Source organism: Hoplias malabaricus, chromosome 1 (assembly GCF_029633855.1).
Source record: "Hoplias malabaricus isolate fHopMal1 chromosome 1, fHopMal1.hap1, whole genome shotgun sequence".
Lineage (NCBI taxonomy): Eukaryota > Metazoa > Chordata > Actinopteri > Characiformes > Erythrinidae > Hoplias > Hoplias malabaricus.
The window spans coordinates 40282460-40426638 of record NC_089800.1 but is presented as its reverse complement, the minus strand read 5'-3'; the positions used below and the strand labels follow the sequence as shown (position 1 = coordinate 40426638).

General features: G+C 38.8%; 6 protein-coding genes and 1 long non-coding RNA gene across 21 annotated transcripts; 3 read left to right on the top strand and 4 right to left on the bottom strand.

Moving 5' to 3' along the window:
* Positions 1-1591: 1591 nt before the first annotated feature.
* On the top strand, positions 1592-54536 carry zgc:77784 (uncharacterized protein LOC402947 homolog). 4 transcript variants are annotated; one of them, XM_066678094.1, is made up of 27 exons: positions 1592-1975; positions 6909-7235; positions 19007-19164; positions 19868-19988; positions 20080-20218; positions 23445-23572; positions 27314-27438; positions 31087-31258; positions 32631-32836; positions 36293-36374; positions 36537-36705; positions 43134-43300; positions 43671-43792; positions 43956-44172; positions 44884-45002; positions 45083-45260; positions 48369-48587; positions 48683-48725; positions 48818-48957; positions 49061-49330; positions 49449-49563; positions 51307-51519; positions 52294-52457; positions 52595-52708; positions 52839-52982; positions 53132-53271; positions 53761-54536. In XM_066678094.1, exons 1-27 carry the CDS (start codon positions 1915-1917, stop codon positions 53770-53772), a joined length of 4065 nt encoding a protein of 1354 aa, XP_066534191.1. In that variant the 5' UTR covers positions 1592-1914; the 3' UTR covers positions 53773-54536. The 4 variants fall into 4 exon arrangements, with proteins under 4 accessions (XP_066534191.1, XP_066534190.1, XP_066534189.1 ...); XM_066678093.1 differs by having other exon boundaries at positions 49446-49563; positions 52297-52457; XM_066678092.1 differs by having other exon boundaries at positions 49446-49563.
* Positions 54537-78831: 24295 nt separating this feature from the next.
* Positions 78832-79761, top strand: lim2.3 (lens intrinsic membrane protein 2.3). The gene is made up of 4 exons (XM_066645103.1): positions 78832-79006; positions 79165-79314; positions 79472-79606; positions 79703-79761. The coding sequence occupies exons 1-4, from the start codon at positions 78832-78834 to the stop codon at positions 79759-79761; spliced, it is 519 nt and encodes a 172-aa protein (XP_066501200.1).
* A 170-nt stretch (positions 79762-79931) lies between these two features.
* hspa8b (heat shock protein family A (Hsp70) member 8b) lies at positions 79932-88020 on the bottom strand. The gene is made up of 9 exons (XM_066662565.1): positions 87825-88020; positions 84558-84774; positions 84263-84468; positions 83887-84039; positions 82970-83525; positions 82680-82882; positions 81462-81660; positions 81138-81370; positions 79932-80523 (listed from the first exon to the last, which is right to left on the bottom strand). Exons 2-9 carry the CDS (start codon positions 84760-84762, stop codon positions 80341-80343), a joined length of 1938 nt encoding a protein of 645 aa, XP_066518662.1. The 5' UTR covers positions 84763-84774; positions 87825-88020; the 3' UTR covers positions 79932-80340.
* A 636-nt stretch (positions 88021-88656) lies between these two features.
* LOC136690363 (uncharacterized) lies at positions 88657-91479 on the top strand. The gene is made up of 3 exons (XR_010801740.1): positions 88657-88771; positions 89307-89421; positions 90429-91479. It is a non-coding gene; the product is annotated as an uncharacterized lncRNA (long non-coding RNA).
* Positions 91480-97223: 5744 nt separating this feature from the next.
* Positions 97224-109243, bottom strand: LOC136690301 (synaptotagmin-like protein 2). 4 transcript variants are annotated; one of them, XM_066662560.1, is made up of 14 exons: positions 109062-109243; positions 107122-108927; positions 106141-106866; positions 105599-105691; positions 105163-105216; positions 103052-103146; positions 102200-102313; positions 101878-102047; positions 100315-100417; positions 99913-100074; positions 99703-99781; positions 99439-99538; positions 98475-98680; positions 97224-97510 (listed from the first exon to the last, which is right to left on the bottom strand). In XM_066662560.1, exons 1-14 carry the CDS (start codon positions 109117-109119, stop codon positions 97362-97364), a joined length of 3915 nt encoding a protein of 1304 aa, XP_066518657.1. In that variant the 5' UTR covers positions 109120-109243; the 3' UTR covers positions 97224-97361. The 4 variants fall into 4 exon arrangements, with proteins under 4 accessions (XP_066518657.1, XP_066518658.1, XP_066518661.1 ...); XM_066662561.1 differs by lacking the exon at positions 102200-102313; XM_066662562.1 differs by lacking the exon at positions 97224-97510 and having other exon boundaries at positions 98486-98680; positions 99467-99538.
* LOC136665094 (synaptotagmin-like protein 2) lies at positions 109215-120864 on the bottom strand. Its single transcript, XM_066642695.1, has 8 exons — positions 120763-120864; positions 116927-117237; positions 114796-114947; positions 113154-113244; positions 110453-110510; positions 110158-110269; positions 109459-110030; positions 109215-109271 (listed from the first exon to the last, which is right to left on the bottom strand). The coding sequence occupies exons 2-8, from the start codon at positions 117025-117027 to the stop codon at positions 109215-109217; spliced, it is 1143 nt and encodes a 380-aa protein (XP_066498792.1). The 5' UTR covers positions 117028-117237; positions 120763-120864.
* A 3131-nt stretch (positions 120865-123995) lies between these two features.
* On the bottom strand, positions 123996-143507 carry picalmb (phosphatidylinositol binding clathrin assembly protein b). Of its 9 annotated transcripts, none has more exons than XM_066662550.1 (23): positions 143009-143507; positions 135745-135887; positions 135557-135632; positions 135076-135178; positions 133561-133654; positions 133304-133415; positions 131955-132061; positions 131820-131861; positions 131060-131145; positions 129591-129714; positions 129354-129487; positions 129145-129236; positions 128846-128998; positions 128389-128472; positions 128002-128088; positions 127548-127655; positions 127332-127439; positions 127202-127232; positions 126481-126580; positions 126335-126394; positions 126146-126250; positions 125786-125897; positions 123996-125352 (listed from the first exon to the last, which is right to left on the bottom strand). In XM_066662550.1, the coding sequence occupies exons 1-22, from the start codon at positions 143136-143138 to the stop codon at positions 125805-125807; spliced, it is 2172 nt and encodes a 723-aa protein (XP_066518647.1). In that variant the 5' UTR covers positions 143139-143507; the 3' UTR covers positions 123996-125352; positions 125786-125804. The 9 variants fall into 9 exon arrangements, with proteins under 9 accessions (XP_066518647.1, XP_066518650.1, XP_066518648.1 ...); XM_066662553.1 differs by having other exon boundaries at positions 129354-129481; XM_066662551.1 differs by having other exon boundaries at positions 131820-131858.
* Between the last annotated feature and the right edge of the window lie 672 nt (positions 143508-144179).

Below are 144179 nucleotides of genomic sequence, written 5' to 3'. Positions count from 1 at the left end.
TGACTTTCAGGACAGGGAAAGAGTGGGAGTGCCAGGGAGCAGACCACACACCTGCTTGCCAGTCATAGATATTACATTTAAATATATTAATGTATGGTATATTTTAAAAAGATTTTTTTTGTCTTCTAAGGGTCACAACCATCTAAGCATTGGCTCTATCCTGAGTTTGATCCCAAGTTATGCCTCAGCCATCTGAGGCTGATAGTCCCAGAGTGCATAATTGGCATCTCTTTCTCTCTCTCTGGGTGGGTAGGATGGCTCAACCTCCCCCTTCATCAATCAGGACAACCCTAGTCAATCTGGATTTTTGTTAGCTAACAGAACGTCTGTTAGCGTTCTGCTCCAAGCATGTTAAGCTGTCCAGAGACATTCATTTTGCAGAACAATGTGGTCACTGACTAGTCTTCAAACTCCTGGCCTGGAAGCATGGTATGATTCGGGGATTCCTAGCTAATAGTTGGATTAGATTTGACACCCTCAGACAGAGCAAGGCAGAGCTGTACACAGGTAAAATATAAAGAAACAGATGCACATATAAATATATACATATAAGTGACATTTATATGGGCAGTATCTGTATAAAAGGCATGAAGCATTTTTACAGTTCACTGTGATCATTAGATTCCAGACATAAGTGCATAAAGAAGTGAAAGTGTTGAAGTCAAAATATATATATTTAAAAACTGTATTACAGTATTGTATAAACTCAAGGAGGTCAGTATTGTCCCAGCACTAAGAAAACATTTAGCATACAAAAACATAGGATAAGAATAAATTTGAAAGCTTTGGAAGTTTTCAATTATCAAACAAATTCAAGATGTAGAGGGAGAAAACAAATAATACAAGACGGAATAACAATATTAAACATATTTACTTTATAGAATTAGGCTAGATTAGCCCTATGTTAAACCAATCCATGGAGTTCATCTATCCTGGAGTGGACAAACCTTGTTCTGGACTGCCCATATGAGCCCCAGGGGTGAGTTGGCTTGGAAAGAGTTGAATCTCTTTTGTTATTATTGCAAATATTAGGAATTCCAAACATTTGCTTTTTACCATGTTAACATGTCTGTGTTTTTTATTTATTTGCTAGATGATGAATGATTAATGTGTGTTAATCAGTCAAAAACACATTTCCACTTTAAAACTGCAGTGTATTCTATTTACAGTCTAAAATGTGTGGATACAAAACAACAAGGGCTTCTTACGTCAAAAACCTATATGGTAGCTGGAGAAGGGGTTTGGGTATAATTACATACTCATAGGTCCTGAATGAAGAGGAAGATGCAGATTTACATCTAAACCACTTTTAAAGTATTGGTGTTTTTAAGTTTGTTTAGCGCTGAGAGAAATTGAGCGCACTCCATCTTGTCAGACGCATTTTAAATGTATTCCCGCCTGTTTTCGGAGAGGATGCGCTAATTGGCTGGTGGCGTAGAATTGTAGCACAGAGAGGGCAGGGATTTACTGACGTAGCCAATCCTGTTGCGGGGGTGGGGCCTGTCGGAGTACGGGCGGGACGAGTCCTAACGCCGCTCGTGCGGTTGTGGTTTTAACGCAGTGAGAATAACGGCCGTTTGGAGGAGAGCGCACGGAGCGAGGGTGAGACAGCGCTCGGCTCTCACCGAAAAGAAGGAGATATGGACAAAGTCCACAAATGTGAAGGACCCTTCATCTGAAGTGTTCCACGCTGTGAGTCCGTCTTCCGAGAGGTAGAGCTTCGTCACTGCGATGCTGAGAGTTTAAGAGAGCGTTGAGTGTCCGTTACAGCCTGAGGGAAGTGTGGGCTTGTTTACGCACACCACCATAATGTTCAAGTTGAACAGATGCTGCACCGTGAGAGCGACTCCTCTGTACATTTACTCTGAAAACACCAAGAACATGAGAGAAATGATTTAAACCGTCTTCAGGACAATGCTGCGGGGTTCCAGAGAAATTGTCTTACTGCTGCTCGTACACCTCTGCGTCTCCGCAGGTAAGTTTACCAGAACAATCGCTGGGAATGGACCAGAAGAGCTGTATTAGAGCTAAAGTTAGCTTTCCGACTTCATTAAAGCGCCAATAGGATACTTCTCATCCTGGTCCCCTAATGACATATGTGGGGGTTTATAAACTAATTACCAATTGGTAATTAATTTTTACAGGACTAAACTCGTTTAATATCACTCTGATGTCTCTTCTCGTTACTCTGACTTTATTCTAAACACATCGTAAACAATTTTGCCAGGATAGGTTTATACAATTTTCTTGATATTCTCTTTTGTATATCTTTTTCAAATGTGTGTTACAAAAAAGTGTCAGTATTTGTAATAAATCTCTTCGTATATAGATGGTCTGTATTCTGATTGGCTGCCATGTAACTTGTCAATAAGCAGTCAAAGCATGAACCAGCATTGCTTAACTGCTGTAGGTTGTGCCTTGTGACGTCACAAATCCAGTTTCAAGTTAGTTTGGAAGCTTAGTTTCTGAACATGGACTGGAACATCAGTGGAGCATTTTGCATTATCATTTCAATGATTTCAGCATGTCCTTTAGGGCTGGACAATAATTCAGTATTAATATATAATCACAATATAAAATGTTTCAATAACAATAATATGATTTTTATACACATTTTCAGTATTTCAATATATTATTATTTACAGCATTTCAGTGAAGGACAGCCTTACAGGGCACTGCCATCGGTTCATTGCGCTCAACTTTAAAGTTATTTTAAAGATAATTAATATTGACAAACCCAAGAGGTCTTTTGTTTGATGATGATGTCATGTTGCTTTCAGTTCTTGGCAGTTCTGTGGCTTTTTTTTTTTGTTAATATCGATATCTGAATTATGTCGTATAGACAGAAATTCAGAAATATATTGGGATATAAATTTTGGCCATATCGTCTATCTCTATTTCATTAAATAGAGATCTCTTCTCTTCAAATAAACCATTCTGTAAAGCAAAGCTGGACTGATCATTTATTCTGGAACAATATGATTAAAAATAGTAAACAAGCCAATTTTCAGGAATAAATTTTGTTGTTGTTACCTGCATTCGATACTGGAGACTAAACTTGCGAAGCATTCTGTTCATTTCACCGTAGACTCTGTGTGCCATATGGCTAGGTGTGGAAAAGGCTGCGGTGCGGTAAGCCCATCAAACAAAAACATCTGAGACTGTGTTTTTCCAGATGGTTCACTTGTTGCATTCCTGTGTTCAACAAAGGGGCAGACTGTCAAAATACTGCCTTAATAAATTTCCAGAGAAGCAGAAAGGATTACAGAGCACTTCAGGTTGAAAATCAAATTAATCTGACAGTTTAGGATTGGCTAATCACTGCTTCATCAAAGCTTAGCATTCGGATCTTTCAACACGTAAAACAGAGGCACAAAAGACCTTGTTTAACCTCTCTGCAAGGTCATGTATTTGTTGCTTCAATAGCCCCAGATGTGTTCTGAAGAATAGCTGTGATAGGGTCAACCTTGGTGTGGCTTTATCCTGTGGGGAAAAGGGAGACACCAGCGCTGTATCATCAGTCTCTAACTCAGCATGTCCTCCTGCTGTGCCCGGCTGGCCTTGAGCATTAGTGGAGACAGAAGCTGCTGTGCACAGCAAGGCGCTGAAATGCACGTTAAGGGATGCCTCCGACCCTCCAGTGTACACACAGCGAAGTCCCCATTGTTGGATTATGACCCTCGGTGCTGAATTGACACAGAGCGTTCATTTAACTCCAGCTGGACGCAGCGAATACTGTAAGTGTTAATGGAGACTCTGCAGTACCGGTTCGGTGGAGCACACCATGTGCTTTGTTAATTCAACAGAAACCTCAAATATAGAATGGCACAAGGCACACTGTGTTGTTGCCAATTACATGTTTAGATAAAAGCAGTGTGTGAAGTGCCTGTGTCGATTCTGGAGGTGGTGGTGTGAAACATATCTTAAGAAGCGTGTTCTTGCAGCTGGGTTAAAAGAAGTGAGAAATAATGGGGTCCTCTAGTTGCTAAGGGATGGCTATACCATGAACTTTTCCCTTGACAGAACAAGATAGTTTTGTGCTTGTGGCAGGGTTTGCTTGCATTAACCACTGTGTCAGAGTCTGGCAAATGTGTTTTCAGGTGTAGTTGCAAAAACTGGGTCTATTCCTTTCCCAAAACACTGCACCGTAGCACAGTGGTGGTTTTCAGACTGAGGCCATTTTACAGGCCTGTGTTTGGTTCTTTGAAGAAACAGTATCAAATAAATGTTATATTTTGTAAAACAAACTGTAGTTAATTCTGGCATAATAATTACCCTTCCAGTAATCCCAATTAAAATGGTAATGTTCAATTATACTGATTTGCATAATGTAGAGAGTTTTATATGTATTTCAGTGGATCGCTTGGACTTGAACTTGCACTCATTGTGTGGTGCTCCCACTGTACTTTATATCTGTCGTAGTATACAAAAAGCCTGCCTGCATTCATTAACATAATAGGGCTTAAACTAAGAACAGGCTAAACAAAGCCACACAGTTTGTGTCATTCAGTCAAATGAGGGCAAATGGACCACTCTGCATGAGTGGAGTAAGCAGCATAATGGCTTTTTAAATGCCAAATAGCATTTGATGGACCACCTAGCCGTGCCAGGTTGTGTCGGAGAACAGATATGTATGTTCCAGTTTTATTCAAACCAGCTACAGTCATTCCCTGTGTTGGCCTGTCCCTGTTTGACCACTTTTTGCCATGGCGCGCATACACGGTTGACCTTTTCCACAAACAGCTATTTTCCACCCCATGGTTTGATTAGGTCAGTAACAGACTTCTCTGCATGCATTCTGCAGCTCATCCTAGTGCACTCATTCAGGCCTATGTTCCTGTTATACATGTATGTCTAAAGCAAAACATCTTTGGAACCCAACTCCTCTGGCCAAGGTTTTCACATTATATTAGCATAACAAGAGCCCATTCAAACCCTGAGGAGGGAGTGGGTGATGTGCGGCTAATGTTTTGTTAATATTAATTACTGTAAAGCATTATATAATGGCATAGCTTGTAGTCACACACCACATATAATTTTTATTAATGGCACTGTGGTGTAGACTCAAGCCGTCCTTTTCTTCTCACACCAGCACCAGCCTTGTACTGTACCAGAACTGTGTAAAAGCTTTGATCCAACCACAGTTGAAGTTAGCTGCTGGCACCCAAGGTCCAGAGATTAATCCCAATTTCTGCTCCAGTAATTCTTCCACATTGCTATGAAGATCATAGTGTTGTCACTCATTACACCCACAGAAAATGTGTGTTAAATAAGCAAGAATTTTAGTGAAAACTGGTTTGCTTCCTCCTTTAAAAGTACAATATTTTAACAGATCCAACATGGAGGAATCACGAGTGTTAAAAGAATAGCTGGGGTAGACACTGTGGTTGTTCTCTCGAGGCAGGTTAACCGTTTAGTCTTCTTCAGGCTAGATTAAGCTTGATATATTTTTTTAAACTATTAGTAATGTTTCACTGGCAGTTAATATGTTTATTAATTCCAACAGCTAAATATTTTTTTCCTGTTTGAAAATATGTTATGTGTATTTTTAAATGTTTGAATAAGAATCTTTTCTCAACAGAGAGGCTGCAATTATATAATGCACCATTCCTCATGTTTTTTTAAAGCACTGCTCTTCTTTGTCTATGCTTTAATCGTCAAGAGTATGAGCTCATCCTAGAGTAACACACTGAGAATAATTATCTTGCGCTCCTCCGTTAGAGGATGTCACGTCGTTCTCTTTTACTCATGCATAAAGAAGTATATCAAGCATTTAGGATTAAGAAAACCCAAACATGCTTTTTTAATCAATGTGTATAAAGAATTCAAGAATGTCCAGTGAAAGTATGTATGACTGTGTGTCTTTAAGCTAATTACTGCGTTACTAGGATGTAAACGTATCATTTGTATTGTGATCTATTCAAGATTGTATTAGGCTTGTGTTTGATGTTAGGCTTGTGGCAGTGGAACCTGATTTAACTGCCTAAATATTTATATTTAGTTTTTGTTCCTAACTGAAATATAAGCATTTTAATATCTTATATTGCAGATGGAAAACCTAAGATAAGGCTGTGTTTAATGAAGCAAGCAGAGCAATTTTAAGCATTTTCCTGCCCCATTTTTTTAATGCGATTATCCTTTTGTAAGAGTTGTAGTAGTTATGAAAACTGAATCAGCTATAGGTGCGTACTTATACTAGAATATATGAGCTCCAATGAGACATTCTGCCTGGGTCCAAGGTGTTCACATCTGTGTCATTTCTGGATAAAACCTACTGTACAGTTCTAACTATTGTGCTATGGCATATGCATATCATGTGAGTTCTTGAATGTCCCAGAGTTCAAAGTCATATGCCCACACTGGTAGGCTCTTATCGCCATCTATAGACTCCTGCACTAATGGGTCCTGAGAGGAATGCTGTGAGTTTTCAGAGCCTCCTTCTCTGTTAGCAGCCATTCCAAACCCAACCCTAATGCCAGCTTCTTTTAACTTCTCCTTGCTCCTGCCTGCCCCTCTGGACCCTCCAAAAGCTTAATAGATGCTGAGTCATCAGTTTCTCTGGCTCCGTCCACCACTAGCCATTAAGAGTCTACTCTGGTCTCATTTCGTTTGATGCCGCCTGTAACACACTGTTCCTTTTTCTTTTAACTTTAGGCGAAGTGTCTGTCTGAAATATTTATAAAGTGCAATGTTGACTTGAAGAGACAAATAAAAGCACATCTGTACATGTAGAACCCACATCTGATTTAATCACTGCCTGTCAAGCAGTTTGGAAGTTAAAAGCTTTTCAGACAACCTAGTCTTTCATGTTGCACTTATTTGTATCACCATAGACTATTCAGTGTGAAATCATGATTAGATAAAAATGACACTGAATGCTTTGAATATTCCCACTCGTTTTCTTGTAGGGTCTAGGCCACGTCTGGAGGACAGTCCGCCGCGGATTGTGGAGGACCCTTCTGATCTGATTGTGTCCAAGGGTGAGCCAGCCACCTTGAACTGCAAGGCAGAGGGGCGTCCAACGCCAACGGTGGAGTGGTACAAAGATGGAGAGCACGTGGAGACGGACAGAGATGACCCACGCTCACACCGCATGCTGCTCCCCACTGGCTCACTCTTTTTTCTGCGTATTGTCCATGGGCGCCGCAGCAAACCAGATGAGGGCGTCTATACTTGTGTTGCCCGCAACTACCTGGGAGAGGCGGTGAGCCGGAATGCCTCACTAGAAGTAGCCAGTAAGTACCTTTTCCTTCCAGTCAATATCTTTTGAGGTGGAATGATGTTTTTGAGATTCTAGTTAAAATGCTTTTGACACTATGTGATTTTATGTGATTTTCTGGTATGGTCTGAAAATAGATAGCAATTAGCAAACATGTTTAAAAAGTTGCTGTTTAGCTTGGACTGCCTGTGTTTGTGTATGTGGCTTGTGTGCTTGGATGCTGGAGGTTGCCTTGACTAAAACACTAGTGCACTTGCTGGATTCAAGATGCATGACTTCTGATTGCTAGGTAGGTGGCCACTGTGACACAGACAGCCACTGTGGTAAAATCACCCAGTGCTTATTTAAGAGTTTAACAGAAATGTTTTTAAAGCTATTACAGTTTCTTCTGTGTTCTTTACAGGAACTTAACACTTAACTAAAAATCATTGTACATTAACCAATGGCGGGGCAGTCCCTCTGGAGTAACTTGAGGTTAAGTGCGTAATGGTATTAGTCATTAGCTCGCATAAAGCTTGAGTCATAACCAAGTTCTTTGAATGCTAGATTCTACATCACTTGACCCACATAGATGAAAGTATGTTAATTCAGCATAGTCTACAGAACATCAGTTGATTTAGATTTGAAATTTGTGATGGAGAAGACGTGTCAGAACTTTGTCAGTGTTTAAAGGAGCAATCTGTAATTCTGACACCAAGCATTTAAACTATAATACAGTTTCAAACCAGTGGAGAGAGCTGTCTGCCACCTCCCCCTCCTCCCCAGAAGTGAACAGATTGCCAGTTTGAGGAAAACTGAACAAACAAGCAATAGAGGAGTTTAAGAACTTGGGCCGTAATAGCTAAGAAGAATGTGCCATAATCAACATATTTATACAGAAAAGTGTTCATCATTTCACTAAAAGGTCTATCTATGCAAAAAAATTAACCTGGCTGCCATTTCCCTGCATTTACAAACCTTTACTGTCCAAATCCACCTGAAATATATTGATTAGACAAGGCTGGTGTCAATGTTCCCTTCCACCATAAATATAGTTTAGGAGGCAGATCTTGTCCGCAATTTTCGTAGTCAAACTTTTCGTTCCACCTTATGTGTCTGTTTACCTGTTAACCTCTAACAGGTATATGCAAGTTTTAAACAACTTTGATAAAAAGTATATACAATGTATTTCTAAAATCTTTTAGTGTGCACTTTTAGTGTGTGTCTATTTTATGGATAAAGGAACCTTACTGGATCTCAGTAATGTCAACTGCTTACATGTAAAACCCAGTTACATAAATTTGATATTGGGTTATATGAGAGAATTTTGGTCTCTTTCATACTAATACAAAGAGTAGCATTTAGTTTGTCAGCAAGATTTTTAAGAACCATGTCTCCCACAGAGAAACAAATGCTCATTACTCAGGTCAGTTAAAATATAGAACAAAGTCTTACTCAGAGGACTTTTCTTAGAGAATCCAAAGGAAGACTTCTGCATTCTATTACCTGTACATCACACCATGTCAATTACACCCTTTTCCAGAGCCTCTTATTTTTTAGACATTTATGTAAAAAAAGTCCTTGTTCCTGTCCCTTCCTTGTGGTTTAAAACCCTTGGAAATGGCACAGGGGCAGCTTCACTGCCAGAAGAAACCGGATTAACAAATTTGTTGATTAGGAAAAAAAGCATAACAGATTAGAGCTGCAAAGATTCCTCGTTAAAAACACAAAACAGCAATTTAGCATGAGCCCATCTTCTGCTTGGCTAGTCCCCGACTCCTTGGCTTTAGTCACAGGCATAGCTCGTGGCTGCCTGACCTCATTAGGAGGTCACGTCAACTAATGTTTAAAGTGATGTTAGAAGCTGCAAGATAGTAACATTGCATTATAACTCAACTTTGTTGGGTGAAAGGATCAAGGTCATGTGTATGTTTGCTCATATTTGCATTTTGCAGAATCTGCTAAACCCCTTCAAGCCTGTCTTCCATTTCAATCAACATTTATCACTTATCCTATAAGCTTAGGCCTAATGCTCAAACCTGCAAAATATTTTATGTGAAAGGTTTAGGTTGGTCTTTTGAAAGGATTTGAATTCACTATCGTCTAGCATTTATTTAAAAAACATTGTATACAATAGACCGTAACACCTTATGCTCTACTAGAGAACTCGGCTGTAAGCAATGCCTCTTACATTGAACAGAAGTTGATTAAATTGATCACTGCTCAGAACAAAGGCAGAAGCATTCCAGGTCACATTTTTAAGGGTCATAGAAGAGTCATTTCTAAATGATGCGTTTTGTGAACGGAAAAGATTATATTGATGAATGTGGTCATCATGTTATGAATTCAGAATCCAATTTTATGAAGCTTGGTGTTTTAAAATCAATGTCCAAATTAGGTTTTATGCAGTTTTGTATATACAAATGTTATTCACAAATAAATCTAACCATTTTTTATGTTGCCGTTTTATACAAATTCTTATTTTTAAACAGGATGTATTTGTAATATAGCTTTGTTTTTTAAAGCATTACATTTTGACCATGATTATTTTTAAACCAAATCCAATTTTACCAAATCCACCATAATGCCAAAGATAGTGGATAATAGTTGCTAAGCTGTAATTGAAAATATTTTTTCTGTGATTAATGTTGTTGCAGTCTGAAAACAGTTTCATTCCTTCATTATCTGTAACCGCTTTTCCAAATCAGGGTCGCGGTGGGAACACCTTCACGGGGCGACACACACTCACACATTTACACACACACACACCGACGGACACTTCTGAGTCGCCAATCCACCTACCAATGTGTGTTTTTGGACCGTGGGAATAAACCAGAGCAGCCGGAGGAAACCCACACGGACACGGGGAGAACACACCAAACTCCTCACAGACAGTCACCCGGAGCGCGAATCAAACCCACAACCTCCAGGTCCCTGGAGCTCTGTGACTGCGACACGACCTGCTGCAGCACTGCGCTGCCAAAACAGTTTCAATCTATGTTTAAGTTAGTGAATGTATTTGTTATTTTGGCTATAAATTTGTTTTAACTCTGTGGTAAACCACAGGACCTTTGTTAACCGCAGCAGTAGGCTTATAAGATGTCATTTTAAAAAAGCTTTAAGCACAATTAAATATTTTTATCCCACATTTGGAGACAAATTAAATAGTCGTGTTGGTTGTATTTAACCTTCACCCTGCATTCAGCACGTGTACCTGCCATTAAAGGGGCTGTATGTTATGCTATCAAGACCCACTGTACTGCACTTAGGGACAGAGTGCTCGTCCTTGCAGATGATGAAATCATGAGAGTGAGGTCATAACAAGGGATCCAGGCATACTGCCGCCTGTCTCTTCTCTGTTAGCCGTGATTCATGTGCTAATTAGAGCTGGACCGGGGCCAGCAGGCCTGCTGCCTGTGTTCTGGGTGGGTGCACTAGGAGAGTAGCTCCTATGGATGACAACAGGTGGAAAAGGAAACAGAATGTGGGCATGCATCCCCCTCCCCCTATCCTCTAGTGCCCCTTGTTACAAATGTGTTTACATCTGCGAGGTTGCACATCCAGCAGCTTAGATTACAGAGGCAGGAAGATTGCGTTGAGGGAAAATTGTGCTGCCTTACAAAGAAGCATTAAGCATTAGGTTTTGATAAGTGAGCAATATTCAATGCGATAAGTCTGTGTTGTTTGTCTGGCAGATTTTTAAGCTTCTCTGGCATTATGAAAACATTTCAGAGCTGTCAGTTCATGCCATGTCCAACATTAATTTCTAATCTTGAGATATTTGTTTTTCTGATTTCTTACAGTATAAAATATTGCAAAGCTTTTGTGGATTGATCACTCATCTAATAACCTGAATAGGTTATGAGGCTGTGTGGTGTCTGCTAAGTGGATCTCAAAACCCATATGATCATCAGGGCTATAGATGGCTGTTATGTAAATGGGAAATGTTTGAACTTTTTAGGTGGGTTACACAATGAGGTAATAACAGGAGAGTAACAAGATGCCATATGTTGCTCATATTACCCACTGAGATTATTTTGTACCATTTCAGTCCTGAGCAATGAAGGGGCTGAGCATAATTTAATAGACATTTAACACATGTAATGCTGTGATTTTAAAGTAAACACATGTTTTTATTTTAGTACACTTAGCCATGCAAATCTAGGTTAAGATGCATAGCACTTGCCTGTCCATGATACATAATCATGCACTTTACACTGCAGTAGATAACACCTTTCATCTGGCTGAATACCAGCCAAAGCTAAGGGTTACTTGTTGAGTTCTCTAACATTTTGACAGTGCCCAATATTTTGCACTCAGGATGAATGTTATGCTTTCATGTTTTCCCAAAATAGCTGCGATTGTCTGTCTGCTTTTGTATGTAAAAGAAAACTGGTATCGGTTTCAAAGCTATGAATGTGACAGTCTGTCTGGGGGAGCAAAACGGCAGCACTCCCTGAGCCAGGATTAAGATAAAGTAGGACAAATAAAAAAAATGAAACTTGCTTAAAAGGCTTTTGAGCCAGCTGTCCCTCCTTTTTTCTCAGTGTGGGATTATGAAGTAATGACGCTTTGAAGGCAGTGGTAATACGGCTTTCCCTACACCTTCCCATCTAAACCCTTTAGGGGTGAGTGTTTTGGGGTGTCCTTCATACACCCAGTGTGTTTTGGTGGGATTTTGTTTGTGTTCTTATGTGCACTGAATTTACAATGTGTTAAAGGTGTTCATATGAAACACAGGATAGGTTGAGTTTTATGTTTCAGAGATGTAGAAATATCTCAAATCAACATTCAGTCAACATTTATCACTTATCCTATAAGCTTAGGCCTAATTCTCAAACCTGCAAAATATTTTGTGTGAAAGGTTTAGGCTGTTCTTTTGAAAGGATTTGAATTCAGTATCGTCTAGAATCCAATTTTATGAAGCCTGGTGTTAAGTCCAAATTAGGTTTTATGTAGTTTTGTATATCCAAATGTTATTTACAAAAATATTAAATCATTTTTTATGTGGCTGTGTTATACAAATTCTTAATTTTAAACAGGATGTATTTGTAATATAGCTTTGTTTTTAAAGCATTACATTTTGATCATGATTATTTTTAAACCAAATTCAAAACATTATTTTTAACAATGATGCCAAAGATAGTGGATGATAGTTCATCCATTCATTCATTATCTGTAAGCGCTTATCCAGTTCAGGGTCGCGGTGGGTCCAGAGCCTACCCGGAATCATTGGGCGCAAGGCGGGAATACACCCTGGAGGGGGCGCCAGTCCTTCACAGGGCAACACACACACACACCTACGGACACTTTTTTGAGTCGCCAATCCACCTACCAACGTGTGTTTTTGGACTGTGGGAGGAAACCGGAGCACCCGGAGGAAACCAACTCCTCACAGACAGTCACCCGGAGCGGGAATCGAACCCACAACCTCCAGGCCCCTGGAGCTGTGTGACTGGGACACTTCCTGCTATGTGTAAATTAGTGAAATTATTTGTTAATTTTGGCTATAAATTGTGGCTAAATCAGAGAAGTAGAAACTATAAATATATAGAAAAATTATTCATGGTCAACAAGGTCATGAAATATTCTCCACATGAGGTGATGTTGTTTTGTTTCAGTCAAAAATTAAAATGTCACATGTTCATCTGCAGCTTGAAAAGATCATTATCAACTGGATCAGTGATGAGTTGGAACAGAATTAAATATATGAAGTAGATTTTGAGGAAGAGGTTTTGTCACTGGAACGAGTAGTAGTTGATTCTTGAGAATTATTTTCCTTCTTTTTCTGTCTTCTTCCTATTGTTTTTATTTTTATTCTAATTCTTAGCAAACATACAGCCTTCTGGTTAGTGTCTGGCCTTTGAATTGTTAACACAGCCAATGTAGAGATTAACCTAGTCCCCTCTTCCTGCAGGCCAGGGCTCCATTAGCTGGGGTTGAGGGTTGGTGACAGCATTGTGTTGGATTAGGCCACCTCTGGAGTGATTTGGAGTGGATTAATTTATGCAGCTTTTTAGCAACCAAAATGAACAACATGCACACTCTCTGACATACCCATCCTGCCAGCAGAACCTCTGATTTAGCCTGCTGGCCACCTCTCAGAAAATATACCACAGATGTACTTCTGTGGCCAGGAAATTATAGCATCCCCTGCTGCATATAGCTGCAAATGTATAAATGGCCACCAGGCCAGTAGCTTAGGTGTGGATAAAACCAACTGCATTTTTGTTTTATATGTTCACAGCCCCCTCAACACACTGACAAATGCTTACTCATTACCTCTTGCCTGAACACAGTTATTCATGAAAGGTGTAATTGTGTGCATTGTGCTTTCAGAAAAGCTGAATGAGTTTCACATTCAAGACATTTAACTTGTAATAATGTAATATATGGTCATTTGAATAAGCCACCAAATGTAATGTAAGGAGCACTAGCACTGTGGCACATTAATAATGTACTGCCCAACAGAGTTGTCATTTATCGTCCCTCCATGATCCCTATAGGGGGCAGAGAAGAAAGAGCCTCTGGCCTTTTGAAATGAGATCAACCTGTGCAAGGTTCAGCTACAGAAAAGGCCTTTCTTTCACAGACCAGGAATTCAAATTATGTTACCAGCTTTGCCATCAATACAAGTTTTGAAGGCTGAAATTTGATTTCAATCTGTGCAGTCCTTAGATGTCTGATTGGATGTAGTCACTATGCCAGAGCTCTGAGGCAGCTCAGTATTGATTATGACTTTCATGTTTAAGAGAGATTTCATGTTACAAAGATAAATTGGCTGACCATGAGAAATACAAGCATGGCCCACATGCTGCCCGGTCATGTGACCTTCCTGGACTCTCAGCATTGGCTAATGATGCTCTGTGTGTGTGTCGCTCCCCCGGATGGCTAAAAATAATCCTGCAGCCTCTCTCTCTCTGCGTCTCTCTCTCTCCACTTTGACTCCTGAGGAAGAGGAGGAGAATGATGAGAGGAGTAGGCAGGAGAGCTTTGGAGGAGACCTGTTCTCTCATATGGTCTGTCCTGGCCCAGTGCCTAGAAGCAGGAGCCACGACAGGGTCGAGCGAGTATAGCTCTTCCTCTTAACTAGGCTTAAGATATTGCCACAGGCCTTGTAGGCTGGTCAGCTGGAGGTAAACAGTGACACTATTTCCCCCCTTTCTCTTTCTTAACCAGAACTCATGAATTACTCATAGCTCCTGTCTCCTGAAAAATGCAACGTGCTGGGGGGCTGTTTTGAAACAGGCTGTCCTTGTCCTTGCTTGTTCACAGGCCTCATGCGAGTTATATTTAATTCAGGAGGGCGATTTGGCGACTGCATTGGAGCAAGGAGAAGAAAGTGACAGAAGTGTGCTTGCTACACACATAGAAACTGACATTCTACAGTATTTGTGCATACAACAGAGTGCATTTGGGACTACGTATACTAGTGGTCATTTGAGACGTTAGAAACATAGGGGTAGTCATTCAGTGTACTGGGGCAACATACACGTGTGGCAGTAATGTTGACTGATTTGATTACTGGTTTGTTTTAAAATGTGTAATGAGTGTTGCAGCTACTTGCGTGCAGCAAGAAAATGAACTTTTAAAGAAATCTCACACAATGTTTTACTAATTAATTTATACTTGTTATTGTACAGTGTAGGGCTGTGCCATGTTGTTTTTTTCAAACAATTAAAAAATATCAGTATCTTGATAAATGTGTAATATGGCGTACATTCATTACGTGAGTCATTTAAGCACAGCGACAGGTACGGTGGAAATTTGCTTCAAAGAATCAAAGAATTTGCTCCAAAAGAAGAGTGACCTCAGTCATTTGAAGGTGGTTTGGAAATAAAATATCAATATTCTATTTATATTTTTTACAATGTCAGAACCTTGATAAATTACGGTTGTTTACAAAATAAGCAAATGCTTACACCTTTATTTGCTGTATGTTCTGCATGTTTGAAATTGTTAGATTTGTATGAAAATATAATTTAAATAAGAAATTAAATATATTATTAATTGAATATAATTCATATTAATCTAACATTAATATTTTTGTGTTCTGGAAATAAATAAAAGTATTTTTCAGTGGCCCCCTCCAGGGTGTATTCCCGCCTTGCGCCCAATGATTCCAGGTGGGCTCTGGACCCACCGTGACCCTGAACTGGATAAGCGGTTACACATAATGTATGAATGAATTAATATTTTTCACTGTTTTGTTCATATCGTTGAGATATTTGTTCATATCATTATCACCTAAATATTGTGACATTATTTTAGGGCCATATCACCCACCCCTTCTTTTTTGGTTTTATGTCTGAGGGTAGACAGATAGTCGTTCTAGTACAAAGAATGAAAAAAAAAATTCTTTCAGACAAAGGTCTCATTATGAAAAGAAAATATATATTAAAATTGAACTTAGCAGAATTTGGCATAACCATGTTACTCACAAGACTACAGAGCCACCCTGCAGTTAGTCAGGCTCTCCACTCAGCCTATGCATGAAGAGTGTGAACCTTTCTTCCTCTCAGGCTCTGGAGGGGTCCTTGAGAGAAGGAGGGTTCTGGGTGGGACAGATGCTTCAATTTCTTCTCCATCACTCAGCTCCCCCTCTTTCCAGCCAGTGGGGACATCAGCTCAGCAAGATCCTTTTAGATCATCCACGCTGCTCACTCTCTCTTTCTCCCTCTGTCTCTCACGCACACACACACACACACACACACACACACACACACATGCATACACACACACCCAGACCAGACATCTTTTGCTTTGTGAGTGCATGCATGGTCATGGAGAATGGCTGGAGGGTCAGAATGGCCACTCAGTCAGCAGTGACCGCCAACCACAAGGGAGTCAGTGCCTTATGAAGCCACAGGCGCAAACGCACAATTGAATAAATGTTATACTCTGTTGGCCACATTATCTATCTGTCCCTGTGGCTATAGCAAAAAGAAGATGCTTCCCCTTGTCATACTCCTTCCACTTGTCATACTAAGCCCATCTACATTCTCCTTTTTTCCCTTTTTCTCCTTGTTTTTCAGTGGATATTGAATGGTAACATTAACATTAATTCCAAATGTTAATGGAGATTGATTCCTGGGGCTCCTGAATGACTCTGAATGAGTTCTAATTTCATTTCATTTTTTAATTAAATTTTATTCATGGAGTGCTTTTTACAACAGGTGTTTTCACAGATGAACTTTACAGAATCCCAGGTCCTAGGCTCAAATGAGCAAGTCAAGGCAACCGTGTCAAGGAAAATCTCTCTCAGCGTAAGGAAGAAAGCTTGAGAAGGACCAAAACTTCAAAGATGGACCTATCTTTCTCTGGTCGACACCAGAGCACGTGTATATGTGTAAATAAAAAGAGTCTGAAGCAGGTGAAGAGTGAACAGTTTTAGTTCAGGCGCAGTCTAAGTGGCCCATCAGTGGTGTAGAGGTGAGACACTTAGGAGCTTGCAACACACACAAACACACACACTAGTCCACTAGGGGCTGTGAACACACACCCAGAGCAGTGGGCAGCCATAACCTTTTAACCTAGACTTAAAAACTAAGAATGTGTCAGTTCCAAACACTGACTTATTAGGATATTCCAAAATTCCAGGGCCCTAAGATTTTCCCTCTTGTACTATTCAATAATTCTAGGCACAGACAGGCAGCCAGCAACTTGTGATCTAAGTAGGTGCAATGGTTGATAATATTAAATAATTTCACACATGTACCGAGGTGCGAGGCCATTTATAGCTTTGTATATGAAGAGCAGAATTTTATAATTTATTCTGGATTTGATTATCAGCCAGTGAAGAGCTGATAAGAATTCTGGGACAACTGAAGCTTATTTAAAGCATTGTCGCCATCATCAGAAAATCGCTAGCTCTATCCCTGATCAGGAGTTGGAGAGAACACTATTGTGTTCTCAGTCTTGGGGTGGGCAGGATGGCCCTTTTTCACCCCTTATTGTAAGCTCAGTGCTATCCAGTGTGGGTGGACATTTAACACTCTCCTCCAAGCACAATGAGATGCCCAGTGGCATTAGCAGCATTTTAAAAAAGAGTAGCTTGTTTCTCCGAGGAAGTATGTGCTTGCCTTCAACTACCAGCATCAATAAATCAGTGATGATGATTATATTGGGGAAAAAATTATATTCCTTTTTTTTGTTTGTTTGGGATTTTTTTTATATTACTTAACATTTTTGGTGAATTTGAGATCTTTGATAAAACCTACAGATAAGGGAAGGTGAAAAATTGTGGAGGTTGTGTGAGAAAGAGCCTGACAGATTGCGTGTGGCATACGCAATGCAGCAGCATTTTATGTGTGTGTGTGTGGTTAGTGGGTTGTCAGTCCACGAACTGGCAGATGACCACTTCAAATGCTGTCGTGCAATCTGAGACACAAACTGCGTAGAGACTGCCCCAACAATTTGTCCCTGGTGGAGATATTTGAATATTCATACCATACTTCAGTGAAGATTACTGTGTCTTGAAATGGCAGAATGGACAATCAAAGGTTTCAGTGTCTAATCTCAGCTTTTGAGGTTTCACTGAACATGATAATTTAAGGAAAAAAACCTTGCCTATTCTTTAGAGAAAATAGAATAATGACCCAGCTGGAAAAGTCTAGCTCTTTAGCTTGCTAAATTTGTGCCATAATTAAGAATTAATTTAAATAGCCGAAGTTTCATTAATTAAGACCCATTTCAATTTCCACTCTATTTTTATTTGCAACACTAAATGATCACATTAAGCCTTATCATGCTCCATTGATAGTGATTATGCTTATATAATACAAACACAGGAAAGGAAATGTGGCTCTTAGGTTGATTATGTTCTGATGAATGCAATGTGTTTAATCCTGAGAATGGTTGGAGGAAATGACTAGCAGTAGAACACATATTTGTGGCATTCTTAGAGGTTTGGGAGATTCTAGATCCAGGGTTTTTGCTGTTTAATATGAGGAAATGTTTAGTGTCCCGATAGGCAGAGAGAGGGGTCCTTCCTTCTGAGATTTACAGCCAACTGTTTTTGCCTAGTTGAGCTACAGTGAGAGAAGAGGTTTATCTTGCATTCTCAGAAAGATGGATGTGGGTGAGACAAAAGGGCACAGTTGGTTACATATTGTTGACATTGCTTATTACCTCATTAATGATCACCTCCTTGGAAAGCATCTTCCATTTACTTCCATTAATTCCCCTGTGGAGATGAGTCGTGTCATGTTGCAGAATAAACTTTGTTATATCATGCTTCTTCCTGTGAACTATTCAAGTGTTTAAAGTGAGTGCATTGTTATAAAAATAGTTTATTATTGATAAGCTCTGGGGGCAGAAGCAGGGAGGAGCAGGAAACTGGCGCTGCAGCTTCAGGCCACAGGGAGCCGAAACACTGAGAGCACTTAGACCTCCCGTTATTTCCCGCTGATAAAGCCTTAATAAAGATGCAAGGATAGACATCACTGAAAAGGGAAATAAAACGTAGATGTCCTTCTATTTAATTCTGACTTTGATATTACATTCTCTCTGAGACATATCTTGGCCTTCGTGTCTAGCAGATGGTTGGCCATTTATCGTGGAACTTAACTAATGAACTTGCTTATATTTATTCTGTTTATTTATTTATTTAATACCTTCTGCTTTCCCTTCTTATTAGAGTTGGTATGAGTGGATAGCCTGTGGGGAGAGTGGGCAGATTTAGGTCAGTTTAATTTGGAACGGCCATGTAGAAATTCAGCAAGAAAAATCAAACAGAAATTTAACTTTTCTGTCACTTGTCACCTGTATGTTATTCACTAGTTTAAAAAACAATTCTTTCTGTTTCAGCTCTCAGGGATGACTTTCGCCAGGCCCCCAACGATGTGGTGGTGGCTGCTGGCGAAGTGGCTGTGCTGGAGTGTGTTCCACCACGAGGTCACCCAGAGCCCAGCATCTCCTGGAAGAGGAACAACGCCCGTGTCAGTGAAAAAGACGGCAGGATCTCTGTAAGTCACCAGGAGCCTAATAATAAGAGCCTGAGAAACAGAAGGCGGGGCAGCACTCATGGTGCAATACTCTTCCCAGAACACTGAGCAATCATGACATCAACATCTACTGCTTGATGCAGGCAGGATTAGTGCAGAGGATGCATCAGCATCTTTAGAAAACATGCACAGTGATTTGGACTTTACTGGTATAGATGTCAGCAGACAGGTATTGTTTCATTTTACACTCACAACGGGCTTCTTAGTCAGAGAGCAAATTACGCCTATGAGTAATTAGTACAATGGTTAGCAAATCGGCTTTTAGATATCCCTAGGTTTTATCTGTAATCCAGATCACACATAGCTGTTCCACCATATAAAGGACTTCTGAAGACAATTAGTAGCTGAGTCATATGTGCTTAAGGGCAGCCAGTATCGATAATATTAGCAATCAAGTAATCTACTGGCTGTTTTGGCTTTGAATAATGAATGTTTGGTTTTTACCATGACCAATCAATATAAATGAACTTTGTAGACCAGGAGCAAACCAGGATCTCCTATGCAAATGTAATGTACTTCATTTGGTCTATTTATAATCTTATAACTAGGAACCCCCTGAAAAGACTCGATATAAAAACACTTGCAGCTGGTCAGCCCTGCACTAGAACAAAAGCAAGCAACAGAAGTTCGTTTGAAAAGTGAAGTTGCACTTTTGTTATTGTAGATGCGAGGAGGCAAGCTGATAATCTCTCATACTCGTAAGAGTGACGCAGGCATGTATGTATGCGTGGGTTCCAACATGGTGGGCGAGAGGGACAGTGATCCAGCCGAGCTTGTGGTGTTCGGTGAGTCTTTTACCAGCTGTGTTCATCCAATCCATGCTGCATGGCGTGAAAGTGACAGTCAGTGTGTGACTTGCTGTGTATGTGTGAGCAGAGAGGCCAGTGTTCATCCGCAGGCCAGTGAATCAGATTGTGCCAGCAGAGGAGACAGTGGAGTTCCTGTGTGAGGTGCATGGAGACCCGGCTCCTACTGTCCGCTGGCGCCGGGAGGAGGGAGAACTGCCTCGTGGCAGGTCAGAACTAAACTTGCTATTCAAATTAGATAGCATTTATGAAGTGTCTTTTGAAATTGTGGATAATGTTAAAAGGTTGTGCATAAAATTGCATAATTTGTATGGGAATTGGCATTAAATTAGCTGAAAAAATTACTGTAGATATTACTTATTTTTTCCAGATCAAGAACTGAGTGCTGTTTAGTTCTGCATGATAGAGAATCATGATAAGAATGATAGAACTCAGTGTTTTCAAACTGGATTGAGGAGTATGGAAAAATTAATGTATCATTGAATGTATTTATTTTATTTAGAAACCAAATTTAGTATGGTTACAATCTATTGTACCGCAATATATGACATCACTCCTCCTCTTACATCGATACTGTAAGAAACAATGAATGTCCCAATGCACAGAGTGAAAATGGTCCGTTTTTATTTAAATGAAAGCATTAACAAGACATGTGAGGCTGAATGAATAACCCCACACTATATGCCTTTAAAAATGCTGCATTCAGTGAAATTTATAAGATTCAAAGGGAGAGCATATTTTGGATCATTTATCATGATGATACCGCTGAGTGCAGTAGCCATTTAAACTAACTTTGTATCATATACTGTGAATCCTTTAATGTTCTCCTGTGTGGACTATAACCAGCTGCACATTTTGTTCACTGGCTTATGAAGTGTGGTTATCGAGTTGTGCAGACAACAACAGTTGGGCCACTTACAGAATTTGAAGCTTCAGATTATGAAAAAAGCTCCAGGATTTATTTCCTACTGAAATGTGAAATAAAAAAAATTCCAACATAGCAGTCCTGGCTGATTGAATTCCTAATTTGTATGTGACATTTATATATATATATATATATATATATATAAACAGGGGAGCTTCCTTGCAGTGAAGATACATTCTTTCAGCTGGATACAATTTCTCTTACCTTCAAAAATAAATAAAAATGATGAACTCTGTCATTGAATGACAACTTAATAAATGATCAGCTCTTAAGTTCAGTGGGAATGCTACCCTAGGTAGCCTATTATTTTCCATTGGGTGTGGGGCTACCCAAGCATACAAATACACTGGTGAATAACTTTTTGGAGCATCTTGTAAAATGTGAGTCTGAGTTAAAGTGATCTGTATCTAAAAATGGAATGAAGTGTATGTTCCAAACAGATTTTACAGCACTATCACCTGACCCAAACTTATGCTCCTTTGGCTAATCCTCACATCAGTGTTCCAATACCAAGTATAAAGCCCTCTGAGAAGAATAGAGTCTGTTACTAGAGCAAAGGGCAGAGCAACTGCCTATTAATATCTTTGGTTTCAGGATATACATTGGGCCAAAAGGTGTTGAACACATAGTGTAAGTTTCATAGCACAGTTGCAGAACAAGAGGAACATTTTAGATATGGTCTTTCCCAGCAACTTAAAAAAGGTGTTTTGGAAATCCCATGAAGAAAGGGTTCGCAGGTTTATGGAGGCAATTAAAGGTAGTAAAACTGCTCCTTCCACCCATTAAAATGCATATTAATACGTCAGGTGTAATCACATCTACAGTTCTATGGGGATAATATTTGTACATGCAAAATTTTGCCATGCTCAGGTTATAGGTTCTATAAATAAATAGGAAATAAAACTGGAATACGCACTGTTTGTGTGTGTTTCTGAGGCTTTGTTTAGCTCTGCATTAGTTACATTACTCCGCTGTTCACAAGCTCAGCAGGATGGCTCGGAACTCTGCAACATTTACACACATATTATACCCCCACAGAGAGGAGGACTGCTGAATTTGTCTTATTTCGCGTGAGTGTGTGTCTTTGCCTGAAATATTGTAAAGGGAAGTACTGGGGAGACATTTGGTGGCGTTAGTGTGTTTATAAAACTCCATATAGCTGCGCACAGCCACAATAAACTTGTGTTTTGCTCTAACCAGTTACAATGAGTAAATAAATAATTGAAACTCTTAAAATCAACAAAATGTTCTTGGTCTTCTTTGTTCTTTGGTGGTAGATCATCTAGTATTTATTTTTAAATAAAATGAACAGGAAAAACACTGATGCCTGTGTTAAATATTATGAAGAAAACTTTGTGCTCTTTTTTTCATTTCTGCATTTATTATGTCCTGCCCTTTATATTTTCTGTACAACACAATCACATAATAAAGGCCACATTTAAACACAAACATTGATATGAAACACCAAGCTTCTCCAGATCTTCCAGTGACAAGGGTATGTATTTTGGGATTTCCTGATTTTGAAATGTCAGAAACACCTCTGTGACAATGGCTATATGGCTGTCTGGCAAAACTAGGCTTGCATAGTTTTTCTTTACTCTTGTTTAAAATTAAAGCTGAATGTCAGATTAACTAAAGGAAGGGTACATTTATGACAAAATTATTTAAAAGGGGCACAAGAAATCCATTTGAATTACTGTAGACTGATCTGTGTCTGGTTTTGAGAAATGAAGTTTGAATCTTAGACGAATATTCCATATTGGAGGAATCTGGGGATTAAACCGTTGATCTGATGACAGGATCAATGCTTAGACCGCTGCACCACTCAGGAACTCGTACTGACTCACATTTTCTGCTGTTAATAAAATAGCTTATATTAATGCTCCAGAATTGCACTGATTTGGAATAAATCCAAAAAAATAAATAAAACGAACAAACAGCCCTACTGTGAAAATAATCACACCTCTGCACACTTCACAAAGCTTTCTCTCTGCCTACGCTTTAAAAACTCAAGACAATGAAAGCATGTCCTTGTTGAGTCTGTTATAAGCATAATTTGATAAGAATAATCTGTTTTTGTTCTCATGAGAATGTAAATTTCAGGCATCAGATTTCACTCACATGTCAAGCCTCTGTCAAATATGTTATTTAAAGATTTTAGTTGGTTTGTGATTTTTTGTTAGTTTTATTTATTTATTTATTTATTTATTTATTGCTCTGACAACATTTAGAAGCACATGTTATATAATTGTCATATGCTGAAGTGATATTTTTAAATCTCGCTCTTAAAATCAATGATTTTGGACCAGATTCTGTATTCAAAACATAGCCACAGCTGAACTGTAGGGCTGTGAAACGCACCACAGGCAAACTCTCTTTTTTTAAAAATAACATAACAGGGTGCAATGCTATAAAGTAGTGTTAAAGGTGACGCAGGTGTTGATGTGAGTCCTTGCTAAACTCTGCTGTCGCCACACACGTTTAAATTTTTTCCCCTTCTGGACGAACAGGTTTGAGATCCGTAGTGACAACAGCCTCCGCTTGCTGAAAGTGCGAGAGGAGGATGAGGGGACATACACATGTATGACGGAAAACAGTGTGGGGAAAACTGAGGCATCAGCTGTGCTGCAGGTCCGCGGTAAGACATGTTTACATACTTGAAAACACTAACCAACACTTACAGACCACACATATATATATATATATATATATATATATATATATATATATATATATATATATATATATATATATATATATATATATATATATATATATATATATATATATATATATATATGAACAATGTTTATTTGGTTCCCAGACAAAATGGCATTACATGCACATTGTAGGAAATATTTCTAAAGAAACTGAATATATGAATATATAACTGAAACTGGACAATCCACTTACATGAGGAATAGGAAAACCTGAGTAAAAAAAAAAAAAATAATAATAATAATGTATATATATATTTTGTATTAATCCTGCCAACTGTTCAAGACCAGGTAGATCACCAAAGCTGTCAGATTAACAGTCCTTAATAAAGCTTTTGACAAGAAAATCAGGGTCTGTCCCTGCTTCAGATCTGAAAATAATCTACCAGTGTTTCTGTTGATTTTCTTTTGTGAGAAGACAGCTTAATGTTGAGGGTGTAAAAGAATCTGTAGCTTTCATGAAGCCATTACTCAGAAATGGAAATAGTATGGAGTATCAAATGTATATATTTTAAAAATAGCTAAACACCGAGTTACTTGGTATTTAGTACATTTTAAGTAAATGACAGTACAGTACACACACACACAGTTCACAAGGCTGCACATGTGCAAACGCACACACTCTGGTGAACATAAAATATGAATCAGAAGTTGGTATTCATGGGTTTATGCATATGCTCATCTTTCATTTCCATTAAGCTGATCTGATCACGGCTCTTTGAGCCTGTCAGACACCATCAGTGCCTTCTGTGTGAACTGAGACGGAAGAAGCGTGATTACCAACCTATCTCTCTCTCACTCTCTCTCTTCCTCTCTCTCTCTTTCTCTCTCTTTCTGCCACATACACACAGACACTACATTCAGCTGGTGTTAAAGCATATGGATTACTGTATGACAGCTGTTAGGGCAACAGTGTAATGGCAGAAATTATGGAATATAAGTGCACATGTGCGCATATAGGTAAGTGGCTGTTGGGTGGGATCTAAATGGCACAGCCAGAGGAGGCAGCAGGAGCAGTCTTGAGTCAGTTCCTCCTCCAGTTATTTTGCCCCTCTGAAATATGTTGAAACCAAACAGTTTTTCCCCTTCTCTTTCTTTCTCTACATCTCGCTTTCTGTTCACCTCAGTCTCTCTTTAAGCCGATCTCTTGTTACCTCCACCTGTCTCATTCCCTACTATGCGTTCTTTATTCCCTTTCTGTAATAATAATGCTATTTATTGAACTCTACTCTCTCTGGCAGTATGCCTCCTTTTTTACTGTGAACATGTATCACTGCAATCTGTCTCTGTCTCTCTTCCTCGCTCTGTATCTCTGATTTCTCTTCTTCTAATGTCATCTGATTTGTGGTATTTTTATAATGTGTAATTTGTCACCTTTCTGTTTCATTTGCGTTTATTATATTTTCTTTATCATCTCCTCTGTGCCATCTCACATACATCCATTCTTTTTTATGCACCACCTCCACACAAACACACATATACACGCACACACACACACACACACACACACAAACACAAACACAAATACATATGTCAGCCCTTGCTGCTGAAAGCTGCCTCAGTCAATAAGGGACTGTTGCATATTTATTGTAAGCATGCAACCCTACTGGTGTGAGGAAAATGTGCCTTTGTGTATGTGAAAGTGACTGAGTGAGTGTGTGTATGTGTGTAATGTGTGTGTGTTTGTGTGTATGTGTGTAATGTGTGTGTGTTTGTGTGTATGTGAGTGTGAGTTTGGAAGGCTTTTTAAGCCATTACGTTGGTACCACTGTAAGATGCTAATGGAAACGCAGACCATTATTCTTATTAGATTTCAGTGGTTATACGTTTCAGTGGAGATTCAGCTCTTTGAAGGGGCCGTATAAAATTACATAATGTTTTGTCCACTAATATTCATCTGACCACCATCAAATCAGCCAGAGAAGAGCTGAGATGGAAGCAAAGTGACAGAGGCTGTGGAAAGAGAAGAGGTTTTTCTCCTCTAGGCTGATGTCTCTCAGTCATCATCTCTAAAGTGTCCTCTGCTCAACCCTACAGTAAGCCCCGGAATCACTGACTTAAAGTCCTCCAGATTACGGATTGACCACCCACACATCTGTTGTTATTACATTCATCAAATGAGAGCTGGCTGAGTGTCCATTTATAAGAGAATGTTTAAAGCCAGATGAAACTCTCTCATGAGTAGCAAAAAAAAAACATCCCCACTCTCTTGGTCATCCAAAATTTATTCAGCATAAAATGCTGAATGGGAAATGAGGCGTGGCTCTCAATATTTCATCCTTTAGAGGAAGATTTCACCACAGTTATTTCAGTCCCTAAATCAGATGTGTAATTTGTGGCTATGCCTCTGTGTTAGTGCACCTGAAGTTTGACAAACAATAGGCTGTATAAATCTATGCCTTGTCACTTCCCAGTTCTCTTGGAGTAAAGTGTTCTTCGTTATCCTCACTGTGTGTATGCTTATTTGCGTGGGAGTTTTCTAGTTAGCTCCAAAAGAGTGTGAAAAGATGAGTCAGATTCACTCTCCTTTCTTTCTCTCACATTCTCAATGTCTGCCTGTCTCTCTCTTTCTCACTCTCTCTGCCTTTGGAGCCTGGTCTACTGTGTTCATATGCCTGCTGTGAAATTTTTTGAGCAGCAGGATAGAAGGCTGGTTATCAAAACAAAGACCCACACAGCCCTCTGCTCGGTGGCTTCTAAAAAGCCATAAGGGAAATGGCTGGATTTTTTAGTGCTTGCTATGGGCTCTGGAGCTTAGCAGGAAAAGCGAGAAAAAGCAGTGTCCACCTCACATGGCCTGCCTTGTAATCTTCCTGCTGTCAGCATAGCTCATGATTGGTAAGACTGCCTTGTGAACAGATGTTCTGACTGCAGCATGCAAGCACTACTATCCCAGTATATACTAACACCTCATTTATCCAGAGCGGGAGAATCTCACTCCCTAGTCCTAACTAATTAATTCCTCTAATCCCCGATGAGTGCAGAGTCTCTTCGGTTTTAAGCCTGAGCTTCTCACTCTAATGTGAAAATCACAGCACTGATGGAGCTCAGAGAAGGGGAGTAAATAACCTGATTGGTGGGATCAGAGATCATCACTCAGAACTTGAAGAAAACGGCAATTTATGTTGGATCAGCATGATGGCATGGGGCCCAGATGCTGTTATGGGATTGATAGTGTCATGCACCATTCTACCAAATCTCAGAGTCTAAGAGAGAGTTATTCACAGCTGTAGTAGGAAACAGGTATTAAAAGCACCTAAAGCTTCTAAAAGCTACTTCAGAGACAGTTTTTACATGAGATATTTATGAATGCATTGCCTGATGCCTCTAACATTGTTTTATGATTGTTTCGAGCTATTGGAAGTTACATTTTTTTTTCAGAAAACTTATTTCAATAAAGCTTTTCATGATCAAGAGGGAAAAATAGTACATGAAGAATTCACAGATGTTCTTGTTTGTAACACCACAATTATTAACATCTTGTCTTAACGATGCACAAATGTGAATATTGACGGAATTCTCCTATAATTGATTATTTAAAAAACTGTCATTAGATGCCTGTTTTAACTGTCAAAGGAAACAGTGAACTTTTACTGGTTCAGAGTATCTGTATGTGGACGTAAAGTCGTTAACCCTGACCCTTTGACTCCCTCCTTTTACAGTGCCCCCACAAATCATTGTCCAGCCACAGGACCAGGTCTCCGCTCAGGGTCGAACTGTCACCTTTAACTGTGGCACTCAGGGCAACCCCTCTCCAGCAGTGTTCTGGCAGAAAGAAGGGACTCAGGTAGGATTTCTGTTCCCTCCAAGGGGCTAAACCAGGCATGTTTTGCTTTTGGATGCCACTTCACTGTAGCATTCAATATCATCTGCTTACAACCCGACTCCGTTCACTGATGAAGTATTATGTGTGGGTTATGGACGCCTAATTATTCAAAGCTCTTGATGCAAATCTGCTTCATTTGTGTCTCGCCATGTTTATCAGTGACTCATTAAGTTCCTTGCTGCTTGAAAACAAGCCGGAGCCTCTCAATAGGAATTTTTTGCCCCCCCCTTGCCAGCTCTGATTAGCCATGTCATGCTGATTACACTGAAGAGGTGAATCAGTGCGGCGGCCCATTTGAGCTCGATTCGCAGATAAAGAGGCAGATCTGTGTTCTCAGTGGCATAATGGGAGTGCGTTGGTGGGAATGCTGCTTCCCCTGAGAAGACTGTAGCATGGGAAAGTCAGGGAGTAGAAGTGGTTCTGAGGAACATCAGGTGTCAGAGCTCCTCCTTCAGGCTGTTGCAAGCACACACTCCTGCCTGCAGGTGATTTGAAACATGCTTCCATTCTATAAATAGGCTACAGACGCAGTAGCAGGATGATGAAGACCATTCGGTCCTAATGATGCAGTAGAAAATGACAGTAAATTAGGATGTGGTCTATTGAGTGGATTCAATCACAAGTCATTTACTTTCATGTTGTCTGTGTGCGGTTTGAAGCTTTTTAACCCTTCCACTTCTGACCAAAATAAAAGCCTCTTAGAGGAAGTAATGCAGTGCTCTTCCCTACTGACAGATGTGTTGTTCTCAGAATCCTGAACAACTGATTGAATGACTGGCTTCACTTGTCTTGCAGTCACCTGGGACACATGCGCATGAACTGTGTTTATTGGCTTCTTTTTGCCACAAACCAAAATAAATGAGGATGAAGAAAAAATATATAAAATATACACTGCATGAATTGGAGTGTGTGTGGTAATGGCTCAGTACGCTTAGTATTTGGAATGGAGTAGAGTGACAAATACATGTTCAGGGTAAATATGTATTGTGTAAATTATACAGGAATCATTCCCTGATGTTATTGATTCATTATTGTACAAATATGGATTCTTTGTTTATTGTATAGTCATATAGGAACATATGTTTAGGTAGAGAAGGAGAATATGGCCAACATTTTTATCATTTGTCTTAATTTTGATTGATGAAATATAATTCTGACATCAATATGAACAGTATAAGATCCACTGAAAACTTCCAAGAACAAACAAGAAACATGACATTGACATTGACCTATTGGCTTTGTCAATATTAATATTTTTAAGCTAAATTTTAAATTGAGTGCACTGATGACAGTGCCCTGTAATTAACAAGTGTAGTATATTGAAATATTGAAAATGTGTTGAAAAATCATATAATTGATATTCTATATGTTTTATATTGCGATATTGAATTATTGTCTAGTTCTATGTTTAGGCAAGTGTCAGATGGCCTTAAGAGGATTTTGTGCAAATTTCTGGACTGGAGTAAACTTCATTTACATACAAACAACATCAAACAAAGACTTTTTCCCCTGAAACACACAGTTCCACCTTAAAAGAGGCAAAACTTAAAGCTGCATTTCTAAGACCAGGCACAGCACAAAATAGTAAATAATGTGACCAACTTGGGACAAAACATGGGATAGAGGTAGTGTACAGTTAGAAATTAAGTAAATAATAATAAAAAAATAAAGATGTGCTTTGAAACAGATTATGTTAAGAGTACAATAGTCTGGTACAAAAGGAGCTTCCAAGAAAGACCTTGAATTTATTTGAGAACAAAAATTAGTTGAGATCACCACTTTGCAAACAGATATGTGAGAAATATTTTGAAATATTTAAAAACAATGTTCCTCAAATAATGTTGGGAAAGGATTTAGATATTTCACTGTCTACTGTGCATAGTGTAATCCAAAGATTACATTAGTCAAGAAATCTGGAAGAATTTCTGTATGTAAAAAAACCAAGAGCACAAGCATAAGCTGAATAGCTGTGATATCAAATGGCATGGCATCAAGAACGGTCATTCATCTTTAATATGACCACATGAGCTCTGGATTACTTCGACAGACCTTTGCCAAGCTCTACAACACAGAGTTATATCCACAAAGCCAGCTAAATCTTTACTCTGCCAAAGAGAAATCTTTACTGTGTCCAGAAGCGTGGTTAACCACTCCTGGCTCTGAAGTCACTGGGATGGGCCAATGTATAATGGAAAAGTGTACTGTGTTCAGACAAATCAATAATTCAGGCTTTTTTTGGAAGAAATGGATGCCACCATAAAAACAAAAAAGAAAAAGGGTTCCAACCAGACTATTACTAGCAACAAGTCCTAAAGCCAGGGTCTGTCATAGTATGGGTTTGTGACAGTGCCCTTGGCAAAGGTAACTTACACTTCTAAAAGGGTACCATTTAATGCTAAAATAAATACTTAAAGCCACTAGAGCAATTTTAGAGCAACATCTGCAGCCTTGAAGAGGAGTTGTTTTGTTTTTTACAGGACACTTGAAATTTATTTTAACATGAAAATGCAAACCCACAATCTGCACCCATTTTAAAGGCTGATCTGATGTGTCCGCTGATAGTCCTGATCTGTCCGCAGTAGAGAATACGTGCTGCATTTTGAAATATAACAAGCGACAATGATTCGACACTCTGTCGCAGACTTGTTTGCAGGAAATATAGGACAAAATAACACCTGAAACGATTCATTTTTTGTCTCTATTGTCCCTTAACATGTTTTAGCTGTTGTGTAGATGAATGGCAAAATTACTAAGTAATAAAAGACCTACTGTTACAACCTGTTTAAATGTTTTGCAAGAATGAAAATTGATGCCCTGTGATGGACTGGTGCCCTGTCCAGGATTTATTCCTGCCTTGTGGCCAGCGATTCTGTTTAGGTGGTGGATGCACAGCGACAAGATGAAGCAGTTACAGAATATTAATGAATGAATGCAAGAAGAATGAAATTTGACATTAAATTATTTTGACAAAGGTGAAGTTTCTGTGATAAATAAAAACAATGCACTACATTCACTTTTAGGAGGAAGCCATTAGTAATCAAGTGAGACAAATGAATAATAGGCCAAGTAAAATTACTGCTACAAATTTCACTGCTTTGTGGACAAGCTTATTAGATGTCTTGCTCATCTATAGCTTTAAAAACTATGGAGAAAAGGACCAGGGGGCATGTAGCTATATTTGTTACTGGTAAAAATGGAAATTCAAAATATCTAAAACAAGTCAGAGTGAAAACCATTTCCAAAACAAGAACATTTCAAATAAATTAAAGATGTTCTTAAATAATACTTTTAAAAACTCTATGCATCACAGTGTCTGGAGCCTAATGAATAATACCAGGATTCAATTAATATTTTCTTTTCTCAATATTTATATGATTTTTTTAAAAATCATAATTGCTTATTTCTGTGTTCTGTTGACCACTTATAAATAAGCAAATACAGGATTTTTTCCCCCGTGTGTTTACATAAAACTTAATATTTCCCCCACATTTTTGCAACTAAATCCAACTGCATGTATTTCTCTTCTAGTAAATATTAATTGTTTACCAAAGAGAATGTTGTTATATGACAAATTTCTATGCATGATCTGTGATTATGTGCTTTATATAGATGCTGCTGTTCCCAGGACAGCCTTCTTCCCAGGCTGGACGCTACTCAGTTTCCATGAGTGGAGAGCTGACCATAAAAGACGTACATAGGGAAGACTCTGGCTACTATAAATGTCAGGCAATCAGTGTGGCAGGCAGTGTGGTCTCTAAAGCCCTGCTTGAGGTGGAAGCTGGTAAGAACCTATGATGAATAGAAGGATGACTAGAAGGTGTCATAATGGCAAGAGAACATTGCAATGGCTTAAAATGTTTTGTATATATCAGTTTAACACTACCAGTTTCTTATTTAACCGGCCTTATTTATAAATATATATCTCAGACATATATTAAATCTCATCTTGGACTGTATTTCATTGCCAGTTGCATTTCACCATTGTAAATACTCACAGGACGAAAGTAACAAATTACATTTACTCACGCTACTGTAATTGAGTAGGTTTTTGTGCACTTGTAGTTTTTTAAATTTACTTTTACTTAATAACATTTTGCTCAAAGTATTGTACTTCACTGCATTTTAAATCACATCCGTTACTGCACATCGGAAAATAACGGAGTGAATGATGGGCTGGAGAGAATTCTACCACTAAAATCAGAAAAATATGGAGACAGACAAGTCTGTTACCTGTGCAGACCCAGCTGAACGCGAAACCCTGCCAAATTCTGAGTTGCTCTGGAAGGAAATGAACCCCTGGCCATATTTAAGTGACCACTTCAGTTTCAAGTGCAAGAAAGGTGACATCTTTATAATGTAGTGTAAGTTGTGTTTACCAAGAGACAAATAGCAACTTATAAAATCCCAACATCAAACCTGTGCAAGTAGAGCATGTACAGGTACGTTAAATAGTACTTGTATCATTGCACTGGAAGTTATTTTAGTGAGAGGCTCAAAATAGCAGAAATAATACATCACTTTGTGTTGTTTGGTATTAAACTGTTACCTGTACTGGAAGAAAGTTGAATACTGTCTACTGTGTAATACACCTACTTATCCTATGTAATTCATACATACATATTTCAAAACAACAGAAATATCCCTTTAATAGGAAAGGCATGTTCATATCTTCAGGCCTCTCCATGAGCAGTTTATTTACTTTGTAAAATTATTCCATTAATTAGAAACCAACTGGTTTGAAATGTATATCCCCTTGTCCCCTTGAGAGACACCCCCCCCCCACACACACACAAAGTGACTTTCAAGAAAATTTCAAATGCACTACTTTTTACTTTTTACTTGATTAAAAGTTCATCAGAAAATTTTAGTACTCTTTCCACCTCTGAAAATACTTTGTAATCTAGACTTAAATCTAATCCAGGTCTGTTAATACAGCTAGTACTGTAAAACAACCAGGTCCTTAATGTAAAAGCTTGCAATGAAAATTGAAGTACTGAATTTATTTGACATAAATGTTTTCATTTACACACTAAATGCTGTTTCTCTGCTGGCCATTGTCAGCCCATCTACATCAGAGCCAAGGCGGAGGTGGCACAAGGTGCTTTCAGGCGACAGGAATCTCAGTCACACCCCCTCCACTGTGTGTCTTGCAGGCTCGTCAGAACTGGTTCCTCCCATCATTCGCCAGGGCCCAGCCAACCAGACGCTGGCCCGGGGCTCAAGTGCCCTGCTCCTGTGCCATGTGACGGGCAGCCCGCCCCCCAGCATCAGGTGGGAAAAGGATGGACAAAGCCTCTCGGGAGATGACGTCCACATAAGCCTAATGGAAAACGGCACTTTACACATCAGCGACTTGCAGGTATTTGACGGACATTTCGGACCAAAACATAGATTGTTGGCTTTCATTAGTGGGCTGGAAATTGAAAGCACTTTGGACAGATAGGCCCCTCGCTGAACATTTCAAATTGACTGAGATGTTCACAAAAACGCCCTGGGTAATGGGCCCTGCTTGAAGTGTTACATTTGCTGTGACTCACTTGTGGTTGTTGAAAATAAAAAAGAGTAATACTTGGCTGATCTCCTTTGTAACTGTATATATTTGGAATGTTTATTGAAGAAATTTGTTATTTTTAGGTTAGTTTATGAGCCTAATATGAAGTTTTGATGCTTGGTTTTAGCCACTTTTAGCCAATGCTTTCAAAGTAATTATGATTCAATTTTTTATTTTTTCATTGTATGCAGCTGTTGAACTGCAGACCCAATGTGGCCAGTTGGCCTGATTAGCTGTCTTGTCTCATCCAAGCTGTCAATCCTAATTCATTTTCAGCTGATGACTGGAATTTATTTAGTGATGAAATTTACATATAAATTAACAAATATTTTCTGCTGAGAGTTTTATTACACCAATTCAAAAGTTTTAATTGTTGTCATTTTTTGAAACCAATAACACCTAAACACACCCAAAGCACAATATCTGACATATGGTCACTGTCCAATAAAAAACATGTATTGACATTTTTGTCAATTTTTTTTTACTACATTTCAACACAGCAGCTGTCGTTCACATTATGTGACAATTTCCTGATGAATGGACCAATATGAATGTTTCAAAATTACTTGGAATAAAATATTTATTTTCCTTCTCTTGTAAAGTTGCTGTTTTGGAGATACATGTTTTTTATTAGAAGGACTGGTGTCCCCTCCAGGTTTCCAGGTGGGCCCTGGACCCACCGCGACCCTGAAGTGGATAAGCGGTTACAGACAATGAATGAATGAATTTTTTTTATTAGACAGCGACAATGTATGAACAGAACAATTTTGGAAAATAATAACTTTTAGCTAAATTATTGCAATTGCAGTGGTGTAATAATGGTGACAAGTCATTTTATTCATTCATTGTCTACAACCGCTTATCCAGTTCAGGGTCATGGTGGGTCTGGGACCTACCCGGAGTCACTGGGCACAAGGCAGGAACACAGGTCCCTACCAGGCAGGTCCCTGGAGTTGTGTGACTGCGACACTACCTGCTGTTACACCGTGCAGCCCTGGTGACAAGCCAAAGCAGTATAATAAGCTGCTACAAAGGTCTGAACTCCATATGAGTATCTTTTACTAAAAAACTTTTCAAAGAAAAAGTCTGTTTCATTTTAATACATTTTGTGTAAAATAAGCAAGGACATTTCAGGAAAAAAATTGTGAACAAATTAGCATCCTTAGGACCTGCAATACACATTCTATAATCCCATCATCATCTGATTTCCTGTTTGTATTTTGTATTTGGGCAGTTTATTTGAATTGCCAAAAAAAAAACATTTGGTAGCATAAATATCCAATCAATCATTAATTTATTCATTATCTGTAACCGCTTATCCAGTTCAGGGTCGCGGTGGGTCCAGAGCCTACCTGGAATCATTGGGCGCAAGGCGGGAATACACCCTGGAGGGGGCGCCAGTCCTTCACAGGGCATCCAATCAATCAATCAAGTTTTATTTATACAATATTCACAACAGAATGTCATCACAAAGCAGGCTCCTATGAGCAGTGGCAAGGAAAATTCCCTCAGCGCACAAGGAAGGAACCTTGTAAGGAACCATACATACAGGGGAACCCATTCTCTTCTGGTTGACACAGGAGAGCACAACAAATAATATATGGCCCTGTGAAGGACTGGCGTCCCCTCCAGGGTGTATTCCAGCCTTGCGCCCAATGTTTCAAGGTAGGCTCTGGACCCACCGCGACCCTGAACTGGATAAGCGGTTACAGATAATGGATGGATGGATGGATGAATGGATGCGAAGAAGTAGTGATGGTTGATAAGGTATGAAAAGTTCAGTAAGATATTGCGGTCCTAAACAATTTGATGTATATGCTAAGAGGTGTTTTTTATATGTAATGTGAAATTTTATGGGTAGGCAGTGTAGGAATGAGAGAACTGGGGTAAAATTGTAAAATTTTCTAGAGCTAGTGAGCATTCAGACTGCTGCATTTTGAATGAATGAAGCTTGTGTAATGCTTTGCACAAGCTTCCTGCCTGGAATGTATTGCAGTAATCTAGATGTGAAGTTATAAATGCATGCACTAGATTTTCTGGATCTTTTAAGGATATAATATGCAGAATTTTGGTAATATTGCATACATGGAAGAAGTTGTATTTTGACGGTATTGGATACATACAAATCTTTTAAGATTTTAATGAAGGTTAATTATCAAAATTAATATCAGCATTTCCAACAGTATTTATAAATATATGTGTTTAGTAACACATCATCTGTACACAGTAAAACCTCGGTTTTATCAGAATTTAACATGAGAAAAATTACAATTACTGTTGAAAGGAATTACATTTTCTTGATTATTAAATGCTCCCTTACACTAAAATCTTGTTTGAATGTAGTCCCTCCTGGTAGGCAGGCTTTTGAATAAAGATATTTATTAGTTTACTACAGCTATTCACTAAAATGTGTATGTGAAAAGGTTTTGTTACGTTTTCTTTTCAGATGTCAGTGGTAAAGTTTCAAAGGTAATTAATGATCTCATTTAGAAACATAAACAGTTGCTTTTGACAAAGTAGCTGTTGCATATTTTTCTTTGTCTAACCTGCAGTTTCCTGCCTTGAACAGATGGTCATTCATTAATTGAGACAATTGCATGATTTATGGTCTGAGGGATTGTAATTAGAAATTGACAAGCAAAGAAATATAGTTTTCCTTGCTGTATGGTGGCCAACAGTATCCAGAGAGATTTCTCCACACCCAATACATCAGAGAAGTGAAGCAAATCTATCATGTCATAGTGTTGAACATGAGAGCTGCATTAGCCTATCAAAGGCAGAAGATAGCAAAGAGTTCTTTCCAGAAGCAGACTGAAATGTTTAATTCACCATTGCTATGCAGAGGGTTTCTGAATGCTAAAGCTGCATGCACCTCATACAGCAAGCAGTTTGTCCTCTAAAAGAACATTTTTACCTGATGTTTCATATTGCATATACATAAGAAATGTTTTTCAGCAACTGCTGTCATATAATTTGCACCCTTCATTTACTTACATGTTTTGATTATACTGAAGGTCGCCTGTCTGCCGTATTTATAATGTCAAGCTGTTAAATAAAGTTAGAGACTCATATGCCCAATAGCTGTATGGATTTGTTTGTCATTTCCCTCTGCTTCTGCCTCCGTGACCTCTAGCTCTCAGCAAGCAGGCCAGATCAGCTGAAAAACGTCACATTTGATCCGCACCATTTGGAGACAGAGCGCTGCAATTATCTCTGTCCTCTTTCATCCATAAAGAGAGATTATTTTGCTTTCTCTGTTGCTAGGAGACTGACTCAGGGATGTACACCTGCGTTGCCTCCAGTTCCACAGGCGAGACGAGTTGGAGTGGGACCATGACCGTGAGAGGTAGAGAACAAACGCTTCATTCATTCACTTGCTTTTACTTAGGTCTTCACAAGGTTTACTGCCCGTAATACTCACATATTCACCATAGTCATCATCTGTTCTTTGGGACTGGGTATGAGCACAGCAACAGGCCAGACTGACTCAGGGGCATGTGTGTTACAGCTACAGGAACATCCTCTCTCCCACGGGTGTCGCAGGCTTTGCAGCTGCCTGGCCCTCCTCAGAAGCCTGTGGTGACAGATGTGAGCCAGAGCAGTGTCACTCTGACTTGGCAACCGAACCAGCATGAGGGGGGCGCTGCTGTCACCTCCTACATTATTGAGGCTTTCAGGTAAAACATGGGGCAAGGCAAACCATTACCTATGTATACCACAAATCAATGTATATTTTATGTGAACCTCATTTTTTTGCAAGAGGTAAACCAAGGTCAAATTATTTTAGTTCAGTGCTCTTACACCTCTTAATTTGTTGGGTGCAGTAGGTGAAATGTAAATAAAAATTGAGAGTAGTGATTTGTAAATTTAGATGGATTTAAATGACAAAACGTTAAATGCTTATGATTTCAATTTGTTAAATGTTCATTAATAAAATAAAACATTTTATAAAATTCAGAAGATGTTTACTGCTGGATCATTCTTGGTCAGACATGCTAGGCTTCTTCTGGCCAAGAACCCTTCAAACATTGAAAATAATAAAAGGAGAGGAGAACATTGCTTTATTCCTGCTCCATAAGTGGGTAATATTGATTGATTTTTGCCATTTCAGATTATTTAGGTTGGAAACCAAATCCAAATTTGGAAGACTGGTAACTGCATGCTAAAAAACTAAACAGTTTCTGTGGTAATTCAAACAGTGAATAAAACTTACAGACAAGTTAAACTTCAGCAATGTACTAACAATAGTCACCTCAAAACAATAATTACCTCAAACTTACCATTCTACCTTAAAAGACACAGAGCTTTTGGACGTTAAAAAAAACAAAACAAAAAAAAACAGAAAAATATAGTTCCCCACAATCATAGATGTCGCCTTCAAGAAATGTATTTCTAAGACCAGGAACATTGTCCTTGTTTCAGAAATTATTTTCAAATCTATATTCAAAACATCCAAACACATTGCTAGATTCTTTATGCTCATCTGAAATGGAGAGATGGACTGTGAAAACATACAGGTGCTGGTCATAAAATTAGAATATAATGATAAAGTTGATTTATTTCAGTAATTCTGAAATAATGAGTATATTATATTCATTCATTACACACAGACTGATTTATTTCAAGTGTTTATTTCTTTTAATTTGATGATTAACTGACAACTAATGAAAACCCCAAATTCAGTATCTCAGAGAATTAGAATATTGTGAAAAGGTTCAGTACTGAAGACACCTGGTGCCACACTCTAATCTTCTAATTAAATCAAAACACCTGCAAAGGCCTTTAAATGGTCTCACAGTCTAGTTCTGTAGGCTACACAATCATAGGGAAGACTGCTGACCTGACAGTTTTCCAAAAGGTGACCACTGACACCTTACGCAAGTAGGGCAAGACACAAAAGGTCATTGTAAAGAGGCTGGCTGTTCACAGAGCTCTGTGTCCAAGCACATTAATAGAGAGGCGAAAGGAAGGAAAAGATGTGGTACCAAGATTGTGAACCAAAACCCATTCAAAAGTGTGGGGGAGATTCACAAAGACTGGACTGAAGCTGGAGTCAGTGCTTCAAGAACCACCACACACAGACGTATGCAAGACATGGGTTTCAGCTGTCGCATTCCTTGTGTCAAGCCACTATTGAACAAGAGACAGCATCAGAAGTGTCTTGCTTCCAAAACAGTCTAAGGTCAAAGCAGCCGTCTACCAGGAAGTTTTAGAGCACTTCATGCTTCCTGCTGCTGACCAACTTTATGGAGATGCAGATTTCATTTTTCTACAGGACTTGGCACCTACACACTGACAAAGCTACCAGTACCTGGTTCAAGGACCATGGTCTCCCTGTTCTTAATTGGCCAGCAAACTCCTGACCTTAATCCCATAGAAATTCTATGGGGTATTTTGAAGAGGAAGATGCAATACACTAGACCCAAAAATGCAGAAGAGCTGAAGGCCACAATCAGAGCAACCTGGGCTCTCATATCACCTGGGCAGTGCCACAGACTGATCGACTCCATGCCACGCAGCAGTGCTACAATAATTCAGGCAAAAAAAGCACCAACTAAGTATTGAGTGCTGTACATGCTCATACTTTTCATGTTCATACTTGGCCAGCATTTCTAAAAATGCTTTTTTTGTATTGGTCTTAACTAATATTCTAATTTTCTGAGATACTGAATTTGGGGTTTTCATAAGTTGTCAGTTATAATCATCAAATTAAAAGAAATAAACAATTGAAATATATCAGTCTGTGTGTAATGAATGAGTATAATATACAAGTTTCACTTTTTGAATGGAATTACTGAAATAAATCATCTTTTTCATGATATTCTAATTTTATGACCAGCACCTGTATTTTGTGTTCTGATAATTAAAGTTTTCTGACTGTTTTTGTTTATAATGGACAGAGATTGTTGGGGACAAAAAAACAAGGATCATCAAGGTTATTAAGAGATTAGAGTTCAAAAGTTAGGGTCTGATGAAGTATGGAGTTATATAAGTGCTTATGCATAGGTAATTTGTACATCTGTGAAAGTATCATTAATGCTGAAATATACTGTAATATTAAGGAGAAGAGAGGTGAGAATGTAAGCGGTATTTCTTCTTCTTTAAAATCAAGGATAAACTAATACAGAGAAAAACAAATTTTTGAGAAAGAACTAACACACACACAAAAACACAGTTTTACAACAATTCTAATCTTCATTGAATATATGCATCCCCACACTCCAGACTAACTGTTTCTAGAAGAGGTAAAATAAAATCTCAGTCGAACATTTGAGTAGTACATTTTTATTTGATATAATCAGTTGTTATTTGTTACTAAATTATAGCTAATTTAATAAAATCAACACAAATATCTGATTTTATATATCTATATATCTGAGTTTAAATATCTGAATGTAACAGAAATAACATTTACATTACATTTTCACTTCACATGGCACACTTATCCAGAATTAAAATTCCATGTGTGTTCTGTCCAAAGGGTTTCTGAAAAACTGTGGGAAACTTCCTAAATGAGACTTCTTAAAAATTGTGGGAAATCTTCTTAAAAATTCTTTATGCATTGTCATGTAATTATGAAGGAGAAAAGTAATGAAAGCTGCAGGTCAGATCTGGCTCTTCAGGCAGAGTTGCATTTCTGTAAATCAGATATGTATTGAAACTGAAAATGTCAGATTCGGTGTGTTCTTTGCTGTTAACACTTCTATACAGATAACACGTCTGAGACATATATGAAGAGACATCAGATTTAGGCCACTTCTGTCTTTTTTTTTATTATTTTTTTTATTTATTTGTTTGTAACATGGCCAACTTGGTGTTTCAGCTCTTTTGCCTGATGTGGAAAAACAGAAGCCAGTTCAACAAATGAGAATGTGGGTCCATAAGCAAAACAAAACCATGATCAGTGTTTGCAGAAAATCAATGAAAATTTTATTGTAGAATCAAATGTAGATATTAGGGCTGTCAGATGATTACAAATATAATCATGATTAATTGCATCAGTCTGTTTGGTTTATAGTGGACAATCATGAAACAGTTCATTTACTTGTTCACATTTGACAATAAAATATAGATTTCCCTGTTTAAAATTAGTGCAATTAGGTATAGACATAAGAGAGAACAATATTATCAGAAAGGATTTATTTTCAGAATGCAGCCTTGATCTGCATACTCTTACACTGTTAAGACATTTAGAGATATTCTGAGTTACTGCTTAAGTAGCATGTACCTTTATTCATCTGAGGACTAAAACAAAATACTAATAAAAAAAACAAATAACACCATTAAAACTTTATCATGTCACACATATTTTCATTTCACATGAATTTGGGCTAATATTGTGTTTCTAATCCAAATGCATTTTCATCAACCCAATTTTTTATATAGTTTATATTTGTAATTTTTTATATAGTTTATATTTGTAATTTTTTATAAGTTTATATTTGTAATTTTTTATATAGTTTATATTTGTAATTTTTTATAAGTTTATATTTGTAATTTCCATGTAATTGCTTTTTTCAAGCAGTGAAAATGAGGAAAGGAATAGCAGTAAGAGTTTCAGTGATCAACTTCAGTAACCCATTTAACTGGCTAAGGTTGCAGATATTGTGCCAAAAATCCAAGTTTGAGGACAGAATATTTTGCATGTAAACAGAATAAACTTGAGCGTGAGGATTGAATCTGTGAGCAGTAAGATTTTGAGTGGGTACTTTGCATTAGAGAAAGGGAATTCTGTGAGTGCTCCATGCAAAAGGGCTCTCACACCTCAAAATATCCCCTTGACTTTTGACATTAAAAAATGCCATGGGTTTTCAGTTTTGACAGCGATCAAAACAAGGCTTTGTGATTGACTGAATGCCAAAAATGTCCTGTGCTTTTCACTCAAAGACATAACCACACCACACAACGGCCACCTTGACTATGGGAACGTGATCTGGAGTCATGTGCCTGGGGCTTGCATTAATAATGAGTTAGCAACAATTGTACCTGTAATGTGCCAAATAGTTTACAAGGAAAAAGCTAAACCCTCAGATGACAACCCAACTCACAGCACTGCATAATATAGTTTCCCCTGCTTTAGTGCAACATCTATTAGTGAATTTGCAGTGTTTAGGCGTAGTATTCATGCTTAAGCACAGCTGTCATATGAGTACTAGTATGGCTGATTCTGTGCATAGAATGTGTCTCATGAACTGCTTTTCTATTCCAGCCTGTTTATTACATTTCACGATTAGATTTTTCGCTCCACTTCCTTTCTTGGTGGTGTCTGGTGTCAGAAGGTCTCATTAATGTGATGGCTGTTGGAGAAACTCCATTCAGAGACTGTCAGTGTTGATGGAGGTTTAAGCTGAAGTGGGGAAGTACAGGAAAGACTCAGCTCTTTCCATCAGATCCCCAGGGCAGCTGTTACGGAGCTCCCCTCTGGGCATTCTTTAAGTCCAGCCAACTGACAGCACTCTGTTATTCCCCCATCGGGAGAGCAGCCAAGGGCTGGGCTGGATGAAGGAGTAGCTGGGATGCTGGAAGCCGAGGCCAAGTCATTATTTAGCTGTGCTCTGACACCTTGTTAAGGAGGTGCTGTGATGTGTAGTACAGGCTCCTCTGCTCAGAGTTTTCGCATGTGTGCGCACAGCCTGTGGCTGGATGCCTCTGACCTTATTTGTTGGTGGTGCACAGCAAAAGGGCCCAGTCAATTCCAGTGTCCTTTACAAAATCATGGAGTGAGTGTGTGTGTGTGTGTGTGTGTGTGTGTGTGTGTGTGTGTGTAAAAGAGAGTTTATGTTTTTTGGTCATTTGAAAATGGGGATTTGTGAAATCGCAAAAAATATAAAATCACATTTAATTTTATTTTTACACAGATATATATATATAGAGCGTATGATATATATATATACAGTGAATGAGGATTTGGATTACAAAATACCTGGGTTGAGTACTGTATTTTACCTCAGCAATCTTCTGTTATGGAAAAACAACAGTTAAACTGGAAAAAAATCTAACTTAAAACAGCTATATATGATTTTTTTAATGTAGCTGAAATGAAATGTAGTTAATTACTTGTAAGTAAGGAGGCTTGGCAGCTGGATGATGATGTGAAAATGATTTGGTTTATTTAAGTCCATGTTAAACAAAAGGGCTAGAAAACAAGGAACAAAGCTAAGCTAAAACTATGAGACAATGCCTGAAGACAGGACAAACCTACTAAGGCAACTATGGCTAGAATACATACTGTGAACACAACCCTAATGGTACTCACAAGAAAACTACTTCACACCCAAAGCCAAGCCAGAGACAAGACAAAGGCTGCGTCCAGAATATTATGCCATTGCTCCTGTCCTCCTCCTCTCCTTCTACCAGTTGCCTCCAACCCATAAGAACGTGGAGGAGCCAGAGACATAGACTGAGTGAGCAGCAACAAAAAAAAAATATACAGCTGAAAGTTTTCAATGTCATCAACTTTGACAACAACTACTGATGAACTAGGCACACACAGCCTACTCTTGAAAGTACGCCCCTTTCTGAGCCAGCTGCTACAGTGGCTTCACACATTTAATGCAACTCTTTCTACTTAATGTGGAAAATTATAAAAGTAGATGTCTGCTCCTGACAAGAATTGTAACTGGCTTGTAACTAACATTTGTGCTGTGCGTCCTCCTTTATCATTCATTCTCTGAGTGTGCATGCTGTGATATCAATCTAAAATCAGTAAAAGACATCCTGGGTAGCATACACTCATCCATCCTCCTGTTAAAGCCACTCAGACAGGGGTTCTCTCGTCTCCTCAAGCAAGATGGTTTCTCCAAGAAATATTTCCTACACACACACACACACACACAGGGAAGTTCAGCGAGCAGCACACATGTCATGCAACACATGACAAGGGAGGAGCAAGGAAACAAAACAAAAACAAAGGCAGTTTGACAGGGAGGAATGATGGCAAGGCAGGACAGGATGTTTCATTAGTGTTATCAGAAGTGTTCTTTAGCAAAAGATTTACTGCTAAATCACATTTACATTAGCATATTTTACTGGATAAAAGTGCCAAATGTATTTAGATAATTTTGATTGTTGATAAGTGTTTTCTCTCTTTCTCTATATATTTCAGTCAGTCAGTGGGCAGCACATGGCAGACTGTAGCAGACCAAGTGAAGCAGGAGAAGCACACAGTGACTGGTTTATACCCCAACACTGTATACCTGTTTATTGTCAGAGCAGTCAACTCCTATGGCCTGAGTGACCCCAGTCCCATCTCAGAGCCCGTCAGAACACTTGGTATGTATGAAGATTACATGTGAACGCTGGCATGTGCTAAGTATTAAAGATGATGTCCAAATATTAGATATATTTTATAAATGGTTATGGACAGATTATAACAATATTGCTGATATTTATCCATGTATATATTGCACTGTAGAATAACAGAATGTTTATATATTGCTAGCTAGTGTGTTAAAATAAATGCCTATTATTCATGTTACTGCATAAGTAACACTATAGAAATAAATGTTATATTTCTCTGCAATGCTAGCCCCATTTTTTTTTATATATATTTACGACATTGATTCATAGTTCACATATCAGTGTTTCCCTAATTCTTTATTGTGTGTATGTATGCATGTGTATACATGAATGTGCATTTCAGACGGCAGTCCCAGTGGTCCATCAATTGATCACAGGCGTATACAGACAGATTTAGCAGAAGTCAAAGTGTATCTGCAGTCTCCAGAGATTCTCACCCCCAACAGTGTGCAGATATCATGGACTGTAAGCACATGACTTAATGATCTGAATAAATCACACACCACACCATATAACAGTCTACTGCATAATCACACATCCAACCATATAACTGTCTATTGCATAATCACACACATTATGTAATATAACAGTCTACTGCATTTACCATATATGTGTTGTGTTATTTTAGGTTGAGCATGAACCACGCTATATTCAGGGCTACCGGCTGCTGTACAGGCCACTGGGCAAAGCCTGGCTGTTTCAGGACATAAAGGCAGGGCCAGAACACACAGTCGTCTTATCAGAGTTGCGCAGAGGCACAAAGTATGAGCTCAAATTGAGGCCCTACTTCAAAGAATTCCAAGGATTGGACAGTGAAGTGTTAGTGGTTCACACCCCAGAGGAGGGTAAGGCTTGCTTTGATTTTTAACCAGTTATTTAAGTCGGTTCAGTTTGTATGTTTACACATGATACCTCCTTAAGCTAGACATACTGACAACTGCCTCAGCAACTCCAAAGCCATTTGTAATACATCATCTACGCTGTAAATTCTTAACTTGAGTCACCTCAGTACCATTTTAGGACACATAAAGCGTACAGACATCTTTACATGTCTGTACGTCTTATTTGTGACCATAGGTCTTTGAAGAGAGCAGAGAAAATTGTTGGCAATTTGGATTCAAAACTTTCAATTATAGAACGAACATCATCCTTTACACTTTTCCATGGTTTTAACATTTTTAAATAATCTGAATAAATAAGTCAGAATTAGACAACCCAAATAGTGGTAGATATGGCAAAACATTAACAACATAATACTTTTTATGACACATCTCTCTGTAGAGCAGCAAATCCAAAACAAATTGATGCAGTCCATGTTATGTTCTAGTTTCTTGTTATACTTTGAAATGCATGTTATGATGCAATACATTATTCATTATAAATTAATATTGTTATATTTCCTACACTTACTCTCAAACCTAATGAAATATAATTTCAATTGAATGTAACTTTAATATATTAACTAACTGATTACATAATCAGTTTAAGAACCTCTCTAATAATAATCCTGTCCTTTTATGGATAATTGAGTGTGTTATAATCTTCTGATATGCCAGTGCTAAGTGGCCCCCCACAGGCAGTGAATGTGGCACAGCTGGGCAACAGCTCTACCGTGCGGGTATCCTGGGAGCCCCCAATCAGTGATGAGCAAGATGAGCCCATCCTGGAGTACAAGGTGAGGATTGTAGCTAATTTTCCACATTCTCCTCAAACTTAATGTGAAAGGTGGTCCATAAGTTGTGGTGCTGTGTACAGGTATGGTGCATAGGAAATGAGTCTGGGATCCAACAGCAGATAAACAGAAGTGTGGATGGGCGAGTTCTCTGGGCATTGTTAGAAGGCCTGATGCCAGAGATGCTTTACCGTGTGCAGGTGACGGCCGTGACCAGATTAGGAGTAGGGGCAGCCAGCCGTCCTGTCTTCATCTTCCTTAGTGAGTATTTGAAATAGAACATATCCAGGTAAAAGAGCAAAATGTTGGAATGGACAAAGAAGTAATAATTCATCTAATCAGATCCTGTAACACATCTGTCATGAAATAGCATGCGTTTGCACTGTGTGAGTTCTGTAGGTGGGATAATAAAGCCTTTGAGTAGTATGAGCTTGAAAGCATAATTTTTAGAGGCTCATCTTAGAAACTAAATGTCAATTAGACATCAAAATAGATCACTATTTGAAATATTTTAATAAAATACTTGATCAGTGTTGGTTTCAGCATTCAAGTTTTCAAAATTGTATGGGAATTGTGAGAATAAGGAGAAACATCTTCTCCCAGCTGTCTCTGAGATCTGGGTGAGAGTTATTAGATGTGACAGGCTACAGCATATCACAGCATTTTGTTCAAAACTGTAGAATCCATTCAGGTATAAATGTCTGAGCTCTAACGCAAAACAGTTTTGACAGCTTGAAATATGTGAAATAAATATTTTGCCTACAGTAGACATACAGTTACAACTTAAATATGAATTTGAATTTGAATATGAATTTGCTTCCACTCTAATATGCAGTAAGTATGGCTGGGTTTTTTGGGGTTTTTTCCATCTTGTTTTGGCTCTACCTTAGAACTCACATGTCCTAGAGTACATCCTGGCCTGCATATTTTAATATGTCCTCGGCTCCCAACACACCTAATCCAAGTGTGGGTCAGAGCAGGATATCATTAAAATGTGCAGAACAGAGAGTACTCATTGACCAGGTTTAGAAACCTGTGACCTATTGCTTTGGATTTTAAAATGAGCAAGTGACTAGTGTTGTAACCTATCCATTTGGAAAATGTAATGACCATAATGATGGCTACATGATAATACACTGTCATAAAGGTATTTGATAATGTTTATCATTACAGTACATAAACATTTATTTTATTTTATCATCATATATTCAGAGTATACTTGCAACTTTTTAAGGAACACATTGTATTATTTATACATATTTAATACAGTTCCTTGGCAGTCTTAGTGTTTATTTGTCTGTTATTATTTATGTGTTGTTGTTAATAAATTTATAGATGATTAATTTTGTTTTCAAGAAATAAAACATTAACTGGGCTTATTAAGAAATCCAGCTGGGCTTTTTCTGGGGAAAGTCCAGATTTCTTCTTTTTCTATTCTTTATTTCATTTTGATATATATCTCACTTGATTATTTTAAAAGGAAGAATAATCTTATAAATAACAAATAATGAAAAAAATATATATGAAAAATTTATATTAAAAATGTCTTCAATCTACCAAATTTAGATTTATTTATTTGGGGAATCTTCTTTATACAGATTCTGTTTGCTGGATTTGAGGTAAAATCCAGAAAACAAAAATTAAGTGTAATTTTCTGTTAATTTTAAAGCACGTATACGATTCCAGTACAGCACTCATGCCAAGCTTATCTCTCGTGAACATGTCCACTGAAGAGTGTTCAGGTCAATCACCCCGCAAAAGATTAACTGAGATAAGAAATTGGCTCGCCACATTGATTTACCAGTCTACCCATGTGTTTTCTAAAGAAGTCATTTTGTAAAAAAGTCTTCATGGGTTTCTTTTTAAAGACTTTCTACAAGCTACATGGTGTGCACTGATTTTAAAACTGCTTTTGAACAAACACTGAAGCTTTTTCTTAAGGATTCCAAAATGGCAACTGTATTTTGAATATTTAAATATAAGTTAGACTAAATTCAAATGCTTAATTTATTTTCTTTAATATTTATTACAAATATTCCTGAATACATATGCAAATTGAATATTCCTACTTACATTATGTAATACTACAAGAAATAAATTAGATTAATAAGCAACAGATCAGTATTCCAGTAAGATAAGGTCAGCCCACATTCTGCATGGTTTACAACAGCATGACTCCTTAGTAAAGAGTCTAAAGTGTACTAAACCAGTCCAGACTTGTCACTCATTGAAAAACAATTGGTGCATTATGAAACAAAAAACACTATAATGGATACCCTGAGAGGTTGAGAAGCTGAAATCCTATTTCAAGCAAGAACAAGAAAACATTTCACTTTCAGAACTATAGCAGTTGGACTAATTACTTTCCAAACATTTACAGAGTATTGTTAAAAGAAGGTGATGCAACACTGGCAAACATGCACATATTCCAACTTTGTTTGGAATGTGTCACTGGTATCAAATTCAAAATTGGCAATTTTTTCAAAGAGCATTTGATTCCGGGTAGGCTCTGGACCCACCGCGGCCCTGAACCGGATAAGGGTTACAAATAATGAATGATTTACGTTTTATATGCATATAGGTTTTGTAGAACACTGAAATGGGCTTTGTTAGAACATATTGCTCAAACTGATGTGGAATCTTGTGGAAGGCAAACAGTCTACACTTTGTTTTGTAGCATGTGATTTACTTTCTGAAGTCAAGTAGAGAGCCCCAGAAACAAGCAGATAACCCCCCATTACAGACCATTTAGATCCTCACCAGATAAGATATCTATGCATATACCAAGCACTGATGGATCTCAAAGGGTTTACCAGCAGTAAACCTGACATGTTTTTAAGATTGTATTAATGTTTGTTTACATTTGTGGAGACTATGTATGATAATGGCTATTTATGTTTTATTCAATATACTGTAATCACCCTAATTATATGTAACGTTCTGCACATTAACATCATGGTCATTATTCAGTTTCAGTGTAGTAGAATACACAGCTAAAATAACAAAAATCTGTCACTGTTTAGTTACTGCAGTTTTGATTTCCTCACTAATTAAATAAAAGCCTCATCTAATGTGTCTTTCTGCCATTGTGCGTCATGCCACTAATTTGATGCCAAACACAGCACATGGCTATTTTGTTGAACTTGCAACCTGCCACCATGTTTTTTAAAACTGCTGGAGAAGCATCTCAACACACTTAGCCATATGACCAAGCAGATGTCTAAATACTTTTAACTTGGCCATTTATGAACTTGATGTTAAGATATTTGTTTATTGGCTTTTGTTCACATCCAGAATGCCTCCCATATATTTTTGTAATGTGTTTCAATATTCTCTCTCCCTCTGTCTCACATTCTGTCTTTTCCATAGAAACTCCTGTGGGGGAGCCCTCATTGCCTGTGCTGAATGATGACAGCATTAGTCTTTCTGAGCAGATTTCTGGGGTAGTCCGACAGCCAGCCTTCATTGCTGGATTGGGTGGAGCCTCTTGGATGGTACTTATGGGTTTCAGTGCATGGATCTACTGCAGACGAAGAAGGAGAAAAGAACTTGGCCACTATGCCACTTCATTTGCCTACACACCTGCAGGTAGGTGGCAACTGAAATAACCTAATCTTATTCTCTGGGTCTTCCTAAATTGTCGTACAGATATAAATTAGCATATCTCTATGTTCTTGCCTTAGTTGGACTCTCCCACAGTGATGGATCAGGACTTATCAATGGAAGGTATGGATGTGAGAGATCTTTGACATGATTTAAAATTTTTTAAATAGGTTTTGTCTATATGAATTTACCATACCAGCATTATTGTTCTGTAGGCCATGTGTGCTTGGATCAAATATGGGTAACTACCCATGGCTGGCGGACTCTTGGCCAACAAGCAGCCTCACACATACCAGCAAAGACTCCATGACCTGTTGCTCTGGTCAGCATGATTCCTCAGACAGATACTATAACGGTAAGGGCTCTCTTAGATCATGAGAGATGTATATAATTTCCATGCAATTTACTATTCCATACATATTCATTCATTCATGTTAACACTTTCATTTGTTTCCCAGCTGTCGGGATCACCAACTTCCTGAAACAGAGTGATGCATACAGCCCAACGTCCAATGAGTGTCCCATTTACAGCACAATCAATCCAGCTGATGAGGATCGGCATGACCTAAGCAGTTTGTACTCTCAGGGTCCAGACCCCTACAGCAGCCCACTGGTCCTCTCTAAGAACGACCTTTTCAGTCTGGGCCATGACCTAGACCAGTGGAGCATTCAGTCTGGCCACAGCACAGCTGAATATGCCAAACTCCAATACCCAAGAACGTGCAAAGGTATTGTGGCTTAACTTCATGATCTGTCAAAATGTGCAGTTAAATGCAAGATGAAGATGTGGGCAATTTAATATGCTGTTACATGGCTTGTGTAATGGTGACTTTTGCAATACAGCAGCTAATGTAGGAATACAGAAGTCTTGCGGCCCTGGCACATTTACCTGGTCTGAAGTCCTGTCTTTACCACCATCAAAATCCAGAGAACAGAGACACCAAGAAAGAAACCAGCACAGGTCAGAACCTCCATAACATCATCACGCCTATGTGGGATTATATATGAACTGAAAAATCTGTGATTTAGGAACACTTACCATGTATCTACACTCATTGGTTATTTTATCAGCTCCACTGACCATACAGCTGCACTTTGTAGTTCTAAAATTACAGACAGTAGTCCACATGTTTCTCTGCATATTTTTTTTTATCTTCAACCCGCTCTTCAGTGGTCAGGACCTCCACAGGACCACCACAGAGCAGATATGACATTGACGTGGTGAAGATGTGTTGGTGCGAGTGGAATAGATACGGAAGGGCTGCTAGACACTTTTTTAGGTTTTAAACCCCTCAGTGTAACTGCTGGACCACCAACCAAAAATTTCCTCCTGTGGGCAGCATCCTGTTTCCACAGAACGACCAACACAAACTGTGCAACAACAGATGAGCTACTATCTCTGACTTTACATCTAAGATGTCAACCAGCAAAGTACTAAACTGTCTAACAGAGTGGGCAATGGAAAAATTCTCAAGAAGCACCACTGTGTCTGATCCACACACACTTTTGTAGAATACAAAGTGGTCCTGTATGGTCAGTTGAGCTGATAAAACGGACAGTAAGTGCATATACAGTAGGTATTCCTAATATTATTTTATTATGTTACTTTATGGGCGGCATGGTGGTGCAGCAGGTAGTGTCGCAGTCACACAGCTCCAGGGGCCTGGAGGTTGTGGGTTCGATTCCCACTTCTGGTGACTGACTGTGAGGAGTTTGGTGTGTTCTCCCTGTGTCCGTTTGGGTTTCCTCTAGGGGGCTCCGGTTTCCTCCCACAGTGCAAAAACACACGTTAGTAGGTGCATTGGCAACTCAAAAGTGTCCGTAGGTGTGAGTGTCTGAGTGTGTGTTGCCCTGTGAAGGACTGGCGCCCCCTCCAGGGTGTATTCCCGCCTTGCGCCCAATGATTCCAGGTAGGCTCTGGACCCACCGTGACCCTGAACTGGATAAGTGGTTACAGATAATGGATGAATAAATGTTACTTTATGCATAACCTAATCCAATGTTTATTTTTTGTTATTTATAGTTTTTTTTATTTAGTATTAATTTGTGGTATTTGTTCCAAAACCATTAGCACCCATTGCAATCTGCATCTCTTCTCCTAGATCATTTCTGACACATTTCTCAGTTAGCTGTTCTTGTGCTGAACCGCTCCCAGTAAATAAGACAGAGAAAGTGCAATAAAAACAGAACTCTTCTCGGACATCAGAGCTTACAATGACAGAGGCTAATGAAGTTAGTGCTTAAGCCAGAGCCTGAGTGTCACGCTGAGGGAACAAGCAGGCTGAGACTCAGGCCACCAGGCACAGCTGAGCCTTTCCTAATAGCTGCTGGCAAAAATCCAGTGCAATGAGGCACATCAGCGTGCACCTTTAACGTTTTTTCTTTTCACATTTGGACTGTTGCCCTCAGAGATGGGTTTGTTTTGATGAGGATTTATTTAATTCAGTAAACATGTTCTGTCTTGGCATTTTGATGGAATATTTAGTAGTTTATTAACTACATCCCTGCCACACACTAACTATGTGTATTTGGTCTTGTGATAGCCAATACTTTTTCTGTCCAACATGCCTTAGTTCAATGTTCAGTGCTCTGGTTTATGTAGTATGTAGTTTGTGTGTGCTGTAACATTTACATATTTATATTATGTATGAAATCATATACTGATTTTTATGGTATGAGCTTCATGTTTTTCTATATATTGTAGCTTGGAAGATGACGAAGACTGGTGTCCTCCTCTGCCAGAAAGGACGTATCTATTTGATGGTTTGGAAAATGCAGCCACACTACCTTTGAGAAGAGAGCCGTCTGGTCAAGGCACCAATTACATCCAGCAGACTTCAAGTGTCCCCACACCATCTCCTCAAGAAGAACGTCAGCCAGCTAACCCACGCCTACAGCACCCAGATCTCCTGCCACAGTACAGTGACACTTTTACATGCAAACACACACATCTTGCTAACCAATCAAAACATGTATCTCACAAAATAGCAACTTTACAGAAAGTCAGTGTAAAAAGACTTTGGAGCATTTATATTGGTCCATTCTTCATAAAATTGTCACACAGTGTGAAGGACAGGTGCTGCTGTGTGGTGTGTATTAAAATAAAAACGGACAAAAATGGAGATACATTTTTTTTAATGGATAGCGATGAGAAAAAGATAACAATGTGCAGTAAACATTAATAAACGAAAGAAAGTCAATATTATATGTGACGACCATGGGCTTTTTTTCTCTTTTCTTAAATATTATTCCTAGGTACAGTTTTTATAAAGAAATTAGATTAGTAGTTTTACTGAGTGGCTTGGAGAATCTGCCTCAGTTCTTTTAAGAAGTTGGATTGTCACACTTCATTTTTCATGCAAAAACTTTGCTCATCATCAATGTGTCTCCACCAGCAGCGCTCAATGGAGGTTGATCAGCAGATTCTCAAATATTCACACCACCCTGCCTTTCACCATTAACTCTGCCATAGTCTACATTTTTTTACCCCAATCTAATGCTTGATGTGAACAACAATTGAAGCTCCTAACCTGCATCTGTATGGTTTTCTGCATTGCAGTACCACCAGGGGTTTGGCTCATAGCATTTCTGAGCCTGTTTACAGTAATAAAGTAGTCCATTAATATATTTATGCCCTGATACAAATAATTTTTTCTTTAATTCAAATGTTCCTGGGCTTATGTTTATCCAGCAGAAAGGTCCCATGCACGCTTATATCCCAGTTACCTCTGTCCAACCCAAACCTCCTAACGAGCCAGGAATCTCATAGTGCCAGCCTTCCTCATCTGACAGGACAATGGAGAGACATTGACCAAATAGAGGAGATGCTGTCTGAGAACACTAAGCATTTAATAGGTAAGAACTCAGTCAGGTAAAGAGTCTCCTTGCAAGTACTATATGCAATCATTAGGATAAAAAGTACCTTTCTTTGACTAACATTTTACATATTCTTTATTTGTGTTATATCTTTCTCTGATTTGATGCTTAAAAAGGAGACTTGGCCTCATTTCCACCTGAGAAATCTATTTCGTCACCCATTCACCAGCCAAGGCCCAAAAAGAAATCACCCAGAGAGGGGCGGAGAAGAGAAGTCTTAAAACCAGGAGGTCAGGAAAAATATGCAGTGATGCTGACTTGGTCCTTTCACTATAACTCTGAGTTATATACAGTACATGCCACTGTTCCCTGCTGCTATTTACTTGGATGGCTAACTCATCTTTTTGGTTTTCCGCATAGACCTGCCCCCTCCCCCTGAGCCTCCTCCTGCGGAAGACTCCCTGAAGCAGCTGGCTGCTATGCTGGAGAACGGCAGCAAAATGCCCCCATCCTGCCAAGAGAGGAGAGCGGAGCGGAGAGCTGCCAGCCAGTGGAGTACAGAAGGTCAGCATTCATACTGCATCCTGGCAAATAGGGTCAATTTTCCAGGAAGTGGTGAAGCAATTAATGGCTCTAAACAAATTTGAACAGGTCACTGAAATGTTTTCCACATTGCTTTTCTTAAAAGATTTTTATTATCATATTTTGTACAGATGAGGAGTTAATACAGTACTGTAAGATGAATATGGTGTCCAGGAGTCAAGTGTCCAGTCACGGCTCTCCTGTTGGAAGTCCCTCTTCCCTCTCCTCCACAGCCTCCCGCAACTCAGGAGCAGCCCGGAAGAGACATGAGGTGGGGGTTAGGATTTTGGTGGAGTTGTGCTTGTGAATGTGTTCATAAACGTGTTGTGATTCCTGAGTAATTTCGCTAATTTAGGCCTATTGAACCAGGCTGCTTGAAAACATGCGTATTTCATACGCAAACACATAAACTCACACTTAGGGTGCATATATTCACACTGCCTGGATCAATAACGTTAAATTAGATAATTACCGCAGTCACAACTCGCCAAGAAACAAATATGCCGCGGAGTAGCGATCAATAAGCAGCAGTGGAACGAATGTCTTTAAAACGAAGCATGTTTAGTCACTAGGCTCATAACTGGATGTTCATAGTAAAACAATAATGTTTTAAAATAGAAGCACTAGAGATTTGACCAAAAAAATCAATACTACTTGTATATGTTTGGAACGGTAGGCATCGAAGACAGCTTTTTAGCTCTTGTGGTGTTAGCTATCGTTCGCCAGCAGTTTATGTAATCATGTGCTTATTTGTTTACAGAACGTAATATGAGAGAGGAGGGAGATGATGAATTTGTCCTTAGCATCCTGCTGTGCCATCTCTCCTTAGAGCTCCAACCTGCTTTCTTTGAATCAGAGGCCAGTAGAACACAAGAGCCATGCAAGTGTATGTGATTCTCATCCACATCTTCAGTCATGTTTATTTATTTACTTATTTATGTTTTTCTAAGCTCTACAAAATGTTAATGCCCTGCCTTTATGTGTATATAGATACCTGTTTGTTTGTTTGTTTGTTTTTGTTTTTGTTTTTGTGAGAGGAAGCCAACAAGGGGAAAAAACCAGTCATGATAATATTTTTGTCTAACAAACTGTTTCTGAATGTAATTGCTGTTTACATGTACACCTTGATGTTTACATGTAATGCCATGGTTGATGTTTATATTGTGCTATACAGTAATACAAGACAGTGTTATCAGACACAGTTTATGCAAACAAAGCCCATCAGATCAGAGTGGTATGGTAGAGTAGAACAGAAGTACAGAGTCTTTTCTGTGAATTTCCACCATCACTGAACCTCCTGCTTCAAATCTATCCACGCTGCAAACTTTTGCCCATTCAACAGAAGAGTCTCTTCTGCCGTGCTCAACGTGTGTACTGTACAGTTGTTTCAAAGAAATACTGAAAATGCTAACGTTGCTAATACTGAATGAAAGTTAGCAGAAGTGTTAGTATTATGCAAATGAGATCACCATTCGCTGTTAGCCACATTAGCATTAATCTGGTTATGTCCTCTACAGGAAAACACAATAAAACAAATGTGATGTTTTTTATACCACCATGTCTGTTCATTCTTTTCAAAAAGAGTTCACATACTGTTTGAATGTTCAAACAACGAATGAAGATTTAAAAAAAAGCTCTTCTTTTTAAACATCATCAGTGTAACACTGAACAAGACGAGGAGACAGGATGCAGGTGCGAATGTGGAGATTACTTACAACAAAAGTGAAACACTGTGGAAATGAATTCAAACGTAAATAATCAGACTTGGTCACGGACAAAAACCAGACACAACACACATTACCAAGACAATGTCTAACGATGAAGCAAAGGAACAAAGCATAATTAAAGCACATGGCAAAACAAACACAAGGACACACAATGAGACGGGCAGATGGTCGTTGTGACAGAAAACAGACTTCTATTGTGTTTACTGTACTTAAAAGAAAGCTGTCACATAAAAAAAAAACATGCACAAAAATTGTTATGAATACGCTGAATGTTGCCTGTGATAATGCCATAATTTTGAGAATATTTTTGCCTGGGATTTGGGAGAGGGGCCTTTGAGAGTATGATACCTGACAGTAAGAACTTTCTTTATGTTTACATAAGGAAATGGTGAAGGAACTTTAATCTAAAAGGATGAAGTGTTTGGTGATGCTTTCTGATGGTATTCTGTTCTGTATTCCACTGGACTGAAAACCTGTGGGTATTATATCCATTGACCAGTTGCTCAATACACTTCCAACAATGAGAACAATAAAACTTAAAACTGCACTTAAAACATGTAACTTTTGGGCAGTTGGAGACTACTGTGGGGGAAATATGTGACTGCGCAGAAGAACATTTTGTAATATCGGTTGTTCTTTGGACCCTTTATCCAAGCAGATGAATTTCTCCACTATTGTGGATTGCATAATGTTGAGTTTGCATTTAAGACTTCTCATATTCTCACATACACAGCCAACTGGAATTGTTTTTTTTCTTATGTGTGTGACATAATTATCAAATCCACACCTATTCTGAATATTTCTGACTTTACACACACCATATTTTAGCCTGTGTTTTCTTCAGTAATCCTGTATTGGTAAGATTTTTCTTCCCACAATTCCAGAAGACATTTCAAAAATTGCACATATCAGATTTGGCAAGCCTAGACTCAATAAACTGAAATGGCTTAGTATTTCACATAGTGCACTATATAGGTAATGAAATAGAAGCTGCCATTTAGAGACTCAGTGGAATACAGTCATTTGGAATCTGGATCTAAACTGCAGCACTTGGCTGCCCCTGTGAAATGCTGCCACACTCCTTCAGGGGCTTTCCACTCAGTGCTTATGATACAGAGCCGGAAACTGGGGGAATAGCTGAAAAAAAACTGTTAGTTTTAGATGACAGCTGCATGAAGATGTTAGTATGCACCACACTGAACAATAAGACAGATGGCAGCCTTAACTTTTCCATTGCCTCTAAGAGACAGGAGTGGTGTGATGTTGACAGCTTATAAATAAGCAGAGGGATGACAAAGCCCTGTTCTGCCTTCTCATTCTGCTTCCGTACCTCACCCTGATGTGTGATACAGCAGGAAACATCTCAGAGCCGGAACTGCTCATAAGTGAATGGAAACAATGCGTTGTTTGATTGTAGTACTCTTTCTGTGATTCCAGGATTTCTTCCAAAATCAAAAAGGTATTATAGATAGTTTATCCTCCTTTGCTGCCTGCTTTGCTCCTGGGAAGGGTTTAACCAGATCACTTCTGGAACACTTCAGGGAGGTTTTGAAGGTATTAGTGAAGTCAGGTGCTGATGTTGGATGATTAGTTTTGGATCACACATGCCACTTCATCTTATCCCCAAGGCATTGAACAGAGCTCTGTCAGTCCACTGAAGCGTGTTCCACTGTAATTCCATTACTATTACTGTAACAAGCTTGTGGCCATAAGCTGTTAGACTGCACTTACCACTGACTTTATTAATCGCCTACCTTTAGATCCAAACAGTTGGTGAACATCTGAAGCATCTTCCAGCATGTAGCACTTCATAAGTGGTCAGTTTCTTGTCACACAGCTGCTCTTGGCAAGAGTTTGACCATTCTCAAGCCTGCAGTGACACTGTGTTGTAAACAATGGCCTTGTGGTCAGGAACTGGCAAGTGATGTAGAAGTAAATGAATTGTGGCTGACAAATTGTGCATGATAACAGATGGGACACCTACACCAACTGTACACCTACACCATACCACTGTATGCAAATTATAATTTGTGTCATTCTTCAGGTGAAAATAAGGTTAAGAACATCTATGCATGCAAATAATAGCATTATCATATATTTATTCAAACATGACTTCAAAATGATTATACTATTTGCTGAATTTAGTGATCAAATTGTATATTAGTCCAATAAAATGAGTTTATTCCTTTAATCTTGAAATGTATTGTCCATTATACCATTGTCAGTTCCGACCCTGCAATGTGATTGGCTGAGAGACGTTCCAGGAGTGCCAGTATTACACGATAATGGCACTCTGACCGAAGTTCTTCAGGTATCACTCCATAAAATACATGTATCCTAGCAACGATGCCAGCACTTTGTGCCTGGACTTTTTCACCCAACGACCGGTTCATTTTCCTTTCGCGCACATTATTTTTAACAGAGTAAAAGGGTGGCACAGCGGACCGATATCTGCTTTCTGAACCTTGCTGGTCAAGTATTAGTGCATTATGTAGTTCTATAACTACGGATTAATATGTATCCGTCTGTTTCTCTGCATACTTTGCTTGCCCTATTTCACCCTCTTCACCACCACCACAGAGCAGGAATGATTTGGGTGGTGGATCATTCTCAGTACTGCAGTGACAATGACATGCTGGTGGTGTGTTAGTGTGTTTTGTATTGGTACGAATGGATAAGTAACAGCAGTGCTCCTGAAGTTTGTTGGTCCAAAGTCAGAGACAATAGCTCATCTGTTGCTGCACAGTTTGTGTTGGTCGTCATTTAGTCCTTCATCACAGGAACACAGGATGCTGTTGGCAGGTTATAGTTGGTTGGTGGACTATTCTCAGTCCAGCAGTGACACTGTAGCGGTGCTGCGCCTGAGTCCCTTGTGGGTGTCCTGACTATGGGTGCAACAGATGGACTACAGTCTAGAATTTTAATTGTGTAATTACAAAATGCTGATAAAGACAAGAAGGTGATAAAATGGAGATTGAATGTAGAAACAAGGGGGTAGTCCTACTATTTTGGCTGAAGGGTGTTGATTGGACGATGGATATATATTGAAAAAAACAGATATAAAATGTGGTTTATATAATGAAAGTAAGCAATGAAATCAGTCTCCAAATGTGTTATGTCAACGTTATCCCACCCCCATATAACCGTGTATTCAGGACCCATTATTGCACATCCTGCATGCATTTGAGATGTATAATCTTCATAGAAATGCATTGCTTGTAGAACGGGCCGCTGCAACGAGCCTAAGGTCGCCGTATTTTATTTATTTTTATTTATTTATATAGCACTCTTTTTAATTCAGAGCACACAATTCCCAGCGGCAAGCATCAGCCAGAGAGGTTTAAAGCCCCCAGTATTGGGCTGTGAAGCTGTGTTCTCTGCAGAGATGGAGCTCCATCCAATACCTTTGGGATGAGTTGGAGTGGCTTTTGATCCAGAACTAATCATACGGCATCAGTACCCTGACATCACTCGTGCCCCTGAGGTTGAATGCAATCAAATCCTCACTAGCTCCCAACATCTGTTAAACCTTTCCAGAAGAGTAAAGGGGGTTACAGCAGTAAGGGGAGAAAACTCCCTGTTGATAGCCCTGATTTTAGAAGGAACTGTGGATGAATATATATATATATATATATATATATATATATATATATATTAAACAACTGGAAATCCATTGTTGTGCTATATATGATGGAATCTCAGAGAGTGGCCAGTGAGTACAAGGCAGGTAATTCCAGGGCCCAGATTTAAAGTAGAATCAAAGGGGATATTGCACTTTTTTTTTCAACCTCCCTTTAGAAAAAGAAAAAAAAATCACCCATCAAAAACTACCGTCCTTTTTGTCATTATCTTTGACTATGTCAGGACTGCGGGGCGGACTGACGGAGATAGACGCACCCGCTAAAACACACAGCGAATTTTATTTAAACAAAACAGACTTCAAAAGAAAGGAAACACGATGACTGGAAAACAAATCATGACAGAGGAAACGAAACGAGGAACAGCAGAGACAGACTAGACTTGGAACCGAAACGAAACAAAGACGTGAAAAACAATGACCGAGAAACAGCGGAGACAGACAGACTTGAGAACATGACAGAGGTAACAACAGGGACCGAAACAGTGAAATGACCGACCAACGGGAGAGACACAAGGGAACTTAAATACCAGACACAGACAAGATACACCTGGAACAGATAATGAGAGGGCAGGGTAACAAATGAGACACAGACGAGGATGTGGAACAAAGGCGGGACTAGGGCGGAGACATGGGCAACAACAAACAGAGCCTTGTGCAAAGAGAGCACATGACGGGGAAAACAGACACGACAGGACGAGGGCGTGACAGACTACCTTGCATTTATGTGGTTATATAAGCATGTTTTTTGATCACATTAACAGAATGTGAAAGTCTCAGTATCACTAAATAATGGCTTAATATGTCAATGATGTCTTATTTTTCAGAACATAAGGCATTACATGATAAAAAATATTTTTTTGACTTAATGATGTCAGAAACAGGAGGCAAGTATAGAACATAACCACTGCACAAGCGGACAGTGAGGGGTATATATCAGGGAGGATGATTTGCTGTGAGATGAGGTAATAATTCCCTGTGCTCTGAAGCTCATTGTAAATTACACATTCTTTCCAAAAAAAAAAAACAAAAAACAGCCCCTTCCCCACAGCTCCCCAGTCTGACCCTTCAAGGCAGCTGATAAGCAGACAGGGCATAATTAAAACATCATTTTTAAAAACCCTCAGGCTGAAACATTTTAAAAGTTGGAAAATGGAAAAGAGGCAAGCTCAGTTCACTGGACAAAAAGGCCAGAAAGGTGAGGCCTCATTGTCGCTAGTGAAGTAAATAATATATGTTCAAGTTAACGGGGAATTTAAAATTTTTAACGTTTCCACCGACATAAACTTGTTCGCAAACCAGAAAAATTAGTTCCCTCCTGAAACCAAACAACAGTATGTACTTCAGGGTGAACTGCTGCTGAATAATAGGAAATGAGACCGGAACACACTCTGTTTGTGTGTATTTTTGAGGCTGTGTTTGGTGTGACACCATACGCGTTAGTTCACAAGCTCAGCCGGACGGCCCTGTACTCTGCAACATTTACACACCTATTATACCTCACAGAGAGGAGGACTGCTGAGTTTGTCTTATTTCACGTGAGTGTGTGTCTTTGCCTGAGACATTTAGTGCGTTTATAAAACTCCATAAAGCTGCACACAGCCACATTTTATTTCACTTGCTTTAACCTATGACATTAAATAAATAAGTAATTTTAATTTTTAAAAATCAACAAAATGTTCTTGGTCTTCTTTGTTTTTTTGGTGATAGATCATCTAGCATTTATATTTAAATAAAATGAACAAAACATTGTGCTTCTTTTTTCATTTCTGCACGTATTAGTCCTGCCCTCCACATTTTCTGTACAACACAATCACACAATAAAAGCCACATGTAAACAGCTTCTCCAGACCTTCCAGTGACAAGGGTACATATTTTGGGATTTCCTGTTTTTGAAATGCCAGACACCTTTGAGACACTGGCTACATGGCTAATGGCAGTCCAGCAAATTGTTAATATTAGATACTTGCCATTTTATCACATTTTGCAAAAAAATCTACAATAAGAGATGTATTAATTATTTAGATACTCCTAGTAACATTGTTGTTAAAAACATAAAAAAAAAAACATTGAATTGCTCCAACCCACAGTTGGAGTTTCAGCAGCTGGTTATTTCACTCACTAACAGCAACATAGGGAACATAGTAATGTGCACCTACAACACAGCGGTTTTGTATAATTCAAGGGAGCAAAGGCCATAAAAACTATTAGATGCTTCAGCCTTCTATTGTGCCTTATCATGAACAAAACGAGGTGAAGAAGCCATTTACGAGGGACATTTATATCTGCATCACTTAAGGAGTGTATGTACATAGTGTGTGAAATGGATTTTGCAATTGAATATTTGAGTTCAGTGGGAGTGGGGGACAGATTTGTTTTGAGTAGGCTTAATGAATAAGTCAAGAAATTGATATAGAACAATTAGAGATGCTTATAAATAGCTCTTTGCCTGTTCTGATGTTCTGTGCATGTTTGGTGTTCTTTGTGTCTTTGTGGGTTTCCTCTGAATAATGAATAATTTGATTCTGGGTAAGCACCGCAACCCTGATCAACATGAAGTGCAAATAGGTCCATCTAAAGGCATTTTATTCATCCTGTAGCAAATGTAACTACAACGTATACCAGAATTCTGGTAGTCCTAATTAGTCAATTCTGCTTCTTTAATGTTCAGCCTTCTTAGAAACACACAGCTTGTATAGTCTCCTCAGGAAGGCATGATATGAAATGGGACGCTCTGGATCTGTTCCACATGAGCTTAAAGTCACCTTGGCTAATGCCAAGCATCGGCTAAAGAGGTATAAATTCCCCTTGGCAGTGGCCGTTTTAACATGGGACTGCGTGCTCTGGGGAAACGGAGCACCAATATCTTTAGGATGACTTGGGGTGGTGTTTGTGATCCAGAAGTAATCATCCAACTTCGGTACCTGGCATCACTAATGCTTATAGCTTATTGAATGCCATCAAGTCCTCACAACATTGTTCCAATTTTTGATGTGCACCCGTATTGTAAAGTGTCACCCGGTAATCTAATGAATAACAAACAACAAACTACACATTAATACCCTTCATTCATTAAACGTATATTTCAGAGATTTAACTGGTAGCTAACTCACCTCTGCCATCATTGTCAATAAACAAGACAGAAACGATTGTTTATTTGAAGCTGTATTTTTTTCTCTCACAGAAACTGCGCTACATTAGCTAATAGCCTACAAATCCAGCATCAATTCATAACCCTTAACGCATACTAATAGGTCAGTGGACTCAGACACTGAGCTCACCTTAATGGCTTTTTGCTGCATGGTGGATGAATGCTAACTTTGCAGTAAATGCTATACAGACGCTGCAGCGCTCACTACAGCTGATTAAATGATTCATTACAATCAGTCTCTGATCTAAATGGGTCATTCATTGCAATGTGGGTTTTACCACTATTGATCCAGGTTGAGGGACTGAGGCTGTGCATGGAATGAGCAAAATCCATTGCACCTAGAGCGTTAGACCTTAATCCCCAAAAGTTTACGGCAAACGCTGTAAGTAGATTCCCTTCTACTTTATTTATTTATATATTTATTTATATTTTACAGACTTATTGGCTTTCGTAGCAACTTCCAGCCCTCCAGCACCAACAGACAGACTCGCCACTTGCTCTATGTCACACAGACTATTTTGGACACCTGTTTATCTGAAATTAAGGGCAATCATACATAGTTTGTGTCCCTTTGCGAGAGTAAGAGCTTCTAATCTTCTGTGAAGACCACATAAGATAATTGGAACATTTCTGAGAGGATATGATGGTATACATCCACTTTGGGAGGTCAAGTGCTGATGGACGATCGGTTCTGCCTCACAAACACTTCAACACTTCATTGCTTTACCATCAAAGGATAGGGGGCTTCTACAATGCTCACTGATACTTGGCATTAAACATAGTGACCATGGAATCACATGCTGCTCTTCCAGAGTATCACAATTAAGTGCACAATTGAAAGCCTGTGTCTACAATGGTTGCAACTTGATGTAGCAGAATCCACCAATTATAAGCAGTGATTTGGGCCTAATGCACCTTTTTAGTGAAGAGCCAAACTGTGCTGGATATTTCGATAGAAATGAAAATGATTTAAAGGGATTTTCTTTTATGTCTTTCCTAGAACACCTTTCCCTAAGCTGGGGTAGACTAATCATTCCCTGTCTTACTGGAGTAGGCATTTCTATAGTGAAAAATCATTTAGAAGATAAGAGGGTGGGTGGCATATATTGCAGTCAACCTCCTTTTTCATTGTTAGGCTCTTCCCGGCATTATGGCTGGGATCAGAGCTCTGTGTAGATAAGCAAAACTTTAATCCATGTTTGATTATGCTTAAAAGCTAGACCTGAATGAATTGCAGACCACCCTTTAACCAAACGGGTGGGTGGGAAGGGGTGAGGTGGGGGTGGGTTACATTCCTTTAGGCTGAGGAGAAGCTGCCATCTAGTGTCAGACCTTTAGTTCAGTTCATTAAAATACGGCAAAGGTCTAACACAATAGGTTGAGTCGGACTGCACAACGTGTGGCCCAAAGTTTGACCCCAGCTTGACCAATATTGCTTTTTGAAATCAAGGGTATCAATAGTGAATTGACTCAAACCCTAGTCAGTTATCTCAGAAAACTTAAGCCTAAAGACAAAGCTGAGTAGACAATCCTTTACACAGACTTTATGGAATCATTGCACTGAACAAATGTTACAATATGTCCAGTATTACTCTTTTTTATGACTTATTGTACAGCAATTTTCTAATGATTCGTTTTTTTTATTTTAATTACAATAAGCACTGTTCTTTTATGTTTTTTTATGCTGTTTTCATCTTCGCTTTTATTGGTCTAATGTGTCCATAGTTGTTCCCATCCTCAACAGGGTACCACTCCATCTCAGGACATCACACACACATTCACACACTTGTTCACAGTTTCACACAGGCAAGGGAACCATGGAAGATGGGGGACTAAAGTAACAGTGTTTTCTTCTCCCTCAATGGCCACAACTGAAGGAACCTTACTCCAAACTGCTCTTAGGTGCTGTGGTTGGCCAACAGATAATCTGGTCGTTTGTGTGTGTGTGTGTGTGTGTGTGTGTTTGTGTGCACTCACACAGCTTTGCTAGCTAGCTGGTTAAATTGTTCAAGCTGATATAGCAGAGTACCCAGCAATGGGTATGTTTCAACCAGTGTGTGATGGTTAGATCCACTTTGTGGATTAATATGATCATAGCTAACATGTCCAATGTAGTCAGACCTGCTAAACCGTTCAATTCAAACAGAACATGTCCTATATAACTCACCTCAGTGTCAAGTAATTTCTTTTTTTCTGCTTCTTCTTTTTATTATTTTTTAACTCCATCTGTGCTATTTGTATATATCTAAATATGTAGGTTTTGGCTATCATAGTTTAGCGGTGACTGTAGTACTGTTTAGAAGTCAGTAGTGTAGCACTGCTAACCTCTACAGAACATGCCAGATTTTAATTCCCCAACTGGGAAACACACAATTCTACACCAGCAGGAGTCCCTGGGAAGGACTCCTAACACGACAATCACCTACATCTGTAACATGGTTAGGCTTGTAAAATTGCCCTGGATGAGAGCTTCTGCCAAATTCTGTTACTATAGACACTAAAAGAGAAAAATGAGACAGTGTCTGCTTGGTTTTTAACCACACATCTCAGCTGAGATTTTATGAAGGGCACTTGAAGAGCTGAATTAATGCTGAAACAGCTATCTGCTAATGACTCACTAAATCATTGTGGCTTTTGGGTTCCCTTGCGCCCGGTAAAGCTTTCCTCCCAGTAAATGATCACCTGATGAAGCTGCTTAAAAAGCACACAGATGGAGCCGTAATGGGCCTTATTAAACTGAGTCCTCCAGTAGACCTTAATGATTGGCTTTTACCTTATTCAACATTAGACCTAAACAACACCCATGAGGAACAGAAGAGAGCATTATCTCTTAAACAAGCATGAATACAAATAGTTATACAGTAGTCCTGAAGAAGAAACACAGATAAATGTAAGAAAGGGAGAGAGAGACAGAGAGAGAGAGAGAGAGAGAGAGAGAGACAGACTGAGTGTGTGTCATTGCCTCCGTCTGCTGATGATTAATTAGAGGCTCATTAAAGGCCTGTGGAAAAGGCTTACAATACAACATTATTTCTCCTGACAGCCGTCATCATCGCTGATAATTTGCTCCTGGAGAGGATGGAAGCGGGATGACATGTTATTTACATTAGAGATGGCCATGCTTGATTTCTGAAAATCCGCTGCATGATATTGTTTACCTCCAGCTCAAAGGCTTGTTTTCAGCATTTTCAGAAGCACCTTGGATTAGGCCCAACAGTAAATTACAGCCATCCATGTTAACCTATGCAAATTCCATTTCCAAAAATTCCATTTGCAAAATGTAAATAAAAAAAATCCAATCATTAAAACCCTTTATTTAATTGAAAATTAAATTACTACAAGGACAACATTTTAAATATTGTAATCAAATTCATCAAATCTATTGCTTTTTGAAAAATATTTGCATATTTTAAATTTGATGCCACCTTTCCAAAAATTGTTGGGAGAGAGGCATGTTTACCTGTGTGTTGTATCATCTCTTTTTTAAAAACCCTCTGTAAGCCTGTGGGAACTGAGAAGACCAGTTGCTGTAGTTCATTCATTCATGTTTGCATTCTTTGTCTGTAACCTCTTTAAAAATTTAATGTTTTTTCCTTTCTTGCTTGTTACTGGATTTCAGCAGCTCAACAGCTTGGGGAATCCATAGCAGCATTTTTTATTTCATAATACAACAGTTGTTTCAGTGATTGATAGGTCTGGACCAGTTTAGCTCCTGGACTCTTTTACTAAGGAGCCATGCTGTTGTAATCCATGCAGAATGTGGATTAGCCCCATCTTACTGAAATAAACAAGGCCTTCCAAGGGAAATGAGTAATTTGGAGGGCAGCATGTTGTTCCAAATCCTGTATATATTGTTCAGCATTAACGGAGACTCCACAAATGTGCAACTCACCCATGCCATGTGCATTAACCCCATAACTTCACAGGTGCTGGCTTTAGAACTGTGCTCTTATAACAAGCCAAATGGTCCCTCTTCTCTTTAGCCTGGAGGACGCAGCGTACATGATTTCCAAAAAGAAATTAAAATTTGGATTTGCCAGATCACAGACACTTTGCCTCAGTACATCTTAAATGACCTTCGGCCAAGAGAAAGTGGTGGCAGCGTTTACATATGCTGTTTATATATGATTTAATCTTTGCATTGGTGAGTTAAAACTGGCATTTGTGGATGCAGCAATGAATTGTGTTCACAGACAGTGGTTTTCTGAAGTGTTATACAACTATGGGTCTGTTTTTAATTCAGTGCCCCAAAGATCACAGGCAGCCAGTTCTGGTTTTGGTGCCTTGTCCTTTGTTTTTAGGAATTGGTCAGTATTCACTGAATCATTTAATAATATTATGTACCGTAAATGAAGAAATCTCCTTAAGTTGTCATTTACCTGTTGCCAACCTTTTTTCTTCTTCTTCTTTTGTAGCTATACAAAACTTTACCAGTCTTTTGTTGCCCTATCCCAGCTTTTTTTCCAATAGGCTGCTGGTATCCATTTCAAAATGGGCAAATATTTTTGGAAGAACAATACAATTTTAACATGTGAAATATTGGTGCTGTAATATTTTCATTTAAATTTAGTATTTAAATGATTGCCATTCTGTTTTTATTTACATTATGCCCAGCATCCCAGCTGTTTTGTAGATGGGGTTTGTGCTGTTGAATCACCAGGAGCAGGTGATTTATAAATCTATTTTCTGAGGGAAAATATAAATGCAGCTGACAAACACAGCTGAGCACTACAGTCGAAATGTATTGAAGTAAGTAGTTACTTTTAAGGTTTGTCAACAACCAGTACACACACAAACACACACTCTCAGAAATAAGGTACAGTAGCAGTACATTATTGGTCACTAAAGGTATAAACGGTGTAAATGTACCTTTAATAGGTACAACTATGGCGTTAAAGTCCAGTTGTGTTACCTAAAGATACTTTACATTCTCTTCTCCAGAAGGAGGGGTGAATATTTATAACTTTTCAGTTCCTGAAAGTGCAGTATGGACAAAAGCTTTTAAGCACTTTCTTATCCAACATTCTTTCTGAGTTTGCCCTCACTCCCCCTTAGCTGCGGGAACAGATGTGGATGCTTCATAGGAAGCAGTACGAGCCAAACACACACAGTCAAGCACAAGACAAACACAAGGGGTGACATATAAATGGGGAACAATTAGAAACTATAGCAACAGACCATACCCAGGTACAGGGAGTGACAAGGGCAGGCACATGCTCAGAGACATGAAGCAGAATGAGACATACTGAAAGGCAAGGCAGGTCAGAAGACAGTCCTGCTTTGAAACACACTGAGTAAAGTCATTTCGGTAATGCACATATAGCCTACATTAAGCCATAGTGCCCAAATCAAAACCAGAAACACAAAACATTAGAGGCAGTGTGTTATTGCCCAATGTTTTGGCTGTGATTTGACGGCATGCTAACACAAAAGGTTCGTTAAAAAAAAAGCAATTAAAAACAGCCCAGAACAATGTTGCAGATGAGCAAATTTTGCAGTTCCTTCCAACAAAGAACAGCAGCATATGGCTGGCTCTGATGACATTGATTATAAGATTAGAAGATTTCTCACCTCATAGACCTGCCTTGAACCTCTCAGTCACAGTTCAACAGGGTGGAGATACTCTGCAGGAGTTTTTCAGACCAAAAACTAAATGAGGGTTAGTGGATATTTTGGAGGAGAAATTTTCCTTCCTGCCTTTATTTTGTAGCCTTTTATGCTGGGGCTGCCCCATGTCTCATGTTTGGAGCCATAAGGCGGGAGGCAGAGGGCTAAGGGAACATCTGCTCTGGCTTGTCCTGTATGCAGCCTGTGTGGTCTTCTGTGGCTATTGTCAGCACAGCGTGACTGATAACTGGCAGTAATCTGAGTGCTGGTCATAGCCGCAGATCACGGTGCACAGAGAGAGAGAAAGAGAGAGAGAGAGAGAGAGAGAGAGAGAGAGAGAGAGAGAGAGAGAGAGAGCTCAGCTGCACTCTATATCGCAACACTATCCACGCTGCCATCTGTCGAAAAGTATGATGCTGACAACCTTGCACATTAACACCTAAAAGGCTAAATAAACTGTATATGACAAACTGTCACAGGTTCTTTGAGTGCACACTTTATCATATGATTAACACATCAAGTGGCCAATAAACAGAGTTAATTAAATCCATTTAGAAAGCTAGCACATGTGTATCATTATGCATAGTGTGAATTATACCTCCGTTCACTGTAAACGAAACTCTATCTATAACAATACTATCAGAAATGCATTTCTGTTAATCTTTGTACTAAGATACTCTACTGTTTAAAAATGTAAGATATAATAACATAGTATAGTATAGTACTCTTGCGGATACTGGATTTGGGCTCAGTACTGGGACATCAATGCTTATTCTTTAGTCTATCATGAATTTTCTAATTGTCTTCACACTTTGTGATGGCAAGAACATCCAAGGTATCAACATGGATTTCAGTACAGTACAGGTACAGTATTGGTCACTAACAGTACAACACTGGTTTAAGGTCCAGTTGTGTTCCCTTAAGGTACTTTGCATTTTCCATTCCAGAAGGAGATATAGAAAGAAAACAATATAAGGCCTTGAGATGAAATGGAATTTTAAAATCTATTCTCAGAATAAGGTGCAGTTATGTTCCCTAACTAAAAGTACAGAATATGTACCATTGAGGGTCCGACAATGCACTCTCCAGAAGATTTGGATTTGTTCCTTTAGCTCTTGCAAATCTACAAATCCTCACATTCTTGCCTTTGTACACCACAGAGTGAGGACACGGTCACTAAACCAGAATCAATGGCAGGAAAAAAGAGCGTGTGATGCAGTTTTCACTTCAATGTCCTTTTTTCCACAGAAAGCACTCAGGACTACACTTTAATTTTACTTTCAGCTCTTATTTTGAACCTCTCTGGCTGAGTTTAATGAGGCAGTATTGGTCTGTCAAGTACAGCAGTGAGTGAAGGACCATCATCGAAGTGCACATCCTCACGCACCTTCCATGCATTTCTATTGGTCCTATCCCCCTGAAATTGTCCCACAATACAAAGAGCCATTAGTTGTTTCAGTGTCAACAAATTATAACTGACAAAAATGGAAAGACAAAGTTTTGTTTCAGTGGATATATATTTGATCAGTTTGGAATGATTTAACAAAATACTGTATTGTGTTTACATGTGAATTAGAGTATTTTCATTAATGCCAAGTGGAGTGTTCACATTCTCAAACTATTGTCCTTGCTAGCAGAGAGCATTCACAAAGTGTAGACTAACAGTAATCTAAGATTCAAATAACGCTTAAAAAAAAAAGTATATTTTTCAAATAATAAGGTTCATTTATAAGGTTAAATGTTAAGGCAATATTTGAACTGCAACATTCAGAAGATGTTTGGGGGATTTTGTCAGGGCTACAGGACATTCTCCACACAACAGTCTGAATACGTTTCATGGATGGGATTGAAGCCTGAGTAAGAACATTTTTAGAATAATACGTTTCTGACGGCTATCTGAGTTTCACTGGCGTTCCAAGTCTAAGAAAATGTAAGGAGGGTGAAGTGAGACGGGTAATGCAGGGAGCAGGTAAGTAGAGAGTGTCAGTTCAAGAGATATTATCTCCCACTGCTTCCACTGTGATTTCAAATGAAGAGCAAGTCTGAACGTTCACAGTGTGATCTTCAGAGATTACAGGACGACCTGTATTTTATTCAGATGATTCATGCTATTTTGTCACACTGAGCCCTTTCATAAAATGTAATGAAGGGGAATAATCATTTTGTTAAGTTCTGTAACTACACTTTGTACTGTGACAGGTTGAAGACTGTATCCATGGAAACCTGTGCTTTGTAAAATTTCGGGGCCCTTATTGCTAAATATAATAGGGCTAGCGTTTTTGTTTAATTCTAGATCTGGAGGGAAATCAAACCCAGAAAGTTTTTGTTTGTTTGTTTGCTTTGGTTTTGTTTGTTTGTTTTTCTACTGATTTCACATAAGTGAGTTGCTTTTAATATTGATACATTTATTTTTAAGTTTCAATTCCTTGTTTACTTATTAGAGGGAATTGATGCTAATAAATTCCTGCACTACAGATTTAAAGGTGATGTTCACGATTCTACACAAAAAACACTTGCAGTTCTTCAGATGTTTCCTCCCCATTTGCTAGCTCTTCAGTCTGTTTGCGTGCTCAAAACTGTTCTAATGTGTTTGCGAAGCCCCAGTGTCTGTAAGTGAGTAAAAAAACAGTCTCTGTCTGGTATAGTCTAGTCTTTCTCTCTCTCTGCTCATGGCAGAGGCATATGGCGGTTTTTTAGACAATGCATAGAACTCCAAAAGTTGAACATAGATGAGGATACTGATCTATTCCTGCTCCATATGTGGGTAATATTGTCCTATTTTTACTGTTTGGATAACTTAACATGGAAATGTTTCCAAATTTGGGAGATGGCCAACTGCATTATTGAAAGAGCTACAAAACAATATCCATCTATCCATTATATGTAACCGTTTATCCTGTTCAGGGTCACGGTGGGTCCAGAGCCTACCCTGAATCATGGGGCGCAAGGCAGGAATACACCCTGGAGGGAGCGCCAGTCCTTCACATGGCAACCCACACACATTCATTCACACCTACAGACACTTTTTTGAGTCGCCAATCCACCTACAAACATGTGTTTTTGGACTGTGGGAGGAGCACCTGGAGGAAACCCACGCAGACACAGGGAGAACACACCAAACTCCAAACAGACGGTTACCCGGAGCGGGAATCGAACCCACAACCTCCAGGTCCCTGGAGTTGTGTAACTGTGACACTACCTGCTGTGCCACCATGCCACCCCAAAACAATATAACACAAGTTAAATGAATTTCTGTGGTAGAAATGCATTTCCCCACAACCATAGACCGTCCCTTTAAATGAGCAGTCAGTCATTTTCAAAAATGTTATTAAAAAATTATACTCACCCCTTGTGGCCTGGAGGTGTCAGATACTGATAAAATAGATAAATCTGTTTTAAATATGGCTGCCACACGTGGGGCATATATTCTATGATGCATGGAATAGTTTATTCAGTGACTGGCAAACCAAATCTTAATCTCATGTGTGATTTAAAACATATAATATAAAGAAATGTTTATTTTCATCAACTGAAGAGCCAATAAGTTGTTGGCTACTTATTCTACTTCAACTGAGTGATCATATGAAGCTTTGCAATGGAGTGGTGCCCTCTACAGGGCGTGCTCCTTCCTGGCGTCCAAATATTCTTTGTTGACTCTGGGCGCACTGCGACATCGATCAGGACAGAGTGGTGACAGAAGATTAATGAATGAATTAAATATGATTCAACATTTGCTACCATCTACTCAAAGTCTGCCTGAACTCTGAATGATTGTGGAACCTTGGAATAATTTCCAGGATTCAATCAAATCTCCTTTAAAACAAACACTGAGAAGTCTGTAAGATGAGACTTGGGTAGATAAATATGATCTGAATTGACTTTTATTATTGAGTTAATAAAAGCTGCTGTTATTACTTCTACCTTGTATAATCTAGCAGAAAATGCTCACAGCATTCAAGTCAAAGAATAACCCTTACAGTACGGATGGTCTGTTCTTTCGGGCGGCTCTGTAATGCACCATGAAAAGGAAAAGGGGTGATTTTTTTTCTGTCACATTCTACACCTCTATGTCCTGCCTCTGAATATCAGTTAAGTGTGAAGTTTTATTCCATACAGTGAGCTGTTTAAGTGTGGTCGAAAATCACCCAGATTCCTGTAATAAACGCTCATACTTAGGTTTGTTATTTTATGGAACTGTAGCGACGGCAGTGCCTCAGAGACTGCTGGCCCTTATGTGTTTCGTCATTCAAAATGGCCCCTGCTCACGGTCTCCTACATTACTCACTATTGGATCATTATAGTGAACTGAACTCTGGAGGATAGTGAATATTATCTGGGAGTTATAAATATTTGTTAGGAGCTGCCATTGCCTTCCAGAGCTGTACGTTAAAAATTTTCATGGAATTATATTCTGGAGTTAATCCACATTTTGTTCTAATAATATTTGCTTTTTTTTTTTTTTTTTTTTCCAGCTCTTCTGATTCAGGAGAGGTGTCTCACACACACACACGCGTTCTCTATTATTCACATGTTCACAGTGTTTTCGTAGATAAATCAGCCAGTGCTGTGACCAGCTGGAGTGTTAATATTTAACAGATGAATACATTATTCTAGAAACAAATGGATATGTGTAGATGTGTTTGTTTTGTGATATCACAGAAATAGTGAATACAAATCTTGCAGTCTCCATTTGTTTTCCAGTTTTCATTTTTAATCTGATCACAGGAGCTGTAGCTTACATTATGTAGAAATTTCTAATCAATTTCTTTTTATTTTTTGTTATTCAATGTTGTACTGTACAATGAAACACTTAGGCAGCAATGGATAAAGGACATGATACATACTTTATACAGTACAATAAATACAAATGTATGCATGTGCAAATATGTGCATGAGGTGTGATTTTACAACAGATAGAACAAAACAACCTGGATTAAAATTTTTCTTACATTAACTTGTATTCAATTTTCAAAATATCTGTGCATTTTTTTTTTTTTCAATTTTTACCATTTTTTTTGGAGTACACAGATTGTCAACTCAAAAGTATGTTATTACATTTTTCTTTTTTCTTTTTTTTTGCCAATAAAGATTTGTCTTCTCCTTACTTCCTCTAACTCTGACTGACCACACTGTGATGGAGGCACTCCATCCACCTGCTGAGAGCACTAGATGTGCCAAATTGGGAAAATCGAAATCAATAAAACACAATAAAGACAGAGGAGTGTAGGCTGAAATGTGGTGGAACAAATAAAAAAAGGAGAGTACAAGGTTAGAACAACAGACTGTTTGGATTGATTGGAACAGAATATCCTGCTATTGAGCAAAAGCATGATGTGTTTAAATTGTTTTATTGTCAGACCTAGCATCTGTAGAAATAATTTGTATTATAGTACAGATTAAACCTATTCTTCTAAACATTACCATTTTGGGCAGAGTTATTTTAATTTATAGTCATGTTACAGAAAATAGACATAATGTGGCATTTAGAGTCTTGTTCAACCTTAACTGACCCTTAGTATTTTAACTGTACAGACGTCATCTTTTTACTCATCACTTCCTAAACCAAGTAACAGGTGTCTAAAACTGAAAAGCAGCAAAGCTGGCCTGGGTCAGTGTCCAGATTCACTTCAGGGTCAACAATGGGGGTCATCAGGGTGAGGAGAAGGAAAACACTGCCCACATTCACACTGTACAAGAGCAGAAGGTCCAGCCACAGCCTCAGTGAACACAAGAATGAGAACAGTCTAGAAATGTCTTTCTGTATAATTAGTAATCTTCAAAAGTCCAAGACTTAATTTAATACAAATTTCAAGTAATTATCTTTAGTCAAAATATTGATTTCGTGCAATTTATTCTATTTTCAAAATCAGGAAAAATAAAATATATTCAACAAAGAATTACACAGAAGCCTCAACTATTTAATTTTTTCCTGTATTTAATCTGTCAACTATCCTTCCTTTGCCTTTATTTCAGCCTTCGTGTTGTGTCAGGAGATGTGTTTTTTTGTTTGTTTTTTTTTCTGCAAAACATTTTTTCCACACCTTCTAAGTTCAGTGCTAGATGTTGATTGATCAGTACTGGCTTCTTGAGAGCAGATTTTATAGGATTAAAAAGCACATATTAAATTAATTGTACTGCAGCATGTATTGGTAGCTTTTTATTGAAGCTCATAAAAAAAGGAAAAACAACTACAAATCAGATTACATCATCAACTTCCATCATTCATTTAAAAACAGTAAATATCAAAATATTTATTAACATAATCAAAATGTTTAAACAATTGATTTTGGTAAAATTGTGATATATCTGTATTCATTCCTTCATTCATTGGTTTATCCAGTTCAGGTCCACGTAAGTCTGGAACCTACCCAGAATCACTGGGCACAAGGCAGGAACACACACTGGATGAGGCAATACTCCATCACAGGGCATCAAACACTCACACACTCACTCTCACAACCATAGAAAACATTTATGAAAGCATGGGTCGCTCTCAAGAGCTCAGTGAATTCCAGCATGGTACAGTCCAGTCATGAAATTTCCTCACTACTATATATTCCACAATCAATTGTCAGGGGTGGTATAACAAATTGGAAGTGACTGCGAACGACAGCAACTCAGCCACAAAGTGGTAGGCCACATGAAATGACAGAGTGGGATCAGCAGATGCCGAGGCGATTAATGCGTAGAGGTCACCCACTTTCTGCAGAGTCAATCGCTACAGACCTCCAAAGTTCATGTGGCCTTCAGATTAGCTCAAGAGCCTTGTGTGAAATGGGTTTTCATGGCTGAGCATCTGCATCTAAGCCTTACATCACCAAGTGCAATGCAAAAAGTCAGATGCAGTGGTGTAAAGCACACCACCACTGGTTTCTAGAGCAGCGGAGACATGTTCTCGGGAGTGATGAATCATGCTTTTCCGTCTTGCAATACGAAGAGTTTGGGTTTGGCAGTTGCCAGGAGAACAGTACTTGTCTAGTTTGGATTATAGTGTGGGCTTGTTTTTCAGGAGTTATGCTCATCCCCTTAGTTCCAGTGAAAGGAATTCTTTGGACAATTTCATGATTCCAACATTGTGGGAAGGTTCATAAAGGATGAGCGAGTTTGGTGTGGAAGAACTTGACTGACCTGCACAGAGCCCTGACCTCAACCTGACAGGATGAATACGAGCAGAGATTGTGAGCCAGGCCTTCTCGTCCAACATCCTTGTCTGACCTCACAAATGGGCTTCTGGAAGAATGTTCAAAATTCCCATAAACACAGTCCTAAACCTTCAAAGGGTGGGCCGACATCGTATTACACGCTAAATATTAAGAATGGGATGTCACATAAGTTCATATGTGTGCTAAAGCAGATGAGCAAATACTTTTGCCAATATAGGGTATCATATAAAGTTTCTCAGTAAGAACATCAGAGGTACATAGACTACCCTTAGCCACTAAAAGTTTATTTTGTAATAAGAAATTCAGAACATTTTTTGCTCCTGGAAAACTATCAAGGGACCTCAGTCTCTAGTGCTGCATTAGAAATTAAATTGGGACAAAGACAGCTTTATAGAACATGACCTCTGAAGATGAACTTCATATCTTTAAGCCACGCTGTAAAGTGTGCTATATTTAAATTAGCTGTCAACAAATGCTTTAACAAAATGCTCCTGAAAAAACAAGCTACATAGGCACCCATTCTAATTAGTGAACTTGGTTATTTTCAGGTGCATTCACTTTTGAAACAGATGCTCAATGGTGCATGCACAGCTTATATAAACTCCATAAAAAGAAGCATGAAAGGAAATGCCCAGTGCTAAATGTCAGTTAAATGGGTAAACACGCACACACACACACCCACACACAGTATTCAGCTTTGGTGGTGTGGAGCTATGTTCTTTGACATAATAGAATGCCATCCAATACCTTTGGCAAAAGTTTCTTCTCTGTCTCTCATGTCTAATGTCTGTCTACTAAGGAATTTCAGGAGAATTAACATCAAATATCCTGAGACATCAAAAAGCAAATTTTGGTCAACAAAATTTTCACAATCTTAGTCCATACAGTTTGACAATAGATACTATACTGCCCTCTTTTGGCAATTGCCTATTTTTACAGTATTGTTTGGCATTGAGTGGACACAAAACTGCTGATGTGTATGTGGCTAATGCTACTTCATGAGTTTAATGATGATTAATATTTACTATTGAAATCCCCTCCAAAATAATTCTGGCTGACCAGTTTGTTGCACTGTATCTCCAGTACAGACCTGGTTAATCCAGACCAGCATCCAGACCACTGTTCTTCACAACAGATGTTCAAAGATCTGAGCAGTGCGTTCCAACAATGTGTGGGAACTGTATATACTGTATACTCCAGACAATAGCCAAATAATTTGCTAGCAAAGGGTTTTTTCCAGCCCTTCAGATTTGACCCATAACTACACAATGTACTCAGGATTGTGGACAGATTTCTTTAATATTAAAGTAAGCATGTAATAGATTATTGTGATGGTTTTATTGCATTCAGCCCTAGAAACATTAATGAGATCGGGTACTGATGATCAGTGATTATTTCTGGATCTCAAAACCACTACAACTCACTGAATTCTCTGGAGGGATTAAAAAAATAAATAAATAAATAAAAAACCTCTCTGCTCCACAACCCAATGATGGGGGCTTTATACCCATATAGACCATGCTTGTCTTGACCTTAGGCTCATTTAATTTCAGACTTTTTTGTGGAAATTATACAAGCTGTGTTTTGACAATTTAATATCCACAGTGGGTGCACCTTGAAGTAGCTGAACTGGGACCCAGATAGCAAATAATATTTGGCCCAAATGTGGACAGTCTGCAGGCCCACCGTTAGTCAGCAATGACGACATTGAATCAGGATGAGCGTGGTTACCTGAACTTAGCCACAGGTCCAACATATATGGGCCAGATGCTGACATTTGTCCCAATTCTGGCTCATACAAGACTTGTCAGTGCCGTAAATGAGCCATAAGTACTAAAAGTTTTTTGCTATCTGGGGTAGAATTACAATACTTTAGATGTTACTTAAAATTAATTGAGTCGATAGAACAGCACAGAAAGATAACTTTGATAGTGAGTTCATATTAGTGGTGTTTCACAGATCAAAAACAGATGTTACCTTCTACTGGCAGCAAAAAATAATACTGCAGAAATCAACAAGAGAGGTTAATAAAGAGAGGCCAATAACCCATGAGAAATATTGACGTAATACTTAATAGACTATTCACTTTTTTCCAAATACTACAAGTCATATATAATCCTCCTAAATACATGGGAATGGAAGACAACCTTACACATGAACCTTCAAAAAAACTGCTAACAGAAGTTAGCATTTGAAGACAACACACACATCTGTGTTTATACAAACTGAACTTCTGAATCCTGCCGCACCAGCCTTGGTGTGTTTAAGATTTAGAATTAATGGGTGAGACCATCCTCTTGGGCCTTGATTAAACCAAAGCTAGCATGATTTGTAAAGATATTTTTCTGCAGCGGCCTTGAGAATAGTGTGTGAGCAAGTCTCAGCAGTAAATGTGAAATAAAATCTGGGCTCCAGCACGAGTGAGCAAGAAAAAGTCCCTTAGAAAATGAGAAATTTGAAATTCAGAGGAGTGAAGTCTCTGGTCAACAACTGAGTGAAACAAGATGAGAGCAAAATGAATAAAGAATTATGGATTTAAAACGAGTTTACAATATTTAGCTAAGAATGGAACGAGTCATAGAACTGAGTCTGTAGTTGGAGAACATTTGTAGGTTAAGCACAAAAACAAGTGACTAGGAACCTGTCAGAAAGGAAATATGAATAATATCTGATAATTACCTGTCTGAGCAAGCACGTACCTTGAGAATGACAGGTATTATATTAGTATTATCAGTGTTGGGGAGTAACATGAACAGAACACATGCTTTTAATGAAGACTTGAATAGTGAGTAAGATGTGAATGGATCATCCTACCCCAGACTTTTGATATGTCAGTGATAGAGTAAGGGTTAGCAATATGTCAGTGAATCTATCCTTAATTATTCCAGTAAAGAGGGAAAAATTATATTTGAACAGAACATATCCTTCAGCATGTCCGAACAATAGTGAATATACGAATGGCCCACGTCCTTGTGCATGAGCCTTGATTACACCAGTGACTCACATCCATTCAGCCTTTACAATGTAGAAGCACATTAGTGGAATTTTCTATATAGAGCATCCCATTATTCACACGCATAATGAGCAGATACTGTTTCTTTACATTTCCAGATAACTCCTTTTAAATAAATATCACAGCTGCTTTGCAATGGGCCATTTCTGTTCTTTGTGTTTTGTACTATCTCTGTGCTGCTTAACATTTTACTTTCTAATATAATTGGAATAATGTAATGTGAAAACAAGTTGCACAGTCATTTGTACGCTTTCGCAGACCTGCTATTGTCATGAAATGTCACTGGGTTTAGTCACCAGTGCTTCTCGGATTCACTGACCTTTTATCATCAAATGAGAAAATCCTTCTAGATTTAAAAATTATTACAATTTTTCTGGTTATTTTCAAACTGTACACTATACCTATGGGATTTTATGGTCACAAATTTTTGTACCATTTCCCCTTAAAGCTTTCACTTCTTTAAGCTCTTAATTTAATAATATTATTGATATTAATAACGATAATATATATTTTTTTTCATTATTATAGCCACCGACATTCACAACTTTAGTGGAATAACCAGAAGCAAAATAATAGGGAAAATTATCTTATTTATATGTGATGTTTCTAAATTGTCAATTGAAAGTACCATGTCATCAGTATTAGTGCAGCACTATTTAGGTAGCGTTAAATAGTTTTGTATTTTCAGCAGATTCTCTTAAGCACACATTCAGCCGCTCTGATTGGTCGGTGCTCTGCTGGCCCTATTGTCCCCCAGTGCCGTCATCCCCCCAGCCCCGAGCACAGGCAAAAAATATCTGCCAATAGCCAAAGGAAATCTGTCTGCCTTGGCATAATTCAGCTTCAAAGTAATCAATTGGAGGGAAAGGAAAACACCTTATAAGGGACTAAATAAAGGTAGGTTACGGTTTTATGCTTTTGATTGATACAGATTTAGAAAGTGCTTGAAGTTTTAATAAAGGGGTTATGATGTATGAGGATGAAGTGAATAGATGTACTCTAATGGTCAGTAACGGTCACACATCTGTTTGTAGTGCTACATGATGAACATACAGAAGACTCAGGGTCAAACTGAATTTCAAAGGCAAAAGTGAAAGCAGAATTAAAATAATTGAAATATGTGTTTCTATTTGTTTTGATTTTGTCCATTAAACAATGAAGAAACTCTATTGAACTGAATACAATAGGCGTTTAAATTGAAAATTTAAATGCCTTAAATTTAAATTGAATTTAAATAGGCGTTTAATGAGGTGTTTTTAATTACAGGAGTAAAATTAACCCCCTTAACACTAGCTCAAATCTTTAGACTATTAAATAATTCCTGCCCCATTCAAAAAGGCAGAAATATTTATTGTATGCAGCTGTATTTTTTATGTGTATCATATTTACATCTCAACTTTTTATACAAAAGGAAACTGGGCTATGAACATTTTTGCTTTAATCATAAAGACACATTCTACTTTTACCATTAAGTATGACTGACTTTAGTTGCTGATCTGCTACACATTTTCTATTGGGGTCTGTAGGTGAAGGATGTATAGCTTTATGGGAGGTGGATTATTCTGTGCTGGAGTGGGCAACATACTGCTGGTGGTCTCCACAGCCACTGACTACTGGATGCAGTATCGCCAGTCCAGTGGGTACATGCACCAAGGCCTGTGGCGCTACTGTATGCCTGGAAAATGCATGACACACACAGACAGCATTGGTGAGTGCAAGGAAAAATGCTTTTATTTATTTATTATTTTTTTTTTTTTACATATATATAGTTGCTTATTTTCTAGTCTCACGACTGTACAAATACTAAATAGAGAATGCCCCGTAACTGCAGTGTAATTACAAAAGAATGTTCTTTTGTTTAAACAGCTTACTGGGATGCCACACGTGCGTTCATGATCCTGGCCATCTTGGCGTGCTTCTTTGGCTTGGTCTTAGGGGTCATGGCTTTCATTAATTATTCCTCCTTTGGTGGATTTGACAAAACATTTGCAGCTGGAATTCTTTATTTCATTTCATGTAAGTGTCAGTCATGAAACAATGGGAAGCGCTTTGTCAGCAGGGCTTTAACCACAGCGTTAGGCCTTCTATGTACTCTGGACTTCCAGTTACCTCAAAGATATGTGGCTCTGCTAAATCTCAGGTTGTTTTCTGACCACTTGGATCCCCTTTCCAGGCTTTTTTGTGCTGCTGGCCATGGCGGTGTACACTGGAGTGACAGTGAACTACTATGGGAAACGATATGGAAACTGGAGGTTTTCCTGGTCATATATAATGGGTTGGGTCTCAGTGGTGCTTACATTTTTTTCAGGTAAAGTAAAGCCTTAAGAATCACTGAGTAAGTAAATGCAAGATGCATAATCAAAATCTAAAGTTGTTGCTGGAGAATGCTGTTGTGTCTTTGCAGGTATATTCTACATGTGTGCTTACCGCATGCACATACCCAGAGGCCCCATGTCCCGCTGAGGCATTTCAACCACCATGTCACCACCAGGTCCTTCCACTTGAAAGCTGTCATTTGTTTACCCCAAACTACTGAATAACAACGAATAAATGACTGAAGAGGAATACATCATTAATTTTTTTTGTCTTTACCTCACAATAAAGCAGTCCACCAAATCAGCCCAATTGTTTCACTGTGCACTTTATTAACTTTGCATTAAAAAACTGAAGACAATAACTGTTTTATACAGTGCAATTTTAACCTCAATTCTGAGAACATAAAAAAACAAACAAAAATTGGTATGCAACAAATTCAGAGAATGGCACGTATATATTATAAACAGTTGGTTATATTTTGTTTCTGATATTTGTTCTAACAAATGAAAATAAGTTGAGACAATGTAATATTTTCAGCAACATCAGTGGATAAACAGGTTTCAGAAAACTAGTTAGAAAACTAATAATAAATGCCCATGGGACACGTCTCTTAGGCGACATTTTTGCTTTACAGCAGGTCTGAGAGATTACGAGTTTAGAAACATGCTGAAAAAAAAAAGACAACTGAGTGCACTTCAGAACAAGTAAGCAAAGTCAAAGAACATTTTAGTCAACTTCCTCAATGGTTGGTCCAGAAGATGCTCCTCCAGGTGCAGCTCCGGCCCCTGGGAACCCTCCGGGCATCCCACCTGGTGCGCCTCCTGCACCCTGGTACAGCTTGGTGATGATGGGATTACACACCTTCTCCAGCTCTTTCTGCTGGTGTTCAAACTCCTCCTTCTCAGCGGTCTGCACAAACATAAGAACAATAACTCAATTAAATCACGGCCTGATTAAGCTTATGCTATACTGAAAGATTAAAAAGTTTTTGTTGCCTCTACTGCGACAGACTCTTCTCCTCTGAATGATCTATACTTGATATGGGAACATTGCAGTAAAAATGTTACTGTAGCCATGTTAATGATGTTAGACACCATTGCTGACTGATTCATCTGGCTTGTAAAGTTATGAGACGTAATCTATCACTCGAGGATACTTTTTTAATTGTTCCAGTAATTGTTCCAAGTGGTTTTTAAACACCTCTCGCTGACACTTGCCATTTAATCTGGTCACTCCCGGCTCATGTACAGCTGCTTAAAAGCAATCCATTATCAGCAGTGCTGTTTTGTGGAGATAAGCTGTGTGTGAATCGCTGAACTCACTTTTCTGAAGGTGCTTTTGGAGATATTTTGAAATAATGTGTACTATCACAGCAGATTATTTTTATTATAGACACCTACATTTACAAATTCAGCAGAAAAAATAGAAGGAAAATAGGGAAAATTCTCTTATTTATATGTGATGTTTCCAAATTGTCTTTATTAAAAAGAAAAATCCACTGCACGCTTAAAACCATCCTGTACCTGGTTTTTATCCAGCCAACTGATGACCTCACTGCACTTATCCAGGACCTTTTGCTTGTCCTCATCACTGATCTTGCCTTTCAATTTCTCATCCTCAACTGTGGACTTCATGTTGAAAGCATAGGACTCAAGGCCATTCTTGGCAGCCACTTTGGCTCGCTGGTCATCATCCTCAGACTTGTATTTCTCAGCCTCCTGCACCATTCGTTCTATGTCCTCCTTGCTGAGACGACCTGAAATCGAGACATTATCGTTTGTCTCTTATTGTAAGCCAAACAGACAAACATATCCATGTAGCAGGCAAATTTAGGACAGCTGTTCTACCTTTGTCATTGGTGATGGTGATTTTGTTCTCCTTGCCCGTGCTCTTGTCTACTGCAGAGACATTCATGATACCATTGGCATCGATGTCAAAGGTGACTTCGATCTGAGGGACGCCTCGGGGTGCAGGAGGAATGCCCGTTAACTCAAACTTCCCAAGTAGGTTGTTGTCTTTAGTCATGGCTCGTTCTCCTTCATACACCTGGAGGGTATAAATAGTACAGTAAAAAGCACTGTCCTGAATGTAATAATTTGGTGAAAATTTTAATTAATATCATTTCCTCCTTAAAGGAACACTAGGTTGGGGGGGGGGGGGTGAATTACATTGTGCAATATCAAAATCAATCTTTACCAAGTGTTCATTTAAGGAAAATGCAGGAAACTAAAACAGACAAATATATTACAACCTGAATATTTACTATCACTTTTCAATAAAATAATTGGTGCAAGTGGATTTAGATAAGGACACTTAAGATAAAACTACAAAAAAAAAAAAAGAATTAGCCTTATTGATATATTACCACTCATTTAATGAAAATAGTAAAAATGAAATTTGAGATGTGTCCAAAAAGCTGGAGAGTGGCAGATGATTTCACTGTCATTGGGAATTTGATAAATATAACATCCAGAATATTTTTAAAGGTTGTTGGCACGTCAGAGACAAATAGAATCATTCATTCATTATCTGTAACCGATTATTCAGTTCAGGATCACGGTGAGTCCAGAACCTACCTGGACTCATTGGGCACAAGGCGGGAATACACCCTGGAGGGGGCGCCAGTCCTTCACAGGGCAACACACACACACACACATTCATTCACACCTACGGACACTTTTGAGTCGCCAATCCACCTACCAACATGTGTTTTTGGACTGTGGGAAGAAACAAGAGCACCCGGAGGAAACCCACGCAGACACGGGGAGAACACACCAAACTCCTCACAGAGAGTCACCCGGAGTGGCAAATCGAACCCACAACCTCCAGGCCCCTGGTTACCAACCTCCAGGTTACCAACAATAGCCTCAAGTGAGAACTAAAGAAGCAAAGTTTGGATACCAAGAGAGTCCTGACTGGTCAAAGTTGTTTAGTTTTAGAGGATACTGAATTTTTGAATTGAATTTTTTTTGTTTGAAAAGAGATTGTCAATTTGTGAGATATTGGGGCCAATCTAATTAAACAATATTTTGTTTGCCTCTAACCAATAATAACATCAGTCTCACCTGAATAAGCACACCAGGCTGGTTATCTGAGTAAGTGGTGAAAGTCTGTGTCTGCTTGGTTGGGATGGTGGTGTTGCGCTTGATCAAGATGGTCATGACCCCTCCAGCTGTCTCAATACCCAGAGACAGAGGAGTGACATCAAGCAGCAGCAGGTCCTGGACGTTCTCAGACTTATCTCCTGATAAAATGGCTGCTTGGACAGCTGTGGAGCAGAAAACCAAGTCACATACATGCTTTGCCAAACTTAAGAAGTCATGGCAATCATAAGTTAAATGATGATTCAAATCACCTGCGCCATATGCGACGGCCTCATCAGGATTGATGCTCTTATTGAGTTCTTTACCATTGAAGAAGTCCTGGAGGAGCTTCTGTATTTTGGGGATACGAGTAGAGCCTCCAACCAGGACAATGTCGTGGATCTGGGACTTGTCCAGTTTGGCATCGCGGAGAGATTTCTCGACAGGGTCCAGGGTGCCCCTGAACAGGTCAGCATTCAGCTCCTCGAAGCGAGCCCTGGTGATGGAGGTGTAGAAGTCAATGCCCTCATAGAGTGAGTCAATCTCAATGCTGGCCTGAGTGCTGGAGGACAGTGTACGTTTGGCCCTCTCGCAGGCCGTCCGTAGACGACGCACAGCCCTCTTGTTGTCGCTGATGTCCTTCTTGTATTTGCGCTTGAACTCAGAAATGAAGTGATTGACCATGCGGTTGTCAAAGTCTTCCCCGCCCAGGTGAGTGTCTCCAGCAGTGGACTTGACCTCGAAGATGCCATCTTCAATTGTAAGGATGGAGACATCAAAGGTGCCGCCACCAAGATCAAAAATCAGTACATTTCTTTCTGAGCCCACCTGCAAGAGAAAAAAAATCAACACTTAAAACATTTTCACCACTGTGAAATTCTGTCAGCCTAGTGGAGAAGCTTCAAATTTGCTTTGAGTAAAATCATGTTCTTAAAATGTTTTTAAAAACATATTTCCTTCTTGTTTGTTTTCACAATGATATATATTTATGGTTTTATGGTTATACAGCTTTCACAATGCATATTTACATATAATAACCTATTCACCAAAAATTGCTTTTATGTTTTATTCAACATTAAAATCTACAACAATTCAGAGAACTCCGAACATTTCTTCCACCGATCCGTCTTAAGTAGCTTCTAACCAAAAGATTTATAGGTTTATAATATTTTTATGACAGCACACTTACTTTCTTGTCCAGTCCATAGGCGATAGCAGCTGCAGTCGGTTCGTTGATGATACGAAGAACATTTAGCCCAGAAATGGTCCCTGCATCCTTTGTAGCCTGACGCTGAGAGTCATTGAAGTACGCAGGAACTGTAACGACTGCACTGGTGACAGACTGCATGGAAGACAAAATAAAATGAAGATTAACAGTTTGTGAAATTCATATGGTACACTGTGTGCACTGACACAGGTGAAGCTTTTATTAACACTAAAATATTGGCCTAATGTTATACAGCTTCAGCATGGGTTATTGGGATACTGAGTATTAAATAACTATAAACATTCCTCACAAATTAACTATGACTAAACACATCCTCTTTTCTAAAAACAAACCTAACCTTTCCAAGGTAAGCCTCTGCAATTTCTTTCATCTTCACAAGCACCATTGAGGAGATCTCTTCTGGAAAAAATGTCTTAGTCTCGCCTTTGTATTCAACTTGTACTTTAGGGCGTGAGGAGTCATTGATTACTGTGAAAGGCCAGTGCTTCATGTCTGACTGGACCACTGTATCATCAAATCGACGTCCAATCAGTCTCTTTGCATCTATACATGAAAAAATAGAAAGAGGTATTAAACACATCATGGAAGAAAAAGAACAGTGACACACTTTCAGAGGCAAACAGGATGCTTACCAAACACTGTGTTGGTGGGGTTCATGGCAACTTGATTTTTAGCAGCATCTCCAATTAGCCTCTCTGTGTCTGTGAAGGCCACATAACTGGGCGTGGTGCGGTTGCCCTGGTCATTGGCGATGATTTCAACTTTGCCATGCTGGAAGACCCCTACACATGAGTAGGTGGTCCCGAGGTCAATGCCAACTGCTGGTCCCTTTGACATGGCTTTTGCTGCCTGCAAATAAAAGTGCACTTAGTTTCCTGCTCAGTATCACTGAGGTTTGACAGAAAACAGACAAAGCCTATAAATGTAGCTCTCTCATATAACATCTTTATTCATCCTGCTCTGTCTTTTATCTCAAGAGAGCAGCATTACCCTCACAGTCTATTCCTGATTGTGTGACGACAGGCTTCACTAAGCCACTGGGCCTTTTTTCCACTCACTGCACGTCAGCTGGACTCATCTTACTAGCACTGAATCAGCACCTGTTTATCCTGCCTCTTAAAAGTCCGGCTGTCTTTGTACAGTAAAGACAACTTCATATGTGCAACCGATGGCCTAGTAACATCCAACTCAGCACTACTTTCTACAAACGTTCATCAATTATGTTTAAATTCCACAGAATAAAAATGATTAGGAATTACTATTTCGATTTATTTGAATCTGCAGTGTTTCTAAGGTAATCTCCAAATGGCAGATTAAGACAGCCAGGCCTTCTTAAATCATAAACCTAAGAAACCAAATATATCAATCTGAAATTGGGGCTTTTGAGCTGCAAGTAAGCAGTGGAGGGGTGGGTGGAGAAAGAGGCAGGGAGTAACTGCATACTCAAAGATCTACAACTACTGGATGAAGCAGAAGTCAGTAGGGACTTACTCTTGAAAATAATTTGTACTAAATATGTACTAAAGGTTGCATTTTGAGAACTAATTTAAGCTTGCTTTATCAACGATTGTGACATCAGATGGACAGCACATAACTGAAGAATATTCTAATTATAAAATAATAGCTACTTTACCATGACTTACTAAACCTCTTTTTCAAAAAGCCATCAGAACTCGAACATGCCGCAACAAATCTGAACTACTACAAGTGAAATTGTTAAACACGTCTAATGTTAATACTTTTAATTACACACACACAAAAAATCTCCCTTCCTGCTGATGCTGCAGAGACTGATTCTCCTCACAGTGTTATTAAAGTTTTACCCAATTTAATACAATATGCCAAGGAAATTAAGAAAGCACAAAGATGGAAAATTGAGCCCAGTTGGTGACTGATCATAAAAAAGGGAGTAAAAATAAAACTATCACATTACACCCTCACCAGCCACACACACACAACCCAGAGAGAAGAGAGAATCTCTCAGTTATCTGAGGCTGAATGAGCAGGCACGGCTAATTTTCCTGAGTCAGTAGACCAGGTCAGATGACCATTTTAAAATGAGAACCACAAACATCGCACCTATGCCAAGTTGTTTACAATCAGCTTCACATCACAAACCCAGCTGGAGCCTCAGGAATCCAGTTTAACTACATGCTCCAGTACAATGCACTAGCTAGTCTAACACTGACAAACTAATCTGGAGTTAGCATTAGCTGCCAAAGGAATCATAGCTTCTTTAGGTTAGTTTATTTAACCCTGCAACTGACTAACTCAATTAAACCTCAGTCAAACACAGATTTTGATTTTGAAGTTTTATTCAATTACATTTCAAGTCGGTCTCTGTCCATCTCAAATAGAAATGTTCATTGTACTTGCACTTCAAACAACATATGGTCACTCTCCAATCAAAAACATATATTTCCATTTTTGTCCATTTATAGTTTACTGCATCATTTGAACATGGCATTTGAACATCCTTCACATTGTGTAAAAATGTCATGATGAAGGGACCAATAGAAATGCTCTAAAATTTGGAATAATATATTTTTACAGTGATATTTTTATTCCTCCTGTAAAGTTGTCATTTTGGTGATGTTTTTAATTTGACAGACGACATGTTTGTCTTTTCCATCTTTTTTAAAAGGTGGCTCCACCCTCCTTCTGCTCGCCCAATCAGAATGAACTATTCTAACTTCTGACTTTGAGCGACCAATCAGTCACAAGACGCCAGGGGAATTAGCTAGCGGTGTTGTTTCACCCAGAGTTAATATTTGTGTGTGTGTCTGTGTGATACTTTATACATATTTATATTTAAAATACGAGTCTACTGCTCACGCATAACCCACACAGAGGACGACAGACAGGTCATTCACAGTGCATGCATATCTCCTTTATAATAGTTCGCCAGCAACCGCCAAACAAGTCGTTTTGGGCTAAATCTGGTCGAACTGTCATTTATTTAACCCAAAGTTAGACGTTAGAATTTGGTCAAAATTAAACCCCGTCTTTTTTTTTCGGATCCTAGTCAGAGCCGTGAAAATCAGAGTTCTATGAGAGAGACCGCAGCCGGGAGCGCGCATCCGTTTCTTCTTCTTTCTTTCTTTCTTTCTTTCTTCGTTTTTCTTATTTAGACTCTGTTCCTTTTAGCGACTTTCCTCAATATGTATATAACTATCTGTCAACATTAATGGTTTCATAATTTCATGTCTGGGTCTGAGCTGTAAAGAAAGACGTTCATTTTGGGTTAAATCTGGATCAAATAAGGACCAAACACAGCCCAAATTGTTCTGTGTTTTGAGCTAAATGAAGGCCATAGGGGACTGACCGGATTTAGCCCAAATATAACGTTTGGAGTTCGGAGTTCCTGTTATTAAAGGTGTAACAAAAGTTCCTCTAAAATGCACCATTTCGCATTAAACACCTGACTGACTTTTTACACCTCGAGAACTGCGTTAAATGAGAATAATTCCCCGTTAATAAACCATGCTGTTGTTTTCATGAAGGCAGAGTTTTCTTGGCTGTTGTTTTGAGAAACGCTGGTGGACTGATCGAGTTCAGAGCTCAGTTAATGTGTTACTGTTTAAACAGAGTTAAAGAGGGTTTCCGCAGTCATGACATTACATAATACTGGGGCTGGGAGTCGCCTTCTCTGGCCACTTTTCATTTCGTTATCGCCTTCTAGAACGTTCTCTGCCACGTCTTCGCAGTCAAGTATTCTAGAACTGAAGTCACGAACGATTTACGTTCTGAAACACTGCGCCAGAATTCCACATTCCACTACAACATTTCGTCCAAAATTCCAGTGTGTACTAAAAGCTTTAAAACTGTCCCTGACACCAGTCTACCTCCGAGTTCACCGGGGGCGTCCGGTGAGGTGGTCGTGAACGGTATTTTCTTACCTGATATTACTTTGGTGCTCGCTGTCGTTCTCTGGACTGAGTGACTGAGCTTAAAGCCGAGTATGCGTCAGTGTAGACTCCTGCAGGTCTGCAGCAGCATCTCTCCGCGCCTCCTTAAACACTGCCCGCAGAAGCGTCCAGAACACGGAACGAAAATCATGGCCAATCATCAACTGCGCCCAAAACGCAGAGACCAATGAAAACAGCGAGGAGGAGCGCAGCCTACGGTCCGTGGAAAGAAGGAGCGTTAACTAGAAGGATCTTTATAGGCGTTGATGAGAAGTTGACTCCCCAAGAGCCGATTCTTCCTTCGAGTCTGAACGGCCCAGCAGAACTTATAGTTATGTGGTTTTGGACCCATGCAGCCCACATGGCTCGATTGGCATTTTGACGGATGCGTGTATTAATACAGGATTCAGTGTGAGTCGTGCTCCAGAGAGCACCCACCTTCCAGCCCTTAAATATTAGAATTTGAATCCTTTACACATCATTATGAACTGTAGGAAATGAGAATGGGGTAAATTACTTGTTTTTGCTATGTTGCTTTATCAATAAACCCGTCTGCCCCTGTCTCGGTTAAGATTCAGTTTTTGGCTTCGAGAGTCGGAATCGACTCCAGAGAACACAGTGCCATAAGGACTACAACGAGTTGGATTCAGATTAATCAACCGCCACCTTTGAACCGACACATCCGACTCACTGTTTACTCTTTTTTCCGCACGACGCAGCGCCTGGACTGAACGTGATTCGGTCACTGAAAAGATTCTTTTAAACTGGGCTCTTAAAGGAAGCGAATGCAAAGTCAAACAGAAAGACAGAGTTACTGCCAAAAGATAGAACCTGTCTCACAGTGTTTTTTCATAAAATAAGCTTTTAATAAAGTAAAACTGTACAGTGCTATTGTTGGTATGACAAAAATAACACAGACCTAGTGTAGATAATTAAATGTAAGTATTTTCAACAGTACAACTGTCATGAGTTCATAAACATATTTGCTGCATGCTGCACTATTAATTTGAACGCCATTGTATCTCCTGTTAGAGCCTCAAATGTTAAAGTAGTTCAGTTTAGATTCTTCTAGAGCTCTGAGGAAAAACACTAGCACTAAACTTCAAGACATGTTTCATCAGGTTTTTGTATATTAATCACTGTGTGAGCAGTACCACACCTCTGAGTTTATAGCAAAACAAATGAAAGAGATTCCATTTTGGTGAGTGAATCATACGTTTAACCTTAATCAGGCCAGACATTCCTGGAGGACATGACCATTTCCTACATTATCTAACACGGAAAAGAGAAACAAGATGTTAGTTATTATTAACCTGTTGTAAACATGTTCATGATTAATGAATAGGTATATATTAAAGCAGAAGGGAACAAAATAAGATAAGGCTTGATAGTCTTAGTACAGTTGGAAGCCGTCACAGCTAACATGCCGTTTTTCTACTGCACTCTGTAAATACAGGTCTTGTCTTTACACAGGTTAGATCAGGAGAGAGCCAGTTCCACGCATTCTTTGTTTAGTTTAGAAGAACTGGAAGATTGACATTGCAGCTACAGAAGCCATGTGATACAAATTCTGACCTTTTCTTACAAGGTAAGAAAATGAAAGCGTAAATATAAACAGTGTCCACAGCAGTAGAATGGCATGCATTTCAGTGCTGTCTGTAAGTGCAGTCATAAGAAAAATAAATAAGTATTTTTGTATATTTGAGTAAGTTTGTCCCTTTACCTGTGGTCCGGTAAAATTAAACACTCTATGAAAAAACCACGATTCATTGATAGTTTAAAGGGTACGTCTACGATCATGGGGAAATGTTCTTCTTTTAAGGTGGAATGGTATGTTTGAGGGTTAGAAAAACAGACAGTAGTGTGTGACTGAAATTAAACCTTTCAGTAAATTTTATTCACTGTTTGAATTGCCACTGAAACTCATTTGTATCTTGAGTTCTGTTGTACTTTTGATCTTTATACTTTCATGAAGCTAGCCATCTCCCGAATTTAGAGATATTTTCACCGTGAGTAATCCAGAATAGAGCAATATCCTCATCTTTGTTTATGCTTTTCAATGTTTGGAGTTCTCTCAGTTGTTTTTTTTAAAAAAAAAACTCCAGATGTGTTTTCACTGGTGTGAGCAGAGAGAGAAAAAGCCTAGCGTACCAGACAGAGACACTTTGTTTTTTCAGGCATGTACTGACACCAGGCTTCGTAAACACATTACACCAATTTCGAGCACGCAAACAGACTGGAGCGCTAGCAAGGAAACATCCTTTGAATTTTATATTAAAGTGATTTTTGATTACACTCATGAACATTGCCTTTAAGGTATTGATATAACTTCAGATGTAACAAGGACACAATGTATGTGAGTGAGTGAGTTACAAGCCAGTTCTGTACGGTGCTGGATACACAGTGTAGAGAATCCAAAACAATAAAAACAAAAATGTGACTATTTCTTACAGACTGTATTGTAATATATTTGATATGGTCAATATATATCTTATTCCTGATGTCATCTAGGTGGGCTTCAGGACCCACCGCAACCCTGAATGCAAGTTACAGAAGATGAATGAAGGAATTAATTAATTTTTGTTTCGTTTGCAGTCTCCAGAAGCCTATGTTTACATTGGTAACTGATGAGGAGATACATCCAAATGCTGGTAGATTCCTGCTCAGCTGCATTTTTTTTCTGACACAGGAGGGTTGGACACATCTTTACTTCAGTAGCTGTCTCTTCTCCTCAGGGAAAGATTTACAATAGATGTGTGAACCGTGCAGTGAGGGTTCGATTACATTCAGACTCAGATGATTGATAATTAGTTCTGAATTACTCCAGCTCATCCCAGAGGTATGAGACTTGCACTCTTTCCCCAGAGAACTCACGTTCACTGCTCTGTAGCCAAATGCTGGGGAGACTTGTACTGTTCTAGCCCACAATTTGCATTGTCTATGGAGATATGTGGCTGCTAAAAATTGTCCCATTACACCAACAATTTTGGGGGAAAAAACACATCTTCCCAAAGTCACACCATACAACATTTTTCTTTTATTACAGTTTTCCCCTAGAGGTGACGTTTTCATAATTTAACAAAGTTCAGCCCAAAACAGTTTAACAGTTAACATCCAAACCCTGCTGTGTTACTCAGTTATTGTGAAAACACAAGGAGTTTGTTTATTTGATCTGAAACTATTCCACTTTTATGACGACCTCCATTTCTCAGCTTTGGCTTATTGACAGTTAAACATCCTTTAAGACCCATAGTGTTGATTTGTCCCCTCACAGTGGAGAGGTGGATGGAAACAGCAAGACTGCACGTGTACTGTCTCTCAAAGATGATGAAAGGTTTAAGGACTGTATCTGACAGTGACAGTTACTGGGTCATATGATTTGTACTAGTCCTGATTTCTCTTTATTTTTAAATAAATCTTAAAATAATCCATTTTTATTTTACATCTGATCAGAATCATCTCCAAAAAAAGAATAAGCTTGAATTTAATGCCTGTTTTGTCTGGAAAAGTAAAACAGTGAGGATGTGTCATTTCATCTGACGTTTACACAGTGCTGCGATGAAAAATGTGGCACTTGGTGGTGCTGCTGCAGGTGTTCCAGGGTCCTGGGTTTGTGAGTTTGAGCCCTGCCTTGAGGTCATTATCGGTGTGTGAGAAGTTTGGTGTGTTCTCCCTATGTCTGTGTGGGTTTCCTCCAGGTGCTCTGGTTTCCTCCCACAGTGCTGTGTCATGAATAAACAAATACAAATAAATAAATAACATTTCCTGAAGCTTGTGTGAATTAAACAGGTGACCTTCCAGTCTCAGTCCTGCTTCTCTAACAATTAGGTCATGGCTGCCCCATGTATATTTGTGTATTTGTGTATGTCCATTATAATTGTCCCCAGAACACAGTAACAATAGTAACACCATGTTTGTTTTTGACAGCAACTGTCCGTTGGTGCTCGTTTCAGAGACAATGCTAAAAAAGGATGCTGATGTCATTACACAGGGCACTGGGTGCACACAGGGCAACCCCACCCCTCAACGCCATAAGGTTCTGTATTCAAGAAGTTTCCTAAGGCAAAACACTTTGGAAAATCAGTAAAAATGTGTTTTGTTTTGTCTGTAATTTAAACAGTAGGTGTTACAATATCCTCCTAGTTAATGGATCCTGATGAAAATTATACTCCAGAAACTCTTTAAAGCTTTTTGTTCTGTACTTTCACAGTTGCTCTTACTCACTACTTTACAAGGCAATATCTGTCTGTCATGTCATGGCAGTATTAAGTGAATCATACTCAGTGAGTTACTGCCCAGTTTTCTTAGATAGGTCTGTAAGCAACACTTGGCAGTGCATGGCTGTGTGAGGTTCGTTCTTCTCTGCCCAAGAATGTGCCACAAGGTGGAGCCAAAGACAAAACAAAGACAAACAAACCAGCACCAAAAATGCACAGAGCTGAATGCTATGCAGAATAAGTGCTGGCGTGGCACAAACCAAATTAAAATCCCAACAGAAGCACCTCTCAAAAGAATGGGGGCTGATTATATTGGCAGCTTTTAGACAGCTCTGATTATTCAGCCTGAGTACACCATACCAGTCTGTCCTCAACACAGGTGTGACGAAGGTGTGCTGTTTGCACCAGCCATAAATGCAGGGGCCACCAGGTGCACCTGTCTAACATTAATTACCCCTTGATATTCTGGGTCTTTGAGTCCCCTGGAATACAAGCCTCTCGACGCCGTCGTTGCCCCCTGCTGACAATGGGCAGTACAGGCTTTGATTCAAGATTTACAGTTTCCCTGGCAGTTTCCTTTGGGTTATGATGTGGTGGTTTTATGGAGCTATATTAGGGTCAAAAATTTTGTTCATTTGAAAAAAAAAATCTGAAACTGGAAGTTCAAATCTTGATACAACAATGCATATATATTTCAATTTAAATAGAATTTTGGTTCAATTATTTTATTTTTTGGAATGAATAATTTATTTTCAATTTTCACGTTCCTATATATTTTGATATTTGAAGTCTTATAGTTTTCAATTGCAGATTTTATGTTTTTAGATTCAAACCTTTTTTTTTTTTAGTTTCATATATTTTTTTTCGGTCACAGATCTTATTTTTACTTGTTCAATTTTGAATCCTGGGGAGGCACGGTGGCGCAGCAGGTAGTGTCGCAGTCACACAGCTCCACGGGCCTGGAGGTTGTGGGTTCGATTCCCGCTCCGGGTGACTGTGTCTGTGTGGGTTTCCTCTGGTTTCCTCCCACAGTCCAAAAAGTAGTGTATTGGCGACTCTAAAGTGTCCGTATGTGTGTGTTGCCCTGTGAAGGGCTGGCCCCCCCTCCAGGGTGTATTCCTGCCTTGCACCCAATGATTCCAGGTAGGCTCTGGACCCACTGTGCCCCTGAATTGGATAAGCGGTTACAGATAATGAATTTCGAATCCTTGTTTTCAGTTTTATTTTTCCTTTTCTCGCGTGAGAGGCGGGACATCAGCGGAGAGGGGCGTGGTCTAATGACTGACAGCATTGCAATGAAGGCGGAGGAGCTTCCTCAGTGTTAACAATGAGAATCATCGCGGAACTCTCACATTATATGGAATATTCAGTGTAAAACATTGACTTCAGTGACAAAGTCCTTTATAGTGAGCTCTTTTAGACAACATTTGGTACCTATCGCAGTAAAAGAGCTATAAACTCTGTCAGAGTGGGTAGTTCCACAAACACACTTAAGTTTCCCAGCACTTTGCAGGCGATCTGCAACGAAAAGGATCTGCAACTGAACAAAAAAAGGATTAGAGAGTGAAAATAAGATCTGTGACCGAAAAGAAGATAATAAAATAATTTAATCAAAATTCTATTTACATTGAAAAATTATGTTTTTTCCTTGTGTGTCTGACTACTTTGATCAAGCTATGTGTGGTTCACAGTGACTATGTGTCTGCAGCCTCCACTCTGTGTCCAGAGTTTTGACTGGAGGTTGTGGGTTCGAGTCCCGCTCCAGGTGACTGTCTGTGAGGAGTTTGGTGTGTTCTCCCTGTGTCAGCGTGGGTTTCTTACGGGTGCTCCGGTTTCCTCCCACAGTCCAAAAACACATGTTTATAAGTGGATTGGTGACTCAAAAGTGTCCATAGGTGTGAGTGAATGTGTGAGTGTGGGTCACCCTGTGAAGGACTGGTGCCCCCCTCCAGGTCACACATGTATCAATAAATTTGAAGTCATAGAGAAAATCTCTTCAGGAGTTGCAAACCTGTAGATTTTTTCCCTCTTCCACAACTTAGCATTTACACCTTTACAAATTCATCATTGCAATCCAATTCTACACACACAAGTACAAAAATATACGCTCACAGTTTTGCTCCAATTGCAGTGGTGAATATGGTGTAAAACACATTCACACACTCGTAAAAAACAAGCACAAAAGTTGCACATCCGCAAACTACTACGTGAATCTGTGCAATGCGAGTTACACACCTGTGTTTTTTGCACAAACACAAGTCAATGACTACATCTGCTTGAATCTGCTGCTGTTAGTCACAAATGCTGTCTTTTTCCCTCACACATGACAAATTCTGTGTGCTCACTTTTGCACCAAATATCTTTTATTCAAAATATAATTTGACTTACACATGTAATCAATGACTTGTTTGTGCAAAAAATACAGCTGTGTAACCAATTCACGTATTGGTTTGCGGATGTCCAACTTTTGTGCATGTTTTATATGAGTGTGCACCATATTCACCACTGCAGCTGGAGCAAAACTGTGAGCGTATGACATTTTTGTACTTGTGTGTGTAGAACTGGATTTGTGCAGCTGCAATGATGAATTTGTAAAGGTGTAACTGTTAAATTGTATTTGTGGAAGAGGGAAAAAATCTACAGGTTTGCAACTCCTGTAGAGATTTTCTCTGTGACTTCAAATTTATTGATACACGTGTGACTATTTTCTACAACTACAAATCTCACTGTCACATGTGCTCAGGGGTTTTGCACTACATATACCTCCATAGTTCTCTTCTGATATTCTTGTTTCATGTAACAGTTGTTTCTGGTGATGTGGTGAAGGCATTGCTGGCTGAATTCAGTGAAATTCCAACATGAGGATAAACTTCATCCCTACTTTATAAAGCTTGCTGTTCTAATTGTAGCTAGATACATAAAGTCATTTTAATCTTTCAGTTCTAACTGGGACAGTTCCTACAGTCTGGAAGGCTGTTTACGTAACTCGTTTACATAAAGGCAGAGGAGTGTCCGACAAGCCAACAATTATAGGCTTGTCTCTAAATGATCACTCCTAGCACACTACACTGGATTCTGTGGTAAATAATCAGATTAAATCACTCCTTTCAGCACATAACCTGGGCACATTAGTCTGGTTTTAGAGACTGCCATCACGCTTGATTTAAATATGATTTCAGCTTTACACAGAAAGCAGCTCTGTGCAGCCATTTTTAACTAATTGTTCAAAAGCATTTGATACATCATCAGCATCAGGCTTTATGTATATTATGCTTATTTATCATTCAGGGTTTATGTAGGATATTATAAATACACAGCAGTCATAGAGTCATTTTATGCACAATTTGAAAACTCAATTTTAAACTTGTATTTTTCTCAACTGGTTAAACCTATTCCTTCACAGTTTCTCTAGAAACCCACTGGGTTTGCCACTCATGTTTTTAAAGTGCCTGCACTACTACACTGGCTGTGTTTGACATGGTCAACAAGTAGTAGAAATGTGCTATGCATCATTAGATGACCACATTTCTGGTCTCTCAAAATACAGTGGGAGTTTAAAATAAAAGACAAACACATAAGACGGGCAGCCGACAGGCAAAAGACATTAGACTAAAAAAAGATTACATACCAAAGAGAGAAGGGCAGAAGATAAAGACAAACAGACAAGCTAGAGGAGTGACAGAAGACCTAAATAGAGAACTAAATAGATCCAATACAAAAATGTACATTAAACACTGGATACTAAGAACACTGGCAGACTCAACAGAACAAGAAAAGCTACTACACACAACAGGAAGTTAAGGAAAACTCACATTGTGCAAACCTACGCAAAGACTCAAGACAAACACAAGACTATCTTAAATAGAAGATAAACAGGAATCTACAGCACTAAAGGCTATAAAACACCACAAGACAAGACACACCTGGAAACTAAACAAGACAAAGTCAAATGGAACAAGGATGGGATGAACACATGACAAGGGAAACACATGGAATCACCCAGGAACCAAAACATGACACAGAACAGAATGTAAGAAAAGGGGTTTGTACATTTTATGTATTTTTGTTTGGGAGGAAAACATGTAAATGCAAATGCAATATAAAATTAAAGAATGTTTCCAAAAACACCATTGTACTCATTCATATATGCTTTCCTATACTGCAGTTTGCTTTTTTATATATACAGTTAAATGTTTCCCCTTCTATTCAGCTGCTATATAGATTTTTAAAATGTAATAATATAGTTTTTTTAATAAGCATTAACTGTTATTTAAATTATTTCGGGGTTCCAGTTGTCGATATTAGAATTAGTATGACTATACTGGTCACTGTGCTTGCACACACAGGAATATGTTCTCCGTGCAGCGAAACACACATTCACAAACACACTAGGGGGCAGTAAGCACACATGCCCGGAGCCGTGGGCAGCCCTAGCCACGGCAGTTGGGGGTTGGAGGTCATGACCTGTCTGTTCTGGAAATGGCAACCTTCCGGTTGTAAGCCCAGTTCCATAACTGATAAATATATATTTAAATTTACTGAGAGCATGTTTCTTGCATCTCTCCCTGTAGGTAGAAAAGAGATGGTGGATACAGCCTCAGTCTGAGAATACCAGTAAGTTGTATTCATGCAACAATCTTTTTTTTTTTTTTTTCAGAAAATAAAATAGTATAACAGTCAAATTACAAGAGGTGATTATTCCTGGTTTGAATTCTGAGTAATATGTAGCATACAAAAAAAAAAAAAAAAAAAAAAAAAAAATTAAATATACCTGTCACTCTTTCTGCTACATCTGCCCCCTGCACTTTAGCAACTTACATTAGCAATGAAGTTATAAGGAGTGATCCAGCCAATCAGAACAAAGGTCATATGAATATATAACAATAATAGCCTGTGTAATTCTAAGTGGTATAGAGAGGCTGAAAACATGGGTTATGTGAACTAGTACATACAAACCCGCAGACTTTACAGATGAGCTTTAAATAAAAAAAATAAAAAAGAAAAATATAGGATATTAGTATTTAAACCACTTTCACACAATAAACGCCATTGAGGCTACTTGTTTTTCATTGTTCAGTGACGATTTTATGAAAGAAAAATACATCATTATAAAAATTCCTTTTTAAAATTACTTTATTTTAATATTATTTTAATATTTAATATAACTATGTGAATAAGACCAGTCAACACACAAGTATGTCAGTACATTTATTAACAATACTTATGTATGTTTTTTTAATTATAATTGTATATATTATAATATTTAATTATGTAAAATGTATAAATGTATCGAGCTTGGTCTATCAGCAGTTTATTTACGCGTATTCTTAGCTGCGGTCACCATTCTCAAAGGCAACACTTCCTCTACCCATTCATTTGGTAAGTCCATCATCTTTTCCCACAAAGCCACTTCCTCAGGAGTAGAGTCCATCCAATCCACGTTTACTCCATAGCTTTTACCTGCACAAAAAATCAGAACGCAATGTCACTGCTTAATATTATGAATGTATCCTACAATGTAATTATAATCATAAATCTTACACTTTTTTACATTCAAAAGAAGCCCAAGATGTAATCCAAGCATCATATATAAGAATTCAGTAAATCAAGCACATGAAAATATAAAATCTATGAAGTGAAAGCTATTTAAAAGAAAAGAGCAGAGAGTTCTGAAACTGAAAAGGTCAGTTTCTTTACACTTCTAAGAATAACTGCACAATGTTAGAGGATATAAGTTCATAAATTGGTCTTCTGTTGTCTTTGAAACCTAATAATTGAGTCTGCATGAGAATTACATTTCCTCATATTTCATGTTTAGTCTTTACTTGATATGATTTTACTTACTGCTCTTACTGACAAACAGGAACATGCCAAGCATCTGAAAATGTCAGTCCATGTCCCAGCCAACACACTCAGGGGAATACATACAGGAAACCCACTTGGGCACACTTGGCACCAGCATGTTTTTTTCATGGGTTAAATACTGGCTGTATAAATGGACTCCCTCCAGGTTCAGTGATATAACAAGGATGAGTAAAACAGAGCTAATATGATATAGAGATTTACCGGGCTGGCCACATTTATCCCATATATATGCAGCCAACATGGGTCCCACTAATAGCCCCGTTACTTACCTGCACAGAGCCCATGCCCATCTTGAACCCTGTTAGACCATCTTCAAACCCACATGAGCCCTGCTGGAGTTTGTTGGCTGGTGTAACAGGGCATAATCGGACACAGTATTTTACTTTTTTCTAATTAAGCTGCTTGGCATTGTTTAAGTTTTGACTAATAAGAAACACATGCTTATTTCCTGTTTAATGTAATGAATGGATAATCATATTATTGCTGATTTTTAATCAACATTACACATTAATAGATGTGTCAAGATCAAGTTTACAAAGCTTGAGATTTTCATCTCTACCTGTTCCCAGGCCCAGCCGCAGGCCTCCAAGCAGGTGACTGGCAAGCCGGTCCCGATCCCACACAGTCAGCTCCACACAGGCCTCCTTCAGGTCCTCTGCCCTGAAGCCGTCATACACCATTGTGTGGTTAAACACAGGGTTTGTGGTCCTCTTCAAAACCCGGGTTTTCTGACGACTTTTTTTGCTGGTGTCGGGCAGTACAAAACTGTGGAAGCATATACACACGTGACATCTGTAGCAGGGCTGGGTGATTTTTTCAAAATTTTTTCTGTTGTACAATACAAAGCTGCATTTAGACAACAAAAGAAGTAAAATGACTAAAATAAATCAATATATGTTTTATAAAGAAATAAATTTACTGCAAAAAAGTAAAATTGTGTATGAAGTAATATTTTAAAAATTATTCATTATCTGTAACCGCTTATCCAATTCAGGGTCACGGTCCAGAGCCTACCTGGAATCATTGGGCACAAGGTGGGAATACACCCTGGAGGGGGCGCCAGTCCTTCACAGGGCAACACAGACACACACACATTCACTCACACACCTACCTACGGACACTTTTGAGTCACCAATCCACCTACCAACGTGTGTTTTTGGACTGTAGGAGGAAACCCACGCAGACACGGGGAGAACACACCAACTCCTCACAGACAGTCACCCGGAGCGGGAATCGAACCCACAACCTCCAGGTCCCTGGAGCTGTGTGACTGCGACACTACTAATGATAATATATTGTTATCATGATTTATTAGCAGTCAGCATTATGGCTATGTTACACTACATCTACATCCTTATATTCAATACTCAGTGTACACATATATGGAAGCAATATGACAATATGCCAAGGCTTCTTAGCCCATAGCTTATGGCATACACAGTAATTATGTGATATAAATTCGACAATAATATCATATAACTTAGAAGCTCTGAAATTTTCTTCACGTTGTTCAAAAACTTTACCATTTAACATATGGGTCTAATGTTGCACCTCTGATCAGCGGGAGGTTCTTGCAGTCTTTAACCCAGATATGCACTTCGCCTGAATTCGGCACTGCTTTTGCTGTATCAAAGAAACAGGCATTACACACGTGGAGTATAAATATTTATCAATACCACAATTTTATATAATCTGTAGTATAGCCTATGGCTTTTGGTTGAAAACCTATGGTTTTTAACAAGCTCTGAATTTGGACAGGAAAGAAGAGAAGAAATATGCAGTATTACAGTGGGTGAGCTGGGGTAAGAATCGTATGGCCAGTCTCATCTCGCCTCTGTCGTCTGCAGGCTGGAGGCTGTTTGTGTTCTGAGAGGAGAAATTCAGAGGTCAAGGCAAAATATTCAGTGATTCAGTGACTGCTGTACTTGCAAAGTTGGTGTAAAATGTACACAGAATATTAACATTTAATTATTAGTGTATAAACAGCTAAAATATACCCTTGATTTGAGGTAGGAGGAGTTAATTTTAGTGTTTCCAAAATCCCAGGTAGAGAGGTCAATCTCTATCTCTCCCAGGAAGCTGTTTCGGGCAAATGTATCATTGTGCCAGACGGAGACGTTAAGGATCTGGGTTTTTAAATATTCCATTCGAACTCTGTACTGTATGAGACATAATGATCATTATTAGCCTTGTATATGATAAAAACTCCAATACATATGATTTATTAAGTCTCTGAACAAGATAAAAAGCATACAGAAATTGAATGAAAGAGTTATTGCATGTAAAGAATTATGCATGTAAGATTATTTAAATTCCGTTTAAAGAATGCACAATTTAATTGATTTTTAAGAAAGCAAACACATATTGCCTGATTCCTATACAGTGCAAATGTTTTTTACCCGTAAAATCTCATTGTATACAGGATTCAAGGTCCTCTTTTTCACAGATGTTTTTCTTTTTCCCAAATTGGAAGAGTCAGGTTTTAGGTGAATTTTAACATAACTATAAGAGAAAGTGCAAACATTCATTAAACATCTATAGACCAGATGAACATAAAGACAGATATCACAAATAGCAATATCTAAATCAGCCTTTCTGTGCCGTTTGGCTTCGTCTGGTGTGCTGTCAAAACTATTTTGAAGTCGCTGAATGAAAAATAAAAACGATAGTTATAAAGTTTTGCAGCTACAGGGTCAGAACAGTAATGGGGGCAGAAATAAAATTGCAGGTGGGACTAGTGATGTACGTAAAAGTGCATGTTCAATTTAGTTTGTCGAAGATGGAGGGTGAGGGACTGTTTACTTTCACTTTGTTGATCGGGGCTGAAGCATGCGTTTAACAAAAACAAAGCTGTGGGAGCCCTCTCACCTCCCTTGTGCACCAGCTCAGACTCATGGTAAATGAACAGAGGCCGACTGGGTGATTGGTCCTGTTTGGACCAGTGTCAGTAATGTACAAGAAAAAAGTCTGAATATTCTGACCTTATCTCTCAGTATGTAAAAATTTTCAATGAGAGATTAATTCAGTATTTTCCATCTGAACCTTTTGGGCATTATCTTCAGAGTGTATCTTCAGGGTTTGCTATGGATATGCCATTGGATATGGCGAACGCAGCCAAAATCTTAATTAATTCTCAAGCAAATTATTTAATATAATCTCAGACTGATCTGTTGTTGTCATGTATAGCCCTGTCTAGCCTGCTGTCTGTGTATGATTGTTTCCTTTGTTTGTCATGTATTTATAAGGGCATGGCACTTTGTTTTGTTCCCGTCTTCCTTGTCTCCGCCTTTGCTTCTCCCTCTTGTGCCTCCTTTGTGTTCCTGCCCCCTCGTTGTGTTGTCTTTTTATAGTCCACGTCAGTGTTTCCTGTTTGTGGGTCATTGTGATTGTATGTATGTTTGTGGTTCATGTCCTTGCTTAAGATTCTTGCTATGTTTTGTTTCTATGTTATTAACCTTCATGTTTAGCCTCTCTGTTTTGTGTTTATCCTCTCCGTGAAGTGTTTAGCCTGCTCTGTTTAGCTCTTGTTTAGTTTCTATGTGTTCTGCTCTGCTTAGCCATCTTGTTTAATGTTAGCCCCTTTGTCCTGTTTAGTTCTTGTTTAGTGCCTAGCCTTGTTTAGTGTTCATTGTTTATGTTTCAATGTCTTTGTATTTTTTGTTCAGTGAGTTAAATAGTCTTGCTTGAGTTTAGTAGTCTGTGTTTAGCCCCTCTGTCTAGTTTCCTTTTGGTTATTATTAAAGTCTCCTGTAATTACCTCCGTTCAAGTTTATCTCTGATGACCCCACAACGTGACAGCTGTTGCCACAACTTTATTTTCAAGAAAGAATTGCTTGACAATTATGGCTAATTACAGCTGTGTGTATGTGATTTGACTTTTTCCATTGGGGTGAATTCCATTTTTTTATATTTTAAAAGGGTGCCATGATATAAACATTTTTAAGAAACATATATGTACTCACGGGTCAGATCGGTTCCTCTTAGCATCTACCGCAGCCAGATTTTGACATTGAACAATGAAGATGTGGAACTCCTTCAGCTTCTGCACATAGTTGAGTGAGAACTGAATGGTGCCTTGAACTTCAACACTAGTGAAGTCACCACTATAAACACTCATCACGCTGCCACTAACCTGTGAATTCAGATGCATGTGATTAACCAAAGAGGGCAGAAGGCTCTAGCAACAGAATAAGAAACTGATTTAAACTGTCAGTAGAAAGCCAGCCAATATTTAATTGAGTTAATGATGTTAGTGGCATCTCAAACAAAGAAACATCAACATACAGAAGACACAGATGCAGAGTTGCTGCTAAGGTTAGTGTGGGTTCTGCCGTTCCTCCAGCGCATGCCGCTTTGAGAATTGTACTCTGAGGTGGAGTCACTTTCCCCTCCATCATTCTAGGTATCAGAGGAAACACAAACAGCTTTTGGTGTACTTCTCTTTTGTCAGGGAGTTCAAAATATATTGTATGCAATAAGCAAATGTCATCAACACATGCACACACACACACACACAGCCCAATTATGACCAGCTCTACTGACCATACAGGACATGGTGGTGATGTGCTTTTGTGTGTTGTGCTGGTAAGAGTGGATCAGATACAGCAGTACTGTTGGAGTTTTTAAATCTCTCAGTGTCACTGGTGGACTGAGAATAGTCCAATAACAAAAAATATCCAGCTGACAGCATCTTGTGGGTAGCATCCTATGTCCACTGATGAAGAACTAGAGGCTAACACAAACTGTGCATCAACAGATGAGCTACTGTCTCTGACTTTACATCTACAAGGTGGACCAATGAGGGAGGTGTGTCTAACAGTGGACACTTTAAAAACTCCAGCAGCACTGCTGTGTCTGATCCACTTGTACCAGAGCAACACACACTAACACACTACCACAAAGTCAGTGTCACTTTAGCGCTGAGAATGATCCACCACCCCAAATCACACTGGCTCTATGTGGGTCCTGATCATTTACAGGATGCTACAACGTGCTTCTGTGTGGTTAGTGGAACTGATTGAATGGACAAAATCCCCCTACAGTAAATCAGTGGAATTTGGCCACTGTGGACTGCAGATATTTTGCATATGTTGCACTGTCCTTCAGTATTAGAGCTTGGGACAGAACATGTTTTACCTCATCCAGTAAGAAAGAGGGGACAGACTTGCTCAGATTCCTCACATGCTCCACATCTGAGAAGGAGGATGAGGGTGGGGATGGAGTGCTGGAGTCTGATGGGAAAAACACATTTATCATTGCAATATTACGCATATGTACAAACCCTATTTCCAGAAATGCTGAGACATCTGTCAAATGCAATGAAAACAAGAATCTGTGATTTACTCATTTCTTTTGAAACTGTATTTAACTGACAGAAGCACAAATACATGTTTTTATTTGTATTCACGGTATTAACTGAACAACATGACTGTGTTTAAATATAAACAAATTTAGAATTTAATGCCTAAAAACACAAGAAAGTTGGGACAGAGTGAAAAGTTTGTAGAATATTCATGTCTCACTGTACACAGGGTGCTATAAGCAGATCAATATACAGGGTGGGCCATTTATATGGATACACCTTAATAAAATGGGAATGGTTGGTGATATTAACTTCCTGTTTGTGGCACATTAATATATGGGTATATTAGTATATAGTCAAGAGGGGGGTGACCATGGTGGCCATTTTGAAGTCGGACATTTTGGATCCAAATTTGTTTTTCAGTGGGAAGAAGGTCATGTGACACATCAAACTTATTGGGAATTTCACAAGAAAAACAATGGTGTGCTTGTTTTAACGTAACTTTATTCTTTCATGAGTTATTTACAAGTTTCTGACCACTTCAAAAATGTTTTCAAATTGCTGCCTATTGTGTTGGATTGTAAATGCAACCCTCTTCTCCCACTCACAAACTGATAGCAACACTGCAGGGAAAATGCTAGCACAGGCTTCCAGTATCCGTAGTTTCAGGTGCCATCCATCTAGAAAAGTTTCCCCCCTCCCATATACTAATGTGCCACAAACAGGAAGTTAATATCACCAACCATTCCCATTTTATTAAGGTGTATCCATATAAACGGCCAACCCTGTATAAGGTGCAGACTTTGCAAGCAAAAGGTAATCACTTTATGTCAAACTTTATGAAAGAGATGTCAAATAGGGATCATTTCTCAATGCATGATTGCAAAGAATTTAGGTGTTTTGTCATCAACATGGATGGAAACACCAGTCCACATAGGATAAGGCTGGAGATGAATATTGAATTAGTGTGACCTTCAAGGCCTCAGGTGGCACTCCATAAGAAACTGCCGCACTACAGTGATAAATACTTGTGAGTACTTAAAACAACTGCTGTCACTTAACAGAGTCTGACACTGCATCAAATAATGCACCCTGAGACTTTAATGTGCAAGAGCAAAGCCACACATCAATTCTACTCTGAACCCCTGCTCTGGTCTACAGATGTTTCAGCTTGTTTTGATGAGAAAAGATTGTTTTGTTTTCTGTGCCAATGTTAAAAAGAACCATTTAGGCTGTTAAAGGTGTTAGGTGGAAAAGCCAACATATCTCATGATATGGGGGGCTGGGGGGTTAGGGGTGCAACACTGACCATGACATGGATGACTTGCATGTATGAGAAGTTCCACTGATGTGGAGGCAAGCGCCAGGTTTTAGAGAGACATATGCTGCCCTCGAGGCCACATATTGTCTAGGGATGTCCATGCAAGTCCATTTTCAGCAAGAAAATGCCAGCCCTCATTCTGTTTGTTCTACAACAACATGGCTTGACCGACCTGCCTGCAGTCCAGTCACCTATGACACATCATGGGGAGAAGTAGGCAACACCACCACAGACAGTTGAACCGCTGCAGTCTTGTTTCAAGCAACAATGCACAAAACACCACTTGCAATCTTGTATCTTCAGTTCCCCAATGACTAAGAATTGTAATTAAACGGAAAGGTGTAGAAACATGCCTCTGTCCCAACTTTATTTGGACCGTGTTGCAAGCATTCATTACTAAATCTGTTTATATTTACTAAGTACAATCATGCTTTTCAGTGAAATCATTGGAATATTTTCCTTGTGCTTTTGTTAATTAAATAAATCTTCATAGCAATTAACAAATCACAGCTTCTAGTTTTTATTGTCATTTTACCAAATGTCCCAACTTCACTGTAAATGGGGCTTGTAAAAATATTTCTCAGAATAAATGAAACTCAACAAAACTTCTGAAGTTGTTCTTACTGTCGTAGCTATTAGGCAAAGACTCATCTAGTTGATTGCTTTTTCTTGATGGTTCTGGGGAAGACAATGACAAAACTCATAGAAAGTAGAGCACACAGCAGAACCCTAAACTTTCCTTTCTAATTCTCATGAACTTCCCATTCTAAGTTGCACAAAGAGACATTTTACCCAGGACACAGACAAAGGAGGTATTATATTACTGCATGATAAGACGAACTCATTACTGTGAAAAAAAGATCTGAGTATAGATAGAGTGGACAGAAGTGTGTTTGCACAACATGGCAATTTCGGAAGCTAATATTGTAAAAAAAAAGACTAAAGAAATTGAGCTGTAGAGTGTTTGCAATGTGCTTTGAAAGCCAGTGATTATATAAAAAAATAATTCTTGCATGACTTGTGTTGTGTGTAAACCACAGTGAACTAAACTAAAACTTACTTGGTAGAGCAGTTATGTCTTCAAGGCTTTTATGATACATAGGTCTAGTGACAGCCCGTTTAAGTGCGCTCTGAACAGGATTCTCCTCATCACCTGATATGTCAGAGTTAGAATTATAAAGGACCAGTGACAATAATACCAACGTAAAGACATACTGACAATGGTGGAGCATATTTCTAAGGAGTTAAAAAAAACACAGTAGAGTATTCATCACAAAGCCTAGTCACTTGACACCAGCATATGAATTAAAATATCCATTTACACTAACACCTACCAATCAGAGACTCAGCCATAGCAGTGGAGGGGTAGAGGGTGATATAGAAGATAAACGAATTAGTCAGAATTACTATCTGAATTTGATCCTCTCCTGCCAAATTCATAATTTGAGTGGTAGAAATGAATGAAATTTGTAACTAGATATTGCTATGTTAGTTACATATCTTTATAAATATTGTTTTGTGTAAAATACCCCTTGAAAAATTAATTAAACATCTTATCTACAGACTTTAAAAACTAGGAAAAAATAAACATGCATGTCTTACAGTTTGAACTTGCCCGAGAAGAGGACAAGGTGTCAACAGAATCTAAAATGTTGTGGTTGACATCGTCATTGCTCTGTGCACTGGGGCGTGGGCCCTGGCTCCCCCTCCTAGGACGAAGCTCTGTGGAACTCAGAGGAGTGCTAGCCTGAACAGGAGAGCACCTCAAGTGGCAGCCCTTCTCTGGAGATGTGCTGAAAGAAGTGCAGACCATTTCACTCATCTGCTTTGTGTCTTGAGGAGGAGTGAATATGTCTGTGTTCTCTGTGATACCCAAGTAATGCTGGTAATCCCGTGGAACAAATGACCTGGCAAGAGGTTGAGGGTCTGAATCTGATGGTCTTGGCTCATTGATTTTATCCCTAGTCCTGGAGGTTTCTGGAGACTTCTTCATTTGTAAATTAGTGTCTGGATTCTTCCTGGGGGGTGACATACTCACATCGGCTGCCTTCCTTACTTGTGGGACGATTGTGTCTGGCTCTGGCTTGGATTGTGTTTGCAAATCTTGATCGAGATCCTCATCTTCCACGTTGACTGCAAACATGCTAGTGGCACGTCGAAGAGAATTTCCTCTACCATTTCCAACTCCTTTGCTGCTCCTTCTAGCTTGAGGCCTTTGTCCTTTATTGAGCATACCTGGAGGTTTATGTGGCATTGTATCTTTCAGGGATGACTGTGATCCCGTCCGTAGCTGAGGGAACTGGGATGATCTCACGTTGTCCATCTCCCCTAAAAATGTATGGAAAGAATTATTAAAATGACTAAGATTAGAAGAAACACTTCTAATATATATATATATATATATATATATATATATATATATATATATATATATATATATATATATATGGAAGAAGAAAATATAACTTTGGTACATAACATAACATTTCCAAAAAAGAAAATTATAAGACAAAAAAAAAAATAAGTAAACACTTTGAAATATAAAACATAAAAGGGAGAAAGGGAGGTTAAAGTTGGTCTTACCTGACTGGTTCAGATGAAACTTTACATCCCCAGGTGGGTACTGGAACATCGCTTTGTGAGTCTGAGCTTTTGGGCTCAACAGCTTCACTTCAGGGCTTAATGGTCCCTGGTTATTTTTTTCAAAGGAGGTTGAGTTCTTGCCGGAAGACCCTGCCCAGAACTCACGCAAAGTCTTAAACTGTGAAGGGTTTATGCCATCTGCTTTGACTGACTTGTCTCGTAATGGAAGAAGAATAAAATTTGGAGACTCTCTGCCACTGGAAGAGGGCATATTTTCTTCATATTCTTCATCTGACTCTGTGCCTATTCTTCGAAGGTCAAATTCTGATTTGGTGAATCTTTTATTCAGCTTTGCAGAGGAGCTCATGGATGAGTCAGGTCTATCTGCTGCGGCTGATCTGACACATATTCTGGGTTCCCATTTTTCTTTCTCCCAGAATAATTTGAGCTGTTTTATCTTCTCAGCCCTGTTGTCTTGTTGCTGGCTACTCTGCTTTGTTAATGGTATTGGAATTGTTTGCTGAAAGCTTGATTTAGGTGGAAATCCAGACTTAGCCTGTGGTTCTTCAGTCTTTTTTCTGTGCTCCAACTCTAGCACTGCTGGAGACATGCAGTCTCCCTCACTACAGTTAATAGTCATAGTTCCTCTCACATTATCATTGCTCTGGCTTCCCAGAACGGACCCACTATCTACTGAAGGTGACGATGATTTCAGAGGCAAAAATGAGGGGGCATCTGTGTCTGGGGAATTGGAAATCGCTCTGTCTTTTTTTGAATTAGTAAATCTCCATGATGGTTGCATATCTTTGATAACTGTTTCTTGTTTGGGTTCATCTTTTGATCTTGTTCTGACCAAAGGCCTACTCTCATCATCATTCAAATCTTCCTTCACACTTGCATTTTTCCTTATTTTAGGCACTGCATAATTCTCTTTTAAAGCTAGTTCAGCTATGGGGGGTTCTTCTATGTAATCTATAACTTTCCTGTCAAAATTATTTTGGTTAAGAAGTTTATTTCCCTTTTCAGTGTTCAAGTTTGATCTGCTGACCAGTATTTTAGGACCAGCATTTCCTTTCTCCCAGAATGACTTCAAATTAGCAAGTTTTGGTGGACGATTGTCCTCAGGGTCTTTTGTCTCCTTCAGTTGAATTTGAGTGTGTTTGTTGTCTGTGTTGTCTAACATGATATCATTGAAATCTGGTCCTTTTTCTTTCGAACATTCAGGGATGTCCATCTTTTGAGTGACATTCTCTGCCTGAAAAGAAAATCCAGTAACAGGGAATGGTTCCACTCTTGGAGGCCTAGGTTCAAATCTTTGTTCCCTCCCTTTTTGAGTTTCTTCAAGAGCATTTAGCTCATCCCCAAAGTCATCTTGTATAAACAAATCATTCTGCCTTTGACCACTCTCACTGCTTTGTCTGGGAATGATCACGTAAACATTGTCTTCTGCTTTGGTCCTTGGAGCATCTTCAAAATCAATGTCTTCGATCTTCATGTCATCCTCCATGTCTTGCACACTGTCCACAAAGTCAAGTTTCTCGCTGCTGTCTGAGCTCCGGCTAAACCATTCCAGGACTTTAGCAATTGAGTTTCCGTGTTCCTCATCAGGATTTGGAGCATGGGAATCTAAAATGAGGGGCTGTTTGTAGTCCTCAGATTTTGTATTGGTCTTTGTATTTATATTAAATGTAGGTGGACTGTAGCCAATGTCAGACCGAAATAAAGCATCATCTATTTTGGAATTATTTGATGGGCAAGGAGCATCATCTTTTAGGGAGGCACCAACTCTGCTAGTGACTTCATACTCTGAGAAAACATGAACGAAGAGACATTTTGTTGAATAATTATTGGAATAAAGCCAGAAATTATGAGAGTACTGAATACTGAATATACAGATCATATAAGATTTTGTTAAATTAGAAAAACACTTTTGATCTTACCAATAGTTTTGGGATGATGATCTCTATGTACTTGTGTCTTTTCATTCTTAGACAACATATTGTCCTCCTCCTTCAGCTTGTAAAGTGAGACTTGTGGGACAGTCGTCCCATTTGATGGTTTGTCCAGGAGGGCTTCATATGGTGATTTGACAGTTATTCTAGGAAGAGACCGAGGTTCCTCCTTTTTTTCATTAGATAGCTTTTGATAATCTGGTTTAGCAGGAAGTAACAAGTTAGGAATATTATTGTCATGTTTTTGCCTAGCAGTATTCTGTGTGTCTATGGTTCTGTGTTCATCATCTGATCGTGCACTGGAACTCAGACTCCTACGTGGCTGAATTTTTGGTTTTTCATGTTCTTTCTCTTCTGACCTATTCAACAGCATTGAGGATCTCACTGGCAAGCGTGATTTTGGCAATGTTGGCTTTGGTTGTGAGGCGCTTACTGATTGTTCATGTTGGGAAATGAGAGGAGACTCTGTTCCACCTTTGGTTATTGCATATTCTTGTTCTGGAGAAGTCCTGGTGGGAGTCAGGCTACTGCGGTTCAAAGGTTGTGGGAAATGGTTCTTGATGTTAGAGTTACTGGAGTTGTAGATGGAACTGTGTTTGAGGATGCCTCTGGGTAGAGGGGACATCATGCCTGAATTTGTTGACTGGCTCTGAGTGGACACAGTAGACTTGCTTTCTGAGCATGTAGAGACACTTGGGGTGGATATAGGGGAACTGATAGTGGAGCTTGTAGATACACTTTGTGTGGAGGTAGGAGACTTTAAGCCTGAACTTGTAGACACACTCTGGGTGGACACTGAGCTGGTGCTGTCTGTTACAGAGCTTTGGAGTTGATAGAGTCTGGTTCTCTTCCTTGGCACAGGTTTTTGCAGAGGGGCTAATTCTTGTAGTGTGTCAGGAACTTGACTTTTGGTACATGTTTCTGTTGTTATACAATTTTGTACTGGAGGCATCATTCCTGCATATAAATGTGAGAGAAACCAGCACTTGATGAAATTACTTCACTTAATACCATCTTTTCATTCTGAAATATTGTGTATGTATGTGTAGATCTATTTTACATTTTAGACAACATGTTTAATAACCTGTCAGTAATGCTTTCTTAGTGCCAGGACCTGGTGCTGCATTTGGTGGCTGGCTGTTAGTCTCCCCACGGTCTAGATCCAATTGAACAGTATTAAACGGGTTGTGCCTTGGCTGAAACACAGGAAAAAGTGCAATTATGTAAATATAGCTGACATGACTTATATTGTATTCTACTTTTATAGATTATATTTAATATTATAATAAGTAGATTTTGACTAAAACTTAAACACAAAGCATTCATTTATAATTAAATTCCAAAAAACTCTTTGCCACAAAAGCGAATCATTCACATACTCTGGATGGTGACCGTATTCCTGAATTCAGTCTGTCTTTCTGGGCTTCTGAAGTTCCACTGTTGTTTAAACATAAAAAAAATTAATTTGCAAAAATCAATGAGAATGTGAAATCACAGAAAATGAGGTCAATTATTCAAATATCCTAAAATGTACTGTTATTAACAGTTAAACAGTTAAACCTAGGTTACTTTTATGCAACTTAAATTTCTTCCAATGCAATTCACTCTTGGATCTTGTTTGAAACTCGGGCACAACAGTTGCGTCTCAACTCAACAGCCAGTCAAAACACAGATGTCACATCAGGCAATGGCTGACAATATGGCTGTGCCATATCGTATCATTCGCAATAAAATTTTCTAAAATGATCAAAAAACTCAATTTCATGATAATCGTGATATTCTGACTTGTTTATGTAATGATGGTATACAGTTACCCATAATGTAGCATGCATTCTTTATATTAGTCATTTAGGCACAGTGAAGTGTCATGGAATGTGGCTCTGAGGTTTGCACAATTTGCGCAAAAAATAGGTGAGTGACTTCATTAGTGTGGAGTTGGTTTAGTTATAAAATATCAGATGTAAGAAATGAAAGAACCATATAACTACAGAAGGGGGAAACACATCTAATCTCTCTCACCACCTCAAGTAGAACCTGGTTAAGATGAAATCAAAAGTGCCATTACAATTATTCAACAGGTGATGAGCTCTAACCCAAGCAGATTAACTGCACTGACTCAGCACAGCGAATATTCTGTATCTGTTTTGTAATTTACTGTGAAGCTTTAAGGGTTTTTTTAAGTGTTTACATTTGCTATTTATATTCAAGTTTATTGCACTTTAGTTGTGTGGTAGATTTATATACTACCTAATTTATTTTATACAAAGTTCATAATCTTGGAAAGTTGTAAGGTGTTGTTTACAAAATAAGCAATTTTTCTTTTGTCATATCTTCTGAATGTTTTAAACTACACATTTGGAGTAAAAGTTCCTGAGGTTGTGGATTCAAACCTTACTCCGGGTGACTGTCTCTGAGGAGTGTGGTGTGTTCTCCCTGTGTCTGCGTGGATTACCTCCGGGTGACTGTCTGTGAGGAGTGTGGTGTGTTCTCCCTGTGTCTGCGTGGATTACCTCCGGGTGACTGTCTGTGAGGAGTGTGGTGTGTTCTCCGGGTGCTTGGTTTCCTCCCGCTCGGTGGATTGGCGACTCAAAAGAGTCCATATGTATGAATGTGTGCGAAGGACTGGCGCCCCTTCAGAGTGTATTCCTGCCTTGCACCCAGTGATTCTGGGTGTAATACTAATATATTTATATATGTAATAATATATATTAAAAATAGATATAGTTTATTCTAATTTATTTTAATATAACATTTATTTTATTTATTCAGTGTTTTTTCATATTGCAAAGAAAAACTTTATTGCCAAATACCCTGAAATATTATGATATTATTTTAGGGCCTTATTGCCCACCCCTACAGATAACAAATTTAAAATGATTTTCGAAAATTAATTTCATCTGCTCAATTAACAATAAAAAATACATGATAGAAAATTAGATTTTACTGACAAATTTTACACAGTGTTGTGTTTTTTTTTCAGCTTGTCATTATGTCAGTTACTAAAAGAATCAATTTAACTACAATATTCATTTTCTCCTGTTTGGATGCACAAAGTGCAGATTTCTTTTGTACTCAAATAATGAAATGATTCTAAAAGATTTTCAGTGCTTCTAAGACAGGATGAGTAAAATTAAGTACAACTGTAACAGACTTAACATAAGAAGAACATACTAAATATCAAATATACTGTATAGAAATGAACCTGAGGTTGTTAGAGAATGTGGTGTGTCAAAAATACAAGCTGGTGATTTGGCTAACTACTGGAGTAATGAAAGTTGTTGTATGCAACTTTGCTTTCTGTTGCTTCATCTGATTGTCAATCTGCACAGAAATTATGCTTCATACAGCCTGAACATTTCACACTGTAAAGCAACCTAAACAGCTAGTTGCACTGTAGTCCATGATACCGAATAATGGAGGTTATGATTTAACAAGCCTAGGCTTTTCATTAATTTGATGACTGAATGTGTCCATAACTGGTGGCATGCTCCACCTGTGCTCTAAACTCATTGCAACATCTTAAATTCTTTTTTTCGTACAGATCTAATTTGTTCAAATAGAAAACAGAAGAAAACCCCTTTCCTCTCCATTATAAACTGTCAAATATATATATCCTTTTAGAGCATCTGACAGATGCTTTAAAACTAAGGTCTTCTGAAACCAAAGAATGCAAACGCCTCTGTTGACTCTCAACTGAGTCATCGGGCACTTCAAATCATACGATATCCGCACCTATAAAACACACATGAACTAATGGGAGAGGAAGGAACTGCTCAAACAGTTAAAAAAAAAAAAAAAAAAGCACAGTACAAGATCCTGGCAAATGCAAAGAATAATAACTTTTGTATTGTTCCAACTCCTCTGACAATACAGGGCTACTCTCTAGTACATCAGCCCCACTAATCCTTCTAAGCTATGAGAGCTATATACATGAACATATAATCCTTATTACAGTATCTCCATAATGCACTCATCATTCGTTAAAGGCCTTCCATTACACAAACTGCATCAGGACAGACAAGCAGTGCAGAATTATAATGAGTATAAATTCTAGTGCATGGCTGGAACATGGACGATCACCTTTTCTGATTATTTGATGTCCCTGGTTTCAGTGTTGTAGGGTCATTATTATATTTACTGGATCTTTCTCGCCACGACTGAGTCAGAAATTCTAAAGGGAAGAAAAACATGACACGTTACTGAAGATAACGCAACTCTTGGTGTATAGTGAATTAGAAAAAATAATATAAATAGAGTGATTCAATTTGCTTATGAATGCATAACTTTTGCATTATGTTTACAAGTATAAAATCATAATATATTATTTATGTGGGTTTATTTGAATGGGAAATGCAGTAGTATGTACAAATAAACCAAAAAATTAAATTCGCCTGCTTAATATTCTGGTGTGTTAAGAGGTAAAGATCAATCTGACAAACAGTACAGCCCAGACCCAGGGATTTCCCATTAGATCACTGTTCAGAACATCAAACTCAATCTGCTTGTCTTCTTCCCACTGGCGTAATCTCTTCCTCAGATAAGTGGGGCATATGTAACAGGTCATCCATGCGAACAAATAATACAGGACTCATCGGACCGAGTGATGGCAAAGACTCACCGTGTAACAATTTGGTTTTATGTCTTAGTCACTTAGGCCTTTACATTTGACCGTTCCCTTACTCTCTAATTCAAGTCAGACTTGACGTGCACAGCTGTTATGAGAGTATCTTTGTTATTTACTTAATTTGTGAGTGGACTTAGGTTTGTTGACACCTGCGTTAACATGTCTTGGGATCCCATCACAAGGTCCTTCAAAAATGGATAGCTGTACACACGTGGCATTTTGAATGTGCCTCAAGTGACCATTTGTAATCTGACTTCCATCACACTTCTGCTGCATTTGTTTTCAGAAAGAGATACGCAGCGAATCCTCACTCATGTTCCAGTACCAACTGTTACACACTCTATAGACAGGACAATGACTAGGACAATGATGCTGATGGGTGGTAATTTGTTGCTGTAAAGCAGTTGAATGAGTCAAATGAATGAGATACAAAACGTATGTCTCTTTAATAATTACACGGTAAAAGTGATTTGTAACTTTATTTCATTTTGTTCAATAAGAAGTTGCAGTTTAATATAAATTCCAGTGCCTAAAAAAGAGGGGCAATGGCAGAAAAAGCATGGGAACCACTGCTTTAGGGGACACATCAGGGCACATTCCCATTGACACTACAGATGTGACATGCCAAAATACTTCTCAAACTACCCCAAATGCATAGTACCCTGTTCACAATTGCACCATTTATGAACCAATCACCCAGAACATATGCTACTGCCAGGTGTAGAGAGAATCTGAATGTACTGTTTAATACTCTTTCCCCTCTTTACTGCAGGACTCCAGACATATCCACTGTATTCTCAGTATCTTCCTCTGTACATTGAACTTGATTCCTCTTCTCAACTAACAAGTAAATTAACACTTACATGCGCTCAAATCACCGCAACCCTGAAATGGATTAAACGGCAAAGAAGATGATGATGACGATGCGCACAAATCCCAAAGCTAAAGCCTATATTGTGAAACCTCATTACAACCTTATGGCTTGTACTGCCTTTTAAGGCCTTGTCCTGTCCTGTTAGACATTTTATTAGATTGATATATTTCTAGATCTTAAACATTTCTCCAGAGGTACATTAAAAATCTTCATTGGACACTTACCCATTGTCATGGGTTTCTTCTGTTTCATGGATGCCATGATTATTTCAGAGCCATGAATCCTGTCCTGGTGTCTCTGAGACTTTGCTTCATAGAACCACTCCCCTGTCATGTACTTTAGTCTGCACTCTTCAGGATCCAGGTTTTGCAAGTGCCTAATTGTTCAAAAGAGTGTTATAAAAAAGTTCAGTCCATTCAAATGGTACAAAAGCCTGTGGTTGTAAATGTCTTCAGCTATTTTGTGTGTTTTTATTTTTAAACGTAACAACATAACTGGCGGGGCAGGGTTGTCCAGCCACAGGTGATAAAAGGAAAGGTATAGAGTTACTTCTAAGCCACTTTTAATTCATTACGGGCATTAGGGGATTTTTTTACTGGAAATAACTTGCCATTCCGATGAACAGAGATAAGTTTTTAAGCATAAAATTGTTGCCGTAAAGGGGACCTAAGTGTCAGTTTATTCTCATGTCAAACTACACCCAATCATAAAAGCCAATCCTGCCGGTCCAAATATAGCAAGATATTTTAAGTATATTTGAGTCAACTAACTACTTACTACATTACTCTTGTTTACATTTCTTCCTTTACCCTTTGTACCCGAAGACACATTTACAACAGCTACGTAATACATAACCTAATTGTGTCTCATCGCAATTAAATAATTAAGTACAAATGCCATACATTCCAAGAGTCCAACACTTGTTTGCCTCATCAGCAACACTTTCAGTTGCACTGAAAGTTAATCCAGGAATTTTCTGCAAGGTAAAGTTCAAAACAGCTGACTTCAACATGACAATAAAAAGTTTAAGTACTATCCCTTTGCTCTGGAACCTCCTAAATGACAAATATTGCCTGTGCTGGCTTACAAACAACACAGCTATGTTTGCTTTATTAAGGGAGAGAACATGGCTGCCCATCACACACATATACAGAGCATCTTTCTATTCAGTTTAGGGCTGTTTGATTAAAAAAAAAACCAACTTATTAATTGTATATTAATTTGCTTCGATCGGTCGCACTGTCTTTTCTTAAGACCGAAAATTGTAGTAGTGGATAATTAAATATAAAACAAACAAAAAAAAATCAATGTAATAATCTGTAAAAAGGGTGAATTATGAGAGGAGAGTGTGGCCAGGTGGTGGTTAAATCCCTGCATGATTTAACATGCGGTAGCTTGTTAATTTTGATAGCAATACTTCAGTCATATAATTATTATGTGTTTCCCCAGATTTAAAGTTATCAGCCTAAAGGTTTCATACCCAGTAAAGCCACAATATAGTAACCACATATTAAGTATCTGTTTTCATCTGCAAAGGTCAAAACAGAAAATACTTTGCTCTGAACAACCTCTGGTACTCATTTTGACTCCAAATTCTCATTTGGCCAGGTCAAGTTAATAGCTGCTGATGTCAATCCAGTTTGTATGAATGAACAAAAGGTTTGAAAACAGTCATAACATATAATGCACTTAATCAACATGTTATGAATGTCGGCAGTAAATCCAAACAGTTTGATTAAGATCATGTGCCTGTCCGTGGCCAGTGGAACACATCTTCTTTTTCAGGGAAATTATGCTGGTCATGTGAAAAGGCCAAGACAATTATTCCACAAGGCTAGATTTAATCCTTTTATCCAAGGTTGAGCTAGGCCACGGCTGAATGCATGGAAATCACCAGGTTTCTGCATTCTTCCTTTCATGTTGGCACACAAGCTCCCAGACACTGCGTTTTTGCTATTTGAACCTGAGATCACAAAATGTCCCAGGTCAATTGTGTCTGTTGGCCAAATTGCTCCACTACATGTCGAGTTCTTAATAACACTGTTTAGTGCTGGTGGTTCAGTAATGTTCACTCTTTTTAGTGGGTCTAATAAAGTGGAGGACCCAGTCAAGCTCTCTGGTATTGCTCTTTTTCCAGCACTACTTGATTGTTGCACTGTGAAGATTAGCTTTAAAGCTGACTCACTCTGTAGCAATGCTGAGGTTTTGATAAGACTCAGAATCTGCCTTTATTGCAGCATGGAACAAACATAACTTTATCGCTTTATCGTTTGTTCTTGCCAAAAGCCTTGAAAAAGCCTGTTTGTAATTCAAACACTTGAAGGTATATAGAACCAAGCAACGAAGGGAACTTACTTGATTCGGTTCTCCTCTGACTTCTTCAACTCTACATCCCTCTTTAACACGGTCATAATCATCTCCTGCTCCTCCTCTGTTAGATAGCTCAGGTCAATCATGATAAGTTTCCTCCCCTGTCCTCTCACAGTTTAGTTCTGAACCTACTAGAAGGAAGCTCCTGGGGATCTTCGTCTCTACGCTGGCACCAATGAAGTGGTGCTGTTAGAGAGCTGAAGGCAAAATATTTTGATGATGTTTACAACTGATTCACTTACAGCACAGCTTCTGGCCATCTGCAACCTTCATCCTACTCCACTGCAGAACTCTACCTGCAAACCACACAAGCAGAGTATGTTCAGTATCTTCAAGCTTGGACACATCAACATAGGACAGAAAATGGCTGATTTATTATTCAGACACTTTGTGAATTTCCAAAAGTACATTGAGAGAATCTAACAAAGCACTAACTGTAGGGTTGTGCCATATTGTATCGTTCACGATAACATCTGTATAATTTGCTGTTTATACACACACACTAAATATTCTGCATTTTAGTTTTGGAATAGATTGATTTGTTTCATTATTTTATTCAAAATCTGAATTTTGGGTTTGTGGCTGTGATTTGCAAAATAACAAAAAATGTTTACACATATTTTGTTTGTTTCCGCTGAATACTTTAACATTTATTTTGTTGCAATAGTCTGCTCTTGAAATTTATAATATATTTTAACATTTTTTGTCATATCATTAAATATATCGATATCGTGGAAAAGTACTCGGAAATCTTGTGATATAACTTTAGGGCCTTATCGCCCACCCCTAAACCTTACATTAAAAACAACTGGTCTAAGAGTGCTGCATGACTAGGAAAAAACATGTGTTTGTTTGGAAGAGATAGTGTTTACAAAAACAACCCACTGCAACTGAACTAGAGGTATATTCTCTTTTAAGTAACTAGTTTTATTCAAATACAATTCGACATATATTCAGGCTTTTCTTAATATCCATAATGTGACCTGTACATCCATCAAACAACCCTGAAAATGTGCTCCTTCAAATTTTCAACCTGTAACCAACACAACATGTTTATATACAGCAATAGTTAATTGAGTGTGAAGCTCAAATATATGCTGTTCAGAGCTGTAACATCTTTTTTATAAAAAGTGACCCAAAGCACTCACTATACCCTCCTTTTCCACTACACCTTTTAACACAAAACACTTTGAAATGGACTGACTAATACAACAGTTACCTAGCTATTAACATTATCACATTAATATTAGGATATTAATATTACACTTAATACATGTCACACATTTAAAATGTATTTGGCTTTGGTCTTTAAGAAAAGGAAAATAAACCTGAGAATTGCCCCTTCTTCAGATGACCATCACATGATTAAATTTTACATTCATAACTACAGTGTCTATGTTAGCTGAGCAAATATTTGAGCAAAGATGTTGAAGAGGTTATTTACTCAGTTTTACTGCATGATCAAAACCAAACACACCAGTGACAGAAGGTGCAGGGCTGAACTGAACCAAATCATGTTCAAGAACAATAATTCATCACCTTGATAATGTCAGCGCAGACCTGAATGGACATGTGTCCATCTCCACTCTTGTAGAAAGACTTTACACTAAATGATAGAATGTATGCTGTGTGGATTTGATTGCATTCAGCCAAATATACCTTAGTGTCATCATGTACTGTCTAGGATGACTATTCTGGATCACAAACACTTCTTCAGCTCATAACAAAGATATTAGATGGAGCTCCATCTTCACATAAAAACAGTTCCTCTGCTTTCAGACCCAATGGCAAGAGCCTGCCACCAACCCCCCCCCCCCCCCCCCCCCCCCCCCCCACCCTCCCACAGCCCATGCTTATAATTCGCACCTTTGGTCTGGAGATAATACATGATGTGTGTGTGTGTGTGTGTGTGTGTGTGTGTGTGTGTGTGTGTGTGTTTATGTCCAGTTGAAGATTGGTGTCAGCAATTTGCTCTCCTTAAATTAGCTGAATTTGCTTATTATAAAATGTGACTACAAACTATAGGACATACACTGTAGCTAAGTAGATATATTTATCACCTATGGATTTTAGACAAATAATGTCACACCATTCAGTTCATCCTTCACTATTCAGTTGTGTTCTTCTGTGTTTTTGACATAGACCTTCACGACAAATTCAATTTGGTTCGATTGAATAAGTCTCAAATGACAGAAAGAGGGACATTTCTTATGGTGCAGAACCATATTTCACACCAAAGTAATACTAAAATATGAATAACATGAAGGTAATAATTAAATCAGGCTCATCCATGGTTAAAGTCACTCAGTCAGTCACAAGGAATCCTTTAGAGAAGTCAGTTTCCGTACACTGTCTTCTGGCTTGTAATTAGGTTAAAGTAACTGGATAATGACATTTATTTCTGGGGTGTAAAAACAGTACAGCTCTCTGAGACCTTGCGTATTATGAATTCTTGGGGAGAATGAAATAGAAAACTTCAATATTTGTTAAACTTGTGTATCAGCAATAAGAGTGGAAAACAGTTCTATGAACAGATGATTGAAACCAGTAGACCTGGACCCATTAAAACCAACTGGAAACGTAGGCAAATCACCAAAAATGCTACAGCTTGTTGAAGATTATGTAACATGGTTTGTGATAAGGTTAGTCGATTAACCACATTAAAGACCTCCTCCAGTGAAAATTAGGTTTCGCCCTGTTAACATGTCTATGTGATGTTGTTTACATTGTAGAAGATGGAACATGAGTGAAATAAGCAGCCAGAGTCATGGCTGAGCATTTGAACTTCAGCATTCTGAAGACAGACTCAAATGGTCACAAAAAGAGAACCAGGGATTTTTGTGTCTTAAATCTAATGAACCTTTAGTCATGTCAACATATGGGGTGGGGCTTTCAAGTTGCAGGCTTGTTGTGGTGGGGTAACTGGCAGGGACGATTCGCATATTCACAGAGACATATCACTGAATGAAGGCTAAGTGAGTTACATCCGAGCAACTGGTAATGCATCATTGGATGTTTTTTCTTGGAAACCATTTCTCATTATGTACCTAATTATGATGAAAAGAGAGGAGTTTTGGGGATTTCACTGGAGGGAGACTTGAAAGGAATAAAGAGATATCTTGTGTGTGTGTGTGTGTGTGTGCTATAACTGTGAGAATAATGAAACTTCAGTCAACTACAATAACCTACATAAAAGAGAAGGCTTCAGCATAAAGGAACACTATGTAATATTTATTCATTCTTTCACTCATTATCTGTAACCGCTTATCCAGTTTGTGGTGGGTCCACAGCCTACCTGAAATCATTGGGCGCAAGGCAGGAACACACCCTGGAGGGGGCACCAGACCTTCACAGGGTGCCTGCTTCATGTATACCATTAAGGTCTATTTGTTGGTTTTATTTGCTGTTAGCAAAGCTAATTATTTTTAGATGTGTAATATGCAAAGCTGCTATGAAATTCATTTACACTTCTGAGTCATCAATCCACCTGCCAGTGTGTGTTTTTGGACTGTGGGAGGAAACCGGAGCACCCGGAGGAAACCCATGTGGACACTGGGAGAACACAACAAACTCCTCAAAGACAGTCACCCGGAGGAAACCCACGCAGACACAGGGAGAACACACCACACTCCTCAAAGACAGTCACCCGGAGGAACATACATACATAATACATTTGAAAAATCAGCCATTTGCCTGAATTTCCAAAACAATTCCCTTAATAAATTGTCGCTGAACACGTTAGTTCTTATTTGAGGGGTGTGCATTAATGTACACATAAGCTAATCACAGTAGATAGGTATAAAACTGAGTCAAGCTCTTACCTGTTTCCACAGAGAGAGCACAGAGAGTCGAACTCCGTCAAACAGCAGCAGGGTTATAAAGTCAGCACCGCGTGTGGAGCTCGGGGTGTGAATCTAACCCTTGCTTCTTATTTTGAGCCTGTGAGCTGGAGTTAATGTGTTGTTCACTTAACGCACACCGTCCTCTCTTCTGTCGACAGATCCTGCTCCTGTGTTTGCAAAGTGGGAGTGAGTGAGAGAGAGTGTTTAACACAGAGGAAGGACAATCCCACAGTGCAACTGCTTTCTGTTTTCCTCGTGTGAACTGTATTTCTAGAACAGGGATATTACATTTGAACGTCCTCACACTTAGTAAACAGACGGAAGAGGGACGCGGTGTAATACCACACACGCGTTCAAGAACACATTAGGTATCTTTTCCCTCATTAGTCTGAATGTTGCTCCCTGCGGCGGTGTCAATCGTGGAAACCTGCCTTTTACAGCCAGTAAGAACAGTTTGTTCAGTATGGGAATTTACATCCGTGGCTAAACCCATAATGTGCTCCTGGGTTGGACTATTGCAATATTTGGGTGAAAAGGCAGTACAGTATTTGTACCCAATGCAGTACCGAGGGAGCCACTGAGTTTCAGCCTTAGAAAGTAGTGTGTAGTAATTACCAATTTCTTCTCAAGATGTGTAAGCAATATTTATTACTCAGTTTATTACACTTTTTTCTTTTGCTGACAGCACTATTCGTGAGTGTGCACCTCAAATAAGACCAGTGCCTAAAACAATTTTATTATTACACTAATAATTGCTGTAATAAGCATTTCTAAAAATAATTTCCCTAATATCCCTGCTGGGATTAGTAAACTTATCCAGTTCAGGGACACGATGGGTCCGGAGCCTACCCAGAATAACTTGGGGCAAGGCAGGAACACACCCTGGAGGGGGCACCAGACCTTCACAGGGTGCCTGCTTCATGTATACCATTAAGGTCTATTTGTTGGTTTTATTTACTTTTAACAAAGCTAATTATTTTTTGATGTGTAATATGCAAAGTTGCTGTGAAATTCATTGAGACACAGTCACACACACTCACGCCTACGGACACTTTTGAGTCACCAATCCACCTGCCAATGTGTGTTTTTGCACTTGGGAGGAAATCGGAGCACCCAGAGGAAACCCACGCGGACACAGGGAGAACACACCAAACTCCTCACAGACAGTCACCCAGAGGAAACCCACACAGGCACCGGGAGAACACATCAAATTCCTCACAGTCACCCGGAGCGGGACTCAAACCCACAACCACCAGGTCCCTGGAGCTTTGTGACTGCAACACTACCTGCTAAGGTTCAGCACAGAGTTGTATGTGCTGAAATTCTTTAGAGCAGTCAGAACTGTGCTCATGCCAAACATTTTGTGCCCATATAAGTGACTGAATAGAGAAGTTCTCTAAATTATTAGAAACAAATGCTACTGAACATATTTCAGGGTTTAATCTCTTAACTCAGGGGTGCACAACTCCAGTCTTGGAGGGCCACTGACCTGCATGGTGTGATTTTTCTATTCAGACACACCTGACTCCGCTCAACTGTTAATTGCCAGTTTTAGTGTGTTTTACCAGGGAATCATCAAACTTTGCAGGATACTGGCCCTCCAGGACTAGAGTTGTTCTGCCAGTAGGAAGTAGCAGCCCATGGCCGCTAGAAGTCAATTACCGCAAACACCAGTCGGTCACTGGAATCAACCAGTCAGTTAGCAGTGGCTGGGCAACAGCCAGTCAAAAAGTGCAGCTGCTAGACTGTCGCAGGCTCCAGTTGGTCAGCGGCAGCACCAGTTGTATAGTGACCAACAGTGTCAATCAGCATACCACATTAATGATCATTTTATCAAAACTTATTAATTAGTAAATTATTAATTAGTTATTATTAATTTGCGGCACGGTGGCGCAGCAGGTAGTGTCGCAGTCACACAGCTCCAGGGGCCTGGAGGTTGTGGGTTCGATTCCCACTCCGGGTGACTGTCTGTGAGGAGTTGGTGTGTTCTCCCCGTGTCCGCGTGGGTTTCCTCCGGGTGCTCCGGTTTCCTCCCACAGTCCAAAAACACACGTTGCAGGTGGATTGGCGACTCAAAAGTGTCCGTGTGTGTGTGTGTCTGTGTCGCCCTGTGAAGGACTGGCGACCCCTCCAGGGTGTATTCCCGCCTTGCGCCCGATGATTCCAGGTAGGCTCTGGACCCCCCGCGACCCTAAATTGGATAAGCGGTTACAGATAATGGATGGATGGATGGATATTATTAATTTGTAAATTTAGTGAAACGTAAAAACATTATAAACATTAGACAAACTAACAAATAAATCCAAGCACAAATAAAGTTAATTTATGATGCATATTACAACCCGTTAGTTTCAACATTGCATTGTCCACAGGGCGTGATGACTCCTGAAACCCTACAATGAACTCACAAACTGAAAAATTCACAAAATATACAGACAGCAGACGCATTTGGGCCAATTCTGTCTCAAACTTTGTACTTAAAGATCATTTATCACACTGGTCCTGAGATTTTTCCCACACAGCGCACCAGAGTTCCATAGGTGGACCTGTGGCTGAGTTGCTGGCAGGCAGACACACTAAATGTGGGTGATAAGAGAACTGTAGCAGTGCTACATTTGAGCTATCTGAGTATCCATTGCTATCTGGGTAGAAGCTGTTTTGGAAAATGATAACCTACGAATTGTTCATTGAGCTAGCTAGATCTACTTAGTTTACAATTACCATTTCTGTGAGGATAAAAAAAGACATGTCAAGGTGACAAATATGCAGAGATCACTTAAAAAAGGCTCCACACATAGCCTCAGGTAGCAGCTCTTCACTACAAGAGGCAAGACACACTCCTGTTAGAAGCTGACATTGGCTTTGCCACTGCTAGTGGCAAGTATGTTGCTTCCTGCTGCCCATTACAGGTGAAAACCTGTGATACTAGATGCCTGAGACATTGCATGGTGGTACAGCAAGCAGCGTCACTGTCAAACAGCTCCAGGATATTCAAGTGTCCGTCGTTGTGAGTGAATGTGTGACATCTCCCCCACCCAACATACACACACACACACACTCTAGCTCTAATTAGTTCCCTTCTGAAAAATGCATAAGTAGATATTTGACATTTGTAAGTTATTACTCCTCCTATAATGAGCCACAAAAACTGAGGTCTTCTTTAAAATTCTAAACTTTCAGTCATAAATGAGAGACTGACCTTGGCTGTGGAAGCTGCACTTTATTTGAAAAAGAAAACGTTCACCAGTTTTTTTTTGTCTTTTTTTTTATACATGTTTTAAATACGTAAACAAAAGAAAATGATCTGTGAGGACAACACAGAAAATATTCAGTAGAATGTCAGTAAATTCAGATCAGACTGAATTGCTTTCATATTTCAAACCCTTTCTTGACTATCCACCCAGACAGTCTCTTCTGTATATACACACAGCACTGGTCAACAGTGCTTAACTTTTCTTGATCAAGACTTTTTTTTTTTTCAACATGATAAATATACAGTGATAACTATGACCTTTGCTCATGAACAATTATTCAGGAAGGCAAGCCACTCTCCTCGCTGGGGGGGAAAGCTGCTTGCTGCATGAGGGCAACTCTTCACATTCACAGATTCAGCTTAGAGGCAGCCATTTCAATCAGTCTGTGTGAAACGATGGCATGCCATGCATAATGCAGAAACACATCCCTTTCCAAGTGCAACGACTCGCAACCACTGAAGTGCCTTACTAGTTCAAACAGATATCTCATTGCAAAAACTCTAGGCACACTTATCAACTAAATAGTTCAACAAACCAGGTTCTAAATCTTATCTTCCCAGTACTGTTGGGTTGCGAATGCTTGATCTACGAGTATTTCTAGACACAAAACTTAGAGAATATTTAGTGTTCTATATCATTCAGCTTACAGGTGTATTTTTTTACATAGCTATTTTAAAACTCTAATTACTCCCCTTGTACAATCCAACATCCATTAATAATGCTGAATTATTTTTAAAAAATCCATTGTAGTTCATATATGTTCTCATTGTTGGAGTCAAAAATAATAAATAAATACAAATTACACCCCAGAGAGGTCTACCCGTAAACACAAGTAAAAAGACAAAACTAAATGGAGAGGTAAAACATTATCACTGCTTCTTAACATTTACTATGAGTTGCTGACTGAAAAACTGAATTAAGGAAAACCCTGCCTTACTCTGAGTCACCCCTGATTAAAAAGAAAAAAAAAAAGAAAAATAATTAATCCAGCAGGAAGGAACTTTTAAACTATCATTTCTCCACATACATAATATTAAATTCTCTCAGACCCCTTTATCCGGTTCGTTACAAATTATAAAATGGATGAGGAATCCCTATCAGGGTAAAACAGCAGCATCATCATTTCATATCTCAGACAAATTACAAAAATGACTGCAATAAGCTCTTTGTCTTATTACACCTTCTGTTCCTGCATGGCTGCCGTTTTAGACATGGTTAGTTCCACTGAGGAGCACGGCAGCACAGACAATGGACCTTTGCTGCTTAGTGCTTTGACTTCAGGGAGCAACTTCATCTTGGGTTACATAAACTGCATCTGAAAGAACAATCCAAAAAAGTGAAGATTTTATTGTATGCTTTGAAGTGAAATATGTTAATAATAAAGAAATACATGTACTTAGTTAAAGGTTAAAATATTGCTTTCGAAACAAAGAGTATCAATTTAATACAATTTGTGAAATTTTAAAATCATCATTCATACCTTCTTCATGCATACCCAGTAAAAAAAGCTTACCATCTTGTCGCTGTCCAATGAAAAACATGCATTATGATGAATGGACCAATAGAAATGCTTTAAAATTACTTGCAAAAGAAACCTTTTACACTGAAAGGTTTTTTCCTGCCATAACCTCAAGCTTTGCTAGAGTTTACCTAGCAGGAACAGAGTGATGAAACTGAAGGCACAATTATGCACAAGCTATGCAACTCCATGCATGATTTCAAGCAAGCGCAGGAGCGGCGTGCTGTACCTAGACGAAAGACGAGGTTCTACAAGAAATCCTTGAGAGAGAGCTGTGCAAAGGGGTCTTGTCCTGGGGCTCTGAGAGGACTCTGACTGGAAGGACTAGAGGCAGCGGAGGGCTAGTGCAGAGAGAATGACACAAAGAGAAAGACAAGAGGGAAGACTGGGATAGGAAAAAGGAGAGCACACAAAGAAAGACAGATGTGGCCTGCAGTCTGAGAGAGAGAGAGGCCTTCTCTCATGGCCATTGTAAACACAGTGGACCATGGGGATTACATCTAATTCCCAGTGAGCTTTACTAATTAAATAACACACACCGCACGTCTTTTCTCACTATACTGGGGAAAGTCCTGGGTAAAATGCATACCTGCGCACTTGACACTGCTCCAAACGGGTTGGATGGCCTCATAATGGGTTGTGTGTACATCATTGTAGGCTGCGTCATCATGGCCATTGAAGGCAGCTGTGGGGGCTGCCAAAAATTAGAGCTATGAGAAACACATTGTTGTCGGTGTATTCTCATTTAGGTACAAACTGATTGCTTCTTGGGACTCACCATCCCATATCCCATCATGCCTGTAGGGGTTGTGGCAGGGAAGGCCATGACTGCTTGAGGCTGTAGAAAAAAGGGACAAATGAGACTGTGAATTTATTTTAAACTGATTTTACCCAGCTTCCAATGTCACAAAGATCAAAGATTACCATTGAAACTGGATTCCATGTAGTAGACGGGGCAGCTTTGGGTTGCCAGTTCATTCCACCAGTTAGTTTCTTCTCACCTGGCTGGTTCCAATGGATATCACTGCACACAAAGAATCAGTTATGGTACTTTTCCTCTGCATGGTCCCTACTCGACTTGTCTCAGCTCTTGTGCTTTTGTTTTAGGTAAATCTGTCTGGTGCCTGGTCTGTGGTACCTGCTCGTGTCAATTTTGAAACAAGCAGAGTAAATACTAAATGTCATGTGTAAACTTTGCAGAGCACTGATTGGCCAGATAAGACTGCGATTCTCAACAGCAGCTGAAAAAAAAAATTATGCTGTGCTGTTTTGAACAGGTTCAAAAGCCCCTTGGATTGGTGACCAACAAAAAGCTATAGCAAGAGCCAGATGTGCAACAAGGAAAACTCTGTTAGAGGACTAGGGTGCGGAGCCATGTTCAGTCCAAAAAACAAAAACAACACGTGAATGCACAACAGGTAAACAGTGCCTAATTGTACTGCCGCTGTTGTTGTGGTTTTCCAAAGCCCATGGTTCCTGTTAGAGATGGGGTTTTGCGACATCTCAGTTACATTTTATGGGGGGGCTGTGGTAGTGGAATAGCCTGGGAAAAGAGTCGTGCTGATGCCATGCAGTGGAAAAGTGCCATTAATGTTTTAACAAAGCCAAAACATTTGTTTGACTGTCAGAAATAAGAATAACTTACTTTTTGGTAGTGCCATTTCCAATGCCCAAATCTGAAAATAGTTAAACCCAGGTTAATATAGATTATGGCCACTATATGAAAGGCTATTTTTTTAAAGCACCAATTATTGAGTCCTATGGATGACACTTACTTCCAACCAGGTTTGCTAGAGAAGAATCAAGGTCATCTGACACAAGTTTCTCTGGATGTTGTGTGGAAGGCTGATTGGACCCAGCCACAGTTGGCTTCAAAATGCCACCTAGGTTTTCAAGAAGAGGAACAAAAAAAATATTATACCAACAGCATATGGATTTCTTCCCTTTAATAATAATTTTATTATTCATATAAAGAGTCATATATGATATACCATCTGTGTCCAGGTTACTGGAAGCAGCTTTGTTTCCAAAAACAGACTCAAAGTCAACATGAAGCTCCCCTGTACTCTGTGGTGGTGGACCCTGTGGTGCACCATACCCTTTAAAAGACACAAAACAAAGTCCATATAAAAATCATGTGTAAGAATGAATGCCACTGCGGTTGCAAATTAAGTAACAAAATATCAGGCAACATAAATAAAGTTAAGAGCATAGTATAATGAAGCAAACTTTAATAAATTCAATATAAAATATGCAAATAAAAGCATAACAAAAAATGAGAGTAGTGATGGTTGCACCATTCATAATGTCTAAAGCAGTATATGCCTCATGTTAGATCGGACAAGAAGTAGTTAGCATTGGTAGAGGGTGGAGGGGAAGCATCCAGTGTGAACAAAGATCACAGATAGAGCCCTATAAGGCAACCTCTTTCCACAGGCTCCCTACCTCGAAATAGGCCTGCTACGGAGGGCTCAGTCTGGAAGGGAGAGGGGTTTGGGAGATGCTGTACCATGGATGCTTGACCAAAAGATTCTGACACGCAGGCAGGAAGAAAGAGAGACAGCACAACAGACATTTAGAAAGTTAGAGACACCCAAAGAACAAGACCAGAGAAATTTCATATCACACTGAAGAATGAATATTAAAGCTGAGGGCAGCATATGCACTTAACAGCACAACAATCTTATCCATGTCAGTTCAAGAGACAAACGGCATCCAGTGGAGAAGACTATAGGCTTGTTACATATTTATATATGTGTCATCCCCTGGCACTGAATTAGTGCTTTATGTTTCCTGAGGAACATAGCCGGGGATGGTTCGCCATCATAGTACCTGAGATTAAGTGTTCTATCCGCACTGTTCGTTTGTAATTGGCTGATACAGACGAGCTTGAATCAATAAAGGGATTGTATTGATCTACAGTGGAAAAGGAAACAAAATCATTCACTTTAGCAAATGATCTAATGTTTATTTTTTGCAGTGGCACTTTAAAATGGCATACATGTGTCAATGTCATTTTATAAGCATAAAGGTTTAATTATGTATTTTGAATTTTGGAATAAGGAAAATAAAACGATATGTGGATTCTCTACAAATGATGGGATGGCAGAAGACATTTTGTAACATTCATCTTTATGGAGAAATACAATGAGTGATTTTGCACCAGAGCACATTGAGTCTGAATTATTGTGACAGCAATGGAGTCCTTATGGCAATGAGGAACTCTCAGTGACTATAACGAACCTAAGAACTAGGTTTGAATGGGATGAGGAAAACAAAGTGTGTTTACCACCAAATATCTCATGCCCTGATGTCCTAGAGGAAAAACTAACACCATCAGACGACACAACAGGTAGATGAGCAGGATCAACAACAAGTTTGGTTAAGAAAGGGTTTAAGTTTGGGATGGAGTCATCGACAGCTTCAGAAGAAGAGAAAGGATCTGAGCAGGCAAAGGGGAGAAAGAGAGAAAGAGAAGAAGAACATATTCGAATAGGAAGGACTTTAGAATGAGACATTAACATGGAGAAGACTACAGCATGCAGAATCTCTGATGTTAAAACGAATGGAGAAGTTTATAAGTCCTACCTCCCCACGGTGCGGCTATTGAAGGCCCAGGTTGCATGGATGGTTGAAAGGTGGTTTGCAGGTCAAAAAGGTCACTCTCCATCTTCAGGGCGCTAAGAGTAAAAGATAAGAACATGAAAATAGTATGGACACTAAAAAAAATTAAGATAAGATAACACTAATACCTGAGAACCTCTAATGTGTGTCAAAGCCTGTAGCAGACTGCTCACCCATTAGAACAGCTGGGAGTGGAAAACAAGTCTATGGCAGGAGCTGTACTGATGCTGGCTGCAGTGGTGGAAACTGGAGATGTGTCTGTGGTGGCGAATGATGGCCTCTTGGACAGTTCCTTCAGCCTCTGCTCCTGGATAAAGATATGACAGTGTACAGAAATATTTAAGTAGAAAAACATACTTTCATCAGGCTTCATAAACTTTATTAGACGCAGCAATGGTTTGATAAGTCACCTTCAATGCCTTTAGTCGTGCCTGCTCCTCCTCCAGAGCTGCCTGTTTCTCTCTCTCGTCCACTTTGGTAAAAGACATGCCAGTGTTGGCCAGGGATGACACAGCATTGGAAAGCGTGCTTGCCCTTTAAAAGCCAAATAAGTGTTATACTAAACCATTCTAAACACAAAAACTATGAATGAGCTCTCACTTAAAAACTATACGCACAGTGTGTATTATTCCTAAACATAAATAATTAATATGGTTTGATGTGAATGAATTCTAGCATAAATGGGCTAAGCTCTCAAACAGTCAGTAAGCCTGTAAGTAAGTATATAAATTAATTAGGAAAACATACAAGTGTGATATTGTGTGTGTGTGTGTGAATGTGTTGGTTTCACTTTTTCCATCTCTCTCCTCGTGGCAGTCCATATTATTTCAGGTTATCATTCAATAACTAGTTAATAACTGGTTAATAAACAAATGATTTTAAATAATGTGTGCTGTTGACATAACAAATTCATGGAATCAAGGAGAATCTGAACCAAACCATTGTTCTTCAAACTCACTCTCACCTACTACTTTATAGAAAAAAAATTCTTATATTTATTTGTTTTATATTAATGTTATTTTGTATTTACTGTGATTATATATAATTTCATACAAGCACCACACTTACTGAGAAGGAATTAGTTTAAATATATATAATTATCTTAGGGGCCTAAGACTTCTGCAAAGTACTGTACATATACATACACACATACATATATATATATATATAAAAACACCCCACACACAACAGCTGGAGTCTGGAAGGTGACCATTTACATCCACATAACCGGCATGAAAATTAGGGCCAGGGGGAGTGTTCAATGCCATGTATGTGTTAAATGCATATGACACTGACAAACACAAATAAATGCATTCTTCATGTACAACGTTCATTCATTCATCATCTGTAACCGCTTATACAGTTCAGGGTTGCTGTGGGTCCAGAGCCTACTCAGAATTACTGGTTGCAAGGCAGGAACACACCCTTGAGGGGGCGCCAGCCCTTCACAGGGCGACTGTTTCAAGGTCTATTTGTTGGTTTTATTTGCTGTTAACAAATATTATATTTGATGTGCAAAGTGCAAAGCTGCTGTGAAATTCAATGATTTTCCCATTATCTTTCTATAGCCAGTTGGCAAATCACTACAAATACACTGTGCAAAATTTAATTTATTTATTGTGTATTGTATAGATACTGTATTTTATTTTAGCCTTGTTTTTTTGTTCTACATTATGTCCAGGTGTCCGTGTCAATATGATGGTATTGCCTCATGCTTACAAATTAATGCAAGAACTCGTTAATGCATAAAAAATAAAGTAGGTGGTATTTGGAAGTTATTTAAGGATCTCTAGTAAAATTCCCTGTTTTGTTACCCGTTCCTGTGATTTATTGGTGTGATCAGGTTTAATGTGTAAATCATGAATGCAGAATGAATTACCTGCTGGCTGCAGTGGAATCTTTCACTTTCTTTCCCTCTAAAGAGGCCAGGTGCTGTTCTAAGGCATCCAGCAGGCTACTGGGAGCCTAGAACAAAGCAGGAAGTTCAGTCATGTACTCAGGAACCATAAACCAGATAATAAAAAGAGTAGAAAGTTTTCAACAAACATCACAAAGGCAAGAATTCCAGGGAAGTGCAGAAAAAGTGAGTAAAGAAGTACTTACACACACTGTAAACTGAAGGTGGACAGGAAGTGGAAAGATAAGGATAGATACAGAATATAAAGGTGGTACTGGTCAGAGTCCCAGTTTAAGCACTTCAAAAATCATCTACATACTATTTTAGTCTTCATATATCCATCCTTACACTTGGTACATATTTTAAGAATATTGTACTTTTACTTTGCAAAATATCTATGTTCATAATGAAAAATTGTTATATTTATAGTAAATAATGTGAGATTTATTAATACATGACTGCTGTTTCATAAGTATTCTCCAATCACCTAGTCACACCTGCACCTAAAACACCTTTATTTGCTGTAGACAGTGAAAATTAAGAAAAGAGAAGTGAGAAAATCTTTGTTCACATGCAGTTTCATGCATTTAGCAATCTGTCAGACATTTCAGAGTGAAGAGAAAGAGAGTAGTAAAGGTTTGGAGAATACTAACAAGAGTTAGGAAGAGTTTACAAGTTATCTCAAGGAAGAAAGATTCTGCAGAAACATTCAGCATTGTACATCAGAACTGGGTGATCTTACCTGTGATAGGTCTGGAATGTCCCCTCTGTCTATCCCCACCTGCTGTCAAAGGCCAAAACACAACAGTGTTAAAACAGTGATAGCTTTTAACAATCCATTTGACAATCACAACACATCAAGACAAGAGCTAGTCACCTCAGCCACTTTGAGGAACTCTGAGATTCGAGTCATTCTAGTGAGGAACTTCTTGTAAATATCCAGGCCTTCTTTGCACTGAACCTTCTTCATGTCAAAATACTTCTCTGTAGAGGGAAGGCAAACACTTCAGATTCACTTTTATACCTTAATCACTTGATACATCTGTACTGGTCAGACAAGACCAACTGAAAATGACAGCAACATCTAAACCAAGGTCATTTTAAAATGTAATGGTGTCAATATAGCATTTTCAAATGATATTTCATAACAGGCATGTGAGCAGATCAGTGTACTCTCACTATTATGAGAAAAGGAGGACAGTCACCACATCTCACCCAGGTGGTGGGGGTTGTAACATTAGCAGTGACATCATACTGAATCTGACCTTGAACATTGGAAGACACTACACACAACTGAATTTCCCCTTCAGATTAAAGGTACAGTGGTAATAAACCTCAAATCATGTTTTTTATTTTGAATGAGATTTGAATTAATATTAAGATGGCATTCCATCTTTATATGGGTAAATGTATTAAAAAATAATACAACTTTTTTTAAAAAGTGCTAAATACTAATTAAGGGTTGAGCAATAATGTTCAAATATGCATTAATCCCAACAGACTTTAATAAACTTTATACAGGTGAGTGCAATATGGCTTCTGCTAAAATTTGTAATAATGTATAATTTATAATTTTGCTGCATCATAAAAAGAAATCATTTAATTGGTGGCAGCAAAGGGAGAATATCTCCAAAACACAAAGCACATGTAAAGCACAATAAGCAAAAGCAAGCAGCAGCATTGTCCTAGAAATAATTGCAATAAACAATATTATTATCATTTTAAGACCATTTTATGCCACTGATAAAATTAATATATAGGAGTATAATAATGCAATGACAACCCTTTAACTGCAAAGAAATTTTAGCAGAAACATATTGCCTTAGAATATTCAGACACTTTGGAATAATTGGAATATAGCTCATATTTCATTATCCTAAATTCAAAATGCAAAAATAAAATTAAATCACTCTTAATAAAAAATGGACATAAGTCCAAAACTGAGAGCAGAGAAAACCAGAGTGAGTGGTTAAAATACCTGTGGTGTTCATGCTTATGTAAAGAAACACACCAGTAAACACAATGGGCAGTATTGAGGTTAGCGAAATTTGTGAAGTAACGTACACATATTGTTTGATAAGTCCATTGTGTAATTATTATGAGAGGCCTACTACTACGACGACGTCATAAAAAATGAATTAACGCAGTAATTCAGTACGGCTGTGAATAAAAACTGAACAGCAATACAAAGTGTCCTCATTTATCCCTGTTTGTGGCCAGCCTTACCCAGCAGGTTGATTATTCCCTCGTTGTAAGCTGCAAAAAGCCTGATTGAATCTTTGAAGAGAAGCATGAATGCTGCATTGATCACTCCATTGGTGAGCTCGTTGGCATTGACCTAGAAAGAGAACAATCATTTTATCTTTCACCCAGAAAGTTTTACTTCAAACTTGGGCACTTTAAAAGTGAGTGCACATGAGGTGGGAATTTTAACGGGATTTAAAAAGTGGTGTCCAGCTGCTTGTCAAATGATGGAAACTCACATTAAAGTCTAGAAGGGCATCCATCTGGTTTTGGATGATTGGGATTGTTTTAAGAAGCTTCTCAGTGTTCATGGTTCTCATCACTCCATCAACCCTAAAGGAAAATGTTATTTGTTTTAAAATGAGGTCAAATGGCATATGACCGGGGATCAGCAGGCAGGTTTAGTACATGGCCTACTGCAACAGCTTATTCCTGTCTGTCTCTTGCACAGATTCAATTCTACCATATTCTTTGTCAGTTTTGTTTCCTAATATCTCTCCACATCATTTAAAATATGGAATGTTTACTTCTTCGTTGTAGTATTTTTATTCAGTTCCTTCTGAAAACTTTTACCAACATTAACCAACAATTTCTCACCATACATTCAAGCGCAAACCATCAACAACAATCAGCAAGAACACTGTACAAGTATGCAGTTAATACAATGATGAAAGATGAAAGACTCCTAAATGGACTTGTTACAAGGTCAGAAGTATGTGGAGGAAATTTGTTGGTTTATTCATTGCCAATAATCATAACTCCTTTCTCTAAAATAAAAAGACCCTGAGCCAGGAGCCTTGTGTTTCTATATTTTTAAGAGGGTGGGATAATGGAAACTATGAGGTTACGTTCAAGGCATTTTGAATTGGATCATATGAATTGGGATTCACCCGAACACTGTACAGTAATACCTTGACTTACGAATTTAATTCGTTCTGTGACCAAGCTCGTAACTCAATTTGCTCGTATATCAAATTAAATTTCCCCATTAGTCCGTACCAGCCACATCAATTTTTTATTAAATTGTTTTTGTTACGTGTTTTTAAATAAGAAAAATGTAATTTATAATTAACAAATAATGTATAAAAAATAATAATGCATGATAAAAGAGAATGTAAAGAAATAAACTGGTTCTATTACGTGTATTTACCTTGAAGAGGTAGACGAATATGCTGGCATAGGTGAAGGAGGTTGGCGGAGGAGGATGGGGGAGTTTTTCTTTCTGTGCTCTATCGATACACACTTGCTACAATGCTACAAAAATCAGATGTTTGTATCTCAAGACAACTACGTGAACTGAACACTCACTGGGCTACCTAGTGGCAGGTGGCAGAAGCTCGTTCACTCATAATTCAGATCTTAGCTCGCATCATAAAGCAAAAAAAAAAATCAGAGAGCGATGACTCATATCTCGGAAAATTCGTAAGTTGATTCACTCGTAAGTCAAGATTTCATTGCATTTGATACATAAAGTAATCCCATTAGTGTACACTGTTGGCACTTTGTCTGAACTGAAGATGAGTGGAGAAAATGATGCCTAAACACTTTTTTATTTATAGGAGCAAGTTAAAACTGTTCCTCTAAACAGAATGAAATGATTCTGAATCAGGTGAATTGGACATCCATTTCATTTAAAATATTTAAATGTATCTGTTAAGGAAACTGGTTCAAACAGTCACCAACTATCCCAGCATTTAAATATATTATTTAAAGTGAGACATCTCATCAAAGGAAGCTTTCCTCAAGTTACTTACCCACGTTTTACTTTTGTAAAATCAAAAGCAACCTGCCGATATGACACAGCTTTTTCATTTAGATACCGGCTGTACCTCCGGATAAAAGTGGACATATCATAGCCTACAAAAGAAAAGAAATAGGAGAATAAAGGAAAACCAATACATATAAAACAAGGCTGCAATCTAAGTAATTTTAAATTACTTCAGTATTAAAACGTGAATAATCTGAATTAACATGTAGAAACCACTCTTTAATCATCCAGACTTTCTAAACTATAAATATGTAGCTATACGTTAAGCAGATTCACCTACTGAATAAAAACATTTAAGGGAAAAAAATATATATATATATTCCACTGCGCCAAATACAAATTTAAAACAGCAAAACGTGGTGTGGAACAGTGGAAAGAAATAGAGAAAAAAAAAGTCCTGAGTGTGCAGGTGGAGAACTGCAGATGTATATATTAATTATTTGAAAAGCCGAGATGATGCACTGTACCTTGTAGCCCACTTTTATCCAAAAAGTTGCTGAGGTTAAATAACGTGTTCCTGGAGGCCAAGTACTGAACAAAACGCTGCAATGCAACATATAGCAGAATGGAGTTACACATTCCAGTGTTTTGCAACACTCTTCACAAACATTGAAGCAGATGACCCTGAATACTAAAAGCTGCCACTAACACTTACCTCGTTGCCATAGACCATGAGGTGGTGTGTTGTGATGAGGGATTTAAAGACAACCACCCAGCTTGTGTTGGTGGTCCTCTCAAAAAGCGAGTCAGCCAGCTGAGGAATGTTCACGTTCATTTCATTGGTACAATGGATGAGATCTACGATAAAAACAAAACAATGCAACAAGCAATTACAACTAGAAGGTCAGTAATGTCAATGCAATGAAGAAACCATTCCTCAAAAACTACAAAATTCAACACAGTGTGTACTGTAAAGCAGACAGCAATCCTACAAAAAAGATGACTCAGGAGACTTGAGTCCAATTATAATGACTCTGAAGTTCTGTATACTTCAGAGTAACCCACATAATTCAGAATAATCTCTTCAAGTATAAGACAGCAATTTGCGTAGGATTATATAATAAAACACATGTATTGCACGACACCTCAAATAATGGGGCATGTAGGATGAAAAAACAGTGAAGTGCCAGACACAAACCATGGAAACATTCCTTCCAAGTTAATCTAGTCCTAATGCTGACAAGCCACACATAACCACATAAGTATTTCACATGCTGACAGGAAACCTCCTAAAAATGTATTACAGATTCTACCTTTTCCTACTGGGCTTTTGTTGACAGATCATGTCACAAAACTCACTAAGTCCTATCAAACTGGAGCACACTAATAAGAGCTGCACAAAGAGGTGTTATTAACTGAAAGTGAGGCTTTACATTCAGGTAAGCATGAATGGTAGCAATTAATAAGATATAGCCTATTAAATGGTACATCTGCTCCATTGCAATTCAGTATTTCTGACTAATTCTGATGTCACTTGACACACATTAATGCTGTTTAATGTTATTTTGGAAAATCCACAAACAAAAGACACTTTCTTATACACATATGTACAGTCTGTTATAAACTATTTTTTTCTTACACCCGTCATAATTTAAGGTTTGCATCTTCAGTTGTCCATAAAATTTTTAAGGGACATAGACTTATTACCAGTTTGTAACTCCAACTCCTAAGGCGTTCCTGTTTAATGAACGACTGTTATATCGGCCGGCCGATTAATCAGGCCGATTTTTGCCATTTTTTTAATGTAATCGGCATAGGCCGATATATTAGCACAAGACGCCAATATTTACACAATGCACACAGGCAATGCTGTGGGCAGCTCCATCATTCTGGCTGTTAGAGCGCCCCTTGCGTCCATTTTGTCATCTTACAGGCAGACATCATTGAGGTACAGGAGTACAAGCCTCCAACCTGTAGCTGCATGCTGTCTCATCAGAGAAAACAGTATGAATTATTTTCTCTTCTTCAGCTCTCACTATTTGTTACTGGCTGCTCTTTGTAACATACACTCAATAATCTGCTATCATAAACAACTGAGTTGATAGTTGTAACCTAGAAACCCAGCGTTATTTTGCCTCTTATTTCGCTCATTGTTCGGCGGCACCTATAATAAAAAAAATAAATAAATCACTCATTGTTATATCTGTCAGTATATGTCAAGTACTACAGGTCAAAAGTCGACAAATAATGTACCATATTAAAGCTTAAAGTTAAAGTTTTCATTGATTTAATCATTTTATATATAATCCCACGGATAAATAAATATCTTTGCTATGTCATTGGAAATTTTTATAACAAAAATATTAGTGACAGTACAGATTTTTCACGGCACCATATTTGAGTCAGTGTGTACATAACATACACCAATCGAATGGTCAGACTTTCAGGATCACGAAGATGTACACTAAACTGTAGGACTAAGGAATTAAAGCCAAAAAAAATAAGATAATCCAAACTTCAGGTTTCTTCCTCATCAATGACAAAACTGCTGCTACTCGAAGTCTGAAGAGCCCACAAGCGGCTCAGACACAAAATTTGCACAGCAGCGCTTATTTTTGATAGTCCCCTTCAAAACTAAACTAAATGTGAGTCTTTCCATCAAACCGTTCGTGAGTAATCCTCATGGTTGTGTGAAGAGTACTGGCCGAAAAACAATCCCGAAAAAAATAGTATACCTTTTCAAAAAATAATTAAAATATGATCCCCGTGGTCCCATGTCACACCTACTGCCGCGCAGCTCAGTAGGCGCTCAGCTTTCCAAAAACATGTCAATCAAGTCTGTAGACAAATCAGGGGCAGAGTTATGGCAATGCGCACCCAAGCAGGAGGGACAAACACGCAGCAGAGCGCATATGTTTTCAGCGCCTAACAGACCCAGACACCGCAAGAGAGACTCAAACTGCTCTGTTTGACAGCCACAAGCTCCACAAACAATAATCAAGTCAATAAACATGTTACAAAGCTTAGATGTCTTTTACTAGTTACATTTCCCCCACTGAGGACATTTAAATGCAGCAGGGGCTTTGGGGGAGGGTGCCTTGCTCTACAGCCAATCAGAGTGCAGCTCTTGCCTTTTAACATGTCAGTCATTTAAAGGAACACTGTACTCTGTGAGAAACAAGTGTAAACATCAGAAATAAACTCAGTACATCATAATAAAACACACCATACCTAAGGGTTTTTACAGTTTGGTGAGGGGTAAACGGCCACTTTGTGAGGGAAAGGAGACGAGTTTCTTATAGAAAGTAAAGAAAAACACTAAGTTGTTGACACTAGGTCTAGACAACATATATACAATGTAATTTTGCAGTAAAAGTAATCATTTTCCTTGAGGAGAGCTTGGGGTCTAAAGAGACACTTGGAGAGGCCATCTGTCCACTGTCTGTTTCAGCTTGAATAACTTCAAATCAGTAGGAGGCATCAACTCCAAAATTTATCTGATGAAAGTAGACCCCTGGAGACACAATTTTAAAAAGAAAACTCATTAACTCTTCAGTTTATAGTCACTAACATTTTTTTTTTTTAAATAAGACAAGCGCCTACATTTTTTGTGGTTTTCATAAGCTTTTGACCTCATTGACTTCATATATATTTCAGGACCTCTAAATGGTTTCTTTTACAAATTTGAAGGGTTTTCTGTAAAAATAAATCATGATAATGCCTCTGGTTTATTCACTGCCTGAGGAATGGGAATATCGGCTTTACATATCGGCCATCGGCCACTACTGCTGTCTAAAAATAGGCATCGCATCGGCCATCAAAAAACCCATATTGGTCGATCACTATTTCTGTTCTTTTTAAAGGCTAAGCACCACTTAATGGAGCCTCCATGAATATTTCACATTATTTTAGTTACTGACATGTATAAGTATGTATTAAAATGAAAATAGCATGCTTAATGTGCTTTAAAACTGACAATTTTATTAAATTGACGGAAAAACCTGAGCTCGCTACGGAACTTCTTGAATGCAACCATGACGTCACTGGTGGACAACAGCTGAACAACACCGCAGTTAAACACCGTTATGACTGACTTGTTAGGATAGTATCTAGCTAGCGATAGCTAAATAACAAACGTTATTCATGACAACAGCCTAGCAATAAGCTAAACTCAAATTTAGAGGTACCGTTATTCTTGTAAATGTGATCGAAGTCGAACTCGAATTCATCCGAATAAACCTCCGTAATGCAACTACGTAGCCTAGTATGAGTCACCAAGTTTAGCAAGTCAAGCTAACGTTAACTAACACCAATTAAAACAGGCGAAGTAAGTGTACTTACCCTGTTTACCTCCATGTATACAGAGGCTCTTGAACGCCTTTCGTTGGTTTCCTTACATGCCCATATTGTTGGAATAGCGCCAGTGAAATAAGCACTACAGATAACGAAGTGAGCGGGTCCTTTCCAAAGTGCCCGTCTAAAGTTGACAGATTTAGTCCATTTTCTGGATATTTTGGGATCTTTGGGCCATTTGTGCACAGATTTCCCACTGTACATTGAATTATTGCAGCCAAAAACAACACACCTTTTCGTTTTGCATTAAATTAAATGCGACTTCTATAGTTGTTGTCCACCATCTACGTCACATGCAAGATGCCTATTAGAGTTTCCGAACACCGTTGGGGGGTGGACCAACAGTCTTTTAAACCTTATTCCGTGAATTAGTAAGAAATAATATCTTTTCCGACTATCAATAAACACAAGTTAGGAACTCAAATTCCACTGTATTTATTTGTTTGACACTTTCATATAACTGGTGCTTAGCCTTTAAAGTGGTCCAGTGTGCTTTGTGAATGGGTGACTTCTGATCACATGGCTGCCAGGATTGGCATAAACCAGCCACCTTCAAAATGCTGCTAGCTTTAATTCAGCAAGTGACCTTTCCGTGTACAAGGCTTGTAACTACTAAAAATAAAAGTCACAAAAAGGGTCTATACAGCAATATATTTCCTATTGTGATTAAACTTTAAGAAAATTACTCACATCAATGACAGTGTATCTGGGTAGTTGAGAAGTGCACTAATGAGCAGGGGAGGGTATGAAGCAAGGTATGTTGAGCTCATCCAGGGAAAACATTAATTTCCTCTGAAGACTCAAGCTGACCCGAATCCAATAACTCATGGTGAAAACCAGTCGGTATTGTGCAGAGATGTGTGTGAGGAGCAAAAGTCTGTTACAAGACATCTCCTCAAATGGCTTTAGATACATGCATAAAATAATGTGCGATAGTTAGTGCTGGCCTATATGAGCGCAGGTCAATATCATGATTAATTGTACATTTTACCATGATTATGATTAATGAAAGATTATTTTGGTTTTGTATGTTTGACCCTCAAAGTTCAGTGACTACAGATTGGTAGTGTGGTTTTAAAGAGACAGTACGTAAACACACGCTGGGGACATAACAGAACTTAAAAGAAAATATTAAAACTTTGATATAATCAATATAGACAAGATTATTCATTCATTCATCATCTGTAACTGCTTACCCAGTTCAGGGTCGCGGTGGGTCCAGAGCCTACCTGGAATCATTGGGCGAAAGGCAGGAATACACCCTGGAGGGGGCGCCAGTCCTTCACAGGGCAACACACACACACACACTCACATCTATGGACACTTTTGAGTCACCAATCCACCTACCAACATGTGTTCTTGGACTGTGGGAGGAAACCCACGTGGACACGGGGAGAACACCCCAAACTCAAAGACAGTCACCCGGAGCGGGACTCGAACCCACAACCTCCAGGTCCCTGGAGCTGTGTGACTCTGACACTACCTGCGGCACCACCGTGCCGCCCTATAGACAAGATTATGTCAATTACAAGTTCTGAACATTGGTTTTAATTAATTTTTGATTAACTGCCCAGCCCTAGCAATAGTCATGTAAGTTTCATTTATTTATTTTTCATTCATATTCTTACACATAATTGTAGAAAAAAGCATAACACACACTTTCACAGAAGCCTCTAGGGGTGCAACAATACACACATTTCACAATACAGTACACATGGCTGTTTTTGCTCTACATTAAAATACATTTTTGATACAACATGTAGAAAGAACATGCTTTTAATTTCCCTTTTTTGATGTAGAGGTCAAAGAGGCCAATACAAGCACAAGAGTATATTTAGAAAGGACGACTGGTACCAGAAATTTTTATAGAAAAATAGAAATATATTAAAAAATGGGGACATGGTGCTAACTTTCTTTCTAAAAGCAGAGCTTCTAGTTTTTCAGCATTGACCTGCTGCTTTTAGCGCCCCACAAAACAACCCCCTGTAGGAGGGACTATGACTTCATTGGCTGCCGATTGGCTAAATAAAGGTGACGACCTTTTCATGGTACAAGTAACCCCAAACACTTTCAGTCATGTTTGTCTGGGATCTGAGGTGTTTGCTGTTCTGAGAACAACTACAGCTTCATTTAAACGTTTACTGTCTATGTGAAGGTGAGAGTTTAGTGTTCTACCAAGTCTTGTACCGTTGTTAGGTATAGCTTTGAATTTTGTTTTTGAAGTGAATTGTCCCCCATGTACCCTCCCCAGAACATCTCTCGACAAGCAAGTCACTACTGTATTCAACTTAATTAATGAAAGATGGTCTCATTCTTGCATAGCGATATAGATACAGCTATCCTGCTGAATTTGTTAGACCAAAGATAGGTCGATAGTCCTTGTTTAAGACATAGATAGGCTTCTATTTCCAAGAACAAAACACAACCAGGACTTTGACAAGGGTGCTAGTCATTCATAGACATCAAGGTCAGGCTTATCATGAGTTGGGGATACTACACATGCTTCCTACACTGAAATGAAAGACTGTCCACATCAGTTCTGGGGGCAAATTGGTCCTAACAATCTAAGAAAAACTGTACCAGTTAGTTTTCATTAAAACATGTCAAATAAAGGAATAGTCAGATGTTAACTAGGCTACAGATAAAGGGCTCATATGATGTGATCTGCAAGTGATTAAATCCATTTCACAGCTGCAAAATGAAATCCTCCAGAGGTTATTCCCAACCAGTAATTTTTACCTGCCTTTCTCTGTAGCCTATAAATGTAGGAAGGAAGCATAACACTCTGGGATATTTAGCTCTATCTTTGAAGATTTCCCCTCCAGTGAAAACCAAGTTTTTTAACTTGTTTATCATGTCCTTGTGGTGTTTTTTCATATGCCAGAAGTAGTATCACGCAAAGAAGTTAGTGCCATGGCTGAGCATTTCCGCTTTAAATCTAGTGTTTCCAAGACAGTCTCAAATGAGTACATTCCCACAGACAGGGTTTCGTATGTCATAAACTTAGAGAACCAATCATCTCAACCTGAGGGGCAAGGCTTTCAAGCTGCAGCCTAGTGGTGGAGTTATAAGTGGAGATAGAGGTGGGGACTATTTGCATATACACAGATCCTTGTGTATTGATGGAAGTGGTGAAAATATACATCTAAGCAATAGGGATTTTATTCTGGGAAATATCATGTAAATATGTACTTTTACTTGTTGACCAAGAGGGCAGAAAAATAATGTAATCTAAGTAGCTACACTTGAACCATGGCCACTGATACATTCCAATCAGCATAAGGCTGAAATTCAGCTTCTTATTGGAATTTTTGGTTCCACCTTAAAAGGTGCAGCAGTTACAGGTCCCCTGAACGCAACTGCTGTATATTTTAATGTGGAACGGAAAATAAGGGGCTGGTGAATATGGATCAATTTATTTTTCAATACAATCGCTCTCTCTCCTTCTGTGTCTATCTCTCTTCATCTGTCTCTGTCTCTCTCTTTTAGCTTAGCATCACTGGGGCCTGTCCATTGTGGGCTCCGTTAACGTCGCCATATCACTACCACACAGCAGGGCTACCGCTCTCAGAGAAACCACCAACATCACCCACATCCACAACACTGTCAACTCCGAAGGCACTTACAGTCCAGATGTTTCTTCTTCGGACCCATGATTTCGTGTGTCGTTGCCTTACACACGGTTTTGGAGACAGCAGATCCGGTAACGCTGTGCTGAGCGGCCGTTATCCGGTCGGTAATGCTCTGCCCCGACATCTTTCACACGATTAACGCACAAACGCCTCTATCTGAAACAAAACCACACTAGTATAACCGTCCTACACCTCGGCGCTCCGCGTTCCTCTTCCTTGTCGTGAAACGCGGAATGTAACGACTGTTAACGTTAAGCGGTCTGTATCTCAAACACTAGCAGAAAGAAACAGGCGGTAACGTTAACGGTTAACACTCACTATCCACACACCGAGAGGGTTAAAAGCATCTACCGAGCCGTTACATTGTTAAAAAAAAACCCAAATGATAATTCACAGGTGACCCCTCTCCTGTCCACACGCCTCGCCCCGAATCCCCGGTAATTTCTCCGTCACCGTGTCTCTCCGGCTCCGCTCGGGCTCAGGACCGAAGGCATTCGGTGAAATGGCGGGCCTCAGCTGAGCTCCAGAGTCGAACTGGGAATCGACTCCCCAATGAGTCGATTAAACGATTCCAGAGCTGGGATTTGGGAGATAGCCCTACAAAACACTTTAAATCACACAGGTACAGTTAACTGCAGTCATATGTTTATATTTTTGGTTCGTGACAAACGAACATGTAACAGTTTAAGAGGGTTGCAACCAACTCCTAGCGTATTAGAGGCCTGAAAAAGATGAAAGCAATATAGTGAGAGATTCCAAAAGGATATAATCAGTTATAAAGGCACTTCAGATTCCACAGAGAGCACAAAAAGAAACATCCAAATATCTGTTTAAAAATAGTTCCATGGAGTCAATAATTGTTTTTATTTAAAGCATATTGTCTTGACTATATAATGAAATAATTAGAAATATATCTAAGGCATGTTAATGTCTACAATTAAGTCAGGCTGGATTCCAGTTTAGTCAAATCGAAAAATTGAAATTCATGGTAAGAAGAAATTATTCCCAAAGCTGTGGATTGAGAAAAAATATTGTCATTCTCCATTAGCTATTAGCTGTTGTTGACTCTTTAAAAGTAATTGCCCGGGTAAATTTTAATATAGTATCACATTTAAATCAAATGTTCTATTGTCTTGTTTTAGAATCGAGATTATTGCGTGGAATC

Excerpts from the sequence above, each read along its gene's own strand:
- picalmb (XM_066662550.1), bottom strand. The coding sequence starts at position 143,138 with ATGTCGGGGCAGAGCATTACCGACCGGATAACGGCCGCTCAGCACAGC. Across the intron at positions 133,655-135,075 it reads TTTACAAAAGTAAAACGTGG|GGTTGATGGAGTGATGAGAA; the intron begins GTAAGTAACTTG and ends ATTTTCCTTTAG. Across the intron at positions 133,416-133,560 it reads ATGCCCTTCTAGACTTTAAT|GTCAATGCCAACGAGCTCAC; the intron begins GTGAGTTTCCAT and ends TTCTCTTTCTAG.
- LOC136665094 (XM_066642695.1), bottom strand. The coding sequence starts at position 117,027 with ATGATTGACCTGAGCTATCTAACAGAGGAGGAGCAGGAGATGATTATG. Across the intron at positions 110,511-113,153 it reads ACATCAAATAATCAGAAAAG|TGGAACTTCAGAAGCCCAGA; the intron begins GTGATCGTCCAT and ends TTTAAACAACAG. Across the intron at positions 110,270-110,452 it reads GAATACGGTCACCATCCAGA|CCAAGGCACAACCCGTTTAA; the intron begins GTATGTGAATGA and ends CCTGTGTTTCAG.
- hspa8b (XM_066662565.1), bottom strand. The coding sequence starts at position 84,762 with ATGTCAAAGGGACCAGCAGTTGGCATTGACCTCGGGACCACCTACTCA. Across the intron at positions 83,526-83,886 it reads CCTATGGACTGGACAAGAAA|GTGGGCTCAGAAAGAAATGT; the intron begins GTAAGTGTGCTG and ends TTTCTCTTGCAG. Across the intron at positions 81,661-82,679 it reads AGCCTGGTGTGCTTATTCAG|GTGTATGAAGGAGAACGAGC; the intron begins GTGAGACTGATG and ends TATACCCTCCAG.
- zgc:77784 (XM_066678092.1), top strand. The coding sequence starts at position 1,915 with ATGCTGCGGGGTTCCAGAGAAATTGTCTTACTGCTGCTCGTACACCTC. Across the intron at positions 43,301-43,670 it reads AGAGCCCGTCAGAACACTTG|ACGGCAGTCCCAGTGGTCCA; the intron begins GTATGTATGAAG and ends TGTGCATTTCAG. Across the intron at positions 52,983-53,131 it reads CAGCCAGTGGAGTACAGAAG|ATGAGGAGTTAATACAGTAC; the intron begins GTCAGCATTCAT and ends TATTTTGTACAG.
- LOC136690301 (XM_066662560.1), bottom strand. The coding sequence starts at position 109,119 with ATGTTGTCTAAGAATGAAAAGACACAAGTACATAGAGATCATCATCCC. Across the intron at positions 105,217-105,598 it reads AGACATAACTGCTCTACCAA|AACCATCAAGAAAAAGCAAT; the intron begins GTAAGTTTTAGT and ends TGTCTTCCCCAG. Across the intron at positions 102,314-103,051 it reads CCTCTTTCTTACTGGATGAG|AATGATGGAGGGGAAAGTGA; the intron begins GTAAAACATGTT and ends TCTGATACCTAG.
- lim2.3 (XM_066645103.1), top strand. The coding sequence starts at position 78,832 with ATGTATAGCTTTATGGGAGGTGGATTATTCTGTGCTGGAGTGGGCAAC. Across the intron at positions 79,007-79,164 it reads GACACACACAGACAGCATTG|CTTACTGGGATGCCACACGT; the intron begins GTGAGTGCAAGG and ends TTGTTTAAACAG. Across the intron at positions 79,607-79,702 it reads GGTGCTTACATTTTTTTCAG|GTATATTCTACATGTGTGCT; the intron begins GTAAAGTAAAGC and ends GTGTCTTTGCAG.